Source organism: Haliotis asinina, chromosome 1, assembly GCF_037392515.1.
Source record: "Haliotis asinina isolate JCU_RB_2024 chromosome 1, JCU_Hal_asi_v2, whole genome shotgun sequence".
NCBI lineage: Eukaryota > Metazoa > Mollusca > Gastropoda > Lepetellida > Haliotidae > Haliotis > Haliotis asinina.
In genome coordinates, this window is record NC_090280.1 from 85,572,939 (window position 1) to 85,717,117 (window position 144,179).

At 39.0% G+C, this 144,179-nt stretch overlaps 1 protein-coding gene and 1 pseudogene across 3 annotated transcripts; both read left to right on the forward strand.

The window, feature by feature from the left end:
- Positions 1 to 1,297: 1,297 nt before the first annotated feature.
- Positions 1,298 to 78,415, forward strand: LOC137298567 (mediator of RNA polymerase II transcription subunit 13-like). 3 transcript variants are annotated; one of them, XM_067830870.1, is made up of 30 exons: positions 1,298 to 1,552; positions 1,908 to 2,163; positions 11,794 to 11,896; positions 17,546 to 17,626; positions 32,710 to 32,855; positions 46,313 to 46,483; positions 51,129 to 51,474; positions 53,069 to 53,152; positions 53,844 to 54,530; positions 55,341 to 55,593; positions 56,087 to 56,147; positions 57,310 to 57,440; positions 57,914 to 57,983; positions 60,214 to 60,365; positions 60,620 to 60,792; positions 61,166 to 61,884; positions 62,579 to 62,704; positions 63,358 to 63,528; positions 64,512 to 64,609; positions 65,090 to 65,339; positions 65,745 to 65,963; positions 66,143 to 66,369; positions 66,662 to 66,841; positions 67,555 to 67,778; positions 67,937 to 68,079; positions 68,310 to 68,575; positions 69,654 to 69,857; positions 71,123 to 71,290; positions 73,553 to 73,659; positions 74,491 to 78,415. In XM_067830870.1, the coding sequence occupies exons 1-30, from the start codon at positions 1,484 to 1,486 to the stop codon at positions 74,621 to 74,623; spliced, it is 6,018 nt and encodes a 2,005-aa protein (XP_067686971.1). In that variant the 5' UTR covers positions 1,298 to 1,483; the 3' UTR covers positions 74,624 to 78,415. The 3 variants fall into 3 exon arrangements, with proteins under 3 accessions (XP_067686971.1, XP_067686977.1, XP_067686980.1); XM_067830876.1 differs by having other exon boundaries at positions 60,217 to 60,365; XM_067830879.1 differs by having other exon boundaries at positions 57,325 to 57,440.
- A 58,279-nt stretch (positions 78,416 to 136,694) lies between these two features.
- On the forward strand, positions 136,695 to 137,606 carry LOC137276742 (uncharacterized; annotated as a pseudogene).
- Positions 137,607 to 144,179: the final 6,573 nt, after the last annotated feature.

Below are 144,179 nucleotides of genomic sequence, written 5' to 3' on the forward strand. Positions count from 1 at the left end.
AAATGGTTTTACTGTGGTATTGCTAAAAACAGCCAAAACTCCCATCAAAAGCCAACTCAGTCCAAAATATGTCCCCCCAATGACCAAACATGTCCCTAGCAAGACATCCGCCGTGATGTTTTTTTTTTCTGTTTTTTTTTTTAATAATAACGGGTATCATGTTTGGGTTTAAGACCTCAAGGCTGAAGTGTCTCGGTGACTGTTTTTTATCGTACTTATGTTGAAACTATCGTGTATTTTACTTTTTGGATCAGATCTGGTTTGCCCTTAAGTTTACTTGTAAATTGTAAATATATACTGTGTACATCAATCTCGACGATCGGATTAATGATTAGCGTGTTTACATAGCCAGGGACCAGGGAAAGCCGGCGGTTGGGTGTTGAATTGATGTACGTTTAAAGCAGCGGCTTAACGTGGAATGCGCGTGGGCTTGTCACACCTTGAATGATGGATTAAAACAACACTCACACATTACATTATGTACTGAATTGACATGCCCGACATGGAGCAGGTTGTTTTATGAATGTTTAACCATTTTGTGTTTTAACTATTTGGAAATATATCGTTGTGTTCTGTCCCTGTTATTCGCAAATATAACAAATATTACATAGCTATCTTTCCTTTGTATTTAACTCAAAAATAAAATCGATTCATCACCAAAGCTGGAGACTTAATAACATAATAACACAAATATGAATATTGATAGACTGGATCGAAATGTTTCAAACATGAAAACGGGTTAGTTCCAAGGTTTAACGAAATTGAAACATGTTTTCCAATGGCAATCTCTGATGGCAACATATGTTTTATCCAATATGAATGGGCTGCTAAAAATATCATAAAATGAGTGACTGTCTTTCTGTGTTTGTGAATCAAAATATGCATCTCTGTGGGTAAATATTGTGCAACCGCATTGTGGTAAACCGTTGCAACAGCGTGAATCCTGCCGAACAACCATATAATATATATCCTAGAAATTAATTAAGCAAACTATATTCGCACGTAATTACACATGCTTACAAGAGGGTCGTGTTATTGTTAATGGCATTAATACCTGGACATCTCAAAAATGAAAAAAATCCTTTTGAAGATTTTTGCCATAACCCTAATTTGAATGACGAAAGGATATAGCATGCATTAATACTGGGGCAACTTGGATTTGTACAAATTGTGACATAAACTTGACACCCGTGGATTCACGTTTCCCGGCTAGGTCACCAGAGTACTACTCGCACGGCCTGAAGCTTATTTGAGTAGCTGTAAAGACAATAGTATTTCCGCTCGACCCGTGAGCATGTGACAGGAAGCAGCCAATGGCAGCGCGTTCTCCTTACCGCCTTGTTGTTCGCAGCAAGTCGCCATTACTGTCGCCATATTATGCGAAGTATCTGTTAATTGACAAATTTTTCTCGATTTGTGGCTAAGTGGATGTTTTAGCAGCAATTCAGGATATACGTGGTCTTTTTCAGAACATGGAGTGACCATGAGTCACCCTAGTCCAACGGGAAACGGCTGCTCTCTGGAGGATTGTTACACAAACTTGTTTGCCTTGGTAAGATATGATTTAAATGAGTATTATCCGGTGTCGGCTATTGTTTGCGTCTAATCGCGTGCTGCGTGACCTTCCTGCTTTAATGTTTCGGTATTTGCGAATGTTGGCCAATTCTCTACCCTCCACCTTACATTTTACATGCTTCGTTTCCCAATTTAGATACTCGGTAACATATTTACAAACGGTTCGAAGCGATGTCACCTGTCCGTGCTCATAGACAACCGATTAGCAAATCTCAATCAATCAGTGTTTAAATATTGAAATATATTTACATAACGCTACCGTTTGATGATATGCTCTGTGATATGCAAAAATTGTGATGGAGGTCACTGATTTGTTCTGTTTTGTTGTCTAGACGGATCTCGGTGGCATAAAATGGCGTAAATTGACTTCAAATCCGGACAATGTATCGGTGGAGCAACTAGAAGATCCAGTGCTTGTTTCCTATGCACGCTGTATTCAAAGTGGTTTACTATGTGTTTGGAGACGAGTAGTGAAAAATTCGGAAGCTCGATCCCCGGAGCAGTTGTCAGTTGGCAAAGAATTGTGGGTATTTTGGTATGGAGACGAGCCGACTGGCATGGACAACCTTCTCTCCCCTGACCTAAAGGGTAAGTGTTTACTCCCATGATTGACAGCATGTCAAGGTGGCTGTGCATTGCATCACATGTCAAGCACCTATACTGTTGCTCATTTCGCCAGTTTCATGCATCACTACACACAAGCATAATATATAACTAAACAATCATTAAAAACAAGTCAGTAGGCACCTAATTTGCTTATACACACTCGTGTGTTATTTAGGTCATGTTGACAGATCAGTTGATTGTCTTAAGTGGTGGATTTACGTCCAACTTTTTATTGCTGATAATAACCTAAATAGGTGGAAATGTTTTAAATTAAAAGGGTAAATTGTTATCATCATTTCAAGTATTTTCTCCCAGTAGTTTACTTAATGTGGAATATTTACTGATAAGGGCATTTAAAGACCACTTTTTATTTTTTTATTGGGTACAGATTAGGATACAGGTGATTGCTGATAAAGTTACATGAAATGGTTACATTATTTTGAGGTGAACACATCTAATAATATAAGTAAGCATTATTTTACATTTTTGAAAGGGATTATTAAGAAAAATCACAGTTATATTTATTAGGTACAGATGGTTGTTCCATGAAAGTTTGCTTAGTTGGATGAGCTTGTAGTCTCTAATAAGCCTAAGATACAGTCAGTACAAAAAAATTCTGAAGATACAACAATACATGTATCCATGTACAAAAATAAAGATAAGTAAACATGCATTATTTTAGCTATTTTTTGTTAATTAGGTAATCATGTTTAATGGAATATGCAGACTTGGAGTTATGTCCCTTTTAAGGATAGTCACATTTCATCTGTGTATCGATACACATTGATGATACAAGCACACTGTAAGGATCACATGCTCCCTTTGTTTGTTGTCTAACTTAGGTTAAACCTAGTTTTTGGCAAGCAATGCTTATTGTAAGAGGCAACTAATTAGATCAGGTGGTCAGGTTCGTTGACTTGGCTGACACATACCATAGAGTCTAAGTTACATCGATCAATGCTCATGCTATTGATCACTGGATATTCTGGCCAGCCTCAGTTATTTTTCTGGCTGCAACCATATAGTTAGAAAATTGTTGAGTGTGGTGTTGAACATCAACGAAACAAGAAACACTCTAACCAGATTTGTGAAGAGCTAAGAATCAGTCTTCAGCAAACCATGCTTGTCATCAGAAGTGACTGTCATCATGTCTCAATTGTTAAGACCAGTGCTCATGATGTCAATCACTGGATTATCAGGGCCTGACTTTAGTATTTACAGACAAATGTTCCTAAAGCTGAAGTATTGCTGAGTGTGACTTTAAAACAACTACCCAATTGTTGTCTTTACTCAAATGGGGATTGTATGGTCATGATTTGTGACTTGCTTGATCATGTGTCATCCAATTGTTATAGATCAAACCAGTAAACGTTTTGAAGGGATAGGGAATGAGCGCCGTTCACTTTGCTCAGACTGCTATCCTTGACGTTAAACTAGTAATGTTTCAAACATTTCCATGACATGTTCACAATCTATCCAGTAGACATTGACATAAAGCGCTGTGTCATACCAATAGTAGGATCAAAAGTGTTTTACAGAGAACACAAATTACATTAATAAATAATTTTTTTCTGAGGTGCTATGTAAATCAGATAGTTGCATTCCTTGTACACTATCTATATTTTCGTTCTGTGTAATAAAACATTGCACAAACATTCCATGATGTTTCAACATTTACCTGAGAATGCCTGCCTCCTGATTGTAATGGCTGCTGATAGTTTTCGGCATGCTGTAATAAAAGCTTGAAACGCTGCCCAACATTTAGCATTATCTGCATTCCTGCAAACAGAGAAGGCACCTGTGCCGAACAGTTGATTGTAATGAGCAGGAGTACACATGAAAATAGAAGCATCTGATAATATTTATACAGTGCACACTACTGGCAGTCACTGCTTGGCGAATCCTCTAAATGTCACAGATGGACATAGACACATCTGTCCAAGATGAGGGAATGAGTTTAGTTTAACGCCACATTCAGCAATATTCCAGGTATGTGGCGGTGGTCTGTAACCAATAGAGTCTGCACCAGACCGTCCAGTGATCAACAACATGAGCAACCATCTAGGCAATTGGGAACCAGTGATGTGTCAGTCAAATTAGAGAGCCTGACCATCAATCTCGTTAGTTGCCTCATACGATGAGTATGCATTGGCTACAGAAGATCAGTTCTAACCCAGATCTTCGTCCAAGTTGAGTGAAAATCATAAGACTAGTCATTTTAAGGACCTAGTTCAATATGAACTGTGAAAAGTTGGATATGACCAGTGGTGATTAAGGCTGTATTGGGTCGATTGAAGGGTTGGTTATTGTGATTTGAGGGTGCTGTTCAGAGTTCTGTCCCTTAGAGATACTGGAATACTGCTGGATCCTCTGTGTCTTAGAAGGGTTCCATGCAAGCTCAAATGCTTGAGAAGTCCATTTTAAGAAAATGCCTTTTAATTTTAACATAGTGGCGACATTTTTATAAAGCTTGCAGGAATTTTAAGCAGCCACATGGTAAGTTCAAACCCTGTTTGGCATCACACTTGTGCTTGAGGGTTTCACCATGGTGGTAAATATTTACAGCCAGCTTCAATTTGCGCTTTCTTTTCACACCAAGCTGACATGCTGTGGTATTACCAAAATCTGATCAAAGCTGTGTTAACCCCTACTTGCTCACCACTTTTTAGGGGTGAGGTCCATATGAAGTCTGTATGATTGTGTGTCATATTTCAGGAGACCTGTGAAAGTTCAAGTTAGAATTGCTCTTCAGACTCCCATGTCTGTCCTAAAAGCCAGCTATCAGGATTGGGTGGTTAGACTCTCTGACTTGGTTGACACATGGTTGATCAATGCTCATGATATTGATCACTGGATTTGCCTGGTTCACACTCTATTATTTACAGGGTGTCATCATATAGCTGCAATATTGCGATGGTAACCAACCAAAATATAAATCAGTCATATTTGAATATTGGCCACATCTGTGTTTACTTGTGAGACATTTGGGAAAATGCAAGTGGATACAATATGGAACTTGACTTAATGGCTGATGTTACCTGATGTATATTTTGTCAGGCCAGTGATAATTCTGATAATTATCAGCATGCTTTGGTTGACCTTCAGCTAGTACATAAAGGCATTTTCTTTCATAGTGCATTTAATGTCTATTTGGAGTCGACTTACGTAAACAGATACTTGAGAATTTATTTTCAATGAGATATCCCAGTGCCATATACACAATTATGGTTAAAACTTCTAGGAACCATTTCTTCTATTATGTTATAATGCACCATTGGAAGCCTCTTTGTTTAGTTTCTTGCAGACTCGTGAAGATCCGAGAACATAGGTCTTCAGCAACTGATGCATGCCACAATACGTGGCTATGCTTGTCCTAAGAGGCGACTAGCTTGGTTGACACAAGTCATCAGTTCTCATTTGTGCAGATGGATGGTTATGCTGTTGATCACTGGATTATCTGGTCCAGACTCAATTATTTACAGACCGCCACCATATAGCTGGAATGTTGCTGCGTGCGGTGTGGAGCTATGGTCACTCACTCACTCACTCACTCACTCACTCGATAGTTTCTTGCAAACTTAGTGAATTTTAAATTTGGGGATTTTGAGTGGATTTAGTTCTTGTTCGACTTGGCAGTATATGACTAAATTGGTTGGTTTGATTACTGTTAAACACCACACTCAGCAATATGCCATCTATGTCAGCTGTCTGTAAATAACTGAAGCTGGACCAGACAATGCAGTGATCAACATCATGAGCATCAATCTACACAATTGTTATACAGTGATGTGTCAAGGAAGTAAGCAATAACCACAATACCCATTGGTTGCTGAAATCCAGTTCTCACCCAGATCTTCACAGTTTAAGTGTGGAATGTTGGTATTTGAGTCTGGACCATACAGTCCAATGATTGATGTTATTACCATCATGCTGCACCATTAGGATATGATGACATCTACACGAGCAAGCATGACTACCTGATTGTGTTATTTGTCTCTTATCACAAGCGTTGGGATTTCAGTTGCATTTGGGAACAGCGTTAGGTATTAAAATGTGAATTTTCATACACTAAGTGTTCTGGGTTGAATGGCAATTAATAATTGCAGTGAAAATCAATTTCATCTTTCCCATAAAATCAGTTTGGTTTGAAATATCCTTGGTTTGATACTATCAAACTTTGTTTATTATGTGGTGATGCATCTCTGAGTACTGCAATATTTTATCCACTTATGAAGATTCCATGCATTGACTGCTACAAGTATGTGCACCAAGGCGTGAGTTAGATTATTTGATAATCTCTGTAGATAACATGCTTTGTGATTAATTGTGTCGCTGTGATCAGCGTTCAGTTGAGCATCATCTGTATGCCATGTTTGCAGATCAAAGCTGATGATTTACTTAGACTGGGAGGGGAAGAGGGGGGGGGGGGAGGGATTTAGAGATGGCATCTTCATCCAGTTCCAGCTAACAGGATTATTGGACTTCGATCAAGTCCTGTGTTTGTGATGTAATGTGTCTCCTCAAAAGCAGTTACTGCTAATGGAAATGAAGCTTTGAGTTATTCTTGTATGCACTGCAAGCATTCGGTACTAATTATTCCTAAGGGGAAGACAAGGAAAATAACTCGAGGGGATTATGTAAGTTGAATTAAGCTTTGGTTATAACAGTATACAGCTTTGGAAATTTTAGAGTGAAAATTGTGAAAGGTTAGTAATAAGAGAGCCCCTAGATTGAAATGTCCACAGCAGTCCTTAAAGACAGTAGGAAACCCTTAATTCGCATACCCGTGTAATTTCGAACAGTTAATTGAGTTGTGAACATCCATTATTTCAAATACAGCATAAGTAACTATGATGTGAAACAATGATATATTGATGTATTTGTAATTGAAATTGCTGTCCCCAAAAATTGATTTTGTATCAGTAGTAAATATTGCATCCATTTTTTTTTTTCTTTTATTGATATTCTAATGAAACCTGTTCTAACTTGATATGGGGAATGTTCTGTGTGTTCTGTTTTACATTGATTATTTAGATGAAACCTATCATTTGGTGTCCGTAGCACAACTGCCTATTGTATGGGCGTGAAATACACACATGTTGCCAGTGGAACAGCTGACAATAAATAAACCCTAGGCACTTGACATGGACACATAGTTAATGTATGAAATCAAAATTACAATACCTGCAGTGCAGTGTTTGGTGAAACATGATTGACAGTTGTGCATTGCAGCTGGTGTGATTATAACACCACTTAGGCTGTTGGTTGTATGTGGGTCAAGTGACATTCATGTGGCTCTTGCTGTTGATAGACGCTGTAAACAGTGGGGTTAGGGTTGGTAATAGTAGATTCCCATCAAGAATAACATCCTACCTTATTATTTTGTAAACCTTAGTATCAGAATCTTGTTGATTTGTGACTTTAGGAACATTCAGGATAGCTTTTTCCACATATTTGTGATGAGCTGCACATGTCCAACTATAATACATTTTGTAATTATTGAGGCATTTTGAAAGAGAAATTGATTTATTAGAGTTCAGTTTTTGTCACAGAATGTGTCATTTGAATACACCATATTTTATATTTCTGTCAATAATAGAATTTTGTTGAATATGTGTTGATTATTCAGTTCATTGAATTTGTGTGAAATTGCAACATAAATATGGAAGGCTATGGTAGAGTAATATATTTACATGATTATTGTTTTGAATTAATGAAGATATGGAATATATCTACCACAACTTTTGTGATAAATGATGGTTCAGGGTGGCACACATCTAAAGCATAACAATTCACAGTGCAGAGAACATGTAAGTGGGTTTTTTTAAACTTTTAGAGATGTAAATGTCCTTGAGCTTACCTTTTGAACATTCTGGTGCTCAGTAGAAACGTCAATGTCATAGACATCTTATGAGTCAAAGCTGTCTGTGGTAGTTGTCATGGAAATTTTTGTAGCTGATTTGTATAAAATCATAATGTACTGCAACATGTGCAGTGTGTTGCTAGAACAGTGCGGGTTAAATCAATAGATATGTCAGCTGGCATCCGGTCATACAAAGAAATGCAAGATGTCAGTTAAACCATAGCGTAAATGCGTTGATATGTAATGCAGTTACTTTGACCAAGCTGTGGTGCAAGCATCAACACGATTGAGCGTCATCCTAGTGCCCAAACACTTAAGGAAATCAATGCACATATTGTGGAATGAAGACTTGAGGCTTTTCATTTGTCGTCCTAGATGCCACTGGTTTATTGATTTTTTTTATGCTGAGCCAAGAACATTATCAAGGCATTAATAAACATAGCTGTTACAGCCGAGCTAGGAATCAGCACTTGTCACATAGTCCTCTGATACTTCGTCTTTCATCGGCAGGCGATTTTGTTTACCCATGATCTTGCCTCTAAGTTCAGGTGTGTAGTTGGTAGTGCTCAGGGAAATTTGGTCAGGCTCAGGGGAAAAAAAAAAAAGAATGGTGGTCTCATTGCAGCCAGCCTACAGCCTAGTATGAATAAATATAGTCAATTAGACTTGCCTAGTGTTACGCGGGTCACTGTCATCGACCAGTGGTGAGAATGTATTGGCCCTCAGTATTGGTACTAGCTGTGTGTTAGGCTGGGGAAATAATGTCTTGATTATATCGGGTCCACCGAAGGGATGAGAAGGATATTACTAATAGAGTTGCAGTGTTTGGTTATTGCGTGTATTTCTTTACATGAACTGGTTAGTGAATGTTCTATGTGTTTTTTAATTAAGAAATTTGTTTTTAGTGTATACTTTCTTTTTCAAATATGTTAGTTGTTTTTCATGGGGAAATTTATCAGCCATTCTAGCCTGTATTAAAAAGTTTCGGTGATTTATTAAATGTATTTTATATGAGTTTCTCTTCGGAACTATATGGTCAGTGATCTTGAGTAATGTGTGGTGTTATCAGATTGCAGTCAGTTTGAAAGATTAATTACATAAGATGAATTGAAAGTCATAGCATGTAGAGCTAATGCTTTTACCACAACACTACAGCGATAGCAATTAGCAAGCCATCTTAAGAGGGAGATTTCTCTGTTGAAGAAACTCAGGAAGCAGCTTAGCAGCAGACCCAACACCAGTGTTATTGGATTGTTTTGATTCTTATGTTGAGTTTTTCTCCTATGTTCACTGATCAATTGTTCAGAGAGACGGATGGAGCGACAGATGGATGGTAGCAATGATTTCAGAATTCCGATTGCCTTGGGGCAGTTCACTGATCACTTTCCTGAGTCAGACTAGCTGACTGATGAAGGTGGTGTGTATTTCACAAGGTAATTGAGAAATGTCTGCACTCTTGACTGCAGCCCCTCGCCTGGTTAGAATTCCTGTTGATTTCATCCAGCCTTCATGCTGCCTTGTGTGACCTAGATTACACCCTCATATTGGCTGGTAGGGTAATTCCGAGGTAGCGTGATTGATAAGGCCTTGTTGAACAGGTCCACACGATAGCTGTATTTTCTCTGCTGACATGTTCTTTTGCAGTGCCCTTGGCTCGTGTAACAAAACGCAAGTGTCATGGTGGCCTGTTGATGGGTGATGATTGGTGAAATGTATGATGTTTCTGTTAGCAGTAAGAGCGTGGAAGATCAGGGGAATGTTTATGGTGTTCTGGTTTTCTCTGCAGAAGTGTTGTGCATTTGATGGCGATAGTTCATGTGGAATGGGTCATGTTTTGGAAGCTACTTGAATCTGGAATGAATTATGAAAAATTGTTTATGCTGTTATGAAAGATTTTTTAATATTTTGGAAAATGGTATCTAATTTGTTGAACTTTAACAGCTGTCAAAAATGTGCCTGGAACTTAAGACTTCTGTTTCATATTTTCCAAATTAATGTTTTGTGTTTTTATGCTATTTTATCTCTGAACTGTGTTTAACTGACTGATTCCAGTAGGCTGTTTCTGTCATACCCAGTAACAAGTATTTCCAAAAGAGTTCATGTAAGTGTGTGACCTGTGAAGGTCCGGGTAGAATAGGCTGGCAGCAACCCATGCTTGGCTGACACCTGTCATTGCTTCCCAGTTGTGTAGTTCTTTGCTCATGTTGTTGATCACTGGATTTTCTGGTCTAGATTTGATTATTTACAGACGGACACAATTTAGCTGGATTATAACTGAGTGTGGCGTAAAACTAAACTCGCTCACTCATGTAAGTGTGTAATTCCATATTTTTATGTGTACATACCATGCACACTTTTTTCTAAAAACATGTCTATTGAAGGTGGTGTACACATTATACAACATAAGGAATTTTGACAGAATTGCACCACAAACTTCAGTCATTGTAATCTATAAATACCATGTCTACAAGTCTAAAATTTAATGTGCTATTTAATCATTCAATATCACTGGTTATGAAAAGTATTCATTGTATATCAGGGCTTATTTCTACTTAACTGTTAAATTTAAGGGGTTTTGTGAAGTTTGAAGTTACATTTGATATTTGCTGAAATTACATCTGTCAAGTCTTGATAACTCTTGTTTAAAAATGAAGAGAGTCTGTGTCAATTTTTTATTTTCTTAACATAGATTATCATCTCTAAACTATTTGTATTTCTGTGACTAAATGCGCACTAAATATTATAAATATGATTCTCCAAAATAAAAGTAAGAACATTTATAATTTAACCCCAAGCAAAACACAAGTACGTTTTAGAAACATGTCATAACTAGGTAGTATGATGAACATTTCTTCCCTATGTCTACACATGATCCGCTCATCTTTGAACATTTCCTCTACTATCAACATGCTTGTTTCATCAGACACCTGAATATTACCTCCGAGCACTGCTGCCTCCTGTACACAGGAAATGGCGCTGCACCTTGTACTCTCCCCCACTTCCCCCTCACCTGTCTGTCTGCTTGCAGGAATGTTTCTCCTCTGTTGATGAGTTGGCCACCTATAGACAATACACCAACACTCTCCTTGTGGGGTGCAATAGAGAGAAGAACTTGTTTATTGTATTCTCATCCAACATATATTACACATATACAATTTTGCCTTGACGAAATGCATTGGCCATCATAAAATGTTATGAGAGAATTGTAAAACGCACTTATCACACTAAATATGAAACAGTAGCATTTTTGTTTGAATCACTAACATACTTTTTATCCAGTTGGTATAAAAATATTGTTCTGCAGTAACACTTTGTCTTTTATTGAGGATGGTTGAGTACGGTTGAGTACTTAACACTATTGGTAATCTACCAACAAGATTGCAAATTTGAATTCGATTGTTGTGAGTCATTCTGCCACTGGTTTATTTTTGGAGTGATAGTTGGGGTGGCATAAAATGTTTTACTAATCCTCAAGAAAAAGAGGTTTGTCGTTTATTTATTTTTACTTTTTTACCTGCCTGTTATCACTATCACCATTTCGTTGTTGCAACATGGTATTTGATTATGTTAATTAACAGAGCATGCTTGTACATATCATTGTTGGCATGGTATTTGAATATCTTTATAAACAAAGTTTGCTGATTCTTTAATTGTAGGGACATGTTAATAAGCAAGGTATTCATGAACATTCCAGTGTTGGAGCTTGGTCTTTGAATATGTTAATAAACAAGGATACCTGTACATTTCAGAGTTGGAGCATGGGTCTTGGGACAAGGAGAAGGACAAGGACAGTAGGCTGACATATGAGTGCAGGACGCTGTTGTTCAAAGCTTTACACAACCTGATTGAAAGGTGAGACACACCATACATGTGTTTGATCAAACTTTCCAGTGTTTTAATTTGGATCCAGGGTGATCTAGAAACTGCATGTTTTCTTTTGATTGGTTAATGTCATAGACAAAGTTTTTTGTAGTGAAAGATAAGTTACTGGAAGATTGATCTGTGCATTGTCACCTGTAGCTGGCTCAGAACAGACTGGAAAATTGTCCTTTTGAAATAGTTTCGCATCATGTAATATTTGTTTAAGAGGTGGCCTGATATCATTGATGTATCAGTATTTGGCTTGACAATATTTTATGTGACTCAAGGTAGAAATATTTAGTTTTCATGGACAGTTGTGCAGTTGAATTTAACTTTCAGTGGATATAGCCCCAGTTTTCTGCGTGTTATTGAATAATAATGTTGATATGTATTTCTTATTTACTTAAGGTACAATTCATTGTAGGTGGATTTTTCCTGATTGCATTTACTTTTTCAGCAAGGATTTAAGGTTTCTCATAGTTTTTGAAGTTTTTATGCATATTTCAGAATTATTTTCTTCTGAGTGTCCGAGTATTTGCATCCAGAAAGAAACACGTTTCATATTTTCAAAAATTCTTTATAATGTGGTTTACATCGAGCTTTAGCCAATTTACTGTCACAGTGCTCAAATGTACAAGGATTCTTAAAGTGTTATGTAACATTAGGAGCTTGGGTAGCCTAATTTTTAAAGCATTTGCTACTTACGCTGAAGACCTGTGTTTGATTCCCCACATGGTGACCCCATCAATGAATGTGCTGGAATATTGTTCAAAGCATTGTAAGGCAATCCTCACTCGCTCATGTGTATAATGTTCTAATCTTAGAGGCCTCCTTATCTTGACATTGTGATCTTAACAACGTAAGTTAAAATGTAACAAAAGCTGCTAGTGTGACACCAGTAAAATTCAGGACAAACTTGTAGCATTTCTTTGTGGATGATTGCTTTTAGTTACATGGGAATTCTGTACCATAGAACTTGTACAGACACATTGAAACTATTTTCGAAACTCTGCAAGAACCTCTTCACTTTCAAGTTTTTGTAGTTCAGTAGACTTTGATAGCTTTGTGTCTACCACAGTTTTTGATTGACATTTAGAAGTTGTTGATAAGGAAGATGTGACTGCTTCTGGATGATAACTTATTTGTGATAGTTGTCATGTAAGTAGTCTCATGTCTTCACTATATATCAAGCCTTTAATCACTAGCCTGAAGCCCCAGTCTGCTAACATTTCTTTTAAGCCTGTTATGAAGCCCCAAGTGTTGAAAGAAAGAAGAATTGAATATGAATCCTTTGAATTACAAATATGATCTATTTTGATTCGAGACTGCTATGTCAGTTGTTTTTTCTGTTTGCGGTTAATATTTTTTTCTGGTTTTGTTAAACTGAAAGAATTGGGAAGCCGTGTCAAGCTGTTTCATGAAGTTGTCCTCTGTGCGTGTTGTTGAATACTGATTAATTACTGTGCACTTGGTACTTGCATTGTACTCAGTAAGTGTATTACCAGCCTTGTTTGTAACAGTTCATTAGATTGGTAGTGGGGTGGAAATCAGTTGCTTTGGTCTTTGTTTCTTTGGAACAGATGTGTTATTTACAGTGAACTTTTTTGCAAAATCTTTGCATGCAGGTGAAGTGGTAGTAAAGATATTGTTTTGTTCTTTACAATTTTATCGTAACAATTGGTTAAGATATTGCAGATGATTGCAGTGTTTAAAAAACTGGTTTGACCACCAAACCTTGTGATTGCTGGAATATTGCTGAGGACGACAGGTGTGGTGGGGTAGCCTAGTGATGAAAGCGTTTGCTCGTCACACTGAAGACTGGGGTTCAGTTCCCCAATGGGTACAGTGTATGAGGTCCATTGCTGGTGCCACTTGCTGTGGTATTGCTGTAATGTTGCTAAAAGCAGCTGAAAAAGTCACTCACTTTGAAGACATTTGCCTGGTCATTGATATGTGTTGTATTGTGGAAATTAATAGTTAATCTGGTTTCGTTGGCCTTTCTGTACTGAACACACAGGTTTGATGTGCTAGTGCGAGCAAAAATAGTATGAATGTTTCAGCAGTAAAATTTGTTGGGTGAGATGTACATAACTAACGTATTCAGTCGTTATTTATTTCTTAATTAATCAGACTAGTTGCCACTTATCCGTCTAATTTTGTTTGGTTCCTGAGACAATATGTATGAATGTTCAGTATTCTTTGTGACATAGATTTATAAATATGATGTAATATGGAACAAATACTAATAGAATGGGCAGATTCAGATCGTGGGTTAAAAAGGGAAGGAAACAGTGATGGACAAAGGAAGCATCATCCTTGATGTGTGCAGAACAGTACTGTCTAAATATAGAAACAACAACAAAATTCCCATGTCTTCTATCCTCTGTATGATGTAGCCAAGTGGTTTAAGCGTTCACTCCTCACAATGAGTCTCCACTAGTAGTGTTTTGATTTATTGAAAGAATAGAAAATTGGTCACAATGCCACAGCAATTGGTCATATTTTCTCATGATTGAACACAAATAATGTTGGAACTACTGTCATTGAAACATTTGACAATGGAGCATATCCTCATTGAAATGAATAAGGGAATGCACAAAGGTACAAGTGTTTCTTCAACATGGTGTTAATTGCACTGTAGGTGAAATTTTGGAAATAAATAAAGGAACACTTGTACTTATTCATTTCCATGAGTATATCTTGAAAGGTTTTCGGCACCTTAAAACATGTTTGATTCTTAGAAGACTCACTTGAATTACTGACTCTCTAACTTGAATTACTGACTCTGTATGTCTTCGAAATCCAGGAGGTTTGTGTGCATGACATATTAGTCATCACTTCAAAGTAGTAAGTTGCATCATTTTACATGTGAAATTTGCAAATGCAACTTGTTCAGTTTTTAAAGAAAACATAAATTCCATATAATTTATGGCATGTGGCTCTAAAATGTAATAGGGATATATGCACATTGTTTTGAGTAAGTTTAGTTTTACCCTGCTTTTAGCAAAATTTCAGCAATATCATGGCAGGGGACACCAGCAATTGGCATCACACAGTTTACTCATATGTTGAATGGAAGCCTGGTCTTCAGCATAATAACAAATGCCTTAACCAGCAATTTTGCATCACGCAATTCACCCATGGGGGAAATTGAACCTGAGTCGACCGTGTGACAAAGGTATGATTTAACCAGTAGACTATCTTGTTACCCCACACTGTCTTGAGGAACCCACTGTTTTCATGACATCAAGACATGAATATTCCAATTTTTCTAAATAGATTCCGCCATTACATATTAATTTATGTAGCTAAGTCAATCCCTAGTTGGACAAATAATTTTTGGGTCTTGTGAGTATAAATTTATTTTATCACAGGAACATACTCTAGGAGGGGAGAATGTGGCAATTCATTCACCATGTATTAAACGGTTTCCAGTATTCTCCATCAAAAGCATCTCTAAGTAATAATTCTTGTATTTGTTGACGATGGTGCAGTAATTTAGATGAAGCAATGATTTTTCTGACCCCTGAGCCTTCTAACAAACGCTTCTAATTGATTGAGCATTTCATGGCCATAAGCAGCACAAATGCTGTACACTTATTTGTAGACTACTCAATAAGAGCGATGGCTGTGAAGTAGCCAGCGTTCAACACCACATAACTGTCATTGTTGACAGTGTTTGCCTTCTGGAGTCCCCACAGCCAGTAGGCCAGACTCGATAACAGCTTAGCAGGACCGTTTCCTTGACTTGCTCACATAGGCTGGTGACGTTTCACCTGCCCAGCTCCGCCCTCCACTTGTCATGTAGTGTACACATAGTGCTCAGAGACAGACGCTTGGTTGTTAGTGAGGAATTTTGGGTAGATGATGCTTTCAAAGCCACCATTTGTCTGAGCATCGGTTCTGTCGACATTCATATGTTGTCACTTGCCCTGAGAGTATGCATTGATTTTGATTCCAGATTTTGAGAGGTTCTTGGTATGAAGCATTAATTTCTGATAAGTTTTAACTACCATTACTCCTCATGACTGAAAAGGTAAACACTGTGTACATATTTTAGCAGGGTTTTTATAGGTTGATATTCTGCTGAAAAACGTGACTAAACATGCAAAAAGTATGCAAGATTTGTGGATAAGATTGTTATGTCTGTGTGATGGTTTTACAGCATCACTTTAATTTCAAGGAGTACTTGACCACAAAGATATGAATATATCAATGACAAGCAAATAAATCAATTTCCCAGAATGTTTTCTCTTTGTTGGAAGCATCAGTTTTATTTCTTCATTATGTCAGGCCCAGTAATTATTGTTAGATCTGATGTTATTTTATTTCACTCTTTCAAAACAACTTCATCATTGAGATGACATTCAATTTCTGCAATGAGCTCAACCTTTTTGACCAGATTTATGAGATATTTTAACACAGTAACATTTATGGAAGTGTTTTATTAGGGAGTAGTAGACTAGTATCAGTTTCATCATTTTCATATATTTGCTGGTAATGTAGGAATGTAGGAATGAATGTTATTGTCCTTTCTGACAGCTTCCATGGCTTGTTGGGTGATTCACCGGTAGGTTGACAGTGTTAACTGCTGAATGTCATGTCCCTTTGGCAACAGTTGACAGCATGTAATCCCCAGGGGAGCTTGGGGCTAGTTTAGTTGTGGTCAGTAATTATGTCTCATCATTCAACCAACACAAGGAGCTCAAAATCTTGCCTACAAGATGTTTTACAAATAATTTTTAAAAGTTGTTTGAATGTGTTTATTATTTTATTTTTGTAATTAACAATGTCAAGAATACAGCTCTGTTCTTAAGTTTTTAACTTGCAATACAAGAGCATTGCTGTTTCCCTACGACAAATATAATTCTTTGATGAAATTTCAAAACTGTATTTTTACATGTCTTGACAGCCTTGAATTTTATGGGGCTGGGGGTTTTTTTTTGTTTTTTTTGCGGGGGGGGGGGGGGGGGGGGTTCCATCCCAAATTTATTTTTGTCAATTTTTCTTGCATTTCCTAATTGATTGGCATGTGAAGCCTCCTTTGTGATATAAACATATGTCATTTAAAATCCTTTACAAGGCACTGAATGAATGAAAATTAAATATGACATGAATTAATGAGGAAAAGCATCATGGAGAGGTTGGTGCTTAGTGATATAACAAGATTTTTAGACCAGTTTCCTTTGAAAATAGCTTTATGTCAGAACTTCTGCTACTTTGTGATGATAAAACTTCAATGATATTGTTGATTTTTTTTTTAGTTCAGAAACAGTTTGTCATATTTTTTTAGTTAAGCTCCAAGAAGAGCACACTGTTTTTATAGGAATGCTAGTATGAAAATGGGTACGACACATTGCATGACTGATAATGTCTTTGTGCCCTAGTGGTGTTGCTTGATGCTTGTGCTATCAGTCACTAGTCTCAGTGTCTCCTCTGTTATTAGGATATTACTTGAATTCCACTAGAATATGGAATTTCTTTGCTGCTGCAAATAACAACTTTCATGCATGTCATATGCTCTTGTTACCCAGCAAGTAAGCTCCAGTTGAAATTTGTGATGTGAATATTTTAGAAATTTGAAATATTTTTATCAAATGATTGTTGGATTTGAATTCTACATTAATGTTTTCATTGCAGATGTTTGCTGTCAAAGAACTTTGTGAGACTAGGGAAATGGTTTGTCCAACCCTACGACCAGGGGAGCGCTTTAGACCGAAGGTAAGCTCCAACACTATTGTAATGAGCTGAGAAAATGGTGTTTTTCCACTTCGGTGAAACACTTCTTTTCACAATCAACGGCAAAGTGGAAAGGGTTCTGGGAAATACTTCTTGTCTTCAGTGGCACTATTTGATAATGTTTTGTTCCTTTGTATGAGTAGCCTCAGTAACAGAAACTAGATACAATTCAAATGCCATTGCTAAGTGGATGGGAACTTAAATACAGGATTGATCCCCCAAATCCTATGCATGATCAAAGAGGTTCAAATGGGAGAGAGAGGACACAGTGTTAAGCACTAGCCTCATTTCTGAGTTTAGGCAATATCTGTTGGGATCGATTGTTATTCTTTTGTGTGAAGATATGAAATCATTCAAATGATCAGTTTCCTCTTTTATGACAAGCTGTGGTCAGAATTGTTGTCAGTTAATATTTTCATACAGCAATGGTCAGAGTATTCATTTTGAATTACTTTCCTGATGCTGACCTGTGAAGGTCTGGGGTAGAAGTCTTCAGCAACCCATTCTTCCCTTAAACGGCAAGTGTGCTTGTCATAAGAGGCAACTAATAGGATCCAGTGGTCAGGCTTGCTGACTTCATTGACATGACATTGGTTCCCAGTTGTGCAGATTGATGCTCGTGCTGTTGATCACTGGATTGTCTGGTCCAGACTTGATTATTTACAGACTACCGCCATATAGCTGGAATATTGCTGAGTGCGGAGTAAAACTCAACTCTGTCACACACTATCCTGCTGTCACTGATCAATACTCAGAATATCAACCACTGGTTTGTAACAGTTGAGCTTGATTCATTTACGATAAACACCAACACTGCGAAAGGTCATTAATTATAATGTTTTGAACAAAGAGTATAATTGTCTTGAAATGAGAATTATGTGAAATACATAAATATATAACCCAACAGAAGCTATTGCCGAACAGGTTTATTATAACTCCGCTATGAAGTAATGGGTATATAGTGTTCATTCTGTCCATCATTCTGTCAGTCCAGAAACTTTGTCCGGAGCATATCTTGTAAAGTTTACATGCTAGGTGCACCATACTAAACACACATGTTAATCATTACCCATAGATGTGCCTTTTGCTATTTTGAATTTTTTTTTTTTAATTTTATTTTTTGCAGTTTCCATGGAGACACTGTGTCTACATGGGTTGTTTTGTTCATGTCACAAGTATAAATATGGTTCTGATTGATTTTGAATAGTTAATTTCTTCATTTCATATATGCAATTAAAGGTGAAAATGGCAAAACTATTAAACTGTATATAAAGTTTAGTAGAATCAAGGAGAAAGTCTTGTGAGCTGGTGATCCTTGTCACATTATATATCCTAAAGTGGGAAGAGAGGGTATGTGAGCTGTGTTGACTTCTTCACTTGTTCATTATGTGTGTAAAATAAGGCAGTCTTCTATCAGTTATGATCCTATGTTCACTTAAAGTGGTATTTGAATTTTAAATTTGTTCATTTATTACTGGACTTTTACTTTGTGTGAGTTCTTCAGAGACTGTGAACCTTCATGATCACAGTGATCATTTGGCTAGCAGTAATGTCTGCTTTATCCTTGAGTTGCAGGTTCAGATATTCAAGTGATCAGTCCGAGACGTAACGTGTACGCGAGACGGCCTATCGTCTCTTGTCCGCGAGACGGTGCGCTCCGCGGTACTAACTGAAGCGCTTCCCCCTAATTAATTCAATCACCGTGGAACCACCTCGATTGGGTGCGAACACGATGCAGGGTAATTAAAGCGTCCCGTAAAATCCCCAAGGGTGGTGGGGTACTTGACAGTCGTGAATGAAAAGGTTTTCCGATCTCGGATGCCACGCTTTCGTCATTTGCACTGAACAGATTACAACCTGCAGAATACAAGTTGTTTGTCCGACAAAATATTTACAATCATCCTAGGTTGATGCATACTTGGCCTCTGTATTTTCGATTTTTTCGGCACGTGAAAACATCGGGAAAGCAGAATACCACGCCCAGGGTCGGCTGTTTACATATGCCAATTACACAAAAATCAATTCATCGCTCATGAAAAGGTGATTTATTTCATTTGAATGTATTACTGGTGGAAATGTCAACGTATTCATCTTGCAGAATGTTACAGAATATTTTGAAACTAATACGACCCCTACCGGATCTTGCATGAATCAAAACTTTGCCAATTTCGTCAAAAGTAATCCTGCGAAAACTGTTAAATCATTTGCATATTTTTCGGAAGTGACGTACGTCCATTGTGTAACTCCACACAGCACACTGAAAAAAGGGACTCGCGGAGCCAGCCAAAGCTGACATCTCGTACTGATCAAAATTAGTGTTATACTAAAATACCTGCTTCGATATTTCATTACAGCTCATGGTGTTGACATGTGGATATCGTATCTTCCAGAGTACATATCAGTTTATGCCCGCATTAGCCGTGCATGCTGTTTTACAGAACATACAGTCCCTGTAAACGTGCGCGACTGTTTCAGCCAATCAAATGAAGCGTGAACCCCTCGTATGTGAGGTGTTATCCGAAGGAAGTGAGCATGCAGTTTCAACGGGATACACACTATTTTGCAAACACATCTGAAAAAAAAATGTTATTGATGTATGAAAATTAGGCTATGATGCATATCTCTCTGAATATCCAAATAGATGTGCATTGTGTAAAATGACAGAAGTTGGGAAGAAAACAAACTAATTAGACGGTAATTGTTATAAGGTTTCTGGTGAGCCGCTCAAGCGGCTCACTGATCTCGTGTTTGCTTTTTTGCAAGGTGAGGATGGTGTTCCTCTGCACGGTCCAGCTTGCGAATGATGACTTGTTGATCATGAAAATGCATATAAGAAACTTGAACCTAATTTATGCCTTCGGAAATTGACATGATTTGATAAAGGCATTTAAAAATAGAAATCACACTTTGTGACATAATTTCGAAATGAAAAAAGTACGAAAATACAAATTTAAATAAGGAAACTTAACGCCCCCTGCAGGTTGTAATATCTTTCGCCCCCTCTTTCGATCAAACTCCATATGACCTGGCGGATACATTACGCATTCGGTAAGCTCATGTTAACTCTACAAATCATCATTTTCTGAAGAATTGTGCATCATGTCGGCGATTTGCTTAACATCCCTCATCCTGGAAGACATCATTCCTCCATCCCCTTCAGTGTGCACAGTATATTCAGGTAAGAATGTGTTGTTTCACTTACCCTGTACACATACAGGCAACTTCAATTAGATCGAATACATACGTATTTGCATACATACCTTTTCTACAACAAAACTAACAACACACATTACCAGATCTACTTCAGGTAAAAACTGGGACTTTCTTGTTTACACATATTCTATGTATATGCTTGAAACAGAAAAGGTTTTCGTTCCTGGAAGACAGCATGGCCAGTGGAAGACAACCAGCCCCGTGTATAATCCTGCATGCTGCGCTGGACTGGGAACGGCCAAATGCCCGTTTCCGCCAGGAGTCAGCAGAATGAGGGAACACTCACATTCCAGGGAACATTGCATTATTTGTTATAAGAACGAAAATGTATGAAGCTTTCACTGAATGTTTTAGATGTATGTAGTACAGCTATGGTTATGAAACACAGGTACATATTTCAAATACATCTTTTTGGCCGAATGCAACACAATTAACTTTCATTTGGATTACGCAATTTATTGTATCACACACGTGGCACTGGAGTGAAGACTGGGCCGAACGCGGCCAGGCATAGTTAATGACTGTAGTTGGGTGTCACTGAATATACAGGTGGAGACAGGCAACAGGTGTGATGCAGTACAGCACGTTACTTCAGGGTGTGTACATCTAATGAGTTTGCAGACAATTTACACGGCTATCTGGTGGACACGGGGGGGGGGGGGGGGGGGGGATTGTGTAATTTCCTGTTTACGGTGCCTTTGTCGTTCGAGGTATATTTTATGATAGCTTGAAAACACATAATTAAATGCTAATTACAAGTATTCCGTTTCCTGTTTGTGTTTGTTAATCTGTGAAAGGCCTTAGAAATGTTTATTTTGTGGTGACAAATATTCAAGTCGCATGGAGGTGGGCAAAATAGCGTTTTCTTACTTCATTCCGATTGAACTGATCACGTGATAACGATCTCGCACGTGATAATGAGATGACATATTTCTGAGGAAGAAAGGAGTAAAATTGTTCCAGATGATTACAAACTCAAACGCAAAATATTGTCCATAGCATTACTGATCGACGACTTATAAACAGATTTTCATTGCCTAATGTTATAATGTTTTTCAAAGTGTTATGTTTTGATATGAAGGCGTTATTCTTGTACTGATTATCTTCGAAGAGTACTTGAAAGTGCTGTGTGTCGTTGTCAACACTATCATCGGCTTTCCTCTCTTTTACTTTGGTAGATGGTTTAAATAGTATTCACAGATAAAAACAATACATTCAAAGCCAACACAGAAATATATATTCTATGTATATGCGTGAAATAGGAAGGGTTTTCCTTCCTGGACGACAGCATGGACAGGGGAAGACAACCAGACCCAGCTACAGTCCAGCATGTTGGTTTGGACAGCCTTTTCAGCCATCATCTGCAGAATGAAGAAATATGTGTATACCAGGGAGTTTTGCATTGTCATAATTACATAACCTTTCACTGAATGTTTTATATGTATTTAGTATAACTATGGAAATAGTTATATATTCTCGGACACAGGTGCATGTTCAAAATTCTTCAGTACGGCGAATTGTATTTGTCCCCAGACAGAATGAAACACAAATAAATTTCACACAGATTATGCAATATCACACACGACACTGTTTTCCAGCAATGATTAAGCCGGAATGAAGAGGATGCATTCAGGCATAGTTTATGACTGCAGTTGATTAGCCCTGAATATACAGGTAGGAGACTGGATACCCATTTATTGGGTTTGGAGACAGCATATTTGCAGACAGTTGACACGGCTGTCTTGTGGACACGGCCAGCCAATGTGCAGTTTCCTGCTTACGATGCCTTTATCGTCCGTGGTAAACTTAAAAACGCACAATTAAATGCTAACTATTTTGTTTGGTGTTGTTAAGCTGGTAAAAGACAGAATCATGTTAATTCAGTTGTGACATAAATTCAGTTGATATGTAGGTGAGCAAAATCTGCTCAGGGAAGAGCCATCTTCCGTGTGTAGCAGGGATGGCTCGACTGATTTTATTGCTGTAGTTGACTAATAATACAGCTTTGAAACAATGTCAGTCTAAGTAAACTCAGTCTCAATGTTATTCCTTAAACTCCACCACTGAGTTTAACAAACCCTAGCAGAAGGTCGCATCTGGCAACCTTTGAGCGACCTATGACCGTCCAATCAATAGCGAGACGGTTATATAGATTTAACCAATCAGACAACGGCTACTACTTAGGGGCACAGCTCTCTCCACAAACAACAATCCGCAGAAAATACAGATATTTGACCTGCGATATATACGCTTTGGGGTTTCTGTTGACATGGTTACCATTGGCTAATATTTCTGCAAGATGAGATCCCTTGAATATTGCCAAAACACTGTTTTCGGAGACAGTTTACTCTGTTGTCATGGTTGTAATGTGCGCCGTGTGAATCACCCAGAAGCGATCATACGCTAAATAACATTCGGAATCGTTCGGGTACGAACCTTTTCGAGTACGAACCTTTTCGAGATAAAAAGTTCAAAAGGTGTGTGCGAATGTCCACTTTCGCGATTTGGAACGCTGTGTTCTGATTGGTCAGTCCCAAAGGTTACCTGACGCGACCTCCCATAAGGTTTTGTTAGACTTTTGTTAGTGGAGCGTAAGGAAAAGTACTGAGGCTAGGTTTACTTAGACTGGAAACAATATATATGAATACATAAATCTCCGTCTAAATAACTTTTTTTTATCACATTCACGTCATCTGTTTAGAAGTGGAGAAATCGCATTTCTATAATATTACGTGTTGATGACAATGACATAAAACTTAAGTGAGTGGTAATTCCTGCATGCAGTGTGTTCAAGAATACATTTTGCTTAAACTATTAAAGATCATGCAGTCCTCCGAAGTTACTTACCACTTGATGCAAGTGAACATATTGAGCACCGGGTCTGCTCCCGTGGCAAAAGGCGTCTCTCGTAGTCGGAACGATCTAGTGAGTAAGGTTTGAGTGTCTGACGAGCAGTGGGAGGAAAGTAGATGTGTTTCAACGCGATGCCACACCTATGTGCGTTCGTGTACTTGAACAAGTACTTGTATGGTGTAAATCTGCATTGAATATGCTTTCAGAACATGTTAAGTTAATGTTTCTATGAAACTGGCACATATGTGAAAATCGTCGTCAAAACCGACTACTTTTGCCTCTCGAACGTCTGTTGATGTTGTGAGGGCGGTGTGTGTGTCTGTGGCCAGTAGCAGGAAAGTAGATGTGTTTGATCGCGATTGTACACCTATGTGCATTCGTGTACACGAACAAGTACTTATACGAGGTAAATATGCATGGAACAAGCTTTCAGAAATTATAAAGATCATGTTTGTGTGAAATGTGCACATAGGTGAAAACTGCCGTCAAAAACTGACTACTTGTGTTCGTGCTTCTGGGTAGCGTCTCTCGTACGCGTAACGAAATTGTTAGGACGCTGTGTGTGTCTGTGACGAGCGGTGGGTGGAAAGTAGATGTGTATGATCGCGATTGTACACCTATGTGCATTCGTGTACACGAACAAGTACTTATACGAGATAAATATGCATGGAATAAGCTTTCAGAAAATATAAAAATCATGTTTGTGTGAAATGTGCACATAGGTGAAAATTGTCGTCAAAGGCTGACTACTTTTGTTCGTGCTTTTTGGAAGCGTCTCACGTACGCGTAACGATATTGTGAGGACGCTGTGTGTGTCTGTGACGAGCGGTGGGTGGAAAGTAGATGTGTTTGATCGCGATTGTACACCTATGTGCATTCGTGTACACGAACAAGTACTTATACGAGATAAATCTGCATGGAATAAGCTTTCAGAAAATATAAAAATCATGTTTGTGTGAAATGTGCACATAGGTGAAAATTGCCGTCATAGGCTAACTACTTTTGTTCGTGCTTCTGGGAAGCGTCTCTCGTACGCGTAACGAAATTGTGAGGACGCTGTGTGTGTCTGTGACGAGCGATGGGTGGAAAGTAGATGTGTTTGATCGCGATTGTACACCTATGTGCATTCGTGTACACGAACAAGTACTTATACGAGATAAATCTGCATGGAATAAGCTTTCAGAAAATATAAAAATCATGTTTTATGTGAAATGTGCACATAGGTGAAAATTGCCGTCATAGGCTGACTACTTTTGTTCGTGCTTCTGGGAAGCGTCTCTCGTACGCGTAACGAAATTGTGAGGACGCTGTGTGTGTCTGTGACGAGCGGTGGGTGGAAAGTAGATGTGTTTGATCGCGATTGTACACCTATGTGCATTCGTGTACACGAACAAGTACTTATACGAGATAAATCTGCATGGAATAAGCTTTCAGAAAATATAAAAATCATGTTTGTGTGAAATGTGCACATAGGTGAAAATTGCCGTCAAAAACTGACTACTTTTGTTCGTGCTTCTGGGTAGCGTCTCTCGTACGCGTAACGAAATTGTGAGGCTGTTTGTCTATGACGAGCGGTGGGTGGAAAGTTGGTGTGTTTCATTGTGATTGTACACCTATGTGCATCCGTGTACACGAACAAGTACTTATACGAGATAAATCTGCATGGAATAAGCTTTCAGAAAATATAAAAATCATGTTTGTGTGAAGTGTGCACATAGGTGAAAATTGTCGTCAAAGGCTGACTACCTTTGTTCGTGCTTCTGGGAAGCGTCTCTCGTACGCGTAACGATATTGTGAGGACGCTGTGTGTGTCTGTGACGAGCGGTGGGAGGAAGATAGGTGTATTTCTACACGATGATACACCTATGTGCGTTAATGTACACGAACAAGTACATGTACGAGGTAAATCTGCGTTGAATAAGCTTTCAGAAAATATGAAAATCATGTTTTATGTGAAGTGTACACATAGGTGAAAATTGTCGTCTGAAGTCTAATATCTACTGGTATGGCAGCTAACATAAAACGTAAAACTGTTTTTACATCGGTAGAAGTGACCCCCACTCTTAATCGTGTTTTCCAACGATTATACTTCCAACACAAGAGTAGTCCGTATGAAAAAATGTTATTCGTGATTTTGTTTAAATTTATTATACCCCTTTGATGTAACGCAAGAAATATCGCCATGTACATTACGCACGCTTCACACAGTCTCAGACTCAAGACGGATGTTTTGACTGGGCAATTTAGTCAGGCATCAGTTACCTCCCATTAATGACACGCTAACCCGGTCACTTCTACGCGAGACGATTCGCGCGGTTTCGAAGAAAGTAAACATGTTTCAACACAATAACAAACAGGTGTGCGTTGGTGTGCATCGAAAGCTGCATATATATTATGAATCTACGATAAATGAGCTTTCAGAAAATACTAAATGTAAGTTTCTGAAAATTATGCACATAGGTGAAATTCGCTCTTGAATATCGCCAATTTTTGCTCAAATTTTGCACATTTTTGTCATTTTTTGACAATTTAATTTCCTCTTTTTATGTTTTCATTTACGTCATCCAATAACTTGACCATCTGTCAATGACTGTAGCAAATTTTGTTTAATTATTTGCACAAATAACAATTTTAGACATGTTTTTGTGTGACATGCAGAATTTCTCTCTCTGTGATCAGGGAGTCACGCGTATGAGTGACCCCCTCTCAGGTAGTCACTTGTGCGCGTAACGGGAGACCGTCTCGCGTACACGTTACGTCCTCTACTGGTGATGTGAAACATGTTCCTGTTTATACAACCTCGGGAATTCCCCTGGGGTTTCCCCAGGAATGTACTCTTTCACTTTCAAAACCATGGTCAAAAACATTAATATGGTTTTTGTGCGATTATGGATGTCATGAGATTTTCCTTTTGCTCCATGGAAAGGCATTGTGCCTGTGTGAAGCGGTGGGGTAGCTTAGTGATTAAACCATTTGCTCACCACGCTGAAGACCCGCGTTTTATTCTGCTCATGGGTGCTCTGGGTAAAGCTCATTTCAGGCATCTTGTAAAATTCACTCTCAGTCACTTAATACATAAAACTTAAAATATGCTTCATGAGGCTGTTGCAGAATAAGTTTGTGAAGGGCATGATGAATGTATACTAATGATCTATGAAACACACTGCCGTAGCTGATCTCAAGGTCATTTTAGATAAGTCGTTTGTTTAGAATCATTTTATTTGGTGGAAAACAACTAAAGTGCACTCTGTCCTATTTGGACTCTCGCTAATTGCTGTATAAACTGGACAACACTTACAGTCCGAGCCATCAATATAAGTTATTTCCATGTAACTCGGACTGCTGTCTAATTCTGACTTTTTTAGTCGGTCCTAATTCAGTCCAAATTAGATAGAGTGCACTGTAGTCTGTGGTGATTTTCACCAGCCTTGAACTTACAGATTTCTGGCCATGTCTACCGTTGATGTTAAAACCGCTTCCACCATGGAAAACGCTACAAGTTATCAAGCCCCATGTGTCATTTGTCAACTTGTGACTTGACATTTCCACTAATGACATCTCAGCCTCCTGTATCTGCAGGCTGAATTCTGTTGTGAAAGGTTTTACATTAGAATAGGTGTAAGATAATGGCAACAGGTGTCCTTTAAAGCTGGATGTGTGGAATGGCATAGCTGTCATGACATATCAAACGCTGTGTCTTTGCTCAAGAAGAATGTCGTATTGCAAGATATTAGCAAATACTGGTCTTTCTGTACGAATGTATATCAGTCAAGGTCTGAGAAAAGAGATGTCTCTGCTTATTATGTTTGTCTGAAAGAATTTGTAAATCAAATTGGCAGTTAATGCCTTTTTGAAGGTTTTGCTTGAAGCAGTGGGAGTGGGGAAGTCCAGAGGCTAAGACATTTACTCCCCATGCTAAGGACCTGGGTTCGAATCCCTACATAAGCACAAAGCTTGAAGCCCATTTCTGGTGTCCCTTGCTGTGATATTGCTGGAAAGTGGAATAAAAGCTATGTAAAACTAAACTCACTGACTCACAGGATTATGATCTTAAATGATTTTATCTTGTAGCTTGGTTTTGTTTTCATCAAATCAAAAAGCCTCAAAAAAAAGAAAGAAGTGATTAACATTGTTAAGACTGACTTTTTGATATATAGTGTTTGTTCAATAGCTTCAAAGCTGAACTGAATTTATATACTACAAGGCGCTAGTTCATTGCTTTTCACTAATTGTGTTAAGTGGGAATAGAGCTGCCATGTGTTTGTCTGTTGCTATCTGCCATTGATGGGCAAATCCATTGTATTGATTCACATAAGGCTTGACCCTGGTGTTATCAGCAATTATGAAGATGTATATTGATCGCAGGCTGACTCTGTCACTGACGACTTTGTTTGATGATGGATATCGTCACTATGAACTCAATGGGATTCATTACTGATTGAGAGCATCATTTCAGAGAGAAGGTGGGCGTGACGGGTGTGAGATGAAACATTTAGATGCATCAGATTTTAAATGTTGTTTAGATGTTGTAGAATATTTGTGAAATTATGAATTCTGACACTTTTGATGATAGTCAGATGTCTTTGAAAACGCACCATCAGAGACTCTGACGTCAAGTCATAAACCGTACAGAACAATGATGTCTTTGAATAAACCCCAACAAATGTCTGGAAATGCTGCACTGTGTGACTTGTGTAAGAAAATCACTTTCCACATTTTGAAGCCGTATGATTCAGTGAGATGATGAGAATGTTCTGAGGATAATGGGAAAATGTTGATTTGCATTGAGGAAAGAAATGATTAAGTATCCCCATGCGCACCTTAACAAACCATAACACAGAGACACAGGACTTCTTACAACTCATCCCACGTCTGTAACGACATCGTCATCATCAGTACCTGGCTGCGGTGGCAGCAGCAGACTCTTAAGTAATACGCACGGAGATAATGTACTTTACAGCGCTGCATATGTGAGTGTGGCAATCCAGCCATGGAATCCTACATTAATTATTTACTGGGCGGCAAAGAGAATGTCTCAGGGGTATTGGGATTAGCAGAGAAAAGTATTGAGATGACATGTTGAGATGCAGCTGTTTCGGCATTGATTTCATTACAAGTGCAGTCGAGCTGGTAGATTTCTTTTTTGTGTCAGGAAGAAGGAATGTTCAGTTAGGTACTTACATCTCTGCTTACTGGTTACAGTTGAAACAGCAATGTAATAAGTGGTAATGCTGGTGAGAAATTTCATAATTTGATGTATTCATTTAAGATTTTAAATTTATATATATACATACATACATATATATTTTTTCAGAAAAGCATTGGGTTACTTTCATGTCTTTTGTTTGTTTGTCAAACACCAGAATTCTGAATTCATAATTACCCATTAAAGTGTTTTAAGTGGTTTAATAGTAAATTTTCGTTCATTTTGAAATACCTGAATTAAATCTGTGGTCGATCATTTGCAATGGATACCTAAACTTTCTTTCAATAAGTTGGTTTTTGGTGTTTTGTTGTGGCATCTAAAGGCAGAGGCTGTAGTAGAAAGGCTTCAAGTCAAGTTGTGGGAATTTTTCCATGGAGAAGTGATTGTGTGTTATTTAGTTTTGAATTTTATTTGTTATTTTCAAAGATGTTTTAGAGGGATACACTTAATAAAATTTTTCTGTGCTCAACTGAGAAAACAGCTTTTATGATACGGCAACACATCAGCTTTTATGATACGGGTCTCCTTGTAGAGGTGAGACGATACAGAAATTTCATGTTGTCATGTTTCATATGTAGTGCAATATCTTGAAGTGATTCTATTCAATGCCTATCATGATATGCTGTCTTTAGAAATTTTGTTAGGAAAGCATGTTTTGATAACAAGTAACAATGTACATTTCTTCATAACTATCAGTTTCTAGTAAAAATTATCAATTTGAACAATGATATCACGATTCGAAACAGAATATTGATATATTGTCATCAAATGAAGTACAGTGATTATTGATACAATGATATAGCATCCCAGCCCTGTCTCTTTGGCATGTGTAAATGTGACCTTGTTGAGAAGACGCTGATGTCAGTGTGGCCACCAGACAGCTGAATGATCTGCATTCCTGAACCACTTGTTCAACCCATGTGTAGTCTTTATACTATGTTGTGACCTTAGTGGCAACACTGTACAGCCTATTGTAAGGGTGCTGCTTATTCAGTCACTTGGAAAGCCACTAGTATGTTGGCAGTTGTGCCATAAAAATAGTAACATTGCCAGCCTTAGCTCAGAAGTATTTGATGGTTTACTCTTTCATTCATTGAAGGTGGTATTGTTAGTCTGGCTCCCAGAGTACTAATCATGTTCAGGGCTACTGAACAAGAATACATGGCTCAGGAAAAGTATGTTGTTAAGTTTTTTTAAAGTGTCCATGAAGTTCAGATTCAGTCTGTCATATTAACACCAACTCATTTATCAGGTTTCATGAATGAATCTGTGTTGTCAAGGCAGAGAACATGGAATATTTAGACCAAGTGGTTAGCAAACTTGTGAATGTCAAGTACCGGTTGTAGTGATGGAAGGATTTGTCCAACCTGGTTGCAGATTGTAAAGGATCTGACTAGCCTGTTAGCCAGGTTAATATTTTGTTAGCTCTAGTGGCTAGTTGAGAAACAAGGCTACCTGATCATTGAGGAATGTCAGTCGGAGTGATGTGGGGAGGAAATAGGTGATGCTCATGAGGCATGCTAGATTGGGTGTAATGATGTCGGGTCAGGATAAACAACAACTCACAGGAAAACTTCATGACGGTATAAATGTCATGAACTCTCTGCAGAATTGCATATAAGCTGATTGTACTTACAACAAAAGGAAGTTGCTTATGATGGGGGAAAAGTAAATGTTTTGTCATCATTCATATTTTAGCTGTAGTCTTTACTAAGTATGTTTTATATGTACTAATTATCATTTTTAAATATGTTTATTTGAAAATATTTTAATTTAAACGTCACAGATGGTCATATGAACAAGTCCTTATACATGGAATATATTTGTTGAATGTAGAGATGATATTTCCAGGTGTCCAGTTGAGAACTTCTTTTGTTAAGTCCACTTACCTAATTCAGTGTATTTTGCCAACAAGCATGTAGTGTTTGCAGAAAGTATTTTAGAGAGAATCAATACCCATTTGCAGATTACATCAATATTGTCTGCGGGTATCACAGCATTAGCCTGTCATTGTACTTGACGTACTTCGCCCGATGTTGGAGAAGAAATGCAGTTATTATCTGAACATTTCACATCTAGAACTACTTCTGTTTACCTCTGCCAGTTAAATGAGCAAAGCGTGTATCTCTTTACGACAACTATTGATTGCAAGGTCATCTCAACCCCTATCAACATTTTGGATAAGCATTCAACTCTGTCGGAGGTTATCAAGTTAATGGATAACACTTTTAGACTATTCATCAGATAAGAGCTTTGCATTAATGGGATTTTAAGAAGGTTTGGTTTTAATAATCACTATGCCTTGGAGTCTCTAAAACAATTGAATTTGAGATTTGAAACGGCGAAGCAGTATGTGGTTTCCAAGGGAAATTGATGTGATGTTGATGAAAATAGTCAAACAAGCATGACTGCTCAAAATAAGTTCAACTAATCAGACTTTGGACCTGAGGGGGCTGTGGTAATAATCCTGTCTCAGAGCTATTTTTACCAGTATTTACTTTCTGTCATTATTCATATCAGTACAACCAATCTTTTGGAAAGGTAATTGGGTTTTGTTGGTAGTTCCACAGTTGCACATACATTTACATAGTCAGCCATAGTCGGTGATTGTTTGGTGATGAAAATTCAATCCCAAAATCTCAATTTGCTTTTCAAGGCCTGACCCACTGAAATGGGAACACTTAATTGAAATTCCATTTGTGTACACATGACCTTCTTGTCAGCTATGCAAGAGTCTAGAAGTATTTCCTGAAGTCCTGCTGAGCTTGCTTTCCATCGGCTATCATAGCAGGAAGTGTCTGTGTTTTGATGTGCCTGTCTATGTGATTTAATCTGATTACACGAAGCCACCCTTTCACATGTAACACTTTGCTAATGAAAGCCCAGGAACGCTGTCTTTTGGGATCAGTGTTCTTTCTGCATACATCTTGAGGCTTGGGATATGGGCTCTTTAGAAATGCAAGGGTTGTTCGCAGTATGGTCAAGATTAATACTTCCTGCTTGAGGCAGGATCATTTCCACTGTTATGCAATATTTTGCTTACAGCTCACTTGAGACTTGAAAACTGATGAGTTGGTTGTGCTCTATGAATAATTATCAAGTGTTCAACAATATGTGCAGATCATATGTGGTCACTCTCAGGATATCTGAACATTGCTTATAGTGGTATATGACCAAACTCGCTCTCATCAAGATCTTGCTGTTAGTTGGTTTGTAGTAGACAAAATTGAAATTAACACTGATCACAAGAAATTTGAGTGTATCAATCAAACATTCAATCTTTATCGTGGACGAAAAGACTTTGAGACTACCAGCTTCAGTAAATCACCATCAAGGAAAGCAGTTACTAGTCACTGGTTGGGAGCACAAGATATAAAATCTTAGCAGTTGCGACAAGCACTATTGTGAACCTTATCTGTTTGGAACCGTGAAACCAAGTGTAAGTTTCTTCGGCTTAAAAAAAACACAACGAAAAAAAGGTCAAACAAAACACCCAATGTTTTTGCTTAGGGTCTGTTTGTTGTTGACAGTTCTGTCCCAGAAAAAATTGTAATAGTGCACATACACCTGTCACTTGCAAGTCATTCTTAAAAGCAACTTAAATTTTTAGTATATATTTTATTCTTTGATAAACTTTCATGAAAGTTGCAAGTGTCTTTCTGTTTGCTCTATGAAATCATTTTGTGAAGGTTATCTGTTTCAGAATTATTGACGGTCCATGATGAACAAAGGATGTTTTAGCTGGTCTTGTTTGCCAGAAAGTGATTAACATTGTGTGTGTGTTGCATTTCAGTGCTCACCTGTCCTTCTGCTTCAACTTCTTCTTGCACGGTGAGAGCCAGGTGTGTGCCAGCATTGAGGTGAAGCAGCACCCTGCTGTTTGGCGCCTTACCCCACAACATGTACGTCTGGTACAGGAGAACCATGCTTCATTTCAAGGTGAGTACACACTGTAAGGCGTTGCAAGGCCGTTTCACCTGTCACTGATAGTGTTCTCTTGGGTCTCTGTCAAAATCTGGGTTAATATTTGGTGATTAGGTGCCCATGCTATCTCCTAAAGCATCTACACCTTCTAACGGGATTGGGTGGTCATGCCTGTTGACATGGTCTGATTATATTTTAATATCTTTACTTAAATTGTGCTTGCATTGTCAATCACGGGATTTTCTGGTCCCAAGACGATGTTGTGTTTTAGACTGGCATTAGATAGCTAAGTTAAACTCAAAACAAACACCATCTTAGGTTGGCAACTCGAAAACCCCAGTAATGGGTGACATATGTGTCATTAATCCTCTCAGTGCTACTGTCAAGTGTTTGACTCTCATCATTACAGTGGCATGGAACCTATTGGAGAGGTGGATAGCCTTATGCCCCAAATAAGGTCACGTAGTTACTTTCTACACAACTGTATTATTTGTGGATTGGTGAATCACGTTTTACTGGTGCCCTGTGTCATTTTTAGTGTCTGTATGTAGTATTTTGGTGAAAAACTCTAATAATAGATATCAATCATAAGTAATGTATCAGAATATTTGTCAAATTTTAAAGCTGTAAATAGTTTTAAATAGGTAAGCACTTATAAATGTGAACCATGGATTTTCATATATTTTTTGAGATGCAATATATGTTAACTGAAACTTGTGAAGCATGTGATATATATGCACCAGAGAGCCAAATTTAATAAACGTGAAACTATGATTGAAAATTTTATTAAGTGTGTTATTGACATATGCCTCATATGAATATCAAGCCAAATTCATGAAAGCGTGAATATTAATTTTGAAACACATCTTGTTGTTCCCATTTCATGCACCTGTTGTTGGGGCATGTCATTATCGATACCTGTAGATGCATTGTGTCATATGAAGTAATGAAATGATCAGTCTGCCTCGCAATTATTTGCATCATATCAATAAAAGTTCAAATAGAAATACTAAAAAATTGCATGCACTTTGTTGATAAAAATCATGCAGTGGGGCAAATTTGAAAGACCGGAACAAATCTAAGCTCAGTTAAATGAGATGATGGGATTATGGTTACTTAAATCACTTTGCGCAAATTTAAGAATTTATAAAAGTATCTGATATGAATCCTGTTCCACATTCAGTCATATAATTCTGATAAATTCAATAAACGTTTCATATTCTCTTTTGATTTTAACTTTGTATGTTTAAAAATATTAAGGGTATTTTTGATAACTCTGTGTTCTTACTGTCCAGAATTAATGTCCAAATTATTCATGCAGTTGTCCCTTTTTTTTTTTGATAAAGCGCCATCTGTTCTTAATGAGCTGTCTTCACTGTGGCTTCTACTGAAAATATATCCGTGAAGATTAAGGTTGGAGCTTATCTTCAGTAACCCATGCTTGTCTTAAGAGGTGACTAACAGGATCAGGACTGTGTAGGAAGGCTCGCTGACTTTGTTGACACATGTAGTCGATTCCCTATTGCATGGATCAGTGCTCATGATTTTGATCACTGGATTGTCTGGTCTAGATTTGATTATTTACAGACTACCGCCAAATAGCTGGAATATGGCTCGCTCGCTCACTCACTCTGCTGAAAATAATCCAGCGACCAAGTCTAAGAAAACAACAATTCAGCAGGCTAAATGTTAATGGCCGTTGTTTGCCAGACTTGTTAATAGTTGTTCAGATGTTATCTTACCAGATGGCAGTTCAAATTAGGTCAAAATCAAAATATATAACCAGAACTCTATATGACCCAAGAGGGTGCAATTCAGCTATTTAATACTTGCACCGATGCATGTTCAAAATGTTCAGTGCAGGTTGCTTTCAGTAACAGGTTGTACCCTTAGCAGATAACAGTGAATCCTCTAATTGGTTTTAAGTAACAAGACTTATTCCAAGCATAAACGAGTGTGTGGTCATTAATCTGTTTTGTAGCAGTAATCATACCACTAAGATTTATCAGTAAAGGTAATGCAAAATTGAAACGGAATCATTCATCATTATCATCAGGGGGTCAGATTCAGTTGAATGTATCAGAGACTTGTCATGAAAATTGGTGAAAAAGTAATTATGTTACATCTTAGAACCAACAACATTATTTTGTGGTGCAACCAAAATTTTGGCTGTGGAACCAAACCTGTAAGCCAGGATGCACATGGTGCAGCTATGGAACACATGAACACCCCACCCCACCCTTCTGAAATCCCACCTTGTCCAGCATCCCAATGATTTCACCTACAACAGTAGAATAGGATGCATGCACTCAATATATAGAAATGGGGCATTTCAAGGCGAGTTCTGAGAGAGAGCCTGCTGTCTGTTTCTTAGCAACTAATGATGTTTTCACCTGATCTGTCATTAGGAAAGGAGATCCATCAGTAGCATTTAATCAGTTGGTATTCATCATAATGGTTTCTCAAGAGGTGTGTCAAACAAAAATATTATTTTCCTGTAGTTGTCAAATGTCGTCTATCAATATGTGAATGATTGGGAACTGCTGCTTCTGCTGCTGATGCAGTATCTGGTCGTGTTGTTGAACTGGTCTGCAAACTCTCAAGTCTTTATCTCTTACCTGCTGCCTTGTACAGACGTTCTTTAAAATGTCCTCTTTTGCGTAATGACCCAAACATCAGAAAGACAAACTCCAGTCGTGGAAGCCCAGTTTGACCTTATAAGGCAGCTTGGCACGAGATCACCAGACTTAACTAGGACTGAAAATAGAGATGGTCCGAATCCTTCTGAGATGTATTAAATGGTGGAAGAATGCTAGAAGAATTGAATTCCAGGACTAAGCATGTTGGGAAGCCACTTCTTCTCGGTAGTGTCATCAAGTAATTGAATTGCTCCTGTCGTTGATCTGGTTGTGGTGGGGTCTCGTCAGTGGCAGCTTATGAAATTCACTCTGCTTTTATTAGATTCGAGTCCATGGCGCAAGTGATCAATATTTTTCTGGAGTTGAGTTTCACAAGTAAAAGTTTGCACTCGTTTGGAATTGACATGTTTAATAGACCCTCGTGTTTTGGAAGCGATTGGTAAGGAGTTGGGTGCAGTAGGCAGTTGCAGTAGGCATCTGCATAAATCAGATGGAAGGGGGATTGCTTTTGAGCTGCGAATTCCTGTGGCTGAGGAAGATTATGCTTGTGGTTGTTTGCAAGTTTTTAGATTCTGATTTAGTGTTTTCAGATGCTTTCTTGAACGTGTTGGTGGCAAGCTGTGTGTTCTCAGCTCATGAAATTGATGCCCTGTCTCCTGTCTGTCTTACTTTCAAACACCAGCACCAGTATTAATTTTGGAAAGTATGATCTGATCAGTACAATATGAAAAAATAGCAGTTTATGAAATTCTCTCAGGTGATACACCTGAGTCGTGGTTCACTGGCCACACAACACCATTTGTCAAGCATGACTGGAAATCACTTCAGTAAAGCTTTGTTAATGGTACCTCACTCACTCAACACTCTTACATTGACACATGAGCAGCCTTCAACAACCAAGACCTGATGAGATGGTGGTTTCAAGCTGATCAAATGAGAAAAAAATTAAGTGCAAACAATTACAAGTAAGGAAGAGCAGCTCGCAATGATTATTCTGTGAGGGTGCAGACGATGGAGATACGCTTGAGCAAGTGCACTGTCTTCAATCAATAGCTGATATTTGGAAGGACAAGATGAGGCTGCTCAGGGGCCATGATGTTGGCCTTTGGGAGACATAGAGTGGTGGATGGGGAGATTGACTTGCACACACACCACTGAACCCTCTACATCCCTTGCTGATAACCAGGTCATTGTTTGATCTTTGATTGCGGCAGGAGAGGTCAACATGTTTGACATGACCTGTATCAGTATGAAGTTTGAGGAGTGACTTTGAAATAGGTCATCAGCGGGCTGCTTCACTGGAAATATATTGATTATGCTTTTGTTTGTGTGCAGTGGAATTGATTGAGGTCAGCTCAGAGGATGGTTGTTTCTGCAGCTTGCTTGTCTTTACTTGACCAGCATCTGGTTCACCTTCAGCTGCTGCTAGCCCATTTCTAGTGTCTCCTTATTGCTGGAATATTGCTTAAAGAAGACTAAAACTAAACTCACTCACTCAGTTGCTGCTTGAAATATGCACAATATGTGTGTTCTTGTCTGGAACTGCCAGAGTAGGGCCCTGTTTGCCTTTTCTTTTGAGGAATTAAGGACATTTCATGAAACCTTGGGACAGGAATATTCGGCACAATTCAGTTCCTCTGCTTTCATTTCTCGGATGCTGTGACAAGTTGATAACCACTTGACAAGGATATGAGGTTGAAAATAGAAAAATGAAAACCAAAACAAAATAAATCCTAGAATTTCTTCTGTGGTCTGTTAGCTATCACTCGTGAAAATCTGAGAAAAACTTATACCTGTACAACCATTGTTGAATCTTGTCAAAACATCTGGGATTTGTGTGCAATTAGATTTCCCGTGTGCAGTGTTGGAGATACAACGGTGTATTTGTGAATGAGAAGTTTACATCTGATAATAGCATCATTCCAGCTGTATCACAGCAAGGGATGATAGAATGGGCCTTGAAGCAATTTACCCATGGATGAGATTGAACCAAGATCTGTGTCATGATCAGCTAACACTTAAACCTCTAGACAACTCATTGCTTCATTTATTTAAATCAAAGGTTTGTCATGGGAGATCACTTCGCCGAAAGAAAACAGAAATAGTTTGCATTTTCTGGATGAAAAAAATCATGTTTATTTAAAAAGTTTGAATTGAAATCATTACTTCTGTACACAAGTGCAAAGGTATATGGATTTCAAAGGCCCAATAGGTGTAACCTAGATATCTATAAATAAAACATTGCATTCCCCAGAAGAATTACAGGGAAATATTTATTCAGAAGAAAGATGCAATGAAAGCATGTCAGGAAGATAGTCTCTTTCAAAGAACAAATGTCAAACAAACACCATTGCTATTATTGTCATAATGTTTGGAGCTTTACAAAATGCAAGAAGATACAAATATTTGGATGCCGAGACACTTCTTTGTATCAGCAGTCTAACACCATGTTAATATTACAACATGCCCTAAATTTGAACAGCTTAAACTGCAGTTTTATGTGGACCTGTTGGTACTCAGTGTATGGATTTTCATTTGCCATTCCCGTCTCACTAATATCAAGTCCTCTGTTGGCATCTGACATTTCTGTCCAGCTCTTCAACATGCATAATACATAAACAACAATGGCAACTTTATTATGGCTTTTGTGAGAGACGCTTTTCAGAAACAACAAGCTGCCTGTTGCCCTGTGAACATGTACATTGCTTGTGATGTGGGTTTGGGGAGGTAAGTGTGTTAGGAAAGGAGAAAGTGCTATGCAAATATTTTCAGAGACTCTTTGCAACAGTGCTCGTTTTTGTCAACAGATTATATAGCATGCTTGGCTTATTGTATGACCTTTATTCAAGACAGTTTCATTAATCTTTTACAGTTGGTGAATTTGTCTCAGTTTAATTGGGTTGCCTTGCCAGTTCACATATAGTAATAAAACAAATTTCATATTACTACACAAAGTGATTGCAGTAATATTCAAGCATTTATAGCACATTACTAACAGTGTTTTAAACCTATTATCAACATAAAATACCACCCAAATACAATTTTGTCCTAGTTGCCTTAAATGTTTTGGGCACCTTCAGTATACAATGTGTCGCATGCACTAAAATGTATAGTACATGTGATATGCAGTATATAGCGCTTGGTATCTGTGTGTTGCACTTGATAAACTATACTGCATTGGATAATACCTTAAACGCCAATTATTGTTCTTGCTTGTGAACATGCCAAGCTTAGTTTTTGGGATGGGTGCCTCATAGTAGCATTATGCAGTGACTAATATATCTAGTGCCTATTTTTGAATAACATACATATCTTGTATTTCTATGAAGAATTTAGGTCAAAACCTGATTACTGCCCAAAAAATGTCATGTGAACACAATCTTCTGCGTTTAGTTTTGTAATGAATAAACATAGAGATATGAAAAAAATAAATGCTTGAATTACAGTTCAGGGCCCCGTTTCACAAAACTCTCGTAAGCCTAAGATCTTGTAACTTTCCTCGTAGCATTTGCACCTCCTATGTTACAGTATGCTAGGTACAAGACCTACGAGAAAAGTTACAAGATCTTAGGCTTACGAGAGTTTTGTGAAACAGGCCCCAGGGGTACCAAGTGACCTCAAGAAAGTAACTTGTCTTGACGAATTTTCCATTTGCCCTGATGTTTATGACTTAGTCATGAGGATGAAATTATGACAGAATACGTCAATTTGGTATTTGATGTAAATGTTTACTGGACTATTTATCAAGAAGTGATAATTAGCATAGAAAAATAACCATGCTTTATTATCTTTTCAAAATTTAATAGCTACATTTTGGGCAGATATGAAATGCAGTCCAAGTTTATTTGCAGTTTGAAACCACAAGTGGAAATTATCTAGTAGTCCAAGTAAGATACTAATTTGATTGCCCCAAATGACAACTGACTTGTCCCCGGCATCAGACGATGGGATTTTTGAACCCCTGCAATGGAAAATATGTCAGTAATTAGGAATACTTTCATTTGTGTAACTAAGTAATTTCAGAATTTTACTTGATTTGTGTCTTTGATCAGCCAATCCAAGCATCTTGCTAATCCTTATGAAATCTCTTTTGAAATTTGTACATTTATGAAAGGTTGGTGGTTTTATCTGCGGCTATATTCCACCAAAAGATATGAAAAAGAGCCCTTTAAACTTGCATCCTGCCGATCAGTGATGGGAAAAGCAGCATGGTCAGTTCAACGTCTGTATGCTGTGTCTGAGTTTGGTATCCAAGTTAACGCTCATTTTGTCCTCCAACCTACTAAATATTGAACATGTTACATCGCAGAGCCTAACCTGCTCTGATTCTTGCCTGTCGCAAGAAGCATGGTATCATCTGAAGTGAGAACTCGCACAAGGAACAGCTCCTCGCTACATTAACATGGATCTAGTCATCTGTCAGTGCCTGTGTTTTATTTAAAGCCTGCGGTAAATACTGCATGGAAAACAGGTATCCAACCATCAACATGATTATTCATTCTCACTGTTAATTATTCACGGCTGTCACAGTATTCACTCCGACAGTGATGCCATTTAGCCTGCTTTGCAGAAGGCGGAGTTTGAACTCGCAGAGGATAATATGCATGTGTCGGACTGACGCAGTTTGATACATCAGATTACAAATCAACTGAATGGATTCGTCTAATATGTTATCAATCTTCTAACTAGCCAGTATTTGACATAAGCCATGTCCCCGCTATACCATGGTTTCGTCCAGTGTTTTTGATGAAGCACTGTGGCCAAGCCAATTGATTGTCATCGTTGTGATTTTGGGGGTGTTTTACTGGCAGGCTGGGGATAAAGTTTAAGGGAATTGCATGTCGCTGGTGTCACCCACAGACCACGCTAAACCGAGCCGGTTTCGTATTGATTTGTTATTGCGGAGCCAGGCAATGTTTCAACTGAGATTATCTGGGCCACTGACAGCAAGACGAATGCTTTCTTCGGTGGAGAATAGGATGGAGGAAAAGAACAGTGATGTTTGATTAGAAAGATTTCTGTGCGAATTACTTGGTGGAGTTATTGTGGTGTATTGTCATTGAAGGAGTGTCTGTGAGGATAGCTAACTCGTCTGGCTGGTTTGTCTTGGGACTTGGTTTCAGTGGGTCTTACTGCTAATGGAAATATAGGCATTATTTGGCTGTTTTTTTCTCTCCATAGCTTCGGACATACTTAAGCTACAACAGACGTATTGATCTTATTTCGAAATTGATTTTGGGCAAGTGCATCAAGAAAATGCTGAGAATTTAGCATATGTGTTTTGTTGTAGCTAGCTGTCCTGAATTGGGTTGAGAGTTTTACACATTGGAATGTGGGTTTCATATGCTGGAATGTGAAAAGTCTGTTTCTTTTAGCAAATACTTCAGTCCTTTAATCAAACACAAATATTTGCTTAAGCAAATATTCACGATTATTCTGTTAAGATTTTAAGTGTCCATATGCTTTTAGTATGGTCTTTTTGTAATATGCAGTGGAAATGGGTAAAATTAATAAATTTCTTTTTAATGATGTGAAATAGAAAAGACTGATGGAACCTTTGAATATATGCATTCAATGTTTGTAGGGAATGAGTTTGTTGCTTCTGAAACTAACATTTGCATTTTTCTGTGAAAATGTATTTGAATTTTTAGGGTTTTTTTTTAAAGCCCCTGTTCTGAAGCAGAGTCCAATACAATGTTTTTCAGTATAATACACTTATCTAATAATAGGCTTTATGTCAACAAATAACTGAAAATGATGGAGAAAGGCAGTTGTATGCAAGTAGCATCAGAAGAGTTTTGCAGAAACAGTATTTGCTCAAAGATGGGATAATGCATTAAAACAAGGATGACAGTTTTTGCTGAGAAAAGGGAGAGAAAATGGTAGAATGCATTCAAAGGAGGATAGATCAGATACAGAGTCACCAAAGATTGGCAACTGTTACAGGTTGTTGGTATTTTATTGACATATTTTGGGATGATCTTTCTGAAAATAAATATCAAGGTCACATTGATGGAAAATTGTGCCAAGTCATTTTTGAATCTGTAACTAATACTGATAGCCTTTTGTCAATAACAACTGTGAACAAGGCATGTGGAAGATAGCATTCAAATCCCAATTACACACCGCACTCCATCCAACTCGCGTCTGAGATTCTTGCGCTTTGAGTGAGGTAATTGTTCTGAATTATTCAACATAGCCACTTTCCAGCCAGACGATCCACTTCAGGAAATATGAAAATCTGAAAGCAGGATTTTTACAGGCATGCGCACCTTACGGAAATGTTGTGTTCATTTTCCTTACAGTGTTGTTAACTCATTGAATGAAGAATTCATTTCTTGGAGAAAATTCCTTCACTGGCCAGATGTCGTCATGGCGATGATGGTAAATTTTCCTCAGTAATGACTGCCATATGTTTTGCTCTTGAGCCAAGTTGAATTTCTGACTGCTCTTGCAGGAGTTGCACTGTGGGGAGTTTGTTCCTCCATGTTGTTGTAGCCTGTTTCAATTTGGCAGTCTTTTTGGCTGGATGTCATTCTGGGAAATGAAACGTAGTTCTTTTACATTGTGACATTTGGGAGATTTGGTCGAGTAACAGTTGATGTTGACTGTGGTTCCACAAGACAGTTACATTATTGGGTTGTTATAAAGCTTGATGTTTGCATATTTTACACACTTCATTTGTCAGTCTTGCAGAAATTAGTATTGAAAGTTACCTTTTCGTAATTTAATAAATAAATGAACATGGGCTATTTTCAGATTATTTAAAAATATGCAAGAGGAGTCTTTTTGTTGCAAAATTTTTGTTTTCACAAACTGATGTTGATTGCTGCTGAAATTTCCTTTATTTCCACCAAGCTTCACACATGCTATTTTTCCCAACATCAAATGCATTCCGGAGAGTTTTATCCAACTTCGCTAGGTTGCCAACAATTGAGCAATATTATGGTCTGTCATTACAGGAGAGATCTGTCATTTATTTCTATGTAGGTTTTCTTATCTGTCCATTTAGGATTTTGATCTAGTAATTTGATATTGCAAATGCAGGCAAGATTTGCAGCCATTTACAGCAATGGACAGAGGTAGTAACCAGCCTGCCATGTGGAAGCCATGCTTTCTGATCTGCTTTGCTTGTAACGGTTAGGCCATTCAAGTTGTGGCATATAGGTCACAGCAGGGTCAGCGGCTACCTGACTGGCCAGTGGCTGTCTGGGAAATATAATGGAGTAGCAAAGATGAGAGGGAGGAAAGAGGGGGCGATTGTAATTTATGGCCTCAGGATGAGAGGGACTCCACTCAGTGGTCAAGCTTTGGTGTTGACCAACAGCCCTGGCCTTTATCTGCTCAACTGATAAACCCTGCTTTGGACCACTGCTTCTGGGGATAATGAGATCAGGATGCTTGTTATTTTAGGATGTCAGAGATTAGATGGTTGTCTGTGATATGTTTTTGTCATTAAGGCACTACTCTAGCTTTGATTTTTTTGTTGTTCAAGTGTTCAAAAGTAATATTGATGTAACTTCTGTGGTGGAATATTCAGCTGTTGTATGGAAAGTAGTATTGAGGGTTGTTCAATGAGTGTATTATTGAGGTTTAGAAGAATATTTGCCCACTAAGTCTTCTGCTGTAGCTTCTATTCGGAGGGTATGGCAGTTTTATTCCAAATCAACCCCTTGATCCTCAATCCGATAACACAATATTGTTGTATGCTTTGTAGCTGTTTTTAGTGCAATTGTGCAGATTATTGCTTGTTTTACTCGTAAGACAGAACAGACTTGAACTAGACTCAGGCTTAGGCTGAAGTCACAGCCCTTGGTGCTCAAGTGGGTTCGATGTCATCTTGCAGACAGGTTGTAAGCACCATGTAACAGACTCTACAACATATTTTGGTGTAGTTTTGACAGGCAGGCAGTAAGAAGTTGTCACTTAGCTCAGCTGTGCAAACCGTAAGGATATGTGAGGTGAGTTAGCGAAGAGAGTGTGTGTAGGTCTTGTGCCATCTACACTTACACAGCTAGCTCACTCCTCTGCTGGGAAAACAGCGAGGGAAAGGTTACCTTTGTTCTTCTACATTTGCTGGAGAGGTTGAGGAGGTTGAGAAAAAATGCTCAGCTTGTAACCAGAAGACTTGTTAATGTGAGGAGGTGCAGTGATATGTAGGAGGGTATTGTGCTGTGATGTGGAAATACTGCTTCACTTTATGTCATTGCAGTCAGATTTGTTTTCCAACATTTTTGAATCAATGATATTTAGACGATTGTCGCAATTTTTTATAAGAAGAAATGAGATGTTATTACAATTTGGACATTCCAAATTTTGGGCAGTGTGGTAGCCTAGTGGTTAAAGTGTTTCCGCGTCGCCCTTATTGTACATTGGTACAATGTGTCCCCCATCATGATATTGATGCATTATTGCTATAAGCAGCATAGAACTGAACTCACCCATTCATTCTAATTATTACAGATATGTTTCTTTTGATCTTTGACTGTCATTGTCATTTTTGTATAAAATGAACTGATGTTAAACAATGAAACATTGAAATGTTCCTGTTGCTATTTTTGGTGAACGATTATTCTTACAGCTTTACAGAAATTATATATTAAAGGTAATTCTTTCTTGCCAACATCAGTAGCCTTTACAATTTTTCAGAAAAGTACATGGGTCAAGACTCGATTATTTACTAACTTGCCATGTAGCTGGAGGAGTGCTGAGTGCTGCATTAGACAACAGGCACTCAAGCAAAACAATACAAACAAACAGTAAAGTACAGACTTAAGTTGAGTCCCATCCAGGATAGTAAGGCATTTATTCACATGTACACAAAGTCAGTGACCTGATCCACTCAGTCACCAGTGTTTCCACTAACAGCATATGTATATATACGTATATATTAGGTTTTGAGAAACTTGTGAAAACTCATCTTTCGGTACCTATTTGGTTGAACATGTTTTGTTTTTTTGCGTGAATTAGTTTCATATTTTGAACAGGGCTAGATTATAAGACTGAGCCGAATGTATCTAGATTACAGATCGAATGCATGACAAGAGACATTGACTCAATCGGTGTACGGATGTTCAACAGTCACTCAAGCACTGGAACCGTTGAAATTGTTGTCAAGCAGATTTGTTAACCTAATATCTATGATCACTTCTAAGTCAGGTGTTAAAACAGGACACTTCAGTCCAGCTAGCTGGTACACTATTGGCTGGATAAGCCAAGAGTGGGTATCTATCATCTATGTGAATCCACCTGTCAGGAGAGATTATGTGAACCCTTTACTGTAGATGCTGTGATTGCTTGGTGGCCATGTGAGTTGATGAGTCGGCTATGGTCAAGTTGTCTCATTTTCCCACTATGGAGGGAACTCTCATGTGTATCATGTGACTGGTTGGCAGCTAGTTAGTGAACTTCTGGTCTTGTTATCAAGTTTCCTTGACCTGTCTCCCCTCCAAGTCTCAGCTTGGATTCTTCTGGTCCTAGCTGTCACCTGCCTTCATGGTCTGTTGGTCATGGTGGACGGCCTTCACTCAAATCAGACATAAAGTATGTCTACCTTGTTTATCTCTGTGTGATAGATACACAAAGGGCACTTGACCTACATTATCGATTAATGGACACTTTCCTTCAGGCTACCATGTTTGTAGCTGCCATGAATTTTGAATGAATATTTGTGGCCTGTTCTGACTTTTCAAGTATTTAGTACTATCACTGACCTGATTGCTACTCTCTGCTGAAGATCAAGTCAAACAGTGCCTACATTGTTAGAGTCAATATCAGTTAGAATAAATTTGCCTTCAAAATATATTCTTGCTTTTATGTTTTTTACTTGACCTTTGTTTCAAAAGTTTTTTTGAACGTTTAATGTGAAAAGGAATTAACAGATTACTTTATATTCAAATAAAGTTGCATTGTAATCATTTTTACGACATGTAATTAATGCACATATGATTGAGTTTATCTCACATTCACTTAAGAATGCTGTAGTGAGAAGTAAAATTTTATGATAACCAGTCTATGTGGCCTTGACCTAATGGTGACCACATTGTGATAATCTGACTGATAGAAGACACACTGTATAATCTATTGCTTGAATTTGCTGTCTAATGCTGGCTGCAAACTGGAAAATTCCATTCCTGTACATCAGAATTAAGAATGTCAGCAATAAGTCTAATGGAAGATTTCATGAAATATTCAGCTGTTGTATGGAGAATAGTATGAAAGCTGGTTGTTCCAGGGAGGGCATTAGTCAGGCTGAGTAGAATGTTCCTCCACTAAGTCCTCCACAGTAGCAGGCAATATAGACAAATTGACTGGGGCCTCATGTGCAAGCTTTGAATCAAATTCTTCAAAAACGGTGGCAACGCAGGACATGTAATTATTTTGCAGTATTGATTCTGCCAGACCTGAGGTGCAATTTAGCAGGCCAATATGCATAATGTCAAACATTTGTCTGAGGTAAATTTATCCTGATCCAAGTTTGTGGAAAGTTTTTGTGGCAGGTTTTTGCCTAAATTTGATCCAGTTCATTAAATCTATTTTGGGAAGTATAAGTGAAAGCCAGCTCTGGAACACATGTTTGGGCTGTTTGAAATGGATGGATGGGGATAGACAAACTCATGGAAGTCATTAATCTGATGGAGAACAGCATACGCTGCTCATCGTTCTGACCTGTAATAAAGTTCCATCAGTGATTGTAACGTAAATCCTTTCCTCAATGCAGCAGCCATATTGGTTCGACTACATGTATTCAGAATCAGTAGCTTTTCTTTTGTTTTGGATGACTTTTTAGAAAATGTTTGTGTTTTTGTTTCTAAAGTGTGTGTGTCTTTGCAGTGATTTTGGCACCGTATGGACTGAATGGAACACTGACAGGGCACACATATCGAGACACGGACCAGATCAGTCGCAAGATGTTTGAGGAATGGAGCCAGTTTTACCCGTTTGAAAATAACACCAGTACTGATGATAAAGAAAAACTGCCAAACCTGGTTGAAGTCATTGTCTGTAAGTATTCATGATATTTTATTCTAAGTAATATTTGCATGTTGTCAATATTCATATTTTGTCTTTTAGTTATATATATATATTATTTTCGAGGCTGTGGATATATCCAGAATGGATTTTGTGTTGGTAGAAAGCGTTATGTGTATGAAAGAGTGCATGAAATATCCAAATAAGTGTTCAGGGGAAACTACTCTTGTGACAACTGATTTGTGCTCTTTTTTTCCCCCTTTGACTATAGTAATAATTAAAGGTCACGTGCAACGTAAAACATAACTTTGCAGATTCTGATACCTTTTGGTATGCACTTACCGAAACAAATCATCAAAAATGGCAATTCAACATATAAGTTGAAAAAAAAAAATGCGATGAAATTAAAGCCCGCGAAATCTGAGTTCAGACGATTCACTAAATATCCACCAGGGGGGAAACAGTGATTTCAACAGCATTGCTGCGCTGCGCACATAATGCACGCACAGTGAATAGGTTCGTGGAGCTTGAAACAATATGCATGCCCAGAGTATGAGGTCGTGAGCAGTAGTCTAATCTTGGTTGTGTATGCAAACAAGTAAATAATCTACACATTACATAAAATAAACCTTGTTGATTGTGGTAAGCAGACTCTGTCACAGAGAAAGCTCAGTGTCTGGTTTACTGACACCTATATGTCTGCCTGCCAGTCTGCTAAAGACAATAGACAATACACAGCTTCAATCATTGACCACATGCAATTTGAAATTAACACCTCTCAGGCAATACACCATAAACAAAATAAGTTGATTTATGGCTTGTGCACCCAGGTCCTGTCTCTACCACATTATGTAATTAGGCAGGTGTGATACTAGTACACATGGCATGTTTTTATGTCCATGGGTTACAAACAAAGTACATCTGTTTTTCTCAGATGACTGGATATGACGGAAACTGGTGCAAACTCTTTTCAATTTCAAGTCCTGCTTTGTACTTGGACGAATGACTGTTTCCAGCCACGCAGTAGTTCACCATCTCTACTGTGATGATTTTTTTATTGGATCAAACACAAATTCAGAGAAGATGTATTTACAAAACCCAACATCTCTATATACATTCTTTATGGATAACAACCTTTCTAGTGTATATGATTTTGTTTGACAACAGTATATGAATCCAGACTGAAACCACGCATCAATACAATAAAAGAAGTTGTTATCCAGAATCCTACCAAAGAATCCTACTTTCTTGTGGCTCGCCATACTTCTAAAATTCCCATCAAAGAGATCCATCTTTCTGTACACACAATGAACCCTCAGCATATCAGCAAATGAACCAGTGGGTCGGAAGCTGTCGTTACACTTCAGTGCACACCCACCCGCTATGGCTGGGTTCGGTCTCCCGAGGGCTTCATTTTGAGGGAAGTAAGCCCAAGTACAAAATATTGCACTTTTGAATCGCGATTGTACACTTGAAATTTTGTTTATTTGTTTTTGTACAAGCAGCAATGTATACTACATGTCATGAATGAGTGATAATTGTGTTTTAATTATGTTTGATGTTTTGATTGCACGTGACCTTTAAACAACTGAAGAAACTGCTCGCACATCACTGGTTGTTGGAAATAATAAGTGTTTTTACGCAGCAGAAAATGCATATTAATGGAAATAGTCAAATTTCTTGCACAACAGAAACTGCAATTGCTTCAAAACTGAGACAAGGACTAATCATACTACAATCTGGCCAGGATTTGGATCTAAAAGTGTAATAAGTGCACCATATATTAACATTTTAAACTCCATAGGGTCCTTCATTTTAGGTAGTTCTACAAATGCTTTAAGGTCTCCCTTTATTTTCTTTAATTCTCTCACTAGTCTCAGTATATGCTGTTGATATACTTCTAAGGAAACTGATTTACTCCTTGTGCAAGTTGGACTCCTAACTAGGTTGCATTTTGTAATATTGGGTTGCACCGGTGCAAGTAACAAAGCACTAAATTAAGCCCTGTAGTACGATCCTTTGGCAGCAGGTGCTTGTAATGATTCATGGATCTTTCGTTTACATCATGCTTTATCTTCCACAGGGATTGTGTGTGTCATATTGCTGGCCACTATTGATTTTGCTAGAGATATATGCTGGCAATTTGATTATCCATTTTATCCAGACTATGGAATGTCTAAATTATGAAAGGTTAGGCATGATTGATCTAACTTGCTGCCAAGGATGTTGATGGGTTGGTAGGATGGGTGTTGCTGTGTTATTGGTGTCAAGCTGGAAAACAGACACAAACACTTTAATTTTAATTCACAAGTGTTTGAAGTAAATATAATAAAAATGTCCAGTTGCCAGTATTACCCACAGACGTACAGAGGTGTAGACTTGACCAAACTCTTCAAGTCCTAAGTGCCTGAGGCCATTTAAAATAAGTAAATGGACATGAATGACTAAAGATTTGCTTGTCACAAACCAACAGACCGGCAGTGATCTTGTACACTGCAACTGGTATAGGGTACTAAAAATTAATGTTCCAAAATGTTACCCTTGCATTAGTTCTTATTTGTGTTTTTGTAAAACATGTGACATTGGAATGACCTGCTTTGGTTGCGTATGTGTTATAGCACCAGTATCTTTCTAAAAAGGTTATGTTTATACATGATCTTTTGCCTGTCAACTTAACAAATGTGTCTATAAATATCTTCTGAATACATTCTTATATCAATATCACATTCGTAGAGATAAGGTGAGATTAACCTTGTGAGCTGAGCTGTTTGCCTTCATAGAAGTAACAAGGAAGAATGTACAGTTTCACTCTTTTTTAAAGTAGTTGTGTCACAGATATAGGAATAACATTTGTTTGGTAATTTTATCTGATTTATAGTGAAGGTATGTCTCTTGTATGATTGTGCTGTTTAACTTTCACATCTCTAGGGCAATATTTAATGGTTTAAAAGATAATTTCTTAAACATATAAATAAAAATAAGACATTGTTCCTCTAACAAACCGTAGTAGACTTGCCTCTTTAAAGGACAGAGTTGCTGTACATTCATGGACGTAGCATTCAGTACACCCTTGGAGCAAGGCTATGACTACATGCAGGCCAAAATGCTGTGTTTGTAAACGTTAGGTTGATGTAGCTAGGTTGTGTTGACCTGAAGCACGATGATAAAATATTTGACATTTATTTTTAGGATGCATTCTGAAAATGTGTTTGGTTTGTATCAGTTGTCATTAAAGGATGATTATTTTATGTAACTTTAAATCCGTATGGAGATATGATCTAGTCAGAGTGATTTGTCCTTTCTGTGGCCTTGTAAAGTGCCTGTTTGAAGGAGTATACAGAAACTGTATTGAGAGGGGGAAAATCAATAAAAAAATGTTTTTGCTATGAGACAGCACTCTGTCAAATCACATCAATAGTGTTAGTTTTCTACCTGAACATTTTTTTAAGCTGTTATATAATGGTTAAAATGTTTCCTCATCATGAATAAGAAGTGTGTTTGATTCCCCACATGGGTACAATGAGTGGAGCCCATTTCAGATGTTCCCCATTGGGATGTTGCTGAAATATTGCTGAAAACAACGTAAAACTAAACCCACTCAGTCGTTCTTGAAGTGATCTTTGGCGACATAGATTTGATTAAGTCCTCAGCACTTCCTTGCTGTAAGAGATGACTCAGCTGCACTGAAGATTTTGCGGGGACTTAGCTGATTAAGGGACTTTGATCGCTTACCAGGCCCAGAGTTGTTTATTTACGAACAGAAGATAGGAATATTGCTCAGTCCTGAAATACAAACTGATCGAAGGAGGCTGTCCATTGTTCATGAGTTGGAGTAGTTTGAAGACTGATAGAACTATAAGATCTGTTACTACTGGATGGTCTGAATTTGAAAAAGGACATGAAACTAGAGCTTATACAGACTGGTATGTGAATTTGGAAATCTATGCTGGTCCTGCTCCAGTATGATTTAGTATTAATTCCCGTATGTTGTCTTGTATCTAAAATGCAGTACGTAGACAATGATTCATGTTCTTTGAGATGGTACATGCTGTTTGGATAATGATCATCTTACATCACTTGTGACTAGGAATTTTATTCAGTATATTCCTTCATTACCCCTGTTCTGTAATGTAGAATGTGTACTTTGTTTCCTTTGAACCTTCAAAATAAATAACCAGTAGATCCTGGATATGCTCTGTGGTTATCCCCTGCAACGCGATTTGTTATCCCCTGCAACGCGTTTTATTTTTATATTAAATGCACTCCGTCCACCCATCCGTACACATTTATCTTTTCTGAAGCAGGACTTTAAAACTGTTCTATATTTCTTCACCAAACTAGGCATATAGATAGGTCTTGTGGTGTACTGGTGCCTTTTGTAGATTTGGTATTCTGACTAAAACATGTTTTGAGTTTCTTTGGCAACAAGTTTGACTTTGACAAAAATTGGTGGTAGTGCTCTTCTCCGGAGCAGAACTCAAAAACTGTTCACTATTTCTTCACCAGACTTGGCACATATCTTGGTCTAGTGATGTTCTCATAATCAGTAGACATAATTTTATGCCATTGTGGAGTATTTTGTTGTCTTTGTCTTCTTGTACTTTTAGTCTGTATTTTGTAAGGAATGGAATTTGTTGAATCTTTCAGTTGACACCTTTTTTCTTGTGTCTTTCTGCAGCGGGTGTAAGGATGCGGTACCCGGCCTCCTTCGTGCTTATCTGTGACAATGAAGACTCTCCTGTGCGCCTTCAGCCCCTCACCGTTAATCCAAGTGTGGGGCCAAGGTCGCAGTTCAACCAGTCAATGATGAGCAATGGCCCACTGACACCACCCACCTCCCCAGCCGACAACTCCATGGCCGGTGACACTGGGGTGAAGATAGTGCCGATGACACCAATGAACATTGGTGTGACGGAAGGCAATGTGAATGTCAACTGTATGCCCAACGCTTCTGATGTTCTTGGTCATGCCATCACACAGAAGGTTCTAGAAGATTCCAGCATCACTACAAGCATGGCCAAGAGGTTAGTTCAGACTAAATATACCTAAAGTGTGCTTCTCACTATATATTAGGTCATCTCTTGTTTTCCCAGAATAACCGCATTTGAGGTTTCTGTTTTGGAGGGACAGGTTTTACTTTTCCCTAGAAAGACCTCTTCTCAGGTGTTACTTTTCCTAACTTTATGTGAACATCAACATTCAAATGATACATGAGTGTTTGAAATCAATTGAAATTTCGTTCAAGATTAAACTCAGAATACAAACGTTTTCCCAAGTGGGATTGGAACTACTAGTCTCAGATCAGTAGCCAGACGCTTATCGCACGGCCACTGGGCCAACAAAAGTGATAAGGTTAAATTATCTATTTATTGTTACTTTAATTAAATTGATTTTACACGTGTGCTTCGGTTATCGTTATGTAGCTTCATTAAATGATCACCTACATTGTAATTACCCATCACTGACGGTACATATGTTAGAGAAAACACTTCTCCTGTTTTTTGGTAGACATTGTAAAACTGAGAAGTGTTTTCTCCTATACAAAAAGCCTAACGCTGCTCGAGGGACTGTTGGGTAGCCTAGTGGATAAAGCATTAGTTTGTTAAAGACCCATTTTTAATTTCCCACATGGATACAGTGAGTGAAGCCTATTTATGGTATAACCGTGATATTGCTGGAATATTGCTAAAGGTCATGTAAAATCAAACACAGCCAGTGTTCATGTAAGTTACTGTGAGATGCCATTGAAACTGTTCAGTAATAAACAGTAATAAAATAAGCAAGACTGTGGTCTATTGCAACATTATGTTTACCTCCAATGGGTTGTAAGGGGTGGTGGTTAAAGCTTTCTCTAGTCATGCAGAAGACCAAGGTTCAATTCCCAGAATGGGTACAATGTGTGCAACCCAAGGCTGCTGTCCCCTGCAGTGATATAGCTGGAATATTTCTAAAAGCATCATAACACGAAAATATAGATTTGGCAACTCTGCCAGTTCCACACTGTACATTTTGCTCAGTACTGCACAGTCCTGATGTGGTTTTGGAATGTTCCAGTGTAGTAAAGAAAAGCATTCCATTACATTAGGTAAAAACATAACGTTACAGTTTTCATCTAATGTTTCTAAAAATTCTGTGTCCACAGAGGTCAGGAACTGAACATCCTGAGAAATATTTACTATTTAGAAAATATGACATAGGTGTATAATGTTAGTCACTGTGAAACAGACAGCTGTGAATTTGTCCCATATTGCAATTGACATGAAAACACAATGATGAAGTGTTTGACATTTATCTTGGGATGCATTCTGAATAGATAAAGCACATTATATTGCAATACAATCAAGCCCGAATTATGCTTGGAATATATTTAGCAGTACTACAAATACATGAAGCGGTTTTGTTAGTGGTTGTGTATTGCGTAGATATTCTCTTTAATCTTGTTTAGTAGTTGTGGAAACTTTAAACCTTAGATAGAAATCCATACTTAGTTTATGATACTTAGTCACTGTTAATGAAATGGTAAATAGAAAGTAGTACAGCTAATGTGAATAGTAATTACTTATGAATGCGAGTCATTAATCTGAACTCTGTAATACTGTGATTATGTGTAATTTGTAGGACGAGCGACACCAGTGAAGAGTTGGCTGCAGGACAGTGGCACTTTGCTGAACCCACTTCCAAAGTCAATTGTGCTTGTCCCAGGTGAGTAAGTCCAAATCACATTACAAGATGCCTCTCTCCTTGACATTATACTTCCTTATGATAAAACAACACGTTTGTGTGGTCACTAGGCAGTGGCACCACCCTGTGCTGTATGTAGTATGTGATACCCTGTAGATGCATAACTGTTTTGTATATTGGTGTTGTGTGGGATTTCATGTTTGGATTGGTCGATAGCATCCCATTCTTGTAACAGCCAGTTCTTTAAGTAGTGAAGCACAAGTAGAGAACAGTACCCTCTAGTTAAGACCTGGCTGATTTGGCCATTGCTTCAAAGCTTCCATTCAATCAACTTCTTTCTTTTTTTTCATTATGTAGCTGTTTCTTTGTAAAAAAAATACACTAATTTCATTCTGTCACTACATGAAGGTTGTGATAATTGTAAAATGTCCACAGTTTGGACTTAAGTCATCTTCACTGTTAGCTGTCCATAGTGAGTTGTGCTTGTGATGGTGTCTTGCCTGTCAAACCTCATGGGAAAAGATCCCTACTCTGTTCTTTCTTAAGACTGTTATAAATAAGAAATATTGCTGAAGAATATCTCTAAAGTTATTCATGAGGTTGTGTTTTTCTTTAGTGTGAAGTTATACCTCAACTTTTGTGACAAATTTAAGTTTGCCATTTTACATTATATTGTTGTTCACACACTGATTAAGATTTGATTATTCCCCAGGCAAAGGAAGATGAAAGGTGGAGGTGTGGGTCAGTCGAAGAGTTTCCCTAGTGGGAAACACAAAGGGGACAAGCAGGAAAAGCTGGAAAGGCAACAGTCACGGCATGGTCGGAGTTCTACACCTTTTCACAGGCGTTCCCCTGTCATGGATGATCTCATGCAGTTTGATATAGACCTCAGACTGCCTCCAAACCCTGCATTCTGTCCCACTGGTGGAACTACCATAGCTCCTCAGGGGCAGAGCACTCCAAATGAAACCAATGTTGATACACCCTCTGCTCCTTCACCCTTAGATGAACTTCAGCCCCTTGTCAACACTACTATGGACCCACCAATGCCGACATTAAGTCCGCATCCACCTCAAAAACTTATTGGAAATGAAAAGGAAGTGTGTGGGAAACAAACGGGCAGTGCTTCTGAAAACCAGAATGGGTTTATGTGTTCTGGTTTCCCAGACTATTATCCTAAGAATGAGGAAGGGGTATCCAAAACTGACGCAGCAGACTCCCCGTGCCACTGGGGCCAAGACTCCAAGCATGATAGTGTGAACAACTGGTTACAGTCGCAGCATCGCCAGATGGAGTTGACACGGGGTCTGAAGCGTCCCAGCCTCCCCACCAAAGATGCAGACGAGGAAGAGGAACTAGTCACAGATTCCCTCTACAATATGAACTCAGTGCAGCAGTGGTGAGTGAAGTACTTCATCTCTTAAGACTTCTTAACTTTGATCACAGTCATTGTGTTAAGGATGAGCTCAAGTTTGTAGGGCAACAAACATTTTGAGAATGCTTAACCATGTTTTTGTGACTGTATTCTTCTGTGCCATGTAGGGGTAACTTAGTGGTAAAGTGTTAGCTCATCATGCCGAATACCTGGGTTATATTCCCAACGTGCACAACGTACAATGTGTGAAGTCCATTTCTGATGTCTGCATGATATTGCTGAAATATTGCTTGAAGTGGTGTCAAATGAAACTCTATCACTCTGTGTTGTTGTGCTGAATGAGAATGCATTCGTATATATGTTAGTTCCATTACCAAGTCTTTAAATCCTTAACTTCAAGTCTGATACAAATATCATAAATGGTATGAATATGCTAACAAATATATTTCTGATTGCAAGATTGCAGAATGTGAACCTTTATACAATGTCAGTGGTGCACTCATGCCTAAAACCAAGGTTCAGCACCTAATAGGGTTCATATAGTGGGGGAACCTAATATTACTGTCCCCTGCCTAAACATTTACTAGATAGCTGCTAAAAGTGGAGGGGAGTACAGAAGTCTTCTTTCACTGAAAACCTGGGTGAAGCATCCCCACTTTGGTACAATATGTAAAATATATTGATTCACTTGCTTGAATATTGCTAAGTAGCTTAAATATAAATTTCACATAAGCCCACTCTATCTGGATCCAATTTGCAATTTATAAAAGTAGTTGTCTTGAATTGCAGCTTTGCAGTCATCTATTTCAGCAAAAGTTATTTATACATTTTTAGGATCGACCTTCCGATGAAGAAAGTTCGAATCGACACTACCCCTCCTGATGGTTCCAACATCCAACAACCCTCCCTCTCCGATTCCTCCTCCCCCTCCGGCCATTCCCAAAGACACACGCCTAAACCTCCTACCCCACCTCCAGCCCCAGACCCCTATGAGTTCTCCGATGAGGCATCTGTTAACCCTGGAACACTTACACGATGCTCACGGAAAAGTCGAGACGAACACTTTCCACGACCATCACCGAAACGGGTGAGTTAACTTTGACATAGACTCAGTGGGTGGAGACACAGTATGTGACCCAATATGTTATTTCTAAGAATCTTAATGGTTCTGTAAGCGTGTTTTCATGTTGATGTTTTTATCAACCGCTGTCTTCTGTCATTGTATTGATTCTTGTATAACTTCTACGGTAGTGGTCTTCATACATTAAAATACATATCTTTTATTTAATTCTCCCGGGTCCACTTGCACAAAGTTATCTTAGAGCTAAAATCATCCTACGGCTGTGTTAAACTCATCGTAGTGGTAAGATTGCTAGTGGGGAGCATATGTGTTGAGTAAGTGGACTCCTGAGAGTTTCTATAACTTCAGTCCTACCCCGCAATGAAAACATTTGATACATGTGTTCTCACCATAGGCAGGGAAAAAGGGAACAATGTTCCATCAGTGGGCATGACCGAGATTGTAATAATCTTATGAAGACTGAGATTGTCAGTGTAACAAAGTGTTTTTTGATTGTCAGGATGAAGATGCCAAAGACCCTAACAGACTTAATGACTCCAAAGATGAAAATCCTGTCAATGGTATGTTCATCCCTATGCTCATGATTTCTGTTGAGTTAATATGATTAGTGCTACTGCTCCGGTGATATTAGCTGTATTATCTCGACCAAATAGATGTGGTGGTTGATCTTGTCGTTGATATGTGACATTGGCCCCTATTGGTTTGGATTATCTTATGATGTAATGAATATGTGTACAGTATGATACAACTGATGCATTGTAATGTATCGGTATGTAGCTTGTAAGGTACAAGTTGTCAACATGGCACTTTTGCCATGATCTGTCATGTGAAAACAAAGTAACGAAATTGTGGCTGTGAAAGAATTTTTTGGTTGCATACAATGAGATCACTGATTATGGTTGTCAGAGAAAAACAGTTAACTGTTTTATGTTGAAATGGGATTTTGGATTGTTCTATTAACATAAGGTTGTTGAGGGTTGTCTGATTAACACATTGATGTATAAGATTGTAGTTTGAACACATTACTGTGTAACACATGACTGTTAGGATAGTGGTATTATTAGTATTGGTTTCTAGTAATATCCATACCTGTTGGTTTGTTGCATTTGTGTTCAGACTCACTGTATGTGTAGCAGCTTTAATATACAATAGCTCTAATATATGTGTCATTGCTGATTTGTGTTTAGTAACTGCTATATGTGTTGTTGCTGAATTTGTTAGAAGTAGTTGTAATGTGTGTTGTATGTGAATTTGTATTGAGTAGCTATATTTTGTTTCGGTAGCTGTCATGTGTGTTGCAGTTTAGTTGGTGATTTTAGCACCTGTAATTTCTGTCATCACTGAAATGTGTTGAGTTGCTGTAATGTTTCGTATATATTATTATTATAATGTATTCGGATATATTCGTATTTAGTAGCTGGAATGTTTTCTGTAACTAAATCATGTTTAGGAGCTTTAATGTATGTTGTAACTAAATTTGCAAGTCTATGCTGAAATGTTTGGTGCATCTAATATGTGTAGTAGTTTAATTCATGTTTAGTTTCTGTGTCATGTCTGAAATAGGTTCAACAGCTGATGTGTGTGTTGTAGATAAATTTGTGTGCAGTAGCTATGTTTGTCATAGCTGCACATGTCTCTGTGTTGTGTTGTTGCAGATGTAGTAAGCGCATGTATGTTGTAGAAGTAGCTGTAGCATGTAGCTGTGGTCACTAACTGTTTCAGATGTTTCTGCTACAGTGGGTTCCCCTCAGACACCAGGAGCTAGTCTGACCCGAGAGATTGATCTCAAACCAACCGAGCTGGACTTGGAACATATATTTGAGTCATCGGGTGATGACAGCGACGATGCTGGGGTCAGTTCATAAAGATTTTGTCATGTGTTTTGTTTTGATGGTTTGTAAAACAGGATTCAGTTCCTCAAGATCAGGTTTTCTTGAGTGCTGTTCTTCCTCATTTGATGATGTGCTTCAGAGCTAGATATTTATGATCAGATACAGGACAGTGGGGTATCCTAATGGTTAAGCATCAAAATGCTGAAGATCAAGGTTTTATTGCAATGTGTGAAGCCCATTTCTGGTGTCCCTGTTATGATATTGTTGGAATACTACCAAAAGCGGAGTAAAACCGTTCCCAAAAACCAGATATACAAGGGATGATCATGTTTTATAACAAAGCTTTTTGTGATTGCGAACAGGATGTTAAGTACATGTTAACTTATATACTTGTGGATGTATTTTCACGAAATGTTTGCTAATAATAAGTGCATTCTATTTCCTCTTTGTTATTTGTGTTAGGAAGGTGTGTGAAACGTATTATTTCCTTCTAGGGAATTGATGCAGGGTTGTCTGCCAGTAAGACAACAGAGGAACTGACTGCTGGCAAAATAACACCATCTGGTAAGTGTTATACCGTTTCTTGGGGAAGAAAAATGTGACAGTGAATTTTGGGATTGAAGTTTGGGTCTCAAAAAGTAAACTCGATGCCCATGGTTGTGTTTTGAATGCTGGAATGTATGAGATTGGAAAACTGAATGATTCTGGCTAAGAGCAAATTAACAGTGTTTCCAGAGAATAATTAACCCATTCAACACGGTAGGCTGGCAAACGAGCCAAGACATCATGAGTCCCCTGACATCATAGACCGGTATACAGGTCAGGCAGTAGTTGCATCAAAATGATATATAAATTTTGGAACCTAACTGTTATATGATTTTTTTATAAACTCTATCACTTTTCATATTGTCTTAAAACACGTATCATATTTTATGAAAACAATATTCTCAGACACATGGTTCGGCAGTGGGTCCATTTCAGATTTGTCAAAGAGAAAAATAACAATGTTTCAAGATAATGATTAAACAACTGGAAGAACCTGAAAAATAAAATCAATATCAGTACTCATAAAAGTTGTCAAACATACATTACAAGTTACTATTTCAATCTCACCTTTCGCTGCCTCGAACTTCAACTTCAGACACGATGTTTAGTGCTGAAATATATGCATTATGTATTTTTGTCTCTGGACATAGCCTAGCACAATATGTCCACCAAGTTAATGATAGAAGTATAGATGGTGATTTTCTGGTGTAAAATGCTGAGAATGGAGTGATTTTACCCAAAACTTTTGTCTGAATCCCAAATTTTTCATTTACAAGGGCAGTATCCATTGCAGCAATATGATTGGCTGTCTTAGGTCACATGCACGATTTTGACCAGTCATGCTCCTCATAGCAAAATGTGGCAGAAAAGCATCATAAACCAATTTTGTCCAGTAAAATTGCTTCTTACAACTGTGAAAATACTCTTGGCAAGGGTACAGTGATAATGTTGATACTGAGAGCTTTTGAATAATATATCTGCAATCAAGTGAATTGCCTCACAATTCATTCGAAGCTTCCAAAATTTAGGTATTTCCCGTTGTTGCATAATGTTAGAGAGCAGAAAGCCACTGACATGAGGAAATATATAACCATACATATGGCAGTAAATGCCTCTGGCTGGTGTTGAAAGAGTTAACCAAAGCAAATGAACTGAAGAATAAAATCAACAACAGTTCTCATAAAAATTGTCAAACAAACAATATGATTTATTATTTCCATCTGTATTGTGCGATTGTGTAATGTAATTCAAGTGGCAACTCTGCTTTTGTCGTCTAAAACTTTACGCTAGGACACAATGTTTAATGCTAAATTATATGCATAAAACTCTGGTCACAGGTTCTAACCTAGCCCAACACATCCACTATGTTCCACAATATACATATTGGCAGTGCTTTTTTACACAACACGTTCTGAATGCTGTGATTTTACCCAAAATGTTCGTCGGAATCTGCAGGTTTTCATTTATGAGCACAGTATCCGTTGCTGTAATGTGATTGGCTGGCTGCCTTAGGTCATGGTCAGATTTTGACCAGTCCTATCCTCATTGAAGACTGATTCAAATAAGTGTAATTAGGCAATACAACTGCTTCTTACAACTGTGAAAATACTCTTGGCACGGGTACAGTGATATTGCTGGTGTTCAGAGCTGTCAAACGATACCTGCTTTTTAACGAATTACTTCATGTTACTCATTAGAAGCTTCAATATTGGAGGCATTTCCAGCAGTTTGTATCACATTACTGAGTGGAAAGCCACTGATACCTGAAAAAAGACATCCGTGCATATATCAGAGGTCATTTTATAATCATTTTCTGATTATGAAAGATAAAATATTAAAGAAAACAGTGAAGGGATGTTATGACATGTTACAAATGAAAGAAAAATTCGTCATATTTTTTACTTCCTTCATGGTTATCAGGCCTTATGAAAATTTAAGCGTTTCAGTTCTAGTTGTATTAACTGAATAATATGATAGAAATTAACTTTCATATTTATAAAGGGTAGGATTTGACCTTTCTAATCCTGTATGATATGTAGTAGTAATGACGATTTACAAGCTATATTTTCCTTGATAAACATAGTCTTCATCTATGACCTCAGAGTCTCTGGGAGCTCAGTGTCATGGCAGTATATGCCTCTGGTTCACTCGTGTGGAAAGAGTTAAGCGTTGTGAACTGTGTGCAATGTTGCTTGTGTTTGAAGATTTAAGTATTTGAATGTATGACTGTTGACCATTTCTGTTTCAGTAGCACAAGACCTATCGAGGATGTACCCAACGCCACCATCACTTGAAAATACAAAGCTGCCGTCTCCCGAGACGATGACCGATGTCACACATGATGTAGTCGAAGTCAAAGTAGAGGCATATCCCATGCCCACTGCTGAGGAGTTGTGTAAGGTAAGAGGTGCTTGCACTATCGACCCCCTAAATATTGTTTTCTGGTGGAAATCTAGCTCTGTCTGAGAGTTAGTACATCTGATATTTTCCGTCATTAATGATAAGTGAATAAAGGTCGCACAATGTCACTGTGCAGATTTGTCATTTTGCAAGGCTTGCAAAGGTTATGTTGATGAGACAGTACAATAATATTAAGCAGTGTGGAACCTGTCTTCATTATGACATTTATCCATGTACCTTCTTTAATGTTCCAGCAAGGGGTATTCAAGCCGCCAGAGTTTGGCAAGTTTGTAGGTTGTGGGAAGTATTCCCAGGTGGAGTTACCCAGCAAGCAGCTCTCTCCAATCCCTGTTCTTCCTGACTACAAACCCCCATGGCAGTTCACCATGACCATTATGGACAAGTCACTCTCTCAACCACCCCCAAGGTTGGTAGTCACTCGTCAGTTTGGGCTTTGATATGTTGATACTGGTGCCTTTCTAGCCCATGCTTGTCACAAGAGATGACTAACCGGATCACCTGGACAGGTTCACTTACTTGGTTGATCACAGGTCATTGTATCCCAAAGGTTAAATTGAGGTTGGTGATGTTGATCACTGGATTGTCTGGTCCAGATTCAGTTGTTTACAGACCGTCACCATTTTGCTGAGTGACTTAAAAGTAGACTGACTGTCTTTAGTGGGTCTTCCTGACATACAGTTTTACAGAGAGTAGTAAGATAACCCATCCGTCATTTTTGTCAATGTTTGACACTGTTGCTGTTATGTGTGATGTGTAACCAGTGTTTTTTCCATTTGCAGTCAATACATTAACATCCCGTCCATAGAGAACATCCCCAGTCTGACTTCCCGACTGCCAACTGGCACTGTGGAGAGTTCCCCCGCCACATTTCACAACAGCAATCAGCAGCGAACTCCACGCACACCACGCACCCCAATGAGCTACGAGCTCCAGTCACCAGCATCCAATGCCTCGTCCATACTGAACAAAACCCTCAACTCAATAGACAATCATGGCACCAACAACCAGTTACCGGAGGTGCACAGCCTCATTGTCAATGTGCTCCTCTCCGATTCCATTCTCAATCTCTTCAAGGACCACAACTTCGATAGTTGCAATATTTGTGTATGTAATATGGACATTAAAGGTTCCGATGCCAGTCTGTATGTACCAGACAGTGGCACAAACTCTGAATCCCAGTCCTGCAGCTGTGGTTTTAGTGCTGCCATGAACCGAAAGTATGGTTACAATTCAGGGTTGTTTTATGAAGATGAAGTGGATATTACTGGAATGCGTGAGGACAGATTTGAACGGCGGAAGCCGAGTTTGCTAGCATTGGATGAGAACACGATTAAAGACAATGCACCCGAAGATATACCTCAGATAATATTGGAGTTACTCCTAGGACAGTTTACTCTGCCTCATCCCTCAATGGTGGCAGAGCACAGTTTGTCCTTGTTAGATATGTGTGCAGCTACGTCTTTCATGGGAAGTGTCGTGGATACTTTGCAGATTAGAGGTAAGACACATTTCCCTTAGTGTAGCAAGTGTTGATTTGTTGATGAGATTGCAGTCATATGACAAGAACAGTACTTACTGCAGGCAAGAAAATTCTTTTTGTGAAAGTGCTTGCAGAGTGTGTACACTTAGGTGACAAGACAGTGACAAGTGCAGAACTTAACCATTATGAGAGATAGATGTGTGAATGGATGAAAGGTCTAGGAGTACTTTTTTTTCTGAAACTTATTCAGAAGCTGGAAGTGCACACTCCATGTTCAGTAGTCAACCAGGTCAAATTCTAAGTGACAGATTTCATATAGTTTTTACCTTCTGCAGATGGGGGCTTGAAAAGCTACTAATAGAAATCGTCTTTTACAAATATGTTTTGTTTTAAAAAAAGTGGTATGGGGAAGTTTTTGTAGGTTTTTTGTGTAGTATGATTTTGTGCAACCATTGGGAGTTAATGTTGAAACACACTGCTGACAGAACTAGAAGGTTGAAACATACTGCTGACAGAACTAGAAGGTTAAAACACACTGCTGACAGAATATGGAAGGTTAATAGACGTGTTTGCAAACAGTGACAATATAATCAACAATTATGAAGTGTTGTGGTGACACATCTTATGGTGTCTTAAATACGATCCTGCTTATCTCTTTGCTGCAAAAACACGAGGCAGAAGTTGTAGTCTTACCTGATGCATTTGTTGACAGATGGAAATGAAGTTTCCTACAATGCTTTGGATCAGGGGAGACAAGCCATGGAGAACTGCTCACCAAACAAGCTTGATGACCCTGCCATGAAAAAGAACTGTCTCCATAAATGGCCGTTTCTTAAAGGTAAGGGATGTCTGGGAACATGAAAAATATACAGTCAAGCATTGTTAAACTGACATTGTCCCTTGCAAAGCAAATTGTTGGATTCACCAAATAAATGAGAGTAAGTTAAGTTCATTCAATTTGTTGCCAACAAAAATGTCGGATAAAGCTGACTGTCAGATAAATAGAGGTTGGATTAATGAGACTTGACTTTACTTGCACAAAAGTTTAAGAAAAGAAATTGCTATTAAGTAGTTTCCAAATTAACAAAATTGAAACTTTCTGTCACATTATTACAAATTCATGCCCTTGGATTTAATGTACATAAGCTGGTCTAGGATCGCTGCGAGGATCCAAATTAACAAAATCAAAACTTCCAGACACATTATAACAAAATAAGCCCTTGGATTCAATGTCGTTGGCATGGTCTAGGATCACTGCTTGTTGTTCCCATTGCACTTGTGCCTTTTTTATGCTTTGTTAAACATTTAAAAATGCTTTTTGATTTCACAAGAATGTCCATACTAAGCTGACATGCCAAGATATGGCTGAAACATTCATAGCTTGTTAGAAATGTCATGTAGTTTTTAGACTGCTTGAATGACCCAACACTCACAGTTAGGAGTTGTTACTATGTGGAAATATGTGAAAAATGAATGTTTTGTTTTCTACAGGTGCTAATCGAATCCCGCTGAACTCCCAGGACATTCTGCGCATGTTGAAGACACTGAACCCACTCCTGATGGATGCCATCATGAACAAGCGCATCATGCGGGTCTGGGAACACAGTCACAAGCTTACTGGACCCCTCAGCTGGAAGGACTTTCATCAGCTGGCAGACAGAGGTAACCAGCTTTCAGTTTCTCTTGGCTTAAGAAAACTTGTGATAATCAAATTTGTGCCAGTCAGTCTTTGAAACATGTTGCAAAGTGGACACTAAGAAAACTTGTGATGATCAAATTTGTGCCAGTCAGTCTTTGAAAAATGTTGCAAAGTGGACACTAAGAAAACTTGTGATAATCAAATTTGTGCCAGTCAGTCTTTGAAAAATGTTGCAAAGCAGACACTAATGGGGACAACGTAGCCAGATTACTTATTATTTGTAAGGATGCTGAAAGTGAGTTGTCTCTAAGGCAGTAAGGAATGCTATTTGTAGGACGTCTTATAACAACCAGTGACAATATCCCTGTTGAAAGCTGAGTAGAAGCTCAGTAATACATACTGTACAAGGCACAGAATTAAAGTAGTTTATGTAGATGCACACAATTTCTTCCCTAAATCTTCATCAGAAGTCGCTGTTAAAAATGAGAGAAGGCAATCGAAGTAGGATGGCTATTGAAGACTGTGGAACAAGACCAGGTCCCAATTTCTCGAAACAAACTGAAGTCTGAGTTTGACTTAACTTATGAGTTTTACTCAAATTTGAGAAAATGCATTTAGGAATCCTAGAATGAACTGAAATCGATACTCTACATAGAAGACAGTTTGAGTTTGGTGGATAGATTGCTTAAGTGCCTTTTTTTATGTTAGAAAAGCAGTGGAGGTAAAAGTTCAGCTGTTTCAAATTGTTAAACTCTGTTTGAAATTTTAGTGAAAACCTAATTTGTTTTCTGGAAAACAGTTCCAGGTTATCCGAAAGTGTTGATCAGTAGGAGCTTATACTAAAGTGTTAATGACCTTCAACATTTCAGTGTCTAGCTGGTGTGTTTTTGGGATGCCTCATTTATATTCCAGACATCCGGGCAGGTTTTGTTTGTTTTTTGTTGTTTGTATTGATGTTTTTCGACCTGGTGCAAGTGTGTACTTGATCCTGTGTCTGTCTGTTCAGGGTCCAATGAGAACAGCGAGCCACAGCCCATCCCACATTTCCTGGTGGGGTACGACCGAGACTGGCTCTCCGTCTCCCCCTTCAGTATACGATTCTGGGTAAGTAGATTACCAGATGCTGACATGAATAACTCGCCCTACTACGTTGACTTTTCTGGATTCAGATAAAATATCTGTAGAAGTGGAAATAGGTGTGATGTAGATAGACTATATTGTAACTGTGACTAAAAATGACCTGTGTGATGGGTTTTCTCGATTTGACATATTGACTACATGCACTTGACAAGTTATTCATTTGACATGTTGAATTTGTTTAAACAGTATAGTTGATTTTGGCTATTTTGCTAATGTGGTCAAAGGTTTGTCAGATCCAAACTTGCATATTTATTGGTAACACTGATAAAGAATATTGCTGAGTCTAATGTAGTTTCCCCACTGATTTGTATGTTGATTATTTGAATGGCAACTGAACTCACTAGTTCATTTTTGTGTTAAATTTACTCATTGAACAATCTCAATGCTTTCATGTTCATACTATTCCATTTGTCTTTCTCTGAATTCAGTTCATGTCTTTTCCAGGACAAAGAGTTCATGGAGCCATTTGGTCGTCAGCGTGACATTGCGTATGTGGTCGTGGCACCTGATAATGACTTCATCCTACAGAATGTGATCAGTTTCTTCAAGGAGCTTAGTACAGTGTACGAACTATGTCGGCTGGGTAGACATTGCCCTATATCTAAAGTGCTGAGAGATGGTATTATGCGGGTCGGGAAAAGTGCTGCTCAGAAAGTGCAAGATGAACAAGTGGATGAATGGTTCAAGTCAATAGGTCAGTCCTGTTAATATTGTTTACGAAATTACAAAAATTAAATAATTCATTCGAAGATTAAAATCTCAAGTCCCTCATTTTTGACATCAGTGAAATCGCTAGAATTTCAATAGAAGCTTGCTTCTGTGTCAATAAAACATAATATTTTTGTAAAGTTTGTGTCTTGCTTCTTTTGAATCCTGAGTATGCCAGTACCGCCTGGTTATCATGCGGATTGTTGCTCACAATATTTATCACCTGTCGGTCCTGCCCTGACCCAAGTATTTACACCTTCTGTTACAATGATTGAATATTGCTGAGTGTGGTGTTAAACAACAGCATAAACAAAGAGAGAAATCCTGGTTTCCTTGGTCTGGTTGACATTTCTGTATCTGTCTTGACATGTGTTACTTCCTGTCGATGCAGGGGAATCCCCACTGGCTGCTAAGTTGAAACTGTATGCGCAAGTGTGTCGACATCGATTAGGTCCGTTCCTGGCAAGACAGAGCCTGGACAAGTCCCTGTTTGACACACCATCTAGCTCCTCCCACAAAACTCCCTTCAAGGCCCCTGAGCCTGCTAAGCCACCTACACCGGACAGTCAGAACTCTTCAGGGATCACACCAGGCCAGGAAGATAACAAAGGTGAGTCGTAGATACAGTAGTTGGACTACATTATACAAGTCCTGTTCATTTGTCATGTAACTGATGCCATATAGCTAGAATATTGCTAACATCATTGAAATGTAAGTTTGATAAGATGACTAAAATTCCTTCATCATTTTGAAGATTGTGAAGAACATTTGGGTTTTTGGCATTTCCAGAGAGTGGGTTTAGTGAAGGAAGTTCGCAGAAGGATGGAGGTCAACATGACCTGGACACTGATGACAACAACCATTGTCCGGCTGTAGTGGTTTATCTCATTGACCCATTCACGTACGGCAATGCATGGGATGATGACAGCCGACTAGCAATGGTGGGGCTGCTTCGCTGCTATCACCAGATGGTCCAGTCCCTCCCTGAGAACCTTCAGAACAACATGTGCTTACAGGTACGTTGGCTCTCGTGGACTTAATGCTCATATCCAGTAAAAAATATGAAGATTTTATTACCTTAACTTCACACTATTAACTTATGTCCTGTGGTTGTATCACTTTCATGTGACTGGAGCTGGAAGCCCTGTGTCACAAATTTGCTCTGATTATGATCCATGTCCTGGCTAAGCCTTTGAAGAGCTTAAGAGTTTCACCAAACCACCTGTGGCATGTGCTGAATTCTTTCTATTTTTCTTGTGTTCATGTTGTATTGACCATATGACAGTTGTGTGATTTCCTTGTTTTCAGGTTGTGCCTCTGAAGACTATCCTGGGTTACAAAGAGAGCAACACCCAGTTTCAGGCCCTCAAGTCCATGGCCTTCTCAGTGTTCACAAACTGCAGGTGGAACCTCACACACAATATCATGGGTCGACCTCTCACAGGCTTTGGACCTGCGGCAGCTGCAGAACAGTTCCTCAAGAAGGAGGTCAGTTTATCTAGTGCATGTCTGCAGGACATATTATTCTTGTAACACCTTGAATATTGCAAAGCTGCTGTTCCTTTAATGTTACCTGTGAAGATCCAGATTTGTATTGGTCTTCAGCAGCCCTTGTTTGTCATAAAAGGATATTACCAGTGAAAGGTTATTTACAAGATCAGGTGGTCAGACTTAATGACATGCTTGACACTTGTTTTTGTATAGCTGTACATTTTTATCCAGGCCCCCATTTCACAGAGCAATTGTAATATTACTTTACCATACAGAATTTTAGAAGGTTTACATTCCAGGACTTGTGACAAAAATGTCAAACTGCTTTAGAACACTTTTGAAACATACTGGTATGAAATCAACCCGTGAAGGTCCCGGAGTAGAAAAGGCCTTCAGCAACCCATGCTTGCCATAAAAGGTAACTGAGCTTGTCGTAAGAGGCGACTAACGGGATCGGGTGGTCAGACTCGCTGACTTGGTTGACATATGTCATCGGTTCCCAATTGCACAGATCGATGTTCATGTAGTAGATCACTGGATTGTCTGGTCCAGACTTGATTATTTACAGACTGCCGCCATATAGCTGGAATATTGCTGAGTGCGGCGTAAAACTAAACTCACTCACTCACTCACTGACACCATTATTGAGAGTAATGTTTATGGTTATATTCTATATGTATTTTGGATTATCAAGTCCGTCTCTCCAACAGGAACATGGTGTCACACGCCTTTACAGTCCCCCGTTTGTGCTGGCGCCAGTGCGGGACAAGCAGAGCCAACTGGCAGAGTGTTGTGGGGAGAAGACAGAGAAGTCCAACGTGTTGTTCTGTGCCTACTGTCTGTCGGAGGACCAGCGCTGGCTGCTGGCCGCTTGTACAGATGAGAGGGGCGAACTCATGGAGACCTGCGTCATTAATATTGAAATACCAAACAGGTAGGAACACTTCCCAGATCTTTTTCTACAGTGACATGTAGAGGAGAGTCTATCAGCCATTATTATATTGGTGGAATGTTGCTTTAAGTGTCTTAAAACCTAACTCACTCAGTATTGTGTGGTATTTATATGTAACATTTGGCAATTGGATCTTTCAGGAGCCGGAGGAAAAAGGCATCAGCTCGGAAAGTAGGCTTGCAGAAGTTATTTGACTACATCCTTGGCATTGTTTCCATGACAACGCTTCCTGCCAGACTTGTGATAGGCAGATTTGGCCGTCTTGGTCATGGGGAACTGAAAGGTACAGACTTCAGTGTTCAGGTCTAAGGGAAGTAACTCTTCTAGCATATGGTGGAAAGAAGCAAAATATTTTGATATAAGTATATTTGGAAGTAGTTCAAAACTGAGTAGTTTCTGTGATTTGAGGTTTCTGTTTACTAGTAGTTTTGAAGTGGACAATTCAGTACCTAATGATCATCATTTTCTGATGGGATCAGCATGTATAAGGAACTATTTTTACTCCTTTTGAAGGCTGGGCTGGTATCATCAGCAAGAAGAACCTTGCGTACGTGAGCAAGCACATGCGAGATGTCTGCATCCAGTGTTCCTACCTGCCCAGTGACAACCACAGTATCCTCAGTGCATGTCTGGTGTCCCTGGAAGCTCAACCCAGCTTCCAGGTGATGGCCGACGCCCTCAAGATGGAGGAGAAGCCAAGCAGCAACTGCCCCCTTCAGACCCCACGGGATGCATCAACATCCCACATCCTCGTCTTTCCTACCTCGGCCACAGCACAGGTCAGTCAACATGTCAGGATGTTCTGCTAACAAAATTTTATTAAGAAGTGCAACCCATGAAGATTTGGGTTAGAATTGGATCTTCAGTAACACATGCTTGTCATAAAAGGTGACAAAGGGAATAGAGTTGTCAGGCTGACTGACTTGGTTGGCACATTGTATCCAGTTGTGCAGATTGATGCTCTTGCTGTTGATCACTCGATTGGTCCAGACCTGATTATTTACCCACCCCAACCATTTAACTGGAATATTGTTGAGTGTGGTGTGTAACTAACTTCACTCTGTATAAAGAAGAGCTGTACCATTATGATATTTAGTATTCCTGTGTCCTATCACAAAAGTACAAAATAGTCATTTACTTTGTATTATAGTATACAAACACAAATGAAGAAACCACATGCCATTAAACCTTGTAAGTTTGGAGGGAGGGGGGGGGGGGTAGCCTAGTGGTATAGGTGTTCACACTGGTTCAGTTCCCAACAACCCGTGAAGGTTCCGGGGTAGAATAGGCCTTCAGCAACCCATGCTTGCTATTAAAGGCGACTCAGCTTGTCGTAAGAGGCGACTAACGGGATCGGGTGGTCAGGCTAGCTGACTTGGTTGACACATGTCATCGGTTCCCAAGTACGCAGATCGATGCTCATGTTGTTGATCACTGGATTGTCTGGTCCAGACTCGATTATTTACAGACCGCCGCCATATAGCTGGAATATTGCTGAGTGTGGCGTAAAACTAAAACTCACTCACTCACTCAGTTCCCAACATGGGTGAAATGTGTTAAGCCCATTTCTGCTGTCTGTGGCCCTTATGAGGTACATATGAGCTTGTTGGTTGACAGGAAGCCTTTGTCCTCATATTAACTGACAGTGTTGTAAATGAAATAACAGTATAATAGCATGTCAAAGCACCAGTACTCCAGCTCAAGTTGAATTTTTCATGAGGTTTGTTGATTTTCTGGCAATTCAAATGACAAACTTGGCTGAAGGCATTTGGGACAGATTTCTTGCTGAGTATGCGAATGATTTTTGGAATATGTGGATTGTTATGGGTTTGCTGACCTATTCTGATTTGTTGACAGGTAAACAGTGCTGCGATGCCCATTGAAACTAGTCACTTAGAGCTGGATGACATCATGGGCTATGATGAAATTGGCACTATTGACAACGATTTCAACTTCAACGAGCTGTTCGATCCAGACCCAGGAGTTACCTCCCCTAACGGTTCTCCTCCACCAGGTGACAAGGGAAGGCTTCCAGATCAACGCTCTAATGGACAAAATCCCGTAAGTGGATTGTCATTGGAGTTGTCATCACTTCTTGTACAAACTGTGGGACCCATGAAGATCCTGGTTAGAAGTGGATCTTCAGTAACGCGTGTTTATCATAGAAGGTCACTGTCTAAGTAGACACAGGTCATTGTATCACAATCACATGGATCAATGCTCATGCTGTTGATCACTGGATTGTTAAACAAACCTGTTGCAAAAATGTGACTAGGAGGACAATTTATTTGTGGAAGATTGCTACTTATGATATTCAAAGTTGCTAGGCCTGCAGACTGCAGGCTTGTTGTATTTATATTACATATGTTACTTTATATTACATTATATACATTTTATTCCCGTTAAACTGCAGCATGGTACACAGGCCCAGATAAGCCCTGTAGCCAGGTAAAATATGAATTGAAAAATATTTGTTGAGTACAGATTTGGCATTTAGAGTGTTAGATAAGCAAAAAGTTTAAAACAAAAACATACAGAATATGTTTGTTATTATACTTAGTGTAAAAGACGCCAATTTGCTATCAAGTTGTACTGTTAGCATAGGACTGTTGTACTGACAGTATCTGATGAGTGATTTGTTATTAAATCTTTTCCATATAATTTTGAAGTTGGTTTTGATTAGGTATGAAATAATGCAGTACATACATGCATAGTTAACTTACTCAGTGACATATACTTAGGTGAGTAAAATCACTGAAATGCCCACATATTTGAAAGCAGTGGTTAACTGAAAATGAAATACTCATTATCTAGCCTCATGTAAGAATGTCGAGTTTTGATTGGTCCACGTGACTCTGATAAAACACCTTGCACATCCATCACGATCCGCCATCGGGAGTATAAAAGTCGTATACTCCCGCTGCGAAAGTCATATCACCCCGCTACGCCTTGGTGACGACGCGAGAAGTGAGAAAAGCGCGCTTCGACAAGCCTTTAGTAACGTGCGGTGCATTGAGGTCAAACGATCAGCTGGTGTCAACATGGCATCAAGTCGATTTGATATGTGTTGTTTTGTTTTGATTTAGTGAAAACATTCAGTTAGATAAATGTGTTATCACATCGTGTCTCGGGAAATACAGAGTTTTATCAGTCCCTCGTAAGGTTGTATACAACCTTACTGATAAAACCCCGTATTTCCCTCGACATGATGTGATGACGTATAATATTCACAATAATTACTCCAGAAATATACAGTGGCTACAGAACCCACATGAGGCATATCTTGTCTAGAGCCAGTTCTTTATTTGCTTGCTTTGTGTTAACAGCTAAACAGTGATACCTCCAACATCGATATTCAGGACGAAGCCCCCAATCTGCTCCAGCAGCCACTGGCCATGGGCTACATGTTGTCCACGGCAGGGGCAGGACCTCTGCCCAAGTGGTTTTGGTCTGCATCTCCAGAAAATGAATATGTCTCCCCAACAGTCTTCAAGGTGAGATTCAAACAGACTTCTCAGTTCTATATTTTGGAGAAACTACTCACCAAAGCATGTTAACATTCGCTTTCTACCTATTTAGTGCCCAGAGTTAGTTTTTCAGATGATGATGATGATGATGATGATAGGTGATCAGTAAGAAACATTCATCAGCAGGTAGATGTGTGGACACGTCTGCAGATCAGTGTGCATTCCTATTTCTGAGGATATATTCACCCCAAGTTGTCCAAGTTGTTTTCATAGTTGTTCACCTATTTACTGCCGGGGGAGGTGCAGAATAGGTCTTCAGCAACGCTGGCTTGCCATAAAAAGCGACTATGCTTGTCATATGAGGCAACTAATGTGATCAGGTGGTCAGGCTCGCTGACTTGGTTGACACATCATCGGTTCCCAATTGCACAGATCGATGCTCATGTTGTTGATCACTACATAGTCTGGTCCAGACTTGATTATTTACAGACCATCGCCATATAGCAGGAATGTTGCTGAGTGTAGCACAAAACTACACTGGCTCGCTCACTCACTGATAATCTAGTGTTGGTCTAGCTCATCCCGCTGAAGACCTGGGTTCAATTCCCCTCACAAGTATTGTGTATGAAGAAAATTTTTGATGTTTGAATATTGCTAAAAAGTGGCGTAAAACCCAATTCACTCTCTCATACAATCTCGAATTAGCCGATTCTAGACTTGAAGATTAATAGATTGCTTAAAGGTCACATGCAACCAAAAAATCAAACATAATTAAAACACATTTATCACTTATTCATGACATATAATATACATTGATGCTTTTAAAAAAACAAATAAACAAAACTGTAAGCGTACAATCGCGATTCAAATGTGCAATATTTTGTACTTGGGCTTACTTCCCCCGAAACGAAGCCCGGGGGAGACCGAACCCAGTCATAGCGTGTGGATGTGCACTCAAGTGTAACGGCGGCTTCCGATTGGCTGTTTCATTTGCTGACATGCTTAGGGTTCATTGTGTGTACAGAAAGATGATCTGTTTGATGGGCATTTCAGAAGTATAGTCAGTCACAAGAAAGTGAGATTCTTTATGGATAACAACTTCTTTTTGTGTACTTGATGCGTCGTTTCAGTATGGATTCATATACTGTTGTCAAACAAAATTATATACACTAAAAGAAGTCGTTATCCATGAAGAATGTATATAGAGATGTTGGGTTTGGAAAATATGTGTTCTCTGAATTTGCGCTCGATCCAATAAAAAAGTCATGTCAGTAGAGATGGTAAACCACTGCGTGGCTGGAATCTGTCTTTCGTCCAAGTACAAAGCAGGACTTGAATCTGACAAGAGTTTGCACTAGTTTCCGTCAGATCCAGTCATCCGAAAAAAATGAATGTAGTTTGTTTGCAACCCACAGACATAAAAACATGTCATGTGTATCACACGTGCCTAATTACATAATGTGGCACACACGGGACTCGGGTGCACGAGTCATAAATCAACTTATTTTCTTTATGTCGTATAGTCTGATAGGTGTTAAGTTCAAATTGCACGTGGTCAATGATTGAAGCTGTGTATTGCATGTTGTCTTTAGCAGACAGGCAGACAGACATATAGGTGTGAATAAACCAGACACTGAGCTTTCTCTGTGACAGAGACTGCTTACAACAATCAACAAGTTGTTTTACGTAACGAGTAGATTATTCACTTGTTTGTGTACACAACCAAGACTAGACTACTGCTCACGACCTCAGACGCTGGGCATGCATACTGTTTCAAGCTCCGCGAACCTATTCACTGCGCATGTGTTATGGACGCAGCGCAGCACAGCTGCTGAAACCAGTTTTCCCCCCAGCGCTGGGGGGAATTTAGTGAAACGTTTAAACTCCGATTTCGCGGGCTTTTTTTTCATCGCGTTTTTTTTTTCAACTTTATAGGTTGAATTGGCATTTTTTATGATTTGTTTCGGTTAGTGCCCACCGGAAGGTACCAGAATCTGCAAAGTTGTGTTTTACGTTGCATGTGACCTTTAATATAACCAGAGTATTACTTGCTGTTGAAGGGATTGGGACAGAGAACTTTGACAGTGGGCCATTTTCAGGATAAGCAACCATTTTCTGAATTTAGTATGGGATGCTGCCCTTGTATCAGTAGTAAAGTTCAAAATTTTTTGTGCCATGTTTTTCTAATGTGCAGTATGATCCATGGCCCCTGCTTTTCCAACTTATTTCACTCATTAAGAGTGCTTTGTGTATGGCAGTTCAATGGCTCCTACTTGTGTTTGTCCTCAGGCCGCTCTCCACATCAATTCATCCTCCAAACAAGATGAGTTAGTGTCTCACCCTCAGGATCGCAACTCTCATGCCCTGGACTCCCACCTCACATGTGATGTGCTAAGGTTTGTACCTTAAGTCTCCTGACATTGCATTTTGCAGTGTTTTAAGTGAATCTTATTGTTGTCAGACGGTACAACAGTCCAATGATCTGTACAGAACTTCGCACTCACATTGTAGCAGATATCATAGATTTAGATTTGTGGTTGAAATTGTAGACTTCCACATTTAGGTAAGACGTGGTAATTGCCCTCATGATATATATTAATACCCTTTCGCAGTGATGATATTATGAGACAGTAATTTCAGGGTAGGACAGCTCGTTGCAAACAGTATTGTCCTTCAGGATGAGATAATGTAAAAAGTCATAAACATAAATGTCAAATGAAATTGTGAAATTTTAAATTTTTGTTGAAGCCAGTAAGGAAACAATTTTTTCTTGTACAGCAACTTAATACATGGTTGTTGCTTTATGTACAGGGGATCTGTAGTGAAAGCATGACGTCTGAGACAAAATAACTGTAAACTTTAATCATAAACAGTTGCTGAATAAGACATGAAAGTATGGAAATATATATAGATAATCTGATTGATATTTTTGTTGAACATTGTCTTTTCAGTCTTGATACCATTATAACTGAAGTGAGAGTAATTCATTTCAAAGTTTGTTTCATTGTAATTTCTTTTAAAAATTTGAAACAAATATTAAAGTGTCTTCTGTGCAAATTAATGGACAGTTGTGTATTGTTTAATATGAGAAGCTTAATTTGCAGCCTTTCTGTAATTCTCTAGCAAGTTAAATTTTCTACAAATCTTTGTACAATCATTAAAATCACTGATTTTTCATGGATATTCACTCAAGAGTACTCATGCTTTGCTCTGTGTGTGTGTTACAGGTTTGTGCTGGAACACTACAATGCCCTGTCCTGGTTGACATATGACCCAGCCACCAATGATCGCCGCTCGTGTCTGCCCATTCATCTAGTCGTGTTAATGCAGATGTATCATGCCCTCAATGCCTTTGTGTGACCACTGCCAAGTCAAAATGGCATCCTGAAAAGTCTTGCCAGAATTGAGGGGAGCGTCATGTCCATATTTCCCCTTATCAAGCTGTGAGTTGCTGTGATGCTCCTTTAATGGAAATTCTCATGTCAGATCTAGCAAAGAAGGTGTTTTTGGTTGTCTGTATATTTGAATATTTTGCCAAAATACCCCCAAAGGTTATCCCAATACTTAAGATACCTCCCATGTGACTAAAATGGCCGCATATAATGGCAGCAACGGAAATCTATCTCTGAGAGGCAGCTATTGTGAACCAGTGTGGATATTCCTGAATTTTGAGGGCAGTGCTATGACCAGTGGCAGGCGCAACCTGGATTGGTCAAGGTCGTTAGGTCAAGGTCAGTCAAGACAATCTCGGCTTACTGTGTGGGGCTGATAGACGGAGCTGTACCTGGACATGCTCTAACAGAAATGTGATTCCTGAATTGTGATACTGAAGGTCATTGATGGACTGTGAAAGATTGGAAGAATACACTCGTGAATATTTCAAGCCGGTTTCTTATTTTTATAGATGCACTTCATTCCCACTATCTTCATAAATATATTTTGATGACCTACTTACAGACATATGGAAAAAGTAAGTTTGTGAACTTACAACATACAGTATCAAGCATGAATAGGTAATTTCAAATGTTCACCATGTCCTGATAGAATACAGCTGCCAATATCTTCTCATTCGTTGATATCTATACAGAAATGTATGTACATGTTAGTAAATGGTTTAGGTTGAGTATTTTGTGAACATGTCAGATAGGTCACTTTTTGGCCATTGTTTACAGAAATATGGTGTTAGCTATCTGGAATGATATTTTGAACAAATAAAGCAATTGATCGTCAGTACCTGTGATTGTTTAAATCAAAACCCATGGAATATTCAAATTGAAAATGTTCCTGTAGTGTGATAACCAATAATGTTTACCAAAACCACATATTGTGACAGGATTCAGGAAATCCTGTTCAACTCTGCTTGTAAAAGGCAGGTCCTATCTTCGCTTTTGAAGCAAGAGTACATTGTTTTAGAGACGTTTCTTTAAAAATGTAAAATATGAAAGCATTCTGAAATATTTTTGCAGGCAGTACTTTTTGAAATTCTTGGCATGAAACAAATTTTAGAGGACTTTTACAACAGTTTGAATATGCACATTTAATACATCATGTAACATGTGGCATTTGTTGACTGAAAATGTTGACTGTTGCTGTTGAGGGCTGTAGAATTGACAGCGCTGAACTCCGTACTGTGTGGGAAGATGACATTTTATAGAACTAATTTCAGTTTGCATAAACAATGATATTTGGATTGTGCATCACTGGCTTGCAAATTATCTGTACTCAACAAAAAAGGTAAGCACTACCCAATTTTTAAGTATTATATGGATCAAAATATGAACTATTTAATACTTTAATATTGAAAAATCGACAGGTCTTCATGTTTTTTGTTGAGTATATAATGCTGATATTTTGGTACTTCTTTGACTTCTCAACCCCTTTCCCTAAATTATTTTTTTTTTTGAAAAAAAACCATAGAGAATATATTTAAAATTAGAGGAGAACTTCCCAAGTGCACCAAAAATCTTTTCTAAAACAAAACCGATCATAAATTTCTTCAGTATATGACCAGCGACGTTTTGAGAATCCCTCATTCAGAGACAAAACATCTAGCAAACTATACTGTAGTGTCCATATCTTCATGTTAGTTGTTAGTTTTTGTGGGAGAATGAAATATGAAATGAATGGAATAGTATCTTAACAGTACCTAATATTTGCCTGATAGTTCAGTCAATTTGAATGTTTATTTCATGATACCATAGACAATGTAAGACTCTCTGAAACCTGACATGTATACAAATCTCAAGCAATAAAAAATCGCAGCAATTTACTTTAACCAACATGGTATGAAATAGTATGAATACTTAATTTTGTTTATCATTTGGAAAATGGAAAGTGATTTCTTGTTAATGTGATGGGAATTCTTTCACTTCCTTTCCTTTAAAACAAGTGATGCTAGTGCGTCTTTTATATTCATGTAAATATGGTAAATGACTAGTAAAATCTTTATAGAGTAAATCCTTGGTATGTTTTGTGGTCAATACTTATTCCATGTATCTGTCAGCAGCCCTGCTCTTTTGTATTGCGAACCAGCCCATGTTATTTTTATTACAAATGCATGACAAAAGAGAAAAACTGCATGAAGTTTTGAGAGACTTCACTGCTTTTCTGTGTGCAGTTATGTTGAAGTACTTACCAAAAGTGAACTAGTCCAGCTAAGGTGTCGACATGTTCCTGGTGTCCAGGGCCTGTGTCATTACACACACCCATGAAGCATTTTGTTTCAGCTAGGAACCAAAAATGGTAATTCTCACCCCAACCTGTTTAATTTCAATTTCAGGTCTTGAACACCAGTAAGTGTTTTTATCATTATGCTTATTTTAAAACAGACAAATGTCCCTTGCATTATTCTTGTATTGATACTTACTAATATAAGTAAAAACTAGTTGACAGGTGAACAGTATCTTATTAATAAGTGTCCAACTGGTGAGAATTATGTATACCTCATAGTATATGCGAACTAGATGGTGTTTATGGATGTTTCGTTTACTGTAGATACTAGAACATTAAAGGCGTGAGCATTACCTGAGTTGTCATCCTAATTCCAGTAAAGAGCGCTGTCCATCAATGTCGGTTTCATTGGAAGGGTAATTATATAAGGGTCAGCATTCTTATGTTACAGTCCATAGTAATGGCTAATGTGTGCAATGACTTGTTTGCATATGGGTGTATTTACGTATGATATGGTCTTGTATTGACAAAGGATTCCACACAAGTCATGCATTGCAATGCAAATTTCTTATCAAAATCATTTCTTCCTAGTCGAAGATGATAATTTCATCCCAACCTCAAACAAACTCTGGAAGGGGACGACAAAATGTTAATATTGACTTGGCGTCCATTTTCCGAGTCGATTTGAGGAAGCCTTCATTGTCTTTAACTCATGTCGGTTATTGGTTTTGTACATAGTTCATAGCATTGAGAAAAGCAATGATAGAGGATTATTTTGTCACAGTAGAATATCTTGTTATGTCATTTGTGTGTCATAGTGTACATTGTTCATGGATCATTGTTACCCTCTGACGCTGCACCTGCAGCCCGAGAAGAGATGACCGGCACAAACTGATCTGATTTCTGTAAATATTTTTGTTATTTGCAATTAAAGATGTAAAATTGAATCAAACTACATCAACATAACCCCAGTTCACCTTGTTAAGTTTATGGTTGAAAATCTCTGCTGAGTTAAAGGACAACTGTTATGTTATTTAACTACTCGGAGGGTAATAGGATGCTCAATATTATTCCCCTACAGCTAATGATGTACATGTGGCACCTATTTCACTAAGCTGGATGTACATATCGTGTGTCAGTACTGTTTGTTATTAGGTGGGGAGGGGGCGAGTGATGTACATTACTTGAACAAGTGCTAGTTATTTCACTTAGCACCAGTATTATAGCTCCAGCAGAGATTCCTCCATTGTTTATGTCCTCCAGAACGAGATTTTCTACTTTTGGCTGGATGTGACTGTTCACAGTTGTCATGTAAATAGTAGCCCACTATGACAAGCTGTGATGTACATCTCTATCATGTCAGTTTTCACAACTTTTCTCAGATTGTATGTATTTAAAATAAAATTTGATCATAACTTATTTTTCGTAGCTAGTACATATCGTACAAATACTAGCTCATGAAAATAAATTGAAGACAAACAAGAGTTTGGAGTATGTTGTGTGTTCCTTGGATGCAGTACATGGTACCATTACATCATGATCATTTCGTGTGGAAATGCACCTTAATGTGACAGGGAGGTCAAACTCTGCAGTCATGCTTGCAGAGTTGAGTTTCTTGGCAGTGAGAGGATGTTCAGGCCCCTACTTAACAAGCTTATGTCTGAGTTTTGACTGAAGTTATTATTTTGCTAAAATTATAGATAATGCAGGAAAATGCATTTTCCAGAATCAAATGAAATCCATATCAAACTCAAACGTAGTAACAATTTGAGTTTAGTGGATAGATAACTTGTTTTTGTTTTGTTTTTTGCTATGTTATTTTTAAAATGTTGATCACGAGTTAATAATTCGGCTGTTTCAATCTGTCAAACTCAGTTTGAAATTTGAGTAAAAAGTTTGTTTTGAGAAAACGGGGCCTGGTCTTTTATTAGAAAAATGCAGTGTTGAGCCTTAGTTTGTCACCATGAACTGTGGAAATTGAGTTCCATGGTTCACTTGCAGCTTAAGGCTTCCACAGGCGTGCCTTCAATACTGTTTTGGGTGGTATCAGGAACAATGCATTCACATGAAGCTTTAGTTTCCTTCTATTTATCACATGTACAGTGCTAGGATAGCATTGTGGGACATTCCTGGTACTGTCCGCTTCAATTAATAGGGTGCCTGAAGAGGTCAGCAAGAAATATCTTAGGATGTATGTAAAAGCCCAGGACAATTTATCAAAATTAAATTGAGATGCCACACGCACCGACTGTGTCTACCTGATACTGATCGGCAATCAGTATCATTAACATTTCTGATCAACAACTGCTCACTAAGGAGGGATGTCTAAATTTTCAACGAACAGTCTCCCAGAACTTCATACCGTATGTTGGCTGGATGCAGGCAGGCCTAGGGGGTTTGAACACAGCACATTCAAGCTCTACAAGGCGGCAAAGGACGTCTTTAGACAAAGTCTGAGAAAAGAGTCTTCACGTTATCAATCAGAATACTTCATGGACATAGACGATGCAGGTAATATAGACCAGAAACGTTTCTGGTCCTTCTTGTGTCAAGGAAAAAAAACAACAACAGATTCCGTGTCTTGAGGTAGATGGTAAAAGGCTATATGATCCACACTCTGTTTGCAATGCAATGGCAGATCATCTGAAGAGTGTATATAAGGACCAAGGAGAGAAACATTTTGATGAAAAGTATAAGAGGGACATAGAATCAGAAATAGAACAACTGAGAAACAAACTTCGCTCGCTAGAGTCTGACATAAGCAACATAACCACATCTGCAAAAGAAATCACCTCATTATGTAAAAGTCTAAAGAGCAACAAAGCTGCAGGAATAGACGGCATAAGTCATGAACATCTGAAATACGGTGGATCTTACCTGTACGTAGCCTTAGCGGAGCTGTTCAACGCCATCCTGATGTCTGGATACATTCCAAGAGAGTGGTCCAAGGGACACGTCATTCCCATATATAAGGGCGGCCAGAAATCGAAACTTCAACCAGACTCTTACCGTGGCGTCACGCTACTTCCTGTAATATTCAAGCTTTTCGAGTCTGTCCTCACTAAGAAGATTCCGGAATTTGCAGAATCTAAATCATTCCCGTCTAACCAACAGTATGGATTCCAGAAAGGACTGTCTTCGTGTCATACATCCTTTGTCATTCAAGAAACTGTTCACCACTACCTTGAGAGATCAGATAGTGTTAACGTCTGCTTCCTTGACAGCTCTAAAGCGTTTGACACCGTGTGGCATGCAGGCCTTCTCCTCAAACTGTACAATCTGGGCACACACAACGCCATATGGTTAGCCATTGACAGTATGTGTAAATCCATGACAAGTTGTGTTGCAGCCAACAACGAATTATCTTACTGGTTCCCACTATACAGAGGTGTGAGACAAGGAAGCGTCCTCTCCGCTAAACTATACTTACTCTACATAAATGGTCTACTACAACATCTCAGTCAAAGTAAGAAAGGTGCAATGATTCTTGACCTTCATGTTGCGGCACCAACACAGGCGGATGACATTGCCTTAATAAGCCCAGTGAACGCAAATCTACAGGACATGGTCAACATCTGTCAAGAATACAGTTCAACATGGAGATTCACCTTCTCACCATCAAAATCCCAAGTCGTTCGGTTTGGCAAAAAGGACAAGCTGATGGCACATATTCGTCTATACAAGGAAGTAGTTCCAGCAGTGTCAGAGATCAAGCATGTTGGGATTATCCTAAACTCCCAATTCAACTCCTGGGAGAGAACACTACAGAGCTGTTCCAAACTGAAATCGACCACAATGGCACTCTCTAGATCAGGTTCTCATCCACATGGGCTAAGTCCAGTGACTTCATCTAAGCTACTGCGATCAGTTGCTATACCGAAAGCACTATTCGGTTGTGAACTGTGGTCCAATATTACCAGTCATGAGATGCTAGCGTTAGAACGAGCACAACGATTTGCCCTAAAACTCATACAAGGCCTCCCGCGCCACAGTAGAACTGACATATGCAGTGCACTCATCGGCTGGACTCCACTAGAAGCACATATTGATATTAAGAAGCTCCTATTTCTTGGACAGTTGTGTAATAACAAGAAGTATCTTCTACCACGCCAAATCCTCAGGACCAGGCTGTATTTACATAGATACAACGGCGGAAGACCCAGTGCTGGTTTCATTCCAGACATATACAGAATCCTTGGAAAACATAGACTACTGGTGCATATGGAGAACTTTCTAAAGTCAGGCATATTCGAAACACAACAGAAATGGAAAAGAATTGTAAAGACAGCCGTTCACAACACAGAGGTCACCAACTGGAACACACGTCTCAACTCAGACCCTGATCTCCAACATTTTCAAGACCATCCACCCAACACTGCGTCCTCATACAGCTTGGCTGATCTCCAAGGACTACCCTGAACTGAAAAGAGCAGCTCTATCCATCATCAGAAAATGTGCGTCATGGAGACCAGGAAGAGACACAGGGGTGTGCAAACTCTGTGACAGAGTATGCGCAGACCTCCTGACTCATGGTGTATGTCAATGTGAGCAGGCTACATACCTAAGGGATATCCTGTTGTCTGACATCAGTGTTGGTCCCATTGAGATAAGCTTATGTCTTCACAGAAAGACAGATGTAGACATTGTTGCATGTCTGTTGTCCTGCAACCCACCATTACAAATCGACGAAGAAACCAGCCAGCTATACTCCAAGAGAGTCATAAAAGACTTTTCTATTTTCACCTCTATTTTTTGTAGTGCATAGCAAAGTATTCAAATCAATCTGTAAATCTATGTAAATAATGCTTCGCCATATCCTTGTACTCTCCTTTGGAGGAAATAAAAAGAATAATGACTTTCAACATCACCTGGTATGGCGAGTGGTTCGTTTGGAACATTTCAGACCATACCAACATTCAGAAAATGCACTGGGCACTACATCAAGTGTGGAAGCCAGATCTGGTTGTGGCAAATACTGTTGAGGATTTCCACTTTTGTCAGACACAGAAGGACTCGTGTCTGTCGCCAACACAGGATTTGTAACCTGGTACCGGACAGTTAGACAAATCACTAAATGCTCCATAGATGTGAGCAAGTTACCCATAGACAAACAGACATGTTGTCTGCGAGTTGCTCAGTGGACGTCCGATAGTGAGGACGTATTTATGCAAGGTGGGTGAGTGATGTCAGACTACACTTCACTTCAAAGTCCCGGAGAATGGATAGAAATGGAAAAAGGTACCCATACAAAACCCCTTTCCTTCGGGGAAACACCATACGACGTAATTTCGTTTACGTTTACCTTCCAATGGTAGCCCCTACACTTTGTGATCACCAGTGTCCTGCGTGTCCTCCTGCTCTCGTTCTCAATCTTGGTGTGTTTCTTCTTCCTCAAAAAATAGGGAGAGAGGATCTCACTGTGCACCCCAGTGTTCTTGTCCTATGCCCTGACAGATGACAGATATCAACGATGATCATTCGACTCACTTGTTATCTCCAAAGTCTATCTTCTCACGATTTTGTTATTCAAACGTATGACTGTTTTGGCGACCGTCGCCATCTTGAAAAGGTATCACGATGAGACGCGCTCTAACTAGGTGCCTTCTGCTTCATCCCTGGTAGCCTTGATGGCTTGATGGCGGAAATGCAATGCTTGATGAGCGTAAAGAAATATTTCATGAAAGTAAGATGCCAGCAGATACTTTGAATAGAGTATGAAACTGGTGCCGGAAAACGTGAAGTTCGACGATTGGTTAGCGTCAGTAATAGCAGTATCATTATATCATTAACTTGTGGGAAAGATATGAGACGTGCACGTCTGGCCTGAAACATGACGTCCCAACCGACACTACTTGCAACAAGAAATCGGTTTTCTTGGTGAGTCATAAACACATGCTCTGTCATAGTATGACATGGTGACAATGACTGGATTATCTAGTTCAGATTGTCACTAAATCACTGGATTGTGTGGTTTACAAAAAAAAAAAAAAAAAAAAAAAAAACCACACAAAAAAACAACAAAAAACCCCAAATAAACAAACCCCCCACCCCCCCAAAAAAAACCAAAACAAACCCGCCAGTCAGTTCGTGGATTTTCACTCAACAACTGAATCTACAAACGTGGATTCCAATCTCAACATCACTTATTTGAAAATATATAGAGCTACCATTGCACTTCAATTTGGCTTTGATGTATTTACACCTGTTTGTTTGACACTTGCTGTGTCCAGAGCAGCCACACATCACAAATCCCAGCCCACCACATATAAGATGAAATGAAATGTCATGAAATGATCGCACAAGAGCCAAAATGACTGACCCCCCTAGTCACTTCAGGTAAAAACTGGTCATTGGTTTCACAGTTTGACTAACACATATCTATGTACATCTATGTACATCTATGTACATCTATGTACAGGTCAAGGTAGCCGGGTCAGAATTGATCTTCAGTAAGTAAGACTCGCTCTCTTGGTTGACACATCATCGTATCCAAATTTTTCTTAAGTTCTTCGGTAGCCTATGCTTGTCGCAAGAGGCGACTAACAGGATCGGATGGTCGCATGACATCGCATCCCAAATGCACAGATCGATGCTCATGCTGTTGATCACAGGATTCTCTGTTCCAGACTCGATTATTTGCAGTCAGCCGCCACACAGGTGGCATATTGCTGAATGCGGCAACAAACCAACCAACAGGTTAAAGTCTGAATGTCCCAGTTGCTGCGGCCAGTTAACAATAATCTGATCTTATTTACTCCCGACTTAGTAGACTGAATGGCAGTCCCAGTCTCGTCTTTTTTAGGTCTAACAAAGTAGCCTAGTGGTTAAAAAGTTCGCTCGTCCCTGGGAAGACTCGGGTTCGATTCCCCATATGGGTATAGTGTGTGAAGCCCATTCTGGTGTCCCCCGATATTGCTGGAATACTGCAAAAGGGCGTAAACACTCACTTTCTCACGAAAGCCTAATGCTGCCACCTTTGTAGCATAACATATTTATTTTTTCAAAGACAATACTTGTATGTTTCACATTTTATGTTTTTGAGAAAAGAATAAAAATTCTGTTCTGTTCTGCTACCAGTCACTGCAGAGTATAGTAACAACACATTCCCGTCTGTCCTAGTTTACTAGTAATTAGAGTGAAAAGTAGTAGAGAACTGAGTTGTTTGTGAAGTTGAGAATGTTCTCCAGCACTTTATTTTGTATCTTTGAGGCAATAGATCTAATATAAAAATCATAATTCACTACAAGAATTAAAAACAACTATAGTTTATAAATAATGATTACATACCTGGGCACATGTTGTTATTATCAGCTTAATTAAGCCTTATGCAAACGACCATCTGTTTTAAGCTATCTGTCTTTTGTGAGGTCTGCCTTATGGGAAGATACCGTGGTTGCAAGGGTGCGCAACCTCCCTATTGAACTGAAATTTTGTTTTATAACCACTGAAACTCGGGTGGTGTAGGGTGTGTGTGACTATGAGGATGTCATCTGACTCGGAGCAGATCTCCTAAACTATACATGCTACTTTCATCAAACTTAGAAATTAAGAAAAAAAATGGAAGCAGCGAGTAAATACTCGAAATTTCAAGGTTTTGACTGAAACTTGAAGGAACGAGAAAATACTCGAACTTTGACAGAAACGAGAAAATATTTTAAATTTCAAGTTTTTGACAAACTCGAAGCGACGAGAAAATTCTGGAAGTAACGCGAAATTAATCGAAGGAACGAAAAGATAATTGCAATAACGAAAAAATACTCGAAATTTCAGGTTTTTGACTGAAACTTGAAGGAACGAGTAAATACTCGAACTTTAAAGTTTTTGACAGAAACGAGAAAACATTTTAAATTTCAAGTTTTTGACAAACCCGAAGCGACGAGAAAATACTGGAAGTAACGCGAAATTAATCGAAGGAACGAAAAAATAATTGCAATAACGAAAAAATACTCGAAATTTCAAGTCTTTGACTGAAACTTCAAGCGACGAGAGAATACTCGAAGCAACGAGAAATTTATCGAAGGAACGAAAAAATAATTGAAATAACGAGAAAGTGTTCGAAATTTCAAGTTTTTGAAAGAAATTTGAAGTAACGAGAAAATACTCGAAGCAACGAGTAAATAATCGAAGTAACGAGAATTGTCTTTGAAAAAAGTATTTTATGCTACAAAAGTGGCAGCATTAGGCTTTCGTACTCTCTCACTATCATACTTACTAATTAGAAATAACAAGTGGATTTAATGTTTTACTATTTAGGTTTGAGTACATAGTCTGCCGTCTTTACGTGGTACGGGGAATGCCAGGGAACAATAGTTACTAATGGGCTACTTCCATAACACCAAAGAACATCAAGAGCTAAATAACTCTGTTACACTGGTACTCTGATTACCATTATTTCTAATGTGGGGCCGTGGGGTAGCCTAGTGGTTAAAGCGTTCGCTCGTCACGCCGAAAACCCGGGTTCGATTCCCCACATTGGTACAATTGGTGAAGCCCATTTTCTGGTATCCACCGCCGTGATATTGCTGGAATATTGCTAAAAATCGACGTAAAACTAAACTCACCCACTCACTATTTTTAACGTGACAGCCAAGCAATACTGTGTCAACATGCACCGTAATCATACTTTTGGACAAAGATGGGAGTATCCCATTCTCTTCCCACAGAGGTTACTTGTCATATCTTCCTACGTAACCTCTGTTCTAATACGGCCCTTTCATGGTGCGAGTGTTCAAGACTCGTGATTTGAGGAAATCAGATTTAGCAGTGCAACCTACGACCTTGTTTCAAAAGTGATCGTTCGCAAGATCTCGGTAATTTCCGGATGCATCGTGAAAACTACAACCTCTTCCCGAGCACGATACTCAAATGTTTCTTCTAGACAGAACTCAGTCATGTCATATTTGTTTCTCCACCTTGCTTGCATTTGTCAAGTTGAATTTAGGTCGATGTAACACGTGTTCTGATTGGACAGAAAAATGGGAAAGAAATCTGCTGCCATTTTTTGCCGCTAGGGGATTTTATGAGAACCGCGAATTATGGCCGTATTAGAACAGAGGTTCGTAGGAAGATATGACAAGTAACCTCTGTGGGAAGAGAATGGCAGTCTCCATGTGCCCGTGTTACCGTTGTACCAAGGGTTTTCAATTTGAAAAGCCACCACTGATACCACATGAAATCGTACACCTGTACAATGTCTACACTCGACCAACCAGGCCGGAATGTCATTGGTCGTTCCCAGTGCAACCAAATGCCAATTTTGTCCTTTCACACGACCAACCACATTTCATTTTTAATATCACTTGCATTTGCTTCAAATAAAATGACAGAGGACAGTACGGAAGACCTCATCGCTCGGTCACTTTAACAGGTCAGAAAAATGTTTTAGACCATCTTTGTAATATAACTTGACTCCTACTTGGGTCCCACTGTCTACTTGTCTTTAGTAGCAGTAGCAATGAATGTGGCATAATACAGCTTTGAACCTGATTTAACTGATTTCGTGAGTGAAAGCCTAATACCATTTTGTTTCTCTGTCACATATTTTTCTTTAAATATTCTTTAAAAGGAACGATGTTAACAGAAATAAGGTCGCCAATTTGTGATATACCAAGGTCCAACCAATGCCTTCATTTAACTGTTTTGTTTCCAACATTGATATTATCATTATAAAAAGAGTGGTTGACAATGAAATCATTGAAGGATGTATTCTTTCGCGTCTTTTTGAGAATACAGGGTTTATACAAAATGGCAGACATCTTTAAGGCCAGACAAAGTTCAAATTGGTCAATGTTTCAGAGTTTGGATTTGTAAATCATCATATTTTTAATAAAAGAAAAACGTTGCAGCCTTTTATGGCTCAGTGATTTAGGTCGAAATGGACTGATGATATGTGGGTAGCTTTTGCAATCTGGAAAATATACATTTTGTAAGAAAAGTACTGATTCATGTTGAATCTTTTTTATAGGCATCTGGGTGAGTGAGTGAATGAATTAATATTAAACGTCACATCGGCAATATTTCAGCCATATCGTGACGAGAACAGATTTGACATTGTGTGTATATTATGAAAAAAAACCTGTCGTCAAAGGACAGTAAAACAACTAGAATATCACAGTTACGGTTGAAACTAGTGTGGAACGGTAAAAGCGGTAGCACTACTTGGACAAAACAAGATAAAACACGGGCTATATATCACCAACAGCTGAAGGTAGATCACCATGTCTTTTGCTATCTGCAGGGCCCCAGCTGGATTTACACCATCCCTTCAGACACTGGCGACTATAGGAAGATTTAGCCAGAATTTAAAAGAACAAAAATACTACGACTAAAAAGTATGGTTGAGCAAAATTGACTTTGAAAGTTTGTGGGAGTTCGTATGTACCCTCTCGGGAGGACAAGAATTTTACACAACTTCAACCCCCTTTGAGGGTACACCCACTAACGATCGCAGTTGCTAATTTACACTACCATGCTTAAAATACATATTATCTATGTAAAAAACATATTCAAAATTTATGTAGCAATTCTATTTCCTTTGAAAATTCAATTATTAAATGATGATTAACATAAAAAAGATCCTTTACAGTTTTCACATTGAAATATTTATCCCTTGTGATGGCAAAATATGTAAGGCAAGTGGAATGTACATCTCCTCCGGCACTCAACTGCCCTGTTTTCGGACACATCTTTAAATTATGTGTGCGTGGGTTAAGATTTACAGTCACATCGGCAATATGTCAGCCGCATCGTGACTAAAACAGGTTTTAAAGTTTTCACCAGAAATACATACAAATTTTAAAAATATGTCAACGGACAGTAAAACCTACAATATCACAGTATCACGGAATTAATTAGCATCTCTCTCTAAAATCGGTCTTCAAAATAGGAGAATACAGTATTAAGCTTTGCAAAATATTGCCAACAACTGAAGGTAGATCACCATATTTGGGGCCATGATGACGTACTGTGTCTTTGTTACGCGTTACGTTATATGCCCTAGATGGATTTACACCAGCCCTTCCGTAGCTGGCGATTGTAAGAACATTTGTGTCAAATTTGAAAAAAAACCCGAAAAAAACAAAAAATGCTGCTTTTGATTATGTGGTAAGGCTAAATTTACCTTTGAAAGTTTTGCCCCTCAGATCGTGACACGGATCACACTATTCCAATCACAAACGGTATGCTTTCTGTGCACTTAAGACCATTGTGCATTTAAGAGCACAACACTCGCATGGACGGTTCAGTCAGATAGACTATCCAGTCACCATGGAAACTAATAGTTCAATGTGTAATGTCTACTCCCAGGAGATAGCAATCGTAGATAAAATCAATAGATGTCAAGCATTCAACAAACACAAGCACCAATAAATGTAAATAGCTAAACTGCATTTGAATTTTGTTTTCAGGCACAAAGCATATGTTCAAACGATTCAGCAAATCAGTATAAATTATTTACCAAATATGTGATTACGCTAAAGATATTTAATTATATAACCAGTTAGGTGCGAGACAGACATCAGCGAGGAGGTGTGACGTTCTCTTCATTCGGTGGCAGATAGTAACTGCACACAGTTTGTATCTGTCATGCTCATGAACACCTTTGGTCTGCTGTATCGTCTTGGCGTGTTGTGTGGAGCTGAGACCTCGTCTATGTACAAGTCACACAAAACACACACAGAAGACTACGATCCACACATTCGACCAATCACAATTCCGAGAATGGCAACGGGTGTGACAGTGGACTTTTTGTTGTTTTCTGTAGACGGGGTTAATGAGGGCAGTGAAACTTTAACCATGTTTGGGAATTACAACATCACATGGTACGATGAATGGTTACGTTTACGTCTAGAATATCACAGTATCGAGAAATGAAACTAACCCCTCTCTCTACAACAGGATTTCAAATCAGGACGATACAGTATAAAGATGTAAATATTTATCGGAACATCGGCAATATTGTAGCCACGTCGTGACGAGAACACTTAATAACCACATTGTATATCAAGAGAATTAGAAACTAAAACCCTGCTGACGAAGAACAGTAACATCACAAATATCCATTTGAAACTAGTAATTAAATCTAAAACAGTTTAACCATAGATGAAAACACTATATAAAATGGGCTATAGTTTGCCAACAGGGTGAGTGAGTTTACTTTTACGCCTCACTCAGCAATATTCCTGCTATATGGCGGAGGTATGTAAATGGTCAAGTCTGGAACAGACAATCCAGTGATCAACAGCATGAGCATCGAGCTGCGCAATTGGGAACCGATGACATGTCAACCAAGTCAGTGAGCCTGTCCGTCCGATCCCGTCAGTCGCCTCTTACGACCATCCCCGATATCTCCAGGGTATACGTTCCGATAAGTCTCCAATTATACCCTCGATTCATCTGCGCGGCGCCCCGACAGTTATATTACCTCCCTTTGCAGGTTCATTCTCACTGTAGCCAATCAGTTACAACCGAGCTTGACGATGTCAACAAAAATAGCGGCCGCAGCTGCGAAGGTTTATGGCGCAGTGCGACTCATATTTTGGGGAAATCATACAGACAAACTGACAAAATTGAAACTTTAAAACAATACATGAGAGAACTTCCATCTCTGTCAGAGAACCCGTGCATGGCTTGTGTTGCCAAGTTTAATCGGTTAGATAATTAACTGAGCTGTGATTGCAAACGCTCAACCGATTGGATAAAAAAGCCAGCCAAAGGAGGTAATAAATTCATCGAGTCGTAGATGCGGCCAGGGTATAGTGGAAACTTATCGGGACGTATACCCCTGATTTACCGAGGAGTGAGAGAGCGAGTGAGTTTAGTTTTACGCCACACTCAGCACTATCCCAGCTATAAGGCGACGGTCTGTAAATAATCGAGTCTGGACCAGACAATCCAGTGATCATCAGCATTAACATCGATCTGCGCCATGGGGAACCGATGACATGAGTCAACCATAGTCAACCATACGGCAAGCATATATAGTCACCTTTTATGGCAAGCATGGGTTGCTGAAGACCTATTCTTCCCCGCACCTTCAAGGGTCAGTTATCGAGGATGCTTACGATAAGCATAGTCGCCTTTTATGGAAAACATGTGTTGCAGAAGGCCTGCTTTCTAGGTCCCGTGAATGTCCCGGACCATCACCATACTAGGGGCCATAGCGACCTGTCGTTCATTTGCGTACTATATAACCTGTAAAGGTGCATCGCCAAATAACGGCGACGTGATCGAAAACCGGACAATTACGCACTCGTCATTGACTATGTCGTATTTTAAAAGTCTCACGAGTATCAAAAGCTTCTGTCCACATTTCCCATGTTTGTGGGAGGCATATACACAGGCCGGGATGTCAAAAACCGAGTGTGCCGGCAGTATACAAAAGTAGGTCGTCAGCGACGGGCTTTACGACCTCCGGCAATCTGATTGGTTAATAATGCAAACTACAACTTCACGTGGGTGAAAAAAATGAAGTGTGTTCAGTACACAAACGTGTTAGCAATCATATAGCCGGAGGTCGTAAAGCCCGTCGTTGTATACTTCTGGTCCACCTTCGATTACGGCGACTTTACATTCCCTTTACTTGCCCCTAACAGTCTGACACAGGCAGGCCCGGAGAGAGAGGTGGACCAATGGCCGGTGGTCGCACGTTATGTTTAGCGACGAGTCAAGGTTCGCGTTGGACTTCAGTGACGGTTGTCATCGGATCTGCCGTCACTGTGGGGACCGATATGGACGTTTGCCAAGGGAGAGTCACTGGTCTCTACTACCGTGACATCATCACGACACACGTTCTGCCGTCTGCACGTCGCCACGGTCAAGGTTTTGTGTTGCTGGATAACGCCAGGGCTTACTGTGCTCGTTTTGTCCTTGATCATATCCAGTAACACCAAATCCAAACTCTTCCATCCCCCGCAATGTCCCCAGACCTTTCCCCATTGAGCATGTTTGGGAAATGCTCGGACGCCGAGTGCAGGGACGTCATCCCCCATGTCAAGACTTGGCGCAGATGGGCGTGGCACTCCAAGAGGAATGGCAGAGTATTCCCCCACCTGACACTAGTCGACTCATTAGGATTATGAGACGCAGGTGTCAAGCGTGCTTGGCTCCTAATGATGGGCCTACCCGCTATTAAACGAACTGTGACATTTTGGTTACCACCCCTTATGAACTTGACAGTGTCCACAAAGGTCATACGCATCATTACCAAAGCTGAATTGTTGAAAACAGTTCATAGACCTACTCATCTGTACATAGTTCGCCAAACGGTGATTAACCATTTATATGATTTTATTTGTCTTTAGTTTTCATAATCCCCTACTTTTTGTGAGCAGTATATGTCACTGTTGCAATATTTTCCTCCACATGTCTACCATAAAACGTCTTGAAAGCCATTCTAATATCTTGAATGTTGTAGCCTAGATCAAACAACTTTGAATCCTAATTATTAATATGATGATGATGTAGATGATAACATTTGTATATCGCGGATATCAAGTCCAGCTGCCTAAAGGCGCTTTGATTTTCCCTCGATCAATGGACGTCAAACACAAACGTGTTTTCAAGCTCAGCTCCCTGAGGATCATACAATTCTTGCAGCCTACTAAGCGCACCGACGTAATGTGGCTTTCCTATCCTTACGAAGTACCCATTCACAGCTGGGTGGACTGGGAAACATAGTACATAGTCCAAGTTTACAGCATGTTGCTGTACATGCAACTAGGCGTTTGCACGTATTCACGTGGCCACCGTCTGGTAATCTACCAACTGATTTTTGCGGGCTCTTTAAGAGCCCAGGATTGTGTAATGTACACCAAGGGTTGTGACAACACTGAAAGAGTGCGCACACAAAGTTGACTCCTACGTTTTTACACCTGGTCACAGGTGAGCTCGATCCTGTAACCTCCAAGCTCGCTTGATTACTGGTTTGGAGCCTTAGACAGCAAGCCCACCGCGTGATGTACCGTCAGCAAAATAAAAATTCAAAGAACACGCTCGACTGTATCTTAAAAGATGTGAAGGGATGGAGCTGTTGGCATATTGCTCGACATGAAATGGAAGTTGACTAAGTTTAAATCAACCCTTTTTTCATACAGCCAAACTCTAGTATCATTCTGTTTTATTCATATGCATAAACAAACACAACGCCTACTTCTTGGCAAAATGTTTTACCCCCAAGTTTCACCAAAAAATGTCAGTAGGAACGCCTGGAATTTCACCCATTGTTTTCCCGGTAAACTCTGTAGATGGACATGTAGGTATATCTTTGTTCACCACGTTTGCTTTCAAATGCCCCATGGATCAAGGAATGAAGTTTTTCATTGCGTTTCTCTCCGTGGTCTACAATGTCAAAAATGATTTTGTTTTTGCAGAACGGAAGTCTGAGACTCGTTTCTGAGATTGTAAAGACGTAAGCAAATCATTTGAGTTTAAGAGAAGCCATATTACTTTTGAATGTCTCAAAACCTTTCTGTGAATGTAGAGAAAATAACTATTTGTTCCACTTGTTCTGTCCCGTCACATACACTTGCCAGGGCAACAGATGATTTATCCCTTCACCTTGCAAACTAAACAACCCAGGAACGTCTACTACAAAGAAATATATCGAAAGGCATCGGATTTGAATTTAGTCACTGGTGCGTCATATTTGAAAATGTATACCTTTTGGAAATGATCAGTCGATGACAAACCAAAAAAAGGCAAACTTATGTGCATTTGGAACCATAATATTTCAACATTTTATGAAATTCTCCATGAGAATGATTTCGCAATCACGCATAGTCGAACAAAGCTAATTGTCTATTGTCCATATCTGACAGTGGTGACAAAATCAATAGTCCATTAGTGTTGAGCAAACTCAGCACTATAAATAGCTACAATGATATTGGTTTATTAATCATGATAGGAATTCACTGTTTCACTATCACACGGTCTCTGACAGTGCAGTTAAAACATCTTTCAGAAAGGGATCTCACCAAGTTATTTTGTGATTGTTCAAAGCACGGTTCAAATGTTCTATCCTTCCAGTGTAACTTTCCAGAGAAATTAGGTAAATCCATGCAACAGCGTGTATCTTCTGCAGGAGACAACACTCTGAATGAAGGTGAGATGTTATTTTAAAAAGATGCACGAACTGCTCACATAAAGGTATATTTATACTCCAGCGAAACAATACAGTAGACTAACACACAGGAAGCTGTAACAACCATGTTTTTTAATCTCTTCGTCCTGCTCTATCCCCTTGGCATGACACTTGGAAGTAAGGTTTCCACTTTGTACAAGTTACATGAAACAGTCACCGAAGGCTATAAGCCACACATTCGACCTATCAGAAACTCACGACGAGCTACAAATGTGACGGTAGACTTTTCGATGTTTTCTGTAGAGGACGTTCATGAAGCCAGTGAAAATTTAATCTCTTTTGGGACTTTCAACATCACATGGTACGATGAATGGCTCGTGTGGAATACCTCTGATCATGACGGAATTAAGGAAATCAAACTGCCACTACACCATATTTGGACTCCAGATCTGGTTGTGTCAAATAGCGTTGAGGAATACCATTTACTGTCAGACACAAAAGGAATCGTCTCTGTCAAAAATACAGGGTTCGTTACATGGTACCGTACAATGAGACAGATTACAAAATGTTCCATGGATATGAGCAAGTTTCCCATAGATTCGCAGACATGTAGCCTGCGCCTTATTCAATGGATATCTAGCAACAAGGAAGTATTTTTACAAGGTGGGGCAGTGATGTCAAACTACGGTCCGTTCAAAAGTCACGCAGAATGGAAAGAAACTGAAAAAAGCGTAACAACAAAGACTTATATCTTCGGAGAAATTTTGTCTCAAAATGAGATTTCGTTTACGTTTAGCTTCCAACGGAGGCCCCTACATTTTCTGATCACCAGCGCCCTGCCCGTCTTCCTGCTGTCGGTTCTCAATGTCGGTGTGTTTCTCCTACCTCCTGAATCAGGGGAGAAGATCTCACTGTGTATCTCCGTGTTCTTGTCCTATGTCGTCATCCTGACAGATATCAATGAGGATCTTCCAAACACACCCGATTCCCTTGGTATCTTTAAAGTCTATCTCCTCTCAATGTTGCTGGTCAAGGTCATTACCATTTGGTCAACTGTCGTCATCTTGAAAAGGTATCACACCGAGACGGGCACTCGTCAGAATAAGGAGGGGCGTGAAGTGACCAGTTTAATGCTTGATAAGCGAGATGGAAGATGGTACGAAAGGGTGCTGTCAGCAGATGCTTTGAACAGAGTCTGTTTTGCAGTCATCAGTTTCATAACGATTGCCACAACGTCAGTTTTTTTAGCTGTGTTACTATTTTAATCATCCGATTGCACATTATGTATGCCCTTTAATCCGGTAGCTCACCAATCCGACATGCGTGTCGGCAGTAGAATTTGGTCAATGCAGAAGCTAGTTAATTTGTGATCATTTACACGCCCTCTAATCCGGCGTCAGTCTGTTCTGTGCTTCGACGCACCAAAGATGTGTATGTATTCACTTTCAAAACTTATAAAAATGCAAGAAGTTTTGTTTCAGGGAGGAAAAATACTTTTAGGTTCTCTGGCGATCTGTTGAAAGTTGTACATAATGTACTTGTCAAAGGAATAAAGAATAGTCATTGCCTTTTGGGCCTGAAGGACCGTCATCATTATGAGTGAGTGAGTGAGTGAGTCAGTATTTAATGTCAGATCAGCAATATCTCTAAACTAAAACATTTTAATTAAAGCAGACAATACTATATAAACCACAGGCTATATATTGCCAACAACTGAAGGTAGGACATCATACTAAGAACCATTGGTTCTGGTTTTCGAGAAGCACGTGCACAAGTGCCGAGAAAGTTATATATTCATTAACCTTTGCTGTGCTGTCTCCATGCTTTCTCGCACACCTGGCTGTCCCTTTCTCTGCACTCCTCCCTCGTAACAAATAGTGAACTGTGTCACTATTTTGATGATAGTTTCTTAAACAACTCTTTATTATCAGGACAACAATTCTGCAAAAACCTCTCAGAGTTGGTATGATGTTTTGATTATGTACACAGTTTCACTGAGTAGGTTATACTTATTACTTTTCGAGTTACATTGCAATTCATCAGACCACTTTTGAGCCAAACGGACTATAAGTGTTTTTACGTATACGTTAGCACCCTCCTCAAGGGTGATATGGATATCAACGCTCGAGCCGTAACGCGAGAGCGTTGAATCCATATCACCCGCAGAGGGGGGTGCTAACCTACTTACACCACGTGGGCGCTGAATGGACTCGTCCATTGCTTGTCGCACGTGCCTTTCCTGCACCGCCAAGGTTATGTGTACACGTCGTTTGGGGAAATACAGTGTTCCCAGAAATTATTGAGAAAATCTTTGTTTTTTTTCTAATGATGCTAAGATTGGAAAAAGGGCTTTCACTATGCACTAAGCATACTAAATAAGGGAGACAACTCTTGAAGGCTTAGAAGGCAGCTCCTTACGTCAAGAGTTATCTCCCTTGTCTGAGCAGACGGCTTCCTGTGTTGACATGGCAGAATTTACAGCAAAAGAGAAAAGAAAGCTCATTCTAGATGATTTTGAAAGGGGTGAGGGTGATGCTAAAGTGTTAGCTTGTAGACATGGTATTCCTCTGTCTACAGTATACAGAACTTTGAAGAATATTCAAACAGGAACCGGGATAGAGCACAAAGCAGGGGCAGGTCGGCCTAGGAAATTCAGTGTTGTGGATCGCCGAAGACTTGGGCAGATTGTGAATAGGGGCAAATTGAAAAGTGTTGAGAACATCAGAAATGAAATGATTAGCAGAGGAAGTCCTCAGGTATGCAATGAAACAGTTAGACAGGAATTACAGAGACTTAATTGGGTGAAAAAACGTGGAATTCCCTCGCCGTTGATGAAAGATGCACAAAAGGAAAAACGTTTAAACTGGTGTCGGGCTCATGAAAATCAAGATTGGGATAATGTTTTCTTTTCGGATGAAAGTTCTGTTTGGCTTTTCCCTAATTGTGTGAAAATTTGGACCAAAGATACTGTCAAACCTATCTACCAGCGACCAAAACATAGCCCGAAGTTTCACATGTGGGGTGGCATATCGGCTCGCGGAGTGATGCCATTGTGTGTTTTCACGGGAAACTTGACAAAAGAAAGATACGTTGACATTCTAAATGGTCACCTTCTTCCGACAGCACAAACATTGTATGAAGATGATTGGATTTTCCCGCATGATAATGACCCAAAACACACTGCGCGCTACACAAAACAGTGGTTGTCGGGCGAAAATGTTCAAGTTTTAGACTGGCCCAGTTACAGCCCAGACCTAAACCCAATTGAGAATGTGTGGGGAGTCATGAAGGACAGAATAAACCAAAAGGGACTGAGAAATATTGAAGATATGAAGGCCGAGGTGGTCCAATATTGGGATACCCTGTCACACGATTACCTACAAACTTTGATGGGTAGTGTGCCTAGGCGTATTCAGGCATGCATTGCTGAGCGAGGAGGTCTAACAAAGTACTAAAACAAGACTGAGACTGTAAAAGGATGATGTTTTATGTTTATGTAAGTAAAACGCCAGAAGTTAATAAACGTAATGAGTTACATGACGCAACATGATTCTCAATAATTTCTGGGAATACTATAAGTCAATGTGCAAGATGATTTCTGATGATGAGCTTTTTCGGGCCTCGCAAGAAGCGGAGGCATGCCATATCAATAGCGATAGCGACTCAGAATTGTTGGAAGCATCTCAAATTAGTGAAAAAGAATTACAAGAAAAAGGTAAAACTGCTGAACGTTTTTATGAGGCTAATGATAGTGAAATTGGGAAGCGTGCGTTGGATGCTGTGCCTACTAACACCCAGCGGCGGGATAAATGGGCGTACAACACGTTTACTGTCTGGGCCATCGCCGTAAATAATCGGAGGGGGGGGGGGGGGTTGTACGAAAACCGATTACTCTTTTGGAAAATATGGGACTTGACGAGTTGGCGTATTTCATGTCAAAGTTTGTTCTGGAAGTCAGAAAAAAGATGGCTTGGAATACCCCCCGAATTCACTCTTTCAGATAGTTATGGGTATACAATCATTCATAAAGACTTTTTCTAAAGTAAATGTTGAATTTCTCCAGTCTGATGCGTTCGAAGAATTCCGCCAGGTTCTTGACGGAGAGATGAAAAGACTGACACGGAAGGGATTGGGACAATGCGTTAAGAAAGCTGAAGCTATCAGTGTTGATGAGGAGGAGCTGCTATGGAGGAGTGGTCAACTTGGAGACTGGAACCCGCGAGTACTGGTGAACACCTTGCTTTACCTGAATGGCAAACATTTTGGACTTCGTAGTGGCCACGAACACAGAAAGCTAAAACACAAAAACTCACAAATATCCCTTAAGATGGGTCCTGAAGGACACGAATACTTGTGTTACCGGGAAGATTACTCCAAAACTGTGCAAGGGGGGTTGAAGCACAGAAGAGTTACCCCTAAAGAGATCGAACATCACACCAGTAGTAATCCTGCCCGATGCCATGTTCGTCTGTTTAAGAAGTACTTATTACTGTGTCCTCCAGACGGCCATGATGACGCTTTCTACCTTCAAGCTCTTCAGTCTCCGACAGATAAGTGTTGGTAAGTATTTCGTGAGTTTACAACTTCCGGTTTTAATGTGACACTGTAAGGGATGCCAATAGTCATCAAGATATTAAACTAAATATTATGATCAACGAAATGAAACCTGTTTCACATTCAAACCAGACCACTCGTTCAAACCAGTGTATATACTTTATCCTATACAGGATAGTCAATGAATAGCAGATTTATTGTTAGAAATAAATGAAAATAAAATTAAAGATGATAATTATTGAATATATGCAGTACACCCAGCGTTCAGTATTGGATTGGTCAGTCTATAATTACCAGTTCTCCCATGTTCCAGGTACAGCCGACAGCCACTGGGTCACAACACGCTACAGAAGATTGTCCCTGAAATGTGTCGGAAGGCTGGTGTGCAGGGCTACAAGACGAACCACTCACTTAGGGTTACCACGGCAACTCGTCTGTACCAGGCTGGGGTTAGCGAACCATTGATAATGGAACGAACTGGACACAGGAGCGTTACAGGTGTGTATTATTTTTCACTAAAGCAATCATTTAAATGGTGAAAGTTCGTTTCTTTCAAATTTAAGTCGCATTGTTGAGCTTAACTACATATGCTTCATTACTAATTTGATCCAATTTTCTTTCAAACAGGTGTGCGCAGTTACACCAGAACCAGTGAGGACCAGAAAGCCATAGTAAACGCCATACTGAATGACGAACAGCTGGGAGATACTGGAGCGTCAAAGGAGACCGCATCATGGCCAGACCAGGAACATGGCAAGGCCACCTCTGCAACCTCTAGATCCACCGTCACGCTGTCGGCAGCACAAACCAGGCACCAGATTCTCATGGACAACTGCGTTGTAAATTTCACAATGAAATAAATCCAAACATCCTTGTTCATGTTATTATTTTAGATTGGCACCTGGACGGAATCGCTGTATTCACACCCTTTTGATACTTTTATAGAGGTAATTTTCAAATATTGTTTCCAGGCGAAGCCGAGAAACAATATTTGAAAATTACCGATATCCAAAATTCCGTGGGGAGATAAGTCAATGACCGAGGCGAAGCCGAGGTGTGACTTATCTACCCCAGGTTAGCCAGTCCAGCTACCAAATAACATACCCGGTTGTTAACATCATATCAACCTCTGCACGTGCAGATAGAAGGATGATACACAGAAAATCAACCTGCCAGAACAATGGACATAACACACCCTAGTGGTGTAAAATGAAATATATATCCCATAGTTAGCCATGGCTAGCGTAATATCCAAGCCTCCCCACCATCACGGAGTATCACAAGGACAATGCTAAAAACAAGTGGGTCTCCAGTTTGCAGCAATGAGGATACGCGGATGATATACCCCAGCAGAAAAATTAGAAACTAATAATTCTACCAGACTCAGCCACCTCCTTTTGGGTATAGGATTCTAGGCAAATTACAACAGTGAAATAATTTCAAATTTCAATACAAAATAATAAACCAACTCATCTCACAAAGCATTTTACTACGTGCCCGAAATTGTGTATCAAAATATACAGACACAGGGCTTGGTTGAACCAGGCCCATTCAACCTCCCGACTAGGTGAAGTCAGGGCCCAGGTGGTGTGTTGAGCAACAGAAACACCGTTGCAGGCTCCCATTGCCCTCGACCACCCTCTCTTCCTCCACCAACACAGGACTGCAACCCACGGCAAAGGGGTTGGTGAACCAAATATGCCTCTGGGTCCACAACGTGGGGTTGGCGAGCTCTTAGCGTTACCCAGCATCCACCACGGGTGCCACTATCCGCTTGAAATTCTGATAACGTCACCAACGATAAGCTTTTGTATTGCAAATTTTATAATGAAGTTTTGCTGTTGGAACTAGCAAAACGCAGTGTTTTCTCTTTGTCAATGACTTTTGGATTTTGTTGCAGTTCAAACGCATGGTTAATATGAATGTTGATCCGTTCCTGCATGAGCAGAACCATACACTAATTTGGTCACTATATGACCACGACACTGTTTACATATCCCAGGCAATTCCGTGTATTACTCAAGACGCATACAAAAATGAAATGATGGCCAATTACCTGCTGCACGGAACTGACAACTCTTGCCCAGATGGTTTGCCTCAGTGAACATACAAAAATAAACATGTTATAACATAGATTTATCAAGTACGTTTCTGTAACCACAAATGTGATGGATGGGATTCCTGTCGTTCAGTTATTTAGATAGCGTCACTATGGAAACTAATTGTTTGATGTGTCCTGGCCCAAAAATCAATAGATGTTAAGGATTTAACAAACACATATATCTTTCACTGCGGTTGTCAATAGCTTAGTCACATTCCTTTTATCGCGTTAGAATATTCACTCAACACATTCCCAAATCTTTGACGGGTGGTTGTAAGGGCTACCTCCTTCCTAACAAGAAGGCACTAACTCTCTTCTATATATCTATTAGAAATGTCTGCTGAAAGCAAAGTCGATTATACATTTAAGACCACATGATGAACGTACATGTTACCGTACAGCTGTAAGGTATTGTTTGTAAACAAATCTAGTGTGGACCAGACAATCCAATGATTGTCACTATTCGATACGATGGCACAGCGTGTGTTTGGGAATCACTGATATAGTGATGATACCAGGTGTTCACAAAAGGGTGAGCGTACCTTGCCTCACCTGTGTCACCCTTCATATACAAAGTCTAGTCAATTGTTCAACTCAAATAATTCGGAAATAATGAACTGAGTGAAAGTAGAGAATTGCATCGGACATCATAACTGTCACAGATGCATAATTATATTGTAACAAAAATTCATGTCTGATCTTGACTTCCAAGTACTGAGATAATCACGTTCTCTGTCATCACAGGACTCCAGCCAAGATACCAGCCTTACGCTGCATTTAAAGATCACATATACTCCAGGGGGTGCAAACGCATAAATCACTAATTGACATAGTTATAAATGAAACCCCATCGTTAAAACTGTTCAATTCGATCTTTAATTACCTTAAATCGACCTTTTTGACAACAGTGCACAATTCTCAGCCGCAAACGAAATTTCAACCAATTAGAGCGGCACGTCTCTGTAACGTAATCGTAGGTATAGATATGAGGGTCTATGCAGAATTCATCTACATTTCAGGGGGTAAACTATTTTGTTTACAGGTGTGTACAAACCTGAAGTTGCGACAGCTGTTATGAAAACTGAAAGCTCTATGTTCTCAAAATCTACTATCATTTAGTTTTGCCCCCTGCTTTGCCTAGTTTCCGAGTTACAACTCTTGTTTTCACAGACGATTTTGTCAAAATCACTTGGTGTCGTTAGGTTGTAATCCGTGTTAGGTGGCATAAACCTACACGTAATTGAAGAAAACTGAAAGCTCTATGTTCTCAAAATCTACTATCATTTAGTTTTGCCCCCTGCTTTGCCTAGTTTTCGAGTTACAACCCTTGTTTTCATAGACGATTTTGTCAAAATCACTTGGTGTCGCTAGGTTGTAATCCGTGTTAGGTGGCATAAACCTACACGTTATTTGTCATCATTCACTTGATGCTCAGTTAATGAATTTATAACAGGTATAATTCGTGGTAACGACAAAGGCCCCCATTTGGCATTTCTTTTGTCCGGATCGATCAAAGGATTAACCGATAACACGCTGATTCATTCATTAGTTTTATGGGGATTTAAATGGGGGATTTGTGAAGAGGTAGTGTTTATGTATGTACATTTACTAATTTACACTGAATACACTCTGTCGTATATGTGTCTATGTAAAAGCAACAGACTTCTTTCCTAGGATTAGCCGCCAATACATTGATTGATTGCTCATTATTGGCTGACTAAATTACTTTTCTAAAAGAATGACGCACATTATGCAGTTAGTTGCCAGGTGTGCTATCTTGGGTGACCAATGAGACTATACAGCAATGTGAAAAACCTGAAACGATACATTTCGTATATTAGATTGTTGAAAGACACATCACTTGGGAAATCTGCAGATGAATTATATATCACTCGTTTTGGGGAATATTGTTGGATACATTTCTCGAACAAGGTAGGAGCTTGACATTGCTCATATAACTTTAACTTATTTTAATTTTAATATTTGCATTTTGTTTTTATTAAGTTGTCGTAGCTTTCAACAGAATCATTGTTTTCGTCGTGAAGTTGTAATGACACAGACGACATACACTAGGGCGTGCGTGAGAATTATGATTCATATAGGCAAACTATAAAATGTCTAGATATTACATTCCTGTCATACATTCGCAGATCGCTTCTTTTTGTTAACTTTGCATACGGGTATGATTATAAAGTAATTAGGATTATGAGGCCAAATATAAAAACGTATATTGACAAGTGTCTACATACTGGTGAGTGAACGTTTACAAACCAAGTAAATTTAGCAAGTGTAGAAATTTATCGCGCAGTATTTTCACTTCGACCCCGACCTCGCTTATGTTACGTTACAAGTTATGTCATGCAAACTCCCTTTGATCATGATTCAAATACATATTTAACTACTAATAGAAAGTAGTTTCAATTTTCTAACTTGATGAAAACAATCCATAATCTCATTAATTCAAATGGACTTCAGTCCGTGACTTCACGATTTTCAAAACCTTTTTTTCACCGTTCAGACGTCTAGCAACAGAAGATTGTGACTCTCCGGCTTGCAGTCTTCCGATGGCGATGTTTCTGGTTGCAGCATCTAGACGTGGCATGTTGAAAGTTCTTCCAAAGTCTTCTAAACGAATGTCATTTTCCAAAAGCCTCTGTCGTTTTATATCCGTTTAATGCGTGATTTCCATGCTCAACATGCACGTGCAAAAACGCGCATGTTGCGTTGGGCCGATATTTTCCTGATTTTTCAAAAAACAGCTCATCAACGTCAACATTATTTACAGACGTCCTGTTCATGGATGTCAAATGTACACTAGATGTATCAGTAACAAATATTGAAGGATATTCTGTCAATATTATGATACCGACAGTACACACTTTCTTTTGAAATAAAACATGCGTTTCTTTTTTTTGAATAGTATATTACTTACGATAATATTGGCACTTCCTTCGACCACAACCTCGCGTCCGAGGAAAAAAGCGTTATATTCATGCAAAATCCTTTTGGTCAGCAATGTGCAGTAAGCAGTCTTTATTTTATAAACTCGATGAAACTTGAACTCCATTTTCTAACCAGGAAGCGTGGTAGGGGGCGAACCATCCGATTTAGTATATACCACAGGCTTCCACAACGCTCTCTTCGCACACAGAAAGAACCAATTTAAGCACAAACTACGGGGTCCGGTGGTGCATAGTGACACCATCACCCGACCCCAAGGAGCAATTGACGGCAACACAACAATTCGGCATGTCTTTGATGACGTCGAGAAATCAGCAAAATGACGAGTTTCCTACACATTTTCTGTACAACTAACTGAAAATCGTTCCTTCTATGACGTCACTGCAGGGCTCTGGCGACAGAGTTACGTAACATGTCTGTGGTTTCGTTTGCGGGCGACAGAGAAGCAGACGGCTTTTTAGCGTTTGGTATTAATTAACCACAAGTTTGTTGGTTTTTTTGGTGTTTTTTTTTTTTTTTTTAAGAAAAAGAATGGTGTTCCGTTTATGACTAACCAGACATCTTTCATATGCATTGGTAAAAAGAGTACCAAAAAATTGAGTTTAGTTGTTCTTTAATGGAGGTGACATACCTTTGTGCAGTCTGCTTCCAAGCTACAGTATCAATAACAACAGTAATGTCCAACGCAAGTAATGTCAGTCATGTTTACAGTCGTCATCTGACGTCACGTTTGTTATTAGCGTGGGTGCGGCAAATTTGACTTTCTCGAGCAAGGTAGGGTTCCAGGGCTACGCCACAGCTTAATTCTCATTTTCGCATTATGGGGACCCGTGAAGGTCCCGGGTAGAATAGGCCTTCAGCAACACATGCTTGCCATAAAAGTCGACTATGCTTGTCGTAAGAGACGACTAACGGGATCGGGTGGTCAGACTTGTTGACTTGGTTGGCACATGTCATCGGTTCCCAGTTGTGCAGATCGATGCTCATGTTGTTGATCACTGGATTGTCTGGTCCAGACTCGATTATTTGCAGACCGCCGCCATATAGCTGGAATATTGCTGAGTGTGGCGTAAAACTAAACTCACTCACTCACTCATTATGAGACATTGTGTAACTTTTAATTAACAAGGATATTATTAACATGTGGTCTGCTCTCATTCAAAATGGCGTCGTCCTATGCAAACACATCAGCGATACTAGCCACACTTTTGACACACGAAGCTGCAGAAGATGTTCCATGCACTGATTTTGAATTGTGTGCACAAGTCATGAGAAGACGCTCTACGCTACATTTCAACAGCTTTTTACCCATTTGTTACCAGAAAACTTACATTGCTGATGTCGTTAATAACTACGACGATATTGCCTTCAGATCACATTTCAGAATGGCTAGATCATCTGTAGAGGTATTAACAACCTACAATAAATAATAATTCATCGTAATACCTGTAAATAATTAGAGCGATCCCGCTGCCTAGTCATATTGCTGCTGCATAACATTATTGCATACGTTTCCGTTATAAATATATATGTTTTGAGTCAAATATACACTGTATACATACGGTACAGGTTCGTGCTAAAAGTATTCGGACACTTGACGTTTAACATAGACATACATGTTATTTTAGTGTAGCATAAAAATTTAATGAAGTGAGTTCAGGTTTGATCTTTGTAAAATTGGACGCAAAAATTTGAAATCATCTCAGCTCTGCGACAATACTTCCAGTAAAAGTCTCCGACCCCTATTGAAGTAATGACATCACTTTAATCAAATTACGTTTTGTTCCACAATCCAACCGGCCTCCATGTAAAGGGGTTCACTGTAAATATGTTGATCAAATCGTCATTCTATAAATAAGCTACGGAAAATTAAACAGAATTGATGTGATTGTACGCAAGAGGAATTGTGCAAAATTTGCATTGGATCTTACGGAAATTTAATTCAAGCAAATGATTTATGCTACACTAACATTTAAGGCCATAGAAATTACGTCAAATGTCCCAATACTTTTATGTACGGCGGTGTGTATGGTTGTGTGTCCCCTACATATAATTACGACAATGCATAGCCTCATTATGTGTGGGGTGAGTGAAAAAAATGATTTGTTTCATATAGCAGTCCACCCCACCCCCACCCCTTGAAACAATAAATATGTAGACAGCAAGCCCCCTACACACACACACACACACACACACACACACACACACACACACACACACACACACACACACACTCAACGAAGACTACTCCCTCAGTTCAATGTATTGATTGTCCACCTCACCACCTCCCTTCACCCAAAATAGCCATAAATGGTTCCTAATTCCAAAACTATTGTTTTAGGTGCACATATTGCTGACAAAACTCCATGGCGGACAGTGGCACTTCAAATGAAAACTTTTAGCTTCCTTGTGGACCATGGCAAATCAGGAATCTTTTCGAAGTGTTGGGGACCGGTTTGGCATAGAGAGAGGGCAACTGCAGAGGATATTCATAAGTTTCTGTGAGACGGTCCTGGAGATAAGAGGTGAACATATCACATGGCCATCTAAGGAGGGTGTGACTGTAAATATTCAAGAATTCGGAGAAAGGTGGAGCGTTCCTAATACTGTTGGTGCTATTGATTGTACAGAGGTACCTATCAAACCACCTAGTCAGAACAGAGACAGTTACATAAACAGGAATGGTGTAGCTTCCGTGAAGACTCAGGCAGTATGTGATCACAAAATTCGTTTTATGGACATTTACAGTGGCTGGGTTGGCTCTGTTCACGATGCCCGCATGTTCCGAAACAGTCCATTGGCTTTACATCTTGCTCGATTTCTTGCCACAGAATGCTCACATTATAGGTGATGGTGCTTATCCACTGCAAGGAAGTCTGATGACTCCATTTAGGGATAATGGTCATTTAAGCGACGTACAAAAAAGTACAACAGAATTCACAGTTCAGCTCGATCAGTGATTGAACGAAGCGTTGCTTTACTGAAGGGCAAATGGAGAAGACCCAAGTACTTGGACATGGACCTGATGGACAAGGTTCCCAGTGACATTGTAGCAGCTTGCGTTCTTCACAACTTGATTATCGACCTTGAACAGGTGGAAGAGAACGATACTGTTTCCTATACGGATAATGAGGATACATGCAGTTCTGGATGATGTAAGAAATCCTACGGCTGCTGTTAAACGTCAGATGATTACTAACATGTTGCGATAGATCATTATGACATGGAACTGCATCAGAACAAACACAGATACCTTGCATTCAGAGTGCTATGTGTATTATACAATGAGAAATTAGAGCTTTGCAGCTGAACGTATCAAATTAATTCATGGCTTAACAAGTTACTGCTGCCAAGACACTAACCAATCCACACGTTTTGTAAATTAGTGCAATCAATAACTATGATATATGTTATTGTAAATGCAATTTATTTCCTTAGTGGAAAATAAATAAACATAACACTGTCTTCAACAGTAACAGCTGTTATAGAATGAAGTAACATAATGGCCATTGTAATAAGCTTTCCGTTCATCACAAAAGTGTCCCTAATTTCTTTTTTCACTTTTAATAGTGATTTCAAACATATTTCTCACCATTAGTTCTAGAGGGGAAAATGTACTGACAATGAAAACTCTAGTTGAAATGATAACTGTAAATAAGCGTACCAAACCCCTGACACAGTTGAGGGCATGTATCTAAATCCTATGCAACACACCGTGAATCTGTCTACGCACAATTGCTTTTCCAATAAGAAATGAAGAGTAAGGAATGTATTCATTATTAAAGGTAAAAGAAGGATCTGCACAAGTATTTCCACTTGTGACATAAAAAAGCTACAATACTTGATCATAATTCCCGTGACCTGACATTCCAACTCGGAATAGGCTTACTATAAGCCACCTAGAATATTAACACCTTAACACCAGTAACAAATAACATGAAAATGACAACTTTATGCTATAGACAAACTGAATTGAACAGGTTATCAATATCTAACCAGGTTAGATAATTATCACTGGAATACCGAATTGAAGTCCCAGTGACTATATAACAGAAATATTAACTCTTATGGTGATATCAGGCTGGCCGGCTGGCACATCATGGACTAGTATCACCTCACCTAGTGAGAAAGAAAACTTACAACATCACACAGGTGCCAAAATCCACAAACACTGTTCACCAAAGAAAAATGTTGATCAATGGTGAAAAAGATGTGTTGTAAAAATATATGTCTGGAACACTGACCTTAACGCGTTTTGCTTGATTTTGCTTGAAAAACAAGAGTCATCAGGAGATGACCCCACCCCACCCCCAAACACACACACACACACACACACATATTCGAGAGGAAAAGTCTTTTTAGACAAATTTTGAATTGTTTCCATGGGATTCATGCAAACTATAAATGTCATATATCTGTAAACAGCAAAAGGCACCACTTCAAGATCTGTTTCACGTGCCCAGATCTGTTGAAAGAGCTGAAATGATTTTCGACTTGTGCTTCAGAAACGAAGCCCATCCATGCATCCATTTGAGAGTCCGAAGTCCAAAGTCTTTCAAACCACCAAAAATAAAAATGCCAAAACTTTATAAATAGCAAAAGGCACCGCTTTGTAGTCTGCCTCAAATAACTGCCAAGTTTTGCAGAAAAATATTGAACGGTTTTGAGTTCTGCTCCCGAAACGAAGCCGAGAAAGTAATAAATCAGAAAAACCTGTACATAGCAAATGGCACCACTTTAGGTTCTGATTGATACTGAGTTCTGCTCCGGAAACAAAGCCCACCCCACCATTAGACAAACACCAAAACGTTCCATGAATAAAAAGATGCCAAATATCTGTAAGTAGAAAGTAGAAGACACATATATAGCGAAGAAAGGTAGTTCTACTTTACTATCAATGCAAAAATGTAATATCTATAATATCAATCCACAAGTGGAAATTATCTAGTAGCCCATGAACAAGTAAGATACCATTGTTTGACTGCCCGAAATGACAATGAACTTGTCCCAGGCATCAGGCGAAGGGATTTTAACCCAGCGTTCACTTTTTGGATGAGTTTATCAAATCAAGCTACCCATATGTACTTTATGCTTGTAGCAGGTTACATGGACGGAGAAGGTAATGAAACACCCAGATCAATACTATATGTTCAAAACTCATATTCAATTCTTACAGTGTAATTTCAGATAATTTACTGACAGTTATTGAATTTATGACTACATAAATATATATATATGATCTGGACAGCGAATCCTTCCGGAGAGTTGCCAGGTCTCTAAGCACACTATTTCTCTCTTCTTGGACTCGTATCGACCTCAACTGGATTTCCTGCATTCTCTCCAATTGTTGATCCATATGTGCTCTGCCATTTTCCATGGCCCTTTCAAACCAGACTGGAGCTTCAGGAGGGGTGGAAACAGTTAAAGTACGCCTCTTCTTGGTCTTTGGTGTGTGCTCGTTGGCTGCTGAAGAATGAGAAGGAGAAGCCCGTTGTTTGCCAGATACCTGTGGGGGATTCAAACCAGTGGAATGTGGATCGTCCAGGCAGCTGACGGTTGACAATGGTACCACAGCTGGATCTCCAGCCATAATGGACTGCATTCGACTGTAATATGCCCAGTCAGTTCTGCCATTTCCGGACTTCTTGTTTCTATCGCATATCCTCGTGTAGGTCTGCTTCAGATTACGATTTTTTTTGGTCACACATGTCACCACTTACGTGGTATGCATATTGAAGCATTGCGTTTGAAATGCGTTTCCATACAGAGGACCTGCTTATGGATGGGCTCGAGAAACATACCCTCTGTAAAATCAAAACCAAACAATTTCAATATGTTATGTTTGGGATTACATTTTCCTCCTAAAATACACATTCTAGTACGTTTTGAGTTGAGATACATACAGGATGTAAACACATGCCCTCAGAGTCAGGCACACAAAATCAGACGCCTACCCATAACTCTATAGTTAAAATTCAAAGAGTAACTATTCATATTATTTAACATTTATGTTTACATGCATTTTAAAATCACAGAATTTGTGAGTACTGCACGTTATTATCAATGGAACTGAAAGAATTGTCAATGAAATTGGAACATGAAAGGTAGTTCCGTCAACATTTTGTCTCAACACTGAGTCACAACACTGAGAATCACTCAAACGCATGTGCCATTATGACAAAAATAATCACCTCAGTATCCTACCTAGCCTGCATGGGTAGTAACATGTGTCAAGTTACAAGCAACACATGGTGCTGAAGGAGAGGCATTAACTCTTGTACAAATAGTATTAAATCCATTTGGCTATATATGGACATGATGAAATCTTTATGATTTCAGTCAAAAGAGCATAGTGTTATTGAAGATTTTCCGAAAAATATATTCGCGGAAGTCGCGGAAGTCGCGGAAGTCGCGGTGGCTGAGCGGGCTAGGCGGCTGACTTTGTGTGCTGGCGATTAGGTGCCTGACTCTGAGGGTGCGGGTTCGAATCCCGGATGGGACTCGAATCCCGGATGGGACTCAACCGAAAAAAGTACTAGAATTTGTACTTTTCTAAGAAAGTGAAATCCCAAATATGACATATGTTGCATTTGACCACTTTCTAAATGGCATCGTGTAATCAAATATATTATTGATGACAGGTAATACCTGCATCATCCACTGCATCATTCTCTGTTGCCACTGAAGACGGACTTGAAGTTCTGATTGGTTCATTCTGTTGACTGACAGTTGAACCTCCACCTACTGTTGACTCCTCTTTTAAAGCAGGAGGCTGAGAGTTGTCTGGCCTTCCACCTGTCATGGGGACTGCATTATCATCATCTTTAAGTAAATATGTCTGTTCACTAGGGGCTAGAGTGTTGTACTCTCTGTTGAACATTTCTTGATCTAAATAGAAACAAAATTCACATCTTACATAGAAGAATGTGTTGAAATTCTTTAAGTACCTAATGTATAAATTATGAAGGATTAGAGCAACTAACAAGAAAGTAACGATACTTATATGTAAATATGAGTAAATGTGACTTTATAGAGTGAATGGAGAAAGCAGGTATGTATATACTTAGATTTCCCATGAAACAAACTTATGTTTGAAACCCTACTTTCATGACTTGATGAGAAACAATTAGTATAACCAGCTGATAACAGAAAGACTGAAAGAAACAAATACACCATGTAATACATCACACACACATACACACACACACACACACACATTGATCGAGCCGACAAAGATAAAATTTCTTTTAATTTAAATTAAGAATTCTTACTATTCATATACTTGTGCACTTTTCCTACCACCGGTTCCATTAATCTCAAGTGGACATTTCCAGTAGGTCTGTCTCCATGGCACAAGACATAGGAAATCATATACTGATCTAATAGTTTTGCTGAGCGAACATGTTCTGACGTGGCTGCACCAGCTGTCCGAGGTCCAGGTGTACAATTTTCTGTTGACGTTCTTGCATCATTAACCAACTGTTCAAGTTCGCCTCTATCTTTGACATCATCTAATACTGACTTTATGGCTTTGTGGAGATGTCCTGAATGTAAAAAAGAACCTAAGCTATTTTAAATATTTCATGCCATTTCAAAATTGATTATTTTTTCATTGGGCTGAAATTATGTTTCATGTATCTCTCAGCCAGATCTCACAACTTCATAAGCTCTTGCTCTGAAAAGAAACACATGGTCATGAAATACACACTAAAGCCTATTACATTGGGTGGAGCTCATCGGCATTATATTCCAGCCATACTGTGACAAGGTATTACATATGGTACTTATCAAGCCTCGCACAAGCCATCTGATTACAGATACCAACAAGAAATGAACGATTTAACACATGTTTTGACAGCAATAAACCTTTTTGTAAATAATATATTTTGGAGTGGTAAACAGGTACTGCAGAGTGCTGTAGGAATTGTTATAAACTGTTATCCTGAGGGATTGGGTTTTTGATCGGATAATGTCTTGAACAGAAAATAAATGCAACATCGTATAGTTAAATTTCATACTTTATTTCATAACTGTTGCATGCCATGCGTTTTCTGTAGGTTATTGCAGTGAGGCAGACTAAACCGGACGTGACGTCACACGATAGTATTTTAGCGATGCTGTACATGCCCGTTATTGAAACAAAGTTATAGAGCTACAATATAGCATGTAATTTCGTAGACACTAAAGAGTTTTCCCTTCTATGTCGTTTGAAAACAATATGTGAAACACAGATTAGAAGCACTGAATTTTCTTGCACAGATCTATGTGTACAAGTGAAAGATAACCCTTCTTAACGCCTTTGAGAGAGCAGAAGTAATCTACTGATTGTAAAATTGTCAGTGAGAGAGATGTTGAAGGTCCCGTTATTCATAAATTCCCAGCAAAGGAACCAAATCCATGCCTCGAAATCAAACTAACGTGATCACCCAAATGTCGTGGAAGTGTTTTCGTCGCTTTTTAATGAATAGGTGAGTAAAAATGCCTATCATGAGTATGTAACGAAGCAAAAAACCCCAAAGAAATGCACATAACTACCTCCTTGTAGACGTTTTGTCTGCTCTTCTGTGAGCGAAAGAGATAATTTTCCTCTGTCACCTTCGAGAATAACACGCTGTGACGCCATTTTGAATGCCGCTGGCTAAGGCGGGAAGCACCTCCTTCTGTCGCTGCGCGCCGCTGAGCAGCGCTGCATGTCGCGACGCGTTTTTTCAGCCAATAGAAGCGCAGCGCTGCTCAGCGGATTCGCTAAACAACCCGCCCCTGGATCCAGTTCCGGTTGCTGCAAGTTCATACACTTTCAAAAGTTTCAAAGTTCATTGCACAGTAATTCATTTAACATTCAGGAGTCTCAATCAAGACTGCCATACAGTATTGCAAGACTTCTACAGCCACGAAGACACGGTTTGGCGAGCAAGATATCCAGTCCTGATCTGTCCAGGTGACAGTTTCGAGACAGTGTATTTTCAGTTCAGTGCTTAATCGAGAGTGGGGTGTTTCACAACATTGTGCGCGTTTCCTTCTTTACATGTGTATGGATATCAGTGTAGGCTTGATGGACCCAGGATGTTTTATTTTGTGGTGGCAGCATCCATTATTTTTGTGTAGTTTGTCTACCAGTATTTTTTACTAGTCCTTGGTCGTTCCGTTTCCTCCACATAGCTACCATAAAGCTTTTCGGGGTCTTGAATGTTGTAACCGCGATAAAAAAAAAACTCCCGAGCAATCTTGAATGGCACAACTTCAAAACCAATAAAAAGAGCAAGCTTCATTATATCCTAAAAGTTGTGATACGTAAACACCAAAGGAGCTGTTTGAGCATTGCTCAACATGAAATGGAAGTTGACTATTGGGAAGTTTAAATCATTCATTTTGTCATACAGCCTTGTGGAGTTTTTTTTGGAGTTTTTTTATTCACCCTAAATCTATATGTATCGATTTAAATTGATCTGAATGTACATAAAACAGTTCAGGCAGTCTCACTTGTCTCCCTATTTCAAGGTACGGTGGAGAAAGAACTGGAAGGGAATTGGCTGTTTATTCACCACGTTTGCTTACAAAAGTTTCAATGCAGTTTTTCATTACGTTTCTCATGAATGAATGAATGAATGAATGAATGAATGAATGATTTGGCAGAACGGAACTCTGCCACAAAATCCAATCTTTTGAGTTCTTGGGAATCCATATTTTATTACTTCTGAATGTCTCAAAACTTTCTGTGAATATCTAGGAAGCGGGAATTTTCTGCACTACTTGTGTTGTCCGTCACATACACGTCAAGGCAACAGATGATTTATCCCTTCACCTTGCAAAAACAGACAACCCAGGAACGTCTGCTACAAAGAAATATATGGAAAGGGATCGGATTTGAATTTAGTCACTGGAGCGTCATATTTGAAAATATGCACCTTTAGGAAATGATCAGTCGATGGCGAACTTATGTGCATTTGGAACCATAATATTCAAAATATTTTATGAAATTCTCCATGAGAATGATTGCGCAATCACGAAACTGTCCATATCTAACAGTGGTGACAAAATCAATAGTCCATTAGTGTTGAGCAAAAGTTTCTGCGGGGTATTTGACTACTTAGCATTGTAAATAGCTACACTGACATTTGTTTATTGACCAGGATAGGAATTCACTGTTATGCTCTCACTTTGTCTCCGCCAGTGCAGTTTAAACTTTTTTCAGAAAGGGACCTCGCCAAGTTATTTTGTGATTGTTCAAAGCACGGATCAAATGTTCTATCCTTCCAGTGTAACTTTCCAGAGAAATTCAGTAAATCCATGCAACAGCGTGTATCTTCTGCAGGAGACAACAGTCTGAATGAAGGTGAGATGTTATTTTAAAAGGATGCACGAACTGCTCACATAAAGGTATATTATACTCCAGCGAATCAATACAGTAAACTAATACACAGGAAGGTGTAACAACCATGTTTTTGCATCTCTTCGTCCTGCTCTATCCCCTTGGCATGACACTTGGAAGTAAGGTTTCCACTTTGTACAAGTTACATGAAACAGTCACCGAAGGCTATAAGCCACACATTCGACCTATCAAAAACTCACGACGAGCTACAAATGTGACGGTAGGCTATTCGATGTTTTCTGTAGAGGACGTTCATGAAGCCAGTGAAAATTTAATCTCTTTTGGGACTTTCAACATCACATGGTATGATGAATGGCTCGTGTGGAATACCTCTGATCATGACGGAATTCAGGAAATCAAACTGCCTCTACACCATGTTTGGACTCCAGATCTGGTTGTGTCAAATAGCGTTGAGGAATACCATTTACTGTCAGACACAAAAGGAATCGTCTCTGTCAAAAACACAGGGTTCGTTACATGGTACCGTATAATGAGACATGTTACAAAATGTTCCATGGATATGAGCAAGTTTCCCATGGATTCGCAGACATGTAGCCTGCGCCTTATTCAATGGATATCTAGCAACAAGGAAGTGATTTTAGAAGGTGGGTCAGTGATGCCAAGCTACAGTCCGTTCAAAAGTCACGCAGAATGGAAAGAAACTGGAAAAAGCGTAACAACAAAGACTTATATCTTCGGAGAAACTTTGTCTCAGAATGAAATATCGTTTACGTTTAGCTTCCAGCGCAAACCCCTACACTTTCTGATCACCAGCGCCCTGCCCGTCTTCCTGCTGTCGGTTCTCAACCTCGGTGTGTTTCTTCTTCCTCCTGAATCAGGGGAGAAGATCTCACTGTGCATTTCCGTGTTCTTGTCCTATGTCGTCATCCTGACAGATATCAACGAGGATCTTCCAAACACCCCCGATTCCCTTGGTATCTTTAAAGTCTATCTCCTCTCAATGTTACTGGTCAAGGTAGTCACAATTTGGGCCACTGTCGTCATCTTGAAAAAGTATCACACCGAGACTGGCACTCGTCAGAATATGGAAGGGCGTGAAGTGAACAGTTTAATGCTTGATGAACGTGATGGAAGATGGTACGAAAGGATGCTGTCAGCAGATGCTTTGAACAGAGTTTGTTTTGCAGTCATCAGCTTGATAACGATTGCCTCATCGTCAGTTTGTTTAGCCGTCTTGCTTTTTTAATCATTTGATTGCACGTTATGCATGCTGATGCAATGGAAGCCCTCTAAACCGACAGGCCTTTAATCCAACATGCTCTCAATATCGGCCTTAGAATTTAGTCCAACAGAATTTAATTAATTTATGATCGTTTACACGTCCTCTAATCCGGTGTCAGTGTACAGTCGTGCCCCGTTTATCCGAACCTCAGATATCCGGAAAACTTCCGAACGAAAATTCCGTAAAACGAATTCACAACGTTGTAAACTTACCTATCCGGAAATCCGATTTCCTTAACCGTATGGTCATTTTCACATACAAAACATTAAATTATGTGCATTTTTGTCTCGTATATCCGGATGGTTGAGCAACTAAATGTTTACACACGCGATTACCGAGGGTTTCGCGTGACGTAAGGGTTTCGCGTGAGAAGATTATGTACATGTATTGAATTTCCGTATTTCGGCACAATAAAGATGTGTATGTATTGCTTTTTAAGACTTATGAAAATGCAAGAAGTTCAGTTTCAGTAAGGGAACATACTTTTAGTTTCCTATGGAAAGTCCCTTCTATAATGTACTTGTCAAAGAAAACAAGAACAATAAATGCCTTCTGGACCAGAAGGTTTGTCATCAAGTGATGAGGATCAATTTCGAGGTTTCCAGGAATCATTTTAGTCATCTTTTAGACAATTGAATATCTTTGTAAATACATCCATACCTGTACAGAGTAACGTTATTATGTTAGGCCATGTCCTGAACTCTGGGATTCATCTATTTGAGCACTACAACCATACATGGAATATTCAAATATTGGTGAATGAAGTGCCTCTGTCCTGTCTCGCCTGTTAAAACTTTTCAGTTTACTGTGGATTGTGGCGCACTGTACTGATGTACGACCAACATTGAGACGCATATCTAGCCCCTCCCAGTGTGTGAGTGAGTGAGTTGAATTTTATGACAGTTATAACGATATTCTAGAAATGTAGGGACGGGGAAACCAGAAATGTACACAATGTACCTGTGTGGGGAACCAAGCCCCGGCGTTTGCTGCGGCGAGTGAATGCTCTAACCATCAGCCAACCCCCCACCCTTCGTCCACTCGAACATCTCACATGTAATATCTGACCCGTGAAGGTCCCAGGGTATAACAGGCCTTCAGCAACACATGCTTTGTCATAAAAGGCGACCATGGTTGTCGTAAGAGGAGACTAACAGCATCGGGGGGTCTGGTTTGCTGACTTGGTTGACACATGTCATCGGTTCCCAATTGCACAGATCGATGCTCATGTTGTTGATAACTGGATTGTCTGGTCCAGACTCGATTATTTACAGACCACCGCCATTTAGCTGGAATATTGCTGAGTGCGGCGTTAAACTAAACTCCTATGTCAGCCAAGTCAGTGACCACCCCATTGTGTCACATGTTACGACATTCATAAGCTACTGAAGTATTGAAGGAAGATTCTATCCCTGATAATCACGGGTTAGAAGGTATTTAAAACACTTGTGTCCATACCGGAGGAACAAGGGAATCTTGGAACATTCAGTCGAAGGAACACAGACTGGGTGTATTCCTAAGACTCTTGCTGAATTCTTAGACCACTGAATGTTATCATATCGGACGATATTCCGTTCAGAAAAAAGACAACTAATGTTGTCATGTTTTTCTCACGATAGCGCTTGTCAGAATATCTCCTTAAGAAATGAATGAGAGTAATCACCATTATAGGATCATATCCAGGAACACCAAGTGGTGAATCAAACCTGGGTCTTTGCTGAGAAAATAGACATGAAGAGCTGTGTCACTTTATACATGGTTAAACAAGACAAGCATGTACCATTAAAATAGCTGATGTATACAACAAGCATGAAGAGCTGTACCATTTAAACAGCTGGCTGTATACAACAAGCATGCAGAATGGCTGAAAGAACATTTCGATCAGTTTGTGAAGATGGAGAGTTGCAAATGGTTAAAGAATATGTTTAGTTTGAGATCTTTTGAGATCTACTGAGAAGTTCTTTAAAATAGTGAGTGAGTGAGTGAGTTATTATTTAACGCCACATCTGCAATATTTCGGCCATATCTTGATGTTTCACACTGAAATGAAACATGTGCAAGAACAGTAAAACAACTAGAATATCACAGTTACAATTAAAAATACTGCAGCAAGCAGCAATATCGGGCTCCCTTGTAATTCATGCATGTTCCCCATACAACTCAATTAGCCATTAGAATTTGCTCAGTTTGCCTTTTTTCCTTCTTTGGAAGTTTTTCAATCAAATGGCTATAGTTTTAGATGATGAATGTCTGGTTCGGAAAATACAGGAAATCTGTGAGTAGAAACGAATATAAATATTTGTCTCACAGTAATTCCGACTAGAAAGTCCAAAGACTTGATATGATTTCAGAGGAAATAAGGATACCATGTGCCACATGATTCTGAAAGAATAGTCAGTGGGAATATTGTGTGGATCGTGTCACTTCCAGTAATAGGAAATGGAGAACTTTGAAATGGAACTAACATCGTTTTAGATACAAATGGTTATATACTCTAGGTTTGGATAATGACAATATTGACTCTTCATACAGTTGCTGACTTTACTGGAACTTTGAAGAACTGGTTGTATGTTCCTTTGTATCTGAGTCGTTTGTCAACTGACTGCTACTGACGTCCTGCGCAACTTCATCTACAGCAGTTTCACACCGGACATCACCCAAGATTTCATATATTAATGCTGCTGGTCAAAACCTTTTCAAATGGAAGCAGCTACTGGGTCCATTTTAGCTACTTTCAGGATGCTTTCTCATGTCAAATTTAGAACATCAGTGTTAAGAATACTCAATCTTGACTATGATAGGAAATCAATTCCCTTTGGTGTAAAGGGAAAACAGATGTAATAATAAACTGAAAGTAAGTGGTGAACGTGTCCTGTCCTACCGAGCCAGCCGCCATTCATCAAGTACTTGCTCCCTAACTCTAAATATATTATACTGCCTTTCAAAAGTTTATACTCATTAGTGTAAATATGGTCACTCACTTCAGGCAAATGTTTGCAAATTATTCCATACTGTCTGAAAGCTACTGTTTACACATGAACTGATGTATTGCAAAACCTATTCACAACGCTGAAAAGACTAATGTCATGAGTTCATAAAATGATAGAAATCAGTGGAAATTTCGCGAATTCTTAATAAATCTTTACACCGAAACGCAGCTGTTCAGGGACATCCATGGCAGTCAAACAATTTGCAGTTTGATGCAGGATACACGGCGCAATTCATCTGCATAAGGTTAGCAGTTGGTTTCCCCAAGTTATTGAAGAAATCAATCTTCGCTGTAACCAATATATATATATTCATGACATTTAGTGAGTGTTTTAAGCCCGTCTGAACTTTTAATAGGAGTGGGTGAGTTCAGATTTAACGTCACATCGGCAGTATTCTGCCATACTGTGATGAGAACGTCGATTTGATATTGAAATGAAACATGCCCATAATATAGAAACTCTGTCGTAGGAGAGTAAAACAGCTAGAGTATCATAATTAGAATTATAACTACGGTGGAAAATTAAAACTAATAGCACTATTTGGACAAAACAGTGTAAAACAGGCTATAGATAGAAACAGCAGATTACCATACTAGGGTTCATGGGGACTTACAGTACCGGTTGCTACCCGCATGGTCCGTTGTTGGATTTACACCATCCCTTCAGCTGTTGGCGATTGTAAGAGATGTCAGCCAAAATAACACGAAAACTACAATTAAAAACCTGATAGACTTAAATTTACATCAAATGTTTTGGGAATACCCTCTCGTGAGGACATTAATTCTACAATACTTCAAACCCCTTTGATGATACAGCCACCAAGAATCTCAGTTACTAATCTAAACTACCAATATTAAAATAGCTATATATTTTACTAATCATTTAACAAATCTAATTCTTTTCAAAATGGAGTAATTAACTGAGAATTGATATTGATAAAAAGATCCTTCTTAGTTCGTGATTTGAAAATAGTTGTCCCTTGTGGTGGAATACTGAAGCCGCGATTCTTCCACCACAAGGGATACACGACGGAGGATACATCCCGTATGGCCAATACATCGTCGCATAATGACCCTCTTCAAATCCGGACTGACAACCCAAGAAGGTGTAGCCGATATAGAGTTTCATTCACGTGTGTGTGTGTGTGTGTGATATGTAAACCATACCATGAGTACATTTGCATGCTACACACCAAAACAACATCTAAACTATTATCAGATCATTAATAAACAATGGAAGTTAATGCAAGATTAAACAAACCATACATACAATGGAGTGTGGTGTTTCGTGCTCACACACAGAGGCATGCACACAAACACATCCAAATCTCATAAAAATAATAACAAAATCCGATACAGTGTCTGTCTCCAAGTGCACACTTTTGTGCAAGTCAAAAAATGCATATGTGATAACAAAGGTGTAAAAAATTTACACAATTAAATGAAAGCCAGTCACTAATACGCCTGGGCTTCTACTTTGATAGCTTATCTCCCTTACACTGACGTTGATTTACTCAAGGGCAGTCTCTTTCAACTGTTGTCGTTAATCATGCTCTACAGCTTTGACACTCGAGTAAAAGAATATTTTTTGAAATATCGTCTCTCAAAGACTGCCACTTAGCTATTAAATGCGCGTCTACGCTTGGGACTTGAAATTTTTCCTCTAACTCCATAATGAACCGTAGGATGTCGGCAAAAATATTTTTCGCCTTTCTTTCCCCACTCTCTTGGGTATTTGTATGTATTATCCATGCTATCGTTATTTGGAGTTGGAGTTGACTGGAAGTATGAAACGTCATTTAATATAGATATACACACATTATTTTCTGATATAAATTCCTCAAGGATTTTCCTTTATATTTGTTTGTCAAGACAATGTGCAAGGACAGACAAAATGTACCCACTTTTTATTGTGAGATACGTGTCTATGTTCGATTCTTCGGTTGCTTTATCACCTGGAGAAAGAAAAGAATAATTTTGCATCGTCCTGTCTCAAATTAAAAGGTTTTGTATATATTCTTTTGATAGTTCTTTTGGGGGGTGATTGAGTTGAATGTAACGTCACCTCGCCAATATTTCAGCCATATATATTGAAGAGAAAACTTAAGTACAGTTCATAAGTGGCACAGAGGACAATAAAATATTAGCTTGATTTAATTTAGGTCTGAAAACTAACCATTTCAAATGTTAAAAGAGTCTATTTAACATAACCATCACGTTTAATACAAATAAACACTGGCTAAAGATCGCCAGATGCGTGAAGGTCCGGGGTAGAATAGGCCTTCAGCAACACATGCGTGCCGTAAATGCCGAGTATACTTGTCATAAGAGGCGACAAACGGGATCGGGTGGTCAGGCTTGCTGACTTGGTTGACACATGTCATCGGTTCCCAGTTGTGCAGATCGAAGCACATGTTGTTGATCACTGGATTGTCTGGTCCAGACTCGATTATTTACAGTCCGCCGCCATATAGCTGAAATATTGCTGAGTGCGGTGTAAAACTAAACGCACTCACTGGAGATCGCCAACAGTTGGCCTCAGCTACAAATTTTAAGCCACCATCAATCTCAACAGCTCCAATAAACTACCATTTTTTAAATAAATATTTATTTACAAACCATTCATGAAAATGTATGTTACAATTCCATTTCTTTTTAAAATTCAATAATTAAATGACAATTGACAGCTTTGACATTGTAATGTGAAAAATTAGGATATTACAACGCATATTTTTTAAAACGTCAAGTTAAACACTATCAAATATTGCTGATATACCTTTTCATCACGGTAGCTGTATCTCTTAATCATGGGGTATACTTTAAAATGATTGAAAGTATATGGTACCTTTGATTAAGATGGCTTTGAACAAGTATTGAGGACTCAATAATTAAAGCTTCTACTTGGTGTAAAATGTGTATACGTGACCTGTCCTTCATGTAACAGGAGAGTGGTGTAAACTCCGCAAGCATTTCACAATGCATATGTAAATTATTAAAACAGTGGAAACGCTAAACAAATTGGCGTTGTGGCGATCATGATCAAGCTGATGACAGCAAAACAAACTCTATTCGGAGCATCTGCGGACAGTTTCCTTTGGAAACACCGTTCTTGGCTTTCATAGAGCTCTGAACTTCTGCCTTCACGGCCTTCTTGGCATCAAGCAGACGACGGTTGCCGGGCGCCAATATCCGTGTGAGACCTTATCACGACAGCGATGACCTTCACCTTCACCTACAACACTGCGAGAAGATAGACACCGAAGACGGGTGTCAAATGAATCGGGTAGATCCCCGTTGATATATATCACGATGAGGACACAGGACCAGAACTCAGAGATACACAAAGAGATCTTCTCCCCTGGTTCTGGAGGAAGAAGAAATACGGCGACTGAGAACTGACAAGAAGAAGACAGGCAAGGCATTGGTGATCACAAAGTGTGGGGACTTCCGCTGAAAATTAAACGTAATCCAAATCGCATTCCGTTTAGTTTCTCCTGGAAAACAAGTAGTTTTTGTTTCGATACTCTTTTGAAAGTCTATCCATTCCCCGTGAATTTGAAACGCATTGTAGTTCGATCTCACCGATCCACCTTGTATGATCGCTTCATTCGCATCGGCCACTGATCAAGCCGAAGGGAACATGTCTGCTTGTCTATGGGAAACCTGCTCATGTCCATGGAGCAGTCTATAGTCTGTCTCAGCGCTAAGTGATGAATCCTCTTTCAGTCACAGAAACGAGTCCTTTTGTATGTGACAATATGCTGTGATTCTCAATGGACACGATCAAATCTGGCGTCCAAATATTGCGCCGATCCATGCACATTTTCTGGATGTTGGCATGATCTGAAATCTTCCGCACGAGTCATTCATTTGCCATGTAATGTTATATTTTCTAAAAGAGGTGAATGTTTCACTCACTTTATTTACCTTCTCTACAGAAAACTATATAAAGTCTGCTGTCACAATGGTGACCATTTTTGAATCTTTGATTGGTCGAATGTGTGGATCGTAGCCTTCTCTGACTGACTTTTGTAACCTAAACGACATCTCGGCCCCACATAACACACCAACCGGCAGGACGAAGATGTTGAGAAACATGGTACACTCAGGGCTCCCGATAATCTTTCAGCAGTACCTACGCCTTATTTTTTTCAATACAAGAGTACTGGGATATGTTAGAGTACTGAATGGAATTTAATGGAGTGTAAGGAATCTCGTGTTTCTTTCATATACTGAGTCAAAAAAAAGAAACTTCACATTCTTTCTTCAGGGCACTATAAACCAACAAGAGATGGTAAGATGGTTAAATTGTTATTATTTCATTGCTTAGATCTGTGTGATGTACTCGATACACTGAGTACAGTCAGTTCCATTAGGCTACTCCGCCGTTCGAAATATGGGTATACAGAATGTCAAGTCACAATATCGACGTCGAGAGTGGAGATAAGCAGCCCGCAAGCGATTTTGAATGGTCTGTGGGGACAGTCGACCTTTAAACATCTCAGCGCTGTTTCGTGTAGCCGGCAGAAATCTGTCGCGTAGGTGACCGTCTTCAACTCGTGACGTCACACGTGGATGACCCGACCTTGGGCGATTAGAGGTGGTGCCAGTTTGTTGCAGACGACCTCGCAAGTCATACACAACAGTACGACGGCTGCATCACTTGGTCTTGCGACGTCAATAACTGATCTTTCCGCTTGCAACGTGCCAAGTGCACGTTCACGTTGCACATTTGACAATCGTGGCATTTCAGTTAGAAATGTGGTTTAAAAGTGTGGGTTTTTTTTCAATTCTGTAGGCCAATGCAAATGGAGCAAGCTTCACGTGATGATCACGTGAACGACTGCACGTGAAAAACCTGATTTGGCACTAACGTCATTTGCACGACGAATGGGTGGGTTTTGCTAACATTTTTCTAGAGTTGAAAGATAGGGATAACATTTCGGATACATAGATGTATCATCCGAGAAAAAATATTCACTATTTTGAAAAATTACATTTCGTGAACTTTCTTTTTTGACTCAGTATATATGCACCGCAACATTGCTACTCTTGTGTAAACAACAAAGCAATACTATTTCAGATACATACGTAAATGATTCTAAGGCGTTTTCTGCCTTTTTTCCTACCGTTTTTGTACCGTATTTTGTATCCGTACGTACGCCGATACGGCTTTTTAGCAGAAGCCCTGACTACACATTGTGATTGGTGTTTCAAAGTGAGCGGTCAGTATACAGAAAATGAACCAAACGTTTCACCACCACGGTACATTGTCTAACAACAAACATGTGACATGCATTTGCGATACAAGTCGATATTACTTGATGCCATGTTTAGTAAAAAATCTCTCGTTTTTCTGTTTGTTTTGTGCTTGGAAACAACTTCGAATGCTGTGAGGCTGTTTGCTATGACAATTAGTCAATGGATGTGTTTGTTGAATGTCCATTGATTTGTCTTTGATTTCCATCTTCAGGAAGTAGATATTACCCATAGAACTATTAGTTTCTATAGCGACTCCACAATATGTCGATTTGTTCAGAACATAATTATGCATGCTTGAATGTTATTTAAGTCACGACATTATGGTAGAAGTTGTCTGCTGACTGCCTGAGGGTTTGTAAAAGTGGGAATGCTCATTTCACATTTGCTGAAGTTGTCTTGTGACTAACTAGAAATACGTTATAGCACTATGGTTGAACGATCAGATTCACTTTCATATTAGACCCGTGAAGGTCCGGGGTAGAATAAGCCTTCTGTAGCCCATGCTTGCAATAAAAGGCGACTATGCTTGTCATAAGACGCGATCAACGGGATCGGGTGGTCAGGCTCGCTGACTTGGTTGTTACATGTCATCGGTTCCCAATGGCTCGGATCGATGCTCATGTTGATCACTGGATTGTCTGGTCCAGACTCGATTATTTACAGACCGCTGCCATGTAGCTGGAATATTGCTGAGTGCGGCGTAAACCTAAACTCACTCCCTCACTTTAAAACTGTAGTAATAAACATGCAGTATTTGAATGTGAACATGCCCTAATCATGCAGAATAGTTCTTTCAAAACAACCATGCCAGTCTGCTCCATGTAGCGCCTAAGAGGCAGTTTTGGGTTATCCAGGGTAATAATAATCAGATTCTGATTACAGAGTCCAGTAAGCAACTGGATACTAGGGGCTGAATTATTATTACGTTGTTGGGGCTGAGTTTTGCTCTTTACTTGTGAACTGGAGTATCTGTCAAGCAAACCACTCTCTCAGACTTAGGGTGCTGATACAGCCAGATGGTTTCCTGGCAGACTACTTGTACAAGGAAAATACTGAGCATTTTTCTACCACCATTCTCAGTGGGTTAACTGCCTGTCTGTGTGAGCCTGGCCTTGACACCTTCTTTTGACAGTTTAAGCTGTAGACATTACACTCTCCAACCACTCATCCTCGTCTACTGGCGGCATAGGCCCACGAGTCATTGCGAGGATTAAAGACTTTTTAAAAATATATATATATATATATATATATATATAAATGTTGAGATGGTCCACGACTTGAAACGTTTTGCACTACAAGTCTATTGAAAGCCAATTTTGACCCTCAACTAAGGCAGGGCTTACATTACGTCCGTTTTTTTACGCATGCGTTATGCGTTGCGTTTTTGCTCTTACACTATATGCGTTAATATGCGTTTTGAACATGTGGTATAGGTAAAGATGTCGGCCATGGCTGTGATGAGTATGGTGTTGGAGGAACTTTAATTATAAGAAGTGAAATAAAGTTATTTTAAAGAAAAAAGAAGAAAGGTAAATGACGTTCGTCCATCTCTGATGTGCATTTAAAAAATGTCAGATAATTTTCAAAATATAACACATGTACATCTATCCCTGGTGTACATTTCAGAAACAACATTCAATCAATTTGTTCTTGAACAGGTTGTAAAATCAATCACTGGAAACTCCACATGGTGGCATTTGGCTGGTAGAGGGTGCCAAACCGGGTTTCATGAAAAACTTTGGGCAACTTTCAGTTAACTAGACTTTTGGCAGCATCTGACATCTGTTTTAAGTCATGAGCATATGACAACATGAACTGCTCATCACTATCCCTCACTCTGTTCATCAATGCTAATGCCTCTGTCCAGACCTTGTCTCGAATTTCCTGTCTGACTTGGTTTCTGTTCCTGGTATCCTCGAGAATACCAAGTAATTTGCCGCAAAGACTGGTACAGTTCTGAAGTGGATTTCTCGAAAGTGAAGTCGCAATGTTCCTCGAAATTCTGCAAAGGTGACGTTTACTCTTCCTTCTAGGTAGCTCCTCAAGTGAAGACCAGGTAAGATAGCCTTGATTACAGCGGTCACAATTTCATAATCATCAACTCCTTTCTTTGTCCCTGCATCTATTTGTTGAATTAAACTAGTGTAGGAAAGTTTATATTATCATTTTGTCCTGGCTCCCCAATCTGTCCTACGATTTTAAAATCCCTTTGAAGCGACTTTGTGATAACACTCATGTGATTGGCCTGAATGTTATGAATTTTCAATAGTTCTTGTTGGAACATGGTCCTCTCGGTCTCACGTTCCTGTTGCAGGATTAGGATCCGTCTGACCATCACTTCCAGACACGGCCATGTTGATTGATGGTCACAGGTTAGTTAATGATGATGTCGGCTATGAGGTGCTGTTATCAAAGATCACAACTGGCACAACAGCAAACTGCACTGGGACTGACATCGACTGCTACAGTGTACGTATCGCATGTAATCCTGCACATTATTGGCTGTTTTCGTCAGACATTCAGATTATCGACTTCATGATTGACATCCCGGACGAGCCCCCAGAATGTTGCACCCACGGAATGGGGTGACTGAAACAGCGAAATATAACAATAAGTTGTTCAGTCGATCATCAGCTTTTAATGATGTGCAAGATGGCGTAGATGACGAAGACATCTGACGTCTACCAGTAAACGGACAGGACAAGGTGTAGCTTCAATACAGAAGCCTCATGGAGTTACCTCCCTTGGTTTTAAAACTACAGTACATCGATACACAATAAAATTGTCTCCCTTCTTTCAATGAGCATAATGCATTCATCACAGAGTTTCAATCATAGGGTTGTCATAATACTTCCAATCTCTTTTCTAGAGTCTGCCACAGTAGCAAGATTTGCATCATACTGCTATTTGCTATTGTCTACTGATAGATGTGCTAACAATGATGTAACAGTAATGTAACAATAATATCAACTTACGAACTTAGATAACATTTATTAACGAATACATACACATTGGCCTGATACCTAAATTCAAAGTTAAGAAATTTCACTATTATCTATCACGACACAATTTTTCAGTAGACGTTAAGTAATTACCCCAAGGTTTTACCATGTTCATGTACACATCCTGTGACATTCATCCAAATCTGGCATGTCATCGGTTTGTCATTGTAACACAGCATGTAACATTACGCATAAGCGGTTCCGGTCATGTGTCTGTAACCTCTAACCTCTAACTTCTTGAGTATAGAGCAGTAATTAAGTTTCTAGTTCTTGTAGGAAACTCGGCGAAGAACATTGAAGAAAGGCTTTCAGCAGTTTATGGGAAGTCTTCCCCTTCATCTGCTACCTTCAAACGATGGGTCAATGAATTTAAGCATGGTAGAGAGAGTCTTGAAGATGACCCCTGTCCAGGTCGCCCAAGAACAAGCACTAGTCAGGAAAAAATGCATTGACAGAGTGCATAGACTAGTGCTGGAAAATCGTCGAATCACACTCCACGAGTCAGAGGAGACCACAGGCATTTCACACGGATCGCGTTGCAGCCGCTGCTGTCCAGGAATGCGGGTACGAAATCTTGCCGCATCCCCCCTACTCTCCAGACCTGGCACCAAGTGATTACCATCTGTTCCCAAATCTCAAGAAACACTTGCGTGGTCGTAGATTTCAGGATGATAATGAGCTTATTGCTGCTACTGAGGCTTGGGGACCAAAGTGGCGCCATTACTTGCAGTGCTGTGAAAAGACAAATTCCGTTCGTTCTTGTTTACAATTCCAATAATTCTTTAATGTTTTTTGGACATTAGAATATAATATATATATAATATATAACAATATAATTAGCTCAAGGTCTCAATTGTTTGAACTCATTGTCACCCAATAAATAATAATGGCATGTTTTTGTGTTTGTGTTATCAAAACATGTGGAGATACACGCTGTATGTCCTGAATGAATGAGTGAGTGAGTGAGTGAGTTTAGTTTTACGCCGCACTAAGCAATATTCCAGTTATATGGCGGTCTGTAAATATTCGAGTCTGGAGCAGACAATCCAGTGATCATCAACATGCGCAACTGGGAACCGATGACACGTGTCAACCAAGTCAGTGAGCCTGACCACCCGATCCCGTTAGTCGCCTCTTACGACAAGCATAGTTGGCTTTTATTGCAAGCATGAATTGCTGAAGGCCTATTCTACTCCGGGACCTTCACGGGTCTGTAAAGAAGTGCAAATATTGCTGAAATTTGGTAAAGTCCTATGAAGTCAACTCTATTGCTAGATAGAGGACGACACTTGTTTAATGAATACGTTGCATACATGAACTTGGATGCCAGTGTTGGATGCCAGTATTCATCCAGGAACCATGGCCACTGAGGTTCCTTGATGTCATCCCTGCCTGACCCACACTTCTTACATTCTTTATATTCTCTCCTTTTCTTGCTATAGCCATCTTTTAGACTCCTCCAACGAATCATGGCTGGAACAAAACCATTGTTTTAAAGCAATTTGGTGCATAGTCTTTCAATTTGATAATGCTCATCATCATCATCAAATAGGTATCATTAAACAGGGATTTCTCAATTTTTGATTCGTTGGTATTCCCTACCTTCAGATACGCTGACACCGAGTGTGTTTATCAAAATATCTTGTTAAAATGGCGTCATCAAGGGAATTCCCTCTGCGTTTCAATTTGCGTTGCGTCAAAAATACTGCAAGACCTATTTTCAAAGCAGTGCAGCGCAATGCACCAAAAACGGACATGGTGTCAGGTGTAAATGATAAAATTACTGACACTGACTTGCGGGTTTGTTTTATTTTGACGTAACGCACGACGCAACGCAACGTAAAATATGCCCTGCCTAAACGATCTTGACACAAAATCCGGACGATACGTTGGAGGATAATTTGACAGGTAATTATTTGGGATAAATGTTTTTTCTTAAATCAGCATATTGTGGGCATACAAAAGAGGAGTGAATGTTATCTTCTACATCCGTGTTACATAATGGACGTATGAAATTTCACTCGAGTTAAAATCGTCTATATTTACCTACTAGTGAGTGTAAGAGACCCAGTCGAAAATTGACAAATGTGCGTCTTATATTTCTAGATGTCAATACTGACAGATAAAATTCTGGTTGAACTATTGTCTAGACAGGAATGCCTTTATTGATAATACATGCTACCATATAGTTGACACTAATGCCTATTTCAACCAGGACTGGGACACACTGTAAATATTACTGCAGTCATATTCCTTTCCATAATGACGTACATGATGTGCACGAGCTTCGGACGCAGATTTGAACATTTTTTGTTTTTCTACTGCATTGTGATTGTTCAGTTAATATAGTGAACATATCTGTGTAAATGATTGGTTGGTTTGTTCATCAACAGCGCACTCAGCAATAATCCAGCTATGACCAGACAAACCAGTGGTCAGTATCATGAGCATCGATCTACGCAATTGGGAACCAATGACATGTAACCTGTAATATTAATTAATTTGCCATAGTAGTCTAATTCATGTTTTTCTATTTTTTACTACAAAACTAAAACATGCTTTCATAACGTGGTACAACGGAATTTTATTATTCTATTCGGTATCGGCAAAATTATATTTGAAAATACCAATGAAAATTTCACAAATGTAGTATGGAATATTTCAGCTTAAATGTACATAAAAGTGCAATGTTGATATGTGTTTACACACATATTACTACCCTATAGATTAGTAGTAGCAGATGGGACTTTAATTTCCCATTCTAGAAATCTGGTCGAAATAAATGGATTGCAGTTATGAAAAGAGATTTATGAAAACCAACGAAACACTTTGTTTGCTGCAGGTAGGTTGCTAAGCAGTAGGTGTATATGTATTGAAAATATTTGGTTAACATCTAAATAATGTAATAGATGCGTTAAATTTCTAACCCATGGTAAATGTTGGAATTTACCAACCAATCATTATATTTACAGAAACAGGAAATTGCTGACGACAGAGGGTAAAAGTCATCCTGCTATAATAATAAACAACACAATTTCAGAAAAGCAATATTGTTTTCTCACTCTTAGTACATGTCCACCTATGTCACGTTGTCGGGGCACCGCGATAGTTTTCAGACAGCTTCATTTGACATGCGTTGAATAGAATATTATCGATGTTTTACTGTAACATTAAGTCAAAGATGGACAGCATTATGACGTTATAAGGTACAGTGTATTACTTCTCAGTTTGATATATTCCCACTTTAAAGTTAGTATTTGACATATTGCACTTGTAAATATATTATTTTCCTTCAGTGAACACATAAATTAAGACTAATAATATCAGCTTTATTTGAAGAATCTGTTTCCTGACACCCAGGCGATACAATCACCGTTACTTTGTTGTGTAATCTGAAAAGTAGTTCAGATCATCAAATATTACAATAGTATTTTTTCCCAATATTGGCACAAACGTGAACAGAAGAAACCGCCAGCTGAAAAAGGATGCTGTACCAAGTATTTTCTCTTTGACTGTACGTACAGACACCGCTATATCCTGTGACAGAAATCGACGTCTTTGGTTTACCCTACCATTGATGGCATTGTCGGCTGATATTATCACTCCACAGAGCCAGTTTTTGTTGATGCTTGTTAAAATAAGGCAACGTCACAGTACTTTAAACACAGAAGAATGTTTGGTACATCGCAGTTTGCAGCTGAGAATGCTTTTATCACGCGGCTGAAGTTTTGTTCCAGATAGTGGGGTGAAGTTAATTTATGGCCAAGTGCAGATTTAAACAAGTACCACATGCCTTCTGATTTTAAGAAGAAATATCCCTCTACTCCAGTTATTATTTATGCAAACCGAGCTTCTGAAGACCTTCAAACCTCACATCCCAGAGAATCACTTACAGTAGGTATAAGAGAAAAGAAAACTGACAAAATTCTTCACTTCATGGTTTAATTTCCTATCTTTCATTCGATTATGGTGGGTCTGTTTAAGACAGGCAAATAGTGGAACGAGCTACTCTTCCTAGTTTGGGAGTGGTTGGCGATCTACCGCCCTTGTTTCATATTGTATTGTCTTCTGCAATACTGTTTTAGTTTTACATGCTGGTTTTATGTATATATGTGAGATACTCTGGTATTTTTACTGTCCATCGTCGACAGGTTTAACTCCTCACAATGTTTTCATATTTGTATTGTACAATTTTTTTTCGTCAGGATATGGTTGAGATATTACCGAAGTGACATTAGATACTAACTTACTCCTGCTTTGTGTGACCCAGATGATTCCATAATGTCCAGGAGCAGTTTGCTCCATGTGATATTCACACAAACATGCCAACACATTTGTTCGAAAAAAGAATAGAATGAGTGAGAGCAAGAGGGCACAGTTGTATTGGAGGTATGAAAACTTACGAACTCCTCAGTGAGAAACTCAATGCATGAAGTTACCCTCTCTTATCACCTTTACCTGTGCAATGCTATTTAATTACAGAAACAAACATGTCACTGACAAAGCTTGATTTCATCTTTATCACATATACTTGTTGGCGATCTATAGCCTGCTTTAAAAATATTGCATTGATCAAATAGTGCTATTGATTTTAACTTTACACCTTAGTTTTAAATTTTATTGTGATTTTCCAGTTGTTTTATTTTTACTGTCATTTGACGACAGCTTTTTATACTATACACATATTTTATTTCAATGTCACATGCTCTCGTGACGATATGGCTGAAATATTGCCGATGTGACATTATATCTTAGCTCACTCACTCACTCATACACTGAGCAGCTAGTGGAGCGAAACATATGAGATGTGTACTTATTGCAGTGTACATAGTTGAGTTATAGATAGCAATATCAAGAAACTCAGAAACTCTGAGTCATGAATTATGAAATCAAGTTCACTCTTCCACCACCTGAAGAGCAATCCGGTAGTGTTATTGTTAAAGCTCAAGAAAACATGCTTGACATCAATATCAATAGGTTTATGAATCATGAATTATAGACTAAAGTTCACTGGGTGCTGGGTGCGGCGTAAAACTGAACTCAGTCACTCACTATTAATCATGAATTATGAACTAAAGTTCACTGTAGCACCATCTCAAGTGGTAGTTTGTCATAGTTCAAGGAAGCATGATGTTCATAATGAAACCCGATACGATCGTACGGAATAAACTTCTTGAAATCTAATTAAATCATGTTTCCCATGCTGCTCAATGTTTGTATATAATATGGTTGAGTTTGTTTAATAATAACATAATTTTACCCCTCTTCGTAAGACATCATTGACAAGATCGGTGATTCAGTTACTGTCAGTGACGTCATCATAGTAAGTGCTCCAAGCTACTCATTATTCTCCTAGCTGAAAGCTTGATCGTTGAACAGGGAAATAATAACATGCACTAGGTGCAAGTTCTTATCTATAAAAGGTTGCACTAGGTGCAAGTTCTTATCTATAAAAGGTTGCATTTTGCAGTTTCAAGTTGTACTAGTGCAAGTTCTCAATGAGTGCAAGTTCTCAATGAGTAACACGAGCCCCGTGGACATAATCAATCGGCAAAGTTGTACGAAAAGGTCTCAATAAAGCCTCCTTGAACAAATTGTCATACAGTGTCTGATTACTTCATTATTAGTTCGATGAATGGATGCATCGTTCCTTTGAACGATAATCTTCTAATCTGTCTAAGTGTGAAATTGAACCATTGGTGCACCAGCACACAACATTTGACTTTTGTGCTTGATAATACATGGATGAGGCTGTTTAAGGGTTAATTCACCACTAACTGTGTCTACTATGTACTGTGAACTGCGGTAGTTATTAACTTGTCTTTAAATGTAATGGACATTTAACAAAAACCTACCATGACGACTATCAACATACTGTCCCTTGAGTGGTGATCTACCTTCAGTTGTTGGCAGTCTATAGCCTGTTTTCGCCTTGTATTGTCATGTGTAGTTCAACTGTTTCAGACCTCATGGTTAGTTTTAAATTCAGACCTGTGATAATCGTGTTAGTATACTGCCCTCCGCTGACAGGGTTTTACAATTAACTATTAATTACTCTCTATAAAACTAATTGTTCTCGTCACGATGTGGCTGAAATAATTCCGTTGTGATGATTATTTTAAACTCACACTCCCATCCACAAGTCTCATTGGCACGAAAGCCTATTAGGGTCTTATCCGTATCTGAAATTTGCGCTTTGAAAAGTCGTAATACGACATTAAAAGTCGTAAATACGAGATTTTTTAAAAAGGTCGTTATTACGAGATTTAAAAAAAAAATCTCGTAATTTCGACTTTTCAACACATATCTCGTAGTAACTTTTTTTAAAAAAAAATTCTCGTAGTTACATTTTATGAAAATCTCGTAATTACGACTTTTTAAACTCGTAATTGCGACTTTTCAAAACGCAAATTTCAGATACGGATTTGACCCTAATTGGCTTTCGTGCACTGGAACCTGCCAGGTACGGATACTCTTTGCCAACAAAGTGATCTCTCTTTGTAGTTTTGATATTTGACACTCCTTCATAATATTTAACTGCTCGAAATTCTTAATATTTACCATGTTCAACTGGTTTCAATGAAATGTCACTGAAATCTGTTAAACCATAAGCACGTGTTTTCAAATCTGTTCTGTCGGTGGCATTGATTATTCTTCACAAACATCGATGAACCATTTCAAACTTTGTTCTGGCCACATTGTACACTTGCACTGAAGCCGTGTTGCCAAATGGTGCACTTACACTGAAGCCGTGTTGACCATTCAGTTTCTGAATCATTATCAGATACTTATGAAACTTTTCAGCGCAAAGATGTTTACAGTGGCCCCCTGGGCCCATACCAGCAGTACATTCACACTGATTCATTATTGCTGAAATACCTGTACAAATATAATGAAACGGCCTTCCTATTATCTACAAATGCTATTGGACCGCTCAATCTTTGGGGGTAGGGGGTCACTATCAACCTCTATGGACCAAGGGCTGACGATACAAGGTTGCGTCAGTGCGAGAGATTGATCAAGCGCTTCATGAGTCTACCGATCCTCTTTGGGTCTGAAAATCGGACATCAATGAAACGGACAGCGTGTTAGAAGAAGACGAGCTTGATGAACCCCAAATGGAAGGGAAATTAAAACAAATTGCTGGTGTATCAAGGCATTCACTGCTGGGCTTTGACGCTAAGCTTAATTGTGTAGTACTTTCGTAATAGTATATCATGAGCCTGAAACTAAATCCGTTTTTGTTACAAATTTAATCGTTATTGTTTTTAAGATAGGGCATCTATAAGTAATTTGAACACTGATATAAAGTCAGTCGAAGCGGAAGAACTGGCAGAAATACTATGAAAATTTTAGAAGGCAGAGCTCGAGCTTTCGACCACTGCCAGCACATTGTGATCACCGAGACCTACAGCTGGTCGTACTGTGAAAGATCAACCTTTCTCGCGTAACATAAAACATAATTGCTGAAAAAGTATAAATGCAAACTGCATGTTCAAACTCCTTGTAAAGCGTAGTTTACAGAGGGTGGAAGATCTCTCGAACACAAACCATATATTGAGCGAGGCCATGTGGACAAACTGCGAGTACTGACAAAACCAAACTTCAAAAACTGGTTTGGTTCAGTCGGTGTTTCTCTCTGGGAAGACGGAGACGTTATGGTTGGAGAAGTTTCACCGAAACGACGCATCAAATGAAGCGTGACAACAATGACAAATTCTTTCCTAACCTTAATTTCGGCTGAGCAAACAAAGAACTGGGAATTTGTTTGCAGGGTCACACCTATGCAAATGTATCTGACTTCTAATGTAAATATTAAGTGCTTTACTTTTCACAAATCGATACCTAAAATAAGTGGTCTGCTTAGTTCGTGTAGCCCCCAAAATAGCACACAAGGGATGCCTATTTCAAATCACGGACTATGAAGGATCTTTTTATTAATGGACGTTCTCCTTTAATTTTTGCATTTTAGAAAGAATTAGTATTGCTAAATGATTTGTACATATTGTAAATATTTTACTATTGAAAGAGGGCTAAACATTACTATCTAAACGTTATCTACAAGCATGAAAAGGAATTGTCAGCAAATTACATCGGGTATTGGGCCATGCAAAGCATAATATTCACAATGACTTACAGAATGCTTCTTTACCTGTATTTGAGGAAAACCTATAGCTTATGTTCGTTATCTGAAACAGAGCTACAACTCTGAGTCTGCGATGGCTGTGAAATGTCCTGTCACGTTGACCTGAAATTCGTGTACAGAAGCCAAGCAAGCTTGAACACGCTAGACTCAGATCTGCCACTCGGCAATCTGTTGACAGTTATTTTTTCAGATCTTTCAGAGAAAATTATTACAAGATGCAGGACCGTTCCCAGGATATGCACACTGACAAGGGGTTAGACAAATACTACAGCACTCAAAGACCGGAACGCCTTTAATTTCAAACCTGTGACTGTTACGTCAGTGACATCCAGAACTGTAACTTACGAAAGCCTATTAGGGTCAAATCCGAATCTGAAATTTGCGCTATTAAAATTCTCGTAATTACGACTATCTATTAAAATCTCGTAATTACGAGTTTTTTTAAAAAAAAGTCTCGTAATTACGTTTTTTAAAAACTCCCAATTACGACTTTTCAAAACAAATCTCATAATTACGACTTTTTTTTAAAACAAATCTCATAATTACGACTTTTGAAAAAAAATCTCGTAATTACAAGAATGGGACCTGTTAATGTTATAAAAGACCCTTCATGGTTCGTGATTTGAAATAGTTGTCCCTTTGTGATGGAATGCTCAACACAATCAAGCAACACATGTTTGACCGTGCAAGACAAATTCTACCATGGCTATGTGAAATGCGTGAATTTGATTGGTCAATCAATAAAAGTAGACACTATCAATTTCGATTGAAAATGCGCCTGTTTTCATGGCGAACGTATACAACACTGCCGGACTACTTCCGCTTGACCACCAACATGGCGGATGTAAACATCGCAGACGCGCTTGATGTCGGTATATTTTCAGTCGGCAGTTTTGCAGACGTACATGGCCCAGACCTGGACGAATTTGATGATGATGATGATGATGAGTTTGACTCAATCCTGGCAAACCTAACCAATTCAGGTGAATTGACCCCCGAAACCTTATTATAACAACATTTTGGATATAAATCAGTTTGAAAAAGTCGTCTGCTAAGAGATCAGTCTGAGAAAAACATCTTTTTTTTTAAATATTTGTAAATATTTCTTTGCAACATAACATAAGTACGTAATCATTTTCAACCTCGTTTATTCTCAGAAATAACAGAAAGTGCCATACCAGGACAGAATAAATATGCACCTAAGGATGAAGAAACAACTGTTAGCGATGGGAACTTAAACACGGGTAGGAAGTAATGAAAAACATAACAGTCCGGAACTATTAAAAAAACGAAAACAACTTATAAGATTTTACGAGCTTTGTTTTCAATGTTAAAATGGGGCCTGCAAATTAGTGCAATGGGCCAGCTGATTAAGATATCCAACACAATAGATCTACACTTGTATCTCGTGAATGGATTGGGTTTTTTTTCTTTGTTATTTTTTTTTTCAAAATAAAAACCCAGTAAATTATTCCCACAGACACAAGAGATGAGAGACAAACAACTTTTGGGGAAAGCCGCTGCCGCTTCGCAACAATTGATGAAGCTAACTTGGACTTTTTTTTGGATGGCCGACCCAAATCAACCCTACGCCGGCTACGGACAACACACTGGGGTGTTAGGATTTTTCAACGTGAGCGCAAAAGTCATAATAAACATGCATTAAACCTTGTCTCGAAAACAGAATAATACGATTATTTCCTCCTTAATTGTGAGAGAACCTCCTACCATATAAGCTTCCATTATATCAATTTTTCAACACAATCACCCTTTATATGCCCAACCATAAACAAACAATATTTAACATTGCACAAAGTCTTGTAAATAGTCCTATTTATGGAAAAGATGACATCAAAATGTGAAATAAGTGCCTACCTGGTAAAGAGTATGTTTGTTTCCATTTAGAATGGCTAACACATCATGAGATATCCATCAAGTTTGAAGCACTTCCCAAAGAAAAACTGGCGTCACACCTCCGACACTTTTATGCAGAACTTTGCACTAAAGATGGCAAATTCTACTCGAAGTCTTCTTTCGTTGGAATCCGATCGGCGATTCACAGGCATCTGAGATCTCCACCGTTTGAAAGAAACATCAATATTTTGCAGGACATTGAGTTCCATAGTGCTAACAATGTTTTCACAGGAATGCTAAGAAAAATTAAAAACTTGGTCTAGACAATGCACAACACCACGAGCCCATCTCACAGGCAGATGTCGCAAAAATTAGAAGTTCTCTATCTGTTGACACACCAGTTCAGTTGCAGAAAAAGGTGTGGTTTGATTTGACTTTGGGCTTTGGTCGCAGGGGATATGAAAATCAGCGTGATTTGACGATTGATTCATTTGCTGTTGAATCCGACGATGTAGGTATGGAGTATATATCCTGCCGTCTCCTTTTTTCGACGTTCTCCTATTTTCGACGGTCGTATTTATCGCGCTATTGTACGAGAGCACGAGCGAGGTCAGAGGTCACCGGAGTTGTAAACATCAACATCGGACCTCCGCCGCTCTCACACCGACTGGCTTCAAATATGGAAATCCGTAAGGTACTTACAACAAAAACTACTCACCAAATAACATTTTTCACCAAGATCACTTATGTCCAAAAATTTCTAACTTCTAATGTAAAAATTGAAGGTTTCACTTTTCACATATTAGTATCAACACAAGTCGTCTGCATATCGCGTGTATTTCCAAAAATAGCAACACACTTTCTAATGACGTCATTCGCTGCTCAGAAAAAAAAAGTATGGAAGCTGAAAAGGGTCATCCCTTGCGGCAAAAATTACGATATTGGGTTAAAAGAGACGATGTAATTTTCTTTCCGACTCTTAAGAGGGTTAAATATGACGTTATAAACTTTATCTACAAGCAATAAACGGTACTTTTTCAGCAAATCACTTCATCTAGAGGGTCATACAGAAAGGGCTATACACAGGATGACTTACAGAACGCTTACACTCTTGTACTTGAAGAAAACATACCTGTCCAACAGGCTGCAATTCGCTGGGGTGTTCCCATCACAACGATCGTGTTAGAGGCAGGATTCACATTGATACAATAAAATCTGGAAATTCAACCTTTTTTTCACAAGAAGAAGAGTCATTGCTTGTATCCCACATCCGGGTAATGAGTGAGATTGGCTACGGCTACACTCGTCAGGAAACCATCAACTTGGCAACAGATTACGCCCACCACCTTGGCCACAGAAACAGAGCTACACCGCTGAGTTTGCGATGGCTGTATAGTTTTCTATCACGCTGGCCCGAGATACGTGTGCAAAAGCCAAGAAAGCTGGAATACGCTAGAGCCAGATCTGCCACTCGTCAGTCAGTGGACAATTACTTTTTAGAGCTGGAGAAAATTATGACAAGATACAGCTTCCAAGACCGTCCCCAGGATATCTTTAACATCGACGAGAAGGGGTTACAGACTGATATTACGCCACCTAAGGTTGTGTCTTCGTCCAATTTCAAACCCCAAGCAGTGACCTCGGGCAGATCAAAAACCGTAACCTTAATCGGCGCAATCAGTGCTACTGGAAACTCCATTCCTCCGTATTTCATCTTTCCCGGTCAGCTTATGAGAGAGGAGTTGTTGGCTTGAGCGTCCCCAGGTGTTGATGGGACTGTGTCTGAGACGGGATAGTCCAACACGGACATTTTCAAGACTTACATGGAGTCCCATTTTGTAAAACATGTGGCAGGCGGCAATGTAAATTCACCTCTACTTGTTTTATACGATGGACATAAGAGTCACGTCTCTCTCGGCCTTATCCTGTGGGCAAAAGCACACAACATTGTTCTGTTTGTTTTGCCGCCACACACCAGTCACCTATTACAGCCCCTTGATATTGGTTGTTACGGGCCCGTCGAAGCAGGATGGACGTCGGCATGTCACAGATTTCTGAGGGAGTCTGGTGGAAAGGCCATTACAAGATACGATGTTTGTGAGATTGCTTTGTGAGAAGTCTCCGAGGATTCGTCAGACATGACACATGCACGTGATTTCCTAGGCAAGAGGGGTGGCGAGATACTTGCTAACGTGGAAACAGCAAAAGTCAGAAAAACTGTCAATAAAATTGTCGGCGGAAAACCCATCACTGATGACGACGTCACTAGCAAACTCGTACAACATCACAAAGAACAAAACAAAAAGAAAACAAGCAAGGAAACTGGGGACAGTCTTCCATCAGAACAAGGCAAAATGACAGATCGGACACACAGCAACGAAAACAGGAAAGGTAACAGCAAGGCTAACAAACGTAAAGGGAAGAACATCGTACGTAATATTCCATCATTGGACGAAAGTGACACTGACCACTCAACCGACACTGAAGATGATAAGTGTTGTGTTTGTGGCAAATTCACGCCAAGCGATTTGAGGAACTGTGCCAGTTTGACATTTGTCAAATGGGCCGAGTGTGTTACATGTGGACACTGGGTGCACTTGAAGTTCTGCACGTCCGTTGCAAGTGTAAGAAGACATGCGGTTTTCTTTTGCCCGCATTGTCTGCCTGAAGTTGTAGCGATTACTTACCTACTGGACTGTATATATGTTGGAGTTTGCTACCGTTATCACCTTCATTGTTAATGAGTTCATGGAATCGCTGTTGGAATCATTTGTTGGATTTTCCGAATTATGGTAAGTAAAAATATTACGTCTCCATACATTTCTTTTCCCCATTTCCAGTGTATTACGTGACCGTCGAAAAATGGTGACGTCACCATTTGTATACACAATGATGGGTCCACCATTATCGATCGCCGTAGCGACATATCCAAAACAAATCAAAGAAAACCTGATGTAGCCAATAATAACATGATAGATAGGCTTTATTGCTCATATAAAAGGATACGCCTGTTTCTTCCGGATTTCCCGTATGTAGCCATTATTCTGTTAAACCGTCGAAAATAGGAGAAACCAGGGTAACATGACACACTCCGAATCCACCAAAAATCATCCCGGGGTGTTGCAAGATAAGTTCCAGACGAAACCCCGAATTTACGCCACTTACACTGCATCATGCCCAGTTGCTTCCTTCAAAAAGTACATTGCAAAATTGAACAAGCAGAATCCCGCTTTCTACCAACTTCGGTTCGGTTCCAAATGAAATTTAGAGACTATCAATTCTGCATAACATTCATCTAATTTCCCAACACAGTACGTTTATCTCCTAAATGATATATCGGAAAAACAGCAACGAAAACATGAAAGGTAGCAGCAAAGTAAACAAACGTAAACGGTAAACCATATATTCCCACATCGGATGATTGGCAATTGTAAAATGGACCGAGTGTGTGCCACGTGGGCACTGGGTACAAAATCGGTGGACTATGTACCGAGTAACATTGCTTGGAACTCGGGAAAAGAACTCTTTTTTCATATGCACGCCAAAACCTGCCTAAGAAAATCATCGGCCTCTCGGAGAAGAAATAGTAAACTATGTATTTCACTTAAAAACATGCGATCGGCGAAAAAATAACTAACCTTAACCTTTTAATCCCTAGATATTCGTTCTACAACCTTATATAACCACGACACATCGCGCCACGATTTTATTTTTGTCCAATCAGAGAGCTGCTCGTCCTTGGTGCGAGCCTATTGACGGTGAAGGACAAACATGGTGGAGTCGATACCGCTAATTTCCCAATAAAGTCGTGTACTGCAGGTAACATATTTCATTTCAGAGGTTGCAGATCGAATGCGGAATATCTAGCGATTACGGAAAGGTTAGTTTTTTTCGTCGATCGCGTGTTTTAAGTGAAATGCATACTATTTCCTAAGCCCATCATTACTGGTGCTCCGTCTGACGTGAAAGAGACAGCTTTGTCTTTCCAGTTAGATAAATCTCCAATATACAGCTTCATATATCCCTGTTGAAGCATGTACAAAATCGACTCCCCTCCAGTACCAAGCCAGTTCGTGCAATAATTGTAAATATTCAAAGACTGTTTTGTTTCGTTTCCCTGCAGATCCCAGTTTTAACAAACCCAACTGGTACACGCGACACTGTGACGTCACGAGGCAAATGGCGGCACGCGACTGTTGAAAACACGGGGTGACGATGGATATAATTTTGTTGAATTTTAAATAATGTCTTTCAAGGTAAGGCAGCAACCACATTTTGTACATAAAGGATAAATCTTTCGATGCGTGTACCAATTTACATGGCATGCTTCGTTTTTCATTGTTTCTGGAGTCAAAAACCTTTCCGACAAAAACCGCCGGGTTAGTGCTCCTCATAACTTAGGGTTGGGACGCTAAACGTCGGTGTATGCCTTGGCAGGAACACGACGTTTAACTAGTTGATCTGATATCCATGCTTCATCTGGGGTTTTTTCAAGCCTCAAACACACAAGAATTTCGTAACCGGTTTACATTCAACCTGCCCTAGTGTATCTCAAATCTTCAGTCATTGAAGTGTCAGTACCACCATCACACTAAATTGTAAAGCAACCTGATTTAACATCATTGAGAATTGTGTCTGTAATGTCTTGAGCAATAAACTTCACGAGATTTTTTAAAATCTCCTAATTACGACTTTTTCAAAACAAATCTCCTAATTACGACTTTGAATCTCAAAATTACGACTTTTCAAAATGCAAATGTCAGATACGGAATTGACCCTAATAGGTCTTCGTAGTTACGAACAGTTTGCCTAATTTTGCTGTCTCTCTTTCACTAAGATCCATCATCCCCTTTTTAATTTCTGTGCTTGTCGTAAGAGGCGACTAATGGGACTTGACACGTCATCGGTTCCCAGTTTCGCAGATTGATGCTCATGTTGTTGATCACTGATTGTCTGGTCCAGACTCTACTATTTACAGACCGCCGACTTATTGCTGGAATATTGCTGAGTGCGGCTTAAAACTAAACTCGCTCACTTTTCAATTTTTGACTGGCCTGGTTTAATTTCTGAAGCAAGTATGTGTTCATCATTTACCACATGGTTTTCAAGTGGCTTGTTCTAAATTCCCGTGAACCGGTCTCGAAGTGATTAGGCTTTCCATCTCTTCCAATCGGACGGCCAAACCCTGGACAAACTTTGCCAAATAACAGATTCCTTTCCCTCCTCTGTCACAAATAACACATTTACTGTATTTTGGTGGAGGTCAGCTCCGTGTCTGTTTCTTGTCATCTTCGGTCTTGCATGTTTGGACATATTTAGCATCGCGATCGGTAGTTTCAGTTTCATTAGTGGCAGATATGTTTTGTTTGTATTTCTTCTCGGACATATTAGCTAGTTCTATAGTCTGCTTCGTCGTATGGTGCAAACATCCTGTCCCAGAATGCAAAGAATGACATTATGTTGTAACATCCTGTCATGAGCACTTGAAACCAAAATGGCGGCGCCCGTGAGAATGGGAAATTACAGACGTTTCAAAATTCCATTTGGGGATTTGTTTTGAATGTCAGAATGTCAACAAAGTAAACAGTTTGTCAGTTGTATTTGTACGTTGAATTTTAAGTGTGGCTTTATGGCATTTTCATTATATCCGTGCCCTTGAATAAGGGGAATTTCGATCCCTGTATGTTTAAAGTCTGGTAGCTATTTGGCTAAACTAGAGACATTAAATTTGTTTCGGCTGTGCTGCCGACTTTTCACAACGTACTCTTTGAAAAGATTTGTAACCTTGATTTTTAAAAGTATGCTTTTCATAAGTCGCCGCGTTGAAATGTTCGTTTAAAGCCACATGTAACAACGTTCTACCGATACGACGGTCTACATAACTGAGCCATCAGGTTGGAGAGGTAAACGCCATAATCAACAGCTTCCAAATCAAATATCGACTATCTGCAAGTAAACGAGTCTGGACCAGACAATCCAGTGATCATCATGAGCAACGATTTCGGTTACGACATATACCGGGTTTGGATCAGACAATCCAATGATCACCATCATGATAAACGTTTTCGGTTACGATGACATTTCTCAACCTAGTCAGCCTGACCACTCGGCACCGTCTCCATGTGACAAGCTTGCTTTACTGCAGACCAATTCAAATTCCGAGATAAAGTCTCACATGAGAATTGCTAATAATAATAAAATAAATGTACACTTGTAAAGCACTGGTTTACAGTATACTTAACTGCTCCAAAACTGTGAGCAATGAACTGTCTTGGGAACACACATAGTCTATTAGTGGTAGACTTTAAAGAAGTGAGTTTTCAGTAGTGTTTTGAATGATTCAAACTCAGATTGAGTTCCATAACGGGGGGCTGAGATTTCAAAACTTCTCTGGCCAAATGATGTACGAGTTGATGAAAGCTTCAAAAGACACTGACTGCGGGAACGTATGGTTCTCTCAGGTTTGAATGAGTTCAGAAATGCATGAGGGAGCAACGTGGTGGATGGCACGGAATGTCAGAACTTTAAACTTGATTCTGTCCTCTAATTTGAGCCAGTGGAGATCTTTCAGGATTGGGGTGATACGTACGAAAGCCTAATGCTGCCACTTTTGTAGCACAAAATATTTTTTTCAAAGACAGTTCTCGTTACTTCAATTATTTACTCGTTGCTTCGAGTATTTTTTCGTTATTTCAATCATTTTCGCGTTATTTCAAATATTTTTCATTGCTTCGATTAATTTCTCGTTATTTCGAGAATTTTCTCGTTATTTCAAATTTCTTTCAAAAACTTGAAATTTTGAGTAATTTCTGGTTGTTTCAAATATGTTTTCGTTCCTTCGATTAATTTCTCGTTGCTTCGAGTATTTTCTCGTCGCTTTAAGTTTCTTTAAAAAAACATGACATTTCGAATATTTTCCCTTAGCTTCAAGTTTCAGTCAAAAACTTGAAATTTCGAATATTTTCTCGTTACTTCAAGTTTCTTTCAAAAACATGAAATTTTGAATATTTTCTCGTTGCTTCAAGTTTCAGTCAAAAACTTGAAATTTCGAATATTTTCTCGTTGCTTCAAGTTTCTTTCAAAAACATGAAATTTTGAATATTTTCTCGTTGCTTCAAGTTTCAGTCAAAAACTTGAAATTTCGAATATTTTCTCGTTGCTTCAAGTTTCTTTCAAAAACATGAAATTTCGAATATTTTCTCGTTGCTTCAAGTTTCTTTCAAAAACATGAAATTTCGAATATTTTCTCGTTGCTTCAAGTTTCAGTCAAAAACTTGAAATTTCGAATATTTTCTCGTTGCTTCAAGTTTCTTTCAAAAACATGAAATTTCGAATATTTTCTCGTTACTTCAAGTTTCAGCCAAAAACTTGAAATTTTGAATATTTTCTCGTTGCTTCAAGTTTCAGTCAAAAACTTGAAATTTTGAATATTTTCTCGTTGCTTCGATTTTATTTTTCTTAATTTCTAAGTTTGATGATGCTAGCATGTATATTTTAGGAGATCTGCCACGAGCAAGATGACATCCTCATAGTCACACACATTTCTCGTTGCTTCGAGTATTTTCTCGTCGCTTTAAGTTTCTTTAAAAAAACATGACATTTCGAATATTTTCCCTTAGCTTCAAGTTTCAGTCAAAAACTTGAAATTTCGAATATTTTCTCGTTACTTCAAGTTTCTTTCAAAAACATGAAATTTTGAATATTTTCTCGTTGCTTCAAGTTTCAGTCAAAAACTTGAAATTTCGAATATTTTCTCGTTGCGTCAAGTTTCTTTCAAAAACATGAAATTTCGAATATTTTCTCGTTACTTCAAGTTTCAGCCAAAAACTTGAAATTTTGAATATTTTCTCGTTGCTTCAAGTTTCAGTCAAAAACTTGAAATTTTGAATATTTTCTCGTTGCTTCGATTTTATTTTTCTTAATTTCTAAGTTTGATGATGCTAGCATGTATATTTTAGGAGATCTGCCACGAGCAAGATGACATCCTCATAGTCACACACATCCTACAAGCTACACCCTACACCACCCGAGTTTCAGTGGTCATAAAACAAACGTTAAGTTCAATAGGGAGGATGCGGACCCTTGCAACCACGGTATCTTCCCATAAAGCAGACCTCACAAAAGACAGACCGCTTAAAACAACACACTATAGGGTTAGTTGCATAAGATTTAATTAAATAATAATAACATGTGCCCAGATATGGAAACTATACTTTTTTTAATTCATGTAATGAAATATGATTTTTATATGTTGCATCAAAGATGTAAAATAAAGTGCTTGAGAACATTCTCAGCTTCTCAAACAACTCAGTTCCTGACTACTTTTCACTCCAATTACAAGTAAACTAAGAAAGATGGAAATGTGTTGTTACTGTACTCTGCAGTGACTGGTAGAACAAAACAGCATTTTCATTCTTTTCTCAAAAACACAAAAGGTGAAACATAGAACATACAAGTATATGTAAATATATTTAATATATTTACATGATATCATTTGAAAACGCACAGTGTTTCACATATTTGGATAATTTGAGAGTGAGTGGTGGATAATCACATTTCATGAGAAAAATACATGTACAGGTACAGGGATTCACACAGAAATATTTTGTTGAAAATGATATTCGTTGTTCGACAAGTGGTAGGCATATTAGTAAAACATGGAATTCGTCAGACATGGCATGACTAGA

Bases quoted from the DNA above. Each gene is read 5' to 3' on its own strand.
- LOC137298567 (XM_067830870.1), top strand. From the start codon at position 1,484: ATGAGTCACCCTAGTCCAACGGGAAACGGCTGCTCTCTGGAGGATTGT. The intron at 32,856-46,312 runs GTGAGTACACAC...GTGTCTTTGCAG, and splicing joins GAACCATGCTTCATTTCAAG to TGATTTTGGCACCGTATGGA. The intron at 67,779-67,936 runs GTAGGAACACTT...TGGATCTTTCAG, and splicing joins AATATTGAAATACCAAACAG to GAGCCGGAGGAAAAAGGCAT.